Here is a 121,091-nt window from a genome sequence, read left to right on the forward strand (position 1 = left end):
ACAGGCATCTTCCAAGTACAGAAAGCACAGCCTTCCTGCATCTGTACTCTCCTTCGTTTCATCCCATCTGGAGCCTCCATTAGGATGAAAAGAAAGGGCACTGTTTCCAGTGAAACTGAAGTTAGTGACTCAGGAGAAGTGAAACCACAGGAGAATCTAAAATTGAGTGAGACAGAGCCTCATGTGGTTGTCCAAGGTGGCGGACAGAGAAGAGGGTGTTTATACGTTCTCTGTTTTTTTTTTTTTTTCTAAACAGCTGTATCTTAGTGTCAGAGTTCATTTTTTAAATAGGGACAGCTGTTGTGAAGCTGGAATCAAAGGCCGTGTGGTGGCGGCAGATGACCAGATCAGGCCATGGGAACTGTCCCCTCTTGCCTTTGTTTCCCTTACTGCCAGCCCTTAGCTCCCTTCTGCTCCCCCCCTACTCTGTGTCTTGAGGAAAAGATAAGCCAAGTTTGCTCCACACTGGGCCCAGCCCCCAGGACTTTCAGAAGGGAGCAGATGGTTGTGTGATGTTACTGCATTTGCTATTAATAGAGGTAGTGGCTTACACGAAACGTGGGCAGAGGTTGCTGGTTTTATCTTCAAAAACGTTTAATTGATCTCTTTTTCTTTCCTTTCTCTCTAGCTTTAATTTTTTTTCTTTCTGCCTCATTTTTTTTTAATCACCCCTGTGCTAGCTGGTTTCTGTCAGCTTGGCACAAACCCAACATACCTTGGAAGAGGGAATCTCAGCTGAGGAACTGCCTGCATGAAAGTGGTCTGTGGGCATGTTTGAGGCATTTTCTTCCACAGGACCCAGATATAATAATATCCAGCACCCACATGGTGGCTCATAACACCAGTCCCAGGGAATCTAATGTGCACCCTTTTCTTGTCTCTATGGGCACTACATGCATGTGGCACACTTACATACATGCAAGCAAAACATCCATACACATAAAATAAAAATAAAGGAAAAAAATCCTAATCCCCAGAGAAGTAGAGATCACAGAAGGACTTACTGAGAATGGCTGATGTTGTCTATTGAATGAGAAAGATTGAGGTTTTTATAAAGCATTATTTTTTTTTCCCATGACACAAAATAACTACAGAACACCCCACGAAAGCTAACAGTTCCTGATGGAGATGCCTGACCTGATGCCAGCCCAGCAAGCCTTCAAAGCACTGATTTAGTTTCTGCCTGGTCCTGCTTTCTGTTATGTCTTCTTCCATGTGACCCAGTATATCACTCAAACAGAAGCTGTCTGTGGCTGCTAAGCAAGCGCTTGCAGAAACTGGGCTGTCGATTCAGCATTTGACTCTTCAGTGAAAGCTTGGTTTCTTTTTTTGTTAGGCCAGCAAACAATAGTGCCACAATGGCTTTCCTGGTAGAAAGGATTAAAAAAAAAAAAAAAACCTGCTGACATTTCAGTCTCTAATGTTAATGGTGGGTGTGTGTTTTCTACCTTTTCCTTGTTCTTCTGTCGTCAAGGAGTGGGGTAGCCAGAATAAGAACCTCAGTGTCTGTGATAGAAAAAGAGAAAATGAAAACCCAAATAGATGGTGGGTGGATGGGTGGATGGGTGGCTGGCTGGCTAGATAAGTAGGTAGGTAGATAAATAAGTAGAAAGATAAGTAGGTAGGTAGATAAATAAGTAGATAGATAAGTAGGTAGGTAGATAGATAAGTAGGTAGGTAGATAGATAAGTAAATAAATAAGTAGTTAGGTAAGTAGGTAGATAGATAAGTAAGTAGTTAGGTAGGTATGTAGATAGGTAAGTAGATAGATAAGTAGGTAGGTAGGTAGGTAAGTAGGTAGGTAGATAGATAAGTAAATAGATAAGTAGGTAGGTAGATAAATAAGTAGAAAGATAAGTAGGTAGGTAGATAAATAAGTAGATAGATAAGTAGGTAGGTAGATAGATAAATAGGTAGATAGATAAGTAGGTAGGTAGATAAGTAGGTAGGTAGATAGATAAGTAAATAAATAAGTAAGTAGTTAGGTAAGTAGGTGGGTAGATAGATAAGTAAGTAGTTAGGTAGGTAGGTAGATAGGTAAGTAAATAGATAAGTAGGTAGGTAGATAGGTAAGTAAATATATAAGTAGGTAGGTAGATAGGTAAGTAGGTAGGTAGATAGATAAGTAAATAGATAAGTAGGTAGGTAGATAAGTAGGTAGGTAGATAAGTAAATAGATAAGTAGGTAGGTAGATAGGCAGGTAGGTAAGTAGGTAGGTAGATAGATAATCGATCAGTAGGTAGTTGATAGAATGATTGTCTTTCAACCTTCCTTGAAGCTCTTTCCTCCCACCCTGCTCCATGCTCTCTTCCGACCTTCTTTGTATCTCTATCTGTTGAGTATTATTAATGTCTTTATAAACCACCTTAATTTATCAACTGTTTTGTAGCCTTCACGCGACAGGCAGCATTTCAATTCCCACATCAGAGCTGATTTGCTGGGTAAAGGCCTTCCAAGAAGTAAGTCTCACTGCTCTTTCAGGACATAGCCTACTGTTTTATGGCTTGTGCTTGGCTAAATTATCAGTGCTACATTTTTCACAAGCCCAGTTTTCTTTAGGAGAGAGTTGAAGTCCAAAATCAAAGGGCTGACATCTCCATGTGCTTTTGTGTCTGATGGTCTGGACAGGAGGCTTGCTTTAGAAAAGAGGGGGTGTCAGTTCAGTGTCTTGGGCTAAATTGTTTTGATCATGTAAAGGACACAGTGTCGCTGGTATCGTTTTATAATTGACAGATGGGAAGTTTATATTTTACATCTTTTTTCTGTTTCTGTAGTTCTTGACTTCTGTGTCAACTCCATGCCTCTATTCTCCTGCCAGTGGGGAATTTCTTTAAAATTACTTGGAAAGAAAAGTAGCTCCCCTCCCCCCGCTCCCCAATACATGAGATTCAAAGAGAAAAGGGACTTTTCTTTCTGTAGGTAAATGGCAAGGTTGCCTGAGTTGAGGTTTTTGAAGAGCCTGCCTCCCAGTACTATTAGAGCTTTGAAACAGGAAGGAAAAGGTAGGCATTTAAGTTCGGTGTTAAGTCAGAATGACCAAAGAATTCACCTTGGCAGGATGTGGGTGGAATCAGACCAGAACTTTGATGACAATGGTTCTGGCTGCCAGCCTCCTTTGATGGGCAAAGAACTCAGTCCACACTTTACTTAAAAGAAAGAAAGTTACCTCTTCCCAATCTCTCTTTGCTTAATTCCATTGACTTAAAATGAATATAAGGGAATACATACTTGATGAAGTTATTATGGGGATTTCTATGCACATCTAAAGTGCACAGAAAAGTACCTTAAATGTAGCTTGAGCTGGGGGCTGGGTGTATAGCTCAACAGTTAAGAGCTTGCACTACTCTTCCAGAGGACCTGAGTTCAATTCCCAGCACAGCACCCATGTTGAGAAGCTTATAACCACCTGTAACCCCAGCTTCACGGGCTTTGGTGCCCTCTTCTGGCATCTGCAGGCACCTACATGCACATGACACACACACATAAATAAAACACAAAAATAAATCGTCTTAAAAATACATAGCTTGAGCTTAGTAAACATTGTTTCTATTACCAGTACTATTTTTATAGATATAATTTGTTTAATTGAAGTACCAGTGAAATTAAACTCAGATCCTTGTGGGGGAAACCTACATGCTTAAAAAAATACTGGGGCTGGAGAGATGGCTCAGTGGTTCAGAGTGGGTGCTGCTCTTGTGGAGGACCTGAGCTCAGTTTCTAACAACTTGCAGCTGCCTGTAACTCCAGTGCCAGGGGATCTGATGCCTCTGGTCTCTTCAGGCTCCTGCACCCATGTGTATATACCCATACATAAAAGCATAGTTAAAAATAATACAATGAATCTTTAAAAAAAAAAACCCTAGTAGTATTTGGGCTTGGAAGATGGCTCAGTTGGTAAAAGGCTTGCTATGCAAGAACCTTAGTTTGGGTCCCCATCACCCACGTTAAAAAGCCAGGCATTCATTGTATGCCTGTAACCCCAGAGCTGGGTGGTGAGGGCAGAGATGGAGGATCCTTGGGATGTGCTGAGCAGCTAGTGTAGCCAGAGAGATTCTGGTTCAGCAAGAGAGCTTATCTCAAAACTAAGATAGAAAGCAATAGAGGAGGATGCTTAAATGTCAACCTCTGACCTCCACACACAGGCACTCAAACACACACACCATGCACACACACACTTTGTAAACTGATGCTATTTAAATTTTTATAATGGATAAATGTATGTGTACGTACAGCCTTTATACAACTAGTGCCAAACAGCACCTATGGCTCTGTACCACATCCTCAGAGTTAAAGTGTATAATTTGTTTCATTATTTATGAAGGCAGACTATTACTCCACTTTGCATATGAACCAAATTTAACCTCTTTCCTATTGAAGGACATTTTGGTTGCTTCTGGTCTATTCCTTCTACTCACAAGGATGAAATGAACATCCTTGCAGATGGGTCATTTTAAATGCCATTGCAAGATTAACTTTTTATTATTCATCTTGGTAGACTATTCCTACAATTATTTTAATTTTGCATTGGTTATCCAATATATTTAATATGTGTGCTATATATTACATATACCATCACACAATAAAAATAAAGCATGTGAGCATAGTATTGTGTGAATGTGTGTGACTGTGTATGAGTTCAGGTTATGCTCACTCCACAGTATGCACGAGGGGGGCAGAGGATAACCTCAAGTGTCTCTCTTAACCTGCCATCTTGTTTGGACCAGGGTCTCTTGTTGTTTGGAACCGCATAGGTCAGGCCAGGTGGTCTGCAAGCTTCTGGAGAGTCTCCTGCCCTTCCTCCCATCTCATCACAGGAGCCCGGGCATTACAAATATGCAGGCCACCATATCCAGCTTTGCATGGGTTCTGGGATCTAAACATGGGACTTCACATTTGCAAGGCAAGTCCTTTACCTACTTGTGGGAACCCACAAAGGTTTCCTAGTGAGATCTGAGGTTGCTTTACACAGCAGGGCTGCATTAGGGGATGGCTGGCATGGTTACCAGGTGTTTGGCTTCGCTGCAGGGGGAGGTCTTTTGCTCCACCCCTTGGCATTCCTTTAAAAGCCCTTTAGTAGAGACAGAAGGGGCTGGTGGGTTTGACCCAGGCCCTCCCGAGGATGTCCTGTGTTTCTAACTGTCTCTCTCCTCTATATTTTTATCTAAATATTTCTCATTTCTCCCTGCTCAAGAGTACCCTGGGGGGAAAAGTGGGGGCAGGTCCCCCCACACCTACTGAGTCATCTCAAAGCACCAATATGTTTTATTTTCTGGGGTAGATATTAAAAACTAAGTTGCTCAGTTGCATGGTAAAATGTCAAATCATTTTATTTATTATTATTGCATGTGTGAGTATGGGTGTGCATACCACAACATGTGTGTGGAAGTCAGAGGACAACTTGTGAGAGCTGATTCTCATCTTTCACCATGTGGGTTCCAGGATCAAACTCAGGTTGTCCGTTTCTCATAGTTAGCATGAAGCATGCCCTGTTTCAAAACACTATTCTTTCTTAGTTGCTTAGGTAGAATTGAAAGGGGTGGGTAATTGATCAAGAGACAAATAGAAAGTCCCCCAAAAAAGTGCCATCATGGTGTCATTTCATTTGGAGGTTAGGATCAGAATCTAGGCATGAGTTTGTCTTCACTACAGAGAGGGAGATCCTTTGTACAATCAAGGAGTAAGGAGAGAGAACATGACATTATACTTCATCTCAAACCCAGCAGGTCTCACATTTCATAGTTTGCTTCGAAAGTTTGGGTAACAAGAGCCAGGTGTGGTGGAACAGTCCTGTAATCCCAGCACTTGTGAGGCAGAGGCAAGAGGTTCGCTTTTAAAGATCTTTCTCAGATACATGGTAGTCAACCTGCATTCCATGAATCCCTGTCTCAAACAGAGTGGAGGGAGAAGCCTGGAAAAGCAAACCTCTCTAAGGTGCAGTTTGTTGCCTTCTCAAATGCTCTTCTTGGCCTCAAACTAAAAGACTCAGCATCAGCTGGGTGCTCCTTGAATGGCTGATGCCTGGCTTTCTGTAGATCTGCTGAGTCAGGGTCTGGGAAGGCCAGCAGTCTGTTCTAACAAGCTTCCCAGGAGATTCTGATGCACACAGCTTCACTGGGCTACAACAGTGTGATAGACCTTGAACTTCAGAATCAGACTGTGTGAATTTGAGTTCTGTTTCTCTCATATACCAGTCCTTCAAGAATGCTGAATTTAGCCATACTATTAAAACTGTGTGCCTCAGACTCCTCATCTGAGAAGTGAGGCTAGAGGTAATGTCCATTTCAAATGTATGTCAAACCAGCTAATAAGCCCGAAGCACTTAGAGCGGGGGTTTGCTACACAGCAGCTGCTCCAAAAGTGCCCCCTGTATTATAGGAGTGTAGCACTATCCTACTAAATGCTTCTGGAACCTGCAGATAGCCTAGCAGAAACTTGTATCTCTTTTCAGACAAATTAATATGTCATACATACATGTGTGCACTCACTCATCAAATTTGTATTAAAATCATCCAAGTTTAAGCCGTGGTGTTCTGGTGTTAGTTTTTTTGTTTTGTTTTGGTCGATTTGGTATAGCTGCTGTTATCTGAGGAGAGCAAATCTCCATGGAATAAATGCTTTCCTCAGATGGGCCTGTAGGCAAACCTGTGAGGCATTTTCTTAATTGGTGATTGATGTGGAAGGGTGCAGCCTGTTGTGAGTCACCCTGGGCAGGTGGTCTTGGGAGCTATCAAAAAAGCAAGCTGGCCGGGCAGCGGTGGTGCACGCCTTTAATCCCAGCACTCGGGAGGCAGAGCCATGCGAATCTCTGTGAGTTTGAGGCCGCAAAGCTACACAGAGAAACCCTGTCTCAAAAAAACCAAAAAAAAAAAAAAAAAAAAAAAAAAAAAAAGCAAGCTGAACCAGTCACGAGGAGCAAGCCAGCGAAGAGTGTGGCTTCTGCTTCAGTTACTGCTTCCAGGCTCCTGCTCTGACTTCCCTTCATCGTGGACTGTAAGATGTAAGATGATGCTTTTTATGGTATGAGCCTAGTCTTTAAAAACAGCTGAGCCATCTCTCCATCCCTGGAAGCTATAAGGTGAAATGAACCTTTTCTTCAAGCTGCTTTTGGTCACAGTAATAGAAACCTAACCAAGAAACATGGCGAAATTGAGGGAAAACCCACATTGAAGAGAAAAGGGTATCTGAACAAAAACAGTAGAAAGAATACTCAAAACTATCCCTCATCACCAAGGATTTTGTCTTACTTTTTCTCCTAGTTAGAATAGTAGTCCACACAAAACAGTGGTACTATGTAGCAGTCTACTCCAATTTTGCTCAACATGAGTATTTAAAGAGAGGTGTAAAGTCCACTGTGGGGATTTTGATGGGTTGTGAAAGAATTCACCCTTTAGTTTAAGTAGAAGGAACACAGGGTCTTTGGTACACCACAGGGGGCATGGGAGGCACAGCAGCACAGAACTGTCTGCACATAGGGATAGACTGTATGTGTGTGGTGGGGGTAGCGTGATATGGTTAAAAAAAACAACCCCCCCAAAAAAAAACCCAACAACAACAACAACAAACCTGTTTAAGGAAAACGAAAACAAAATCTATTTGCATTTTGAATTATTTGTCAAGCTTCCATGAGTGCAAACATGCAAAGATCACTTATGGACATTAGGTGGCAGACCATACCCACAAACTAGTGTAGGAAACTTCAGTGAACCCCCAGATCCAGTAATTCGTAATGTGATGACTGAGATGCTTTCTGAGGAGGGCATCATTAGGTGACCTCCTCCTAGCTGGAGTATCCCAGGCTGCACTTTCATAAACCCAGATGGGAGCCTCCTGCATGCTGAGGGTCTGTGGCATAGCCTATTGCTCCTGAGCCACAAACCTGCAATGCCATAGTGCTCAAACTGCAACGCGTTGGTAAATACTTGTGTATCTAAACAAGGCACCCAAGAATATAGTGTGAAAGATTTTTAAATGCTGTGGTGCACGTGTACGGAGCAGTTAGTGTGCATGGAACTTGCAGGAGAGGAGCCCTTCTGGCTAAGAGGAGCCCTAGTGAGTAGTGAGAGAGTAGGAAGGCCTGCTGTACACTGCCATAGACTGATGAACGGTCCACACTTAGGCTGGGCTGCTCCTTCATTTGTTTCTTTGGAACAGTGTTATGGAATAGAATATTTGTTTAATAAAGATGTGTTACATTTGTTTGTGTTGCAGAATAATTGTTAACTATGTAAAGACATGTTGCATCTGTGTAAAGGTGTGTTGTTTTTGTTTATGCTGAATTTGTTTAACTAGGTAAAGATGTGTTGCTGTTTCATCTTGCCCACCTAAGGCTTTTCTTGTAAAAGCTGAATGACCAATAGCTAGGCAGAGGAGGGATAGGCAGGTCTGGAGGGCAGAGAGAAAAGGGGAGCCAGTCAGCCAGGCATGGCCCAACCAGCTGGGGGCCAGCCAGCAGGAGATCACCCAGACACAGAGGAAGCAGAAAAGCAGAGTGGACAGTATGTAGATGAGGTAAATGAGCCTCAGGGCAGCACATAGATGAATAGAAATGGGTTGATTTAAGTTAAAGAAAAAAAAAGCCAGCTAGAAACAAGCCTAAAGTCACAGCCAAGCATCTATAATTGATAATAAGTCTCCATGTCATGATTTGGAGTCTGACAGTCCAAGAAAGCCTGCTACAGAACAGGGTTTTGCTCCATAGCCCAGACTGCCTTGAACTTGTAATTCTTCTGCCTCCACTTTCTGTATGCTGGGATTATCAGCAGTTGCTCCCACACTCAATAAATTTTTAATTTAATTTCCTTTTAACTCTTTGATGCTTTTGTAATAACACCTTAAAACACAAACACCATAAATCTATACAAAAATATTTTATTTCCCTGTTCTACAATTGTCTAATTCTAAATTTCTTTTCCCTAACATTTAAATATTTTTTTGTTAAAAACTAAGACAAATATTAGGCCAGGTTGTCATTTTCCCTGTCTTCCACCTCTACATCTTGTCCTGCTGGAAGGTCTGCTGAGGGCTAATACACAGAACTGTGATGTCCTGCTGCAACAATACCTTCTTCTGGAACCCATCCTGAGAACCTGCCCACGGCTCTTCCTTAAGAAGAATCATTCTTTAGCACTAAACTCCATGAATTTACTTGGCTTTCTTTTTCCATCATGAATTTGTTTGCTAGTAGATAATGCACCATGAACACATCTATGCATTAAATCCTTCAGAACTGGGGTCTGTGTTCAAATTTTGAAGTAGGTGGTTGAGGTCTGCAAAGGCTTTTTCCTAAACCCTTCCCTGTGAATTTGCTTGGGGCCTCTTTCCCTGCTCTGCATCAGTGTTCTCATGAACCTTCCTAACACAGTTCCTAATGTTGTGGTGACCCCCAACCATAAAATTATTTTTGTTGCTACTTCATAACAATAATTTTGTTACTGCTATAAATCATAACGTAAATATATGATAAGCCAACCCTGTGGAAGGGTCATGACCCACAGGCAGAGAATCACTACATTTTCTTTTCTTTTAACTCTCCTGTAGCTATGCATCCAGGTTCCAGGTGTTTTTTTTTTTTTTTTTTTTGAGACAGGGTTTCTCTGTGTAGCTTTGCGCCTTTCCTGGAACTCACTCTGTAGAACAGGCTGGCTTCGAACTCACAGAGATCCACCTGCCTCTGCCTCCCGAGTGCTGGGATTAAAGGCGTGCACCACCACCGCCCGGTGGTTCCAGGTCTTAACAGCTCTTCATTGGTCACCTCAGGGGCCACAGCACTTGCTGTGGTTTGATGTGAAATTTCCCCTGTGTGCTCACATGTTTGAGCCTTTGGTCCTGAGCCGGTGGCAGGCACAGTTTTAGGAAGTCTTTGGGAAGCCTCTAGAAGGGAAGAGTCGCTGCAGCAAGTGGATCTCTAGACAGAATCAACCCCTCCTCCCTCAACTTATGACTTGTCACAACTCGCCTCCTCCATGGCATCCTATCTGTGCCTGGCATAAAGTTCACCACCAGAGATACAGCTTGCTTGATGCAGAGCTACAGGTTGCTTTTCACAACCACCTATTCCATGGCAAATCTCTGGTTAGACAAATGTCAGATGACGTTCATACACTCCTCAGTGACATCCTGCCAAGCCCATGCAAGGCTCTTGATGTGGCCAGAGATGTTATAACTCTTCTAGAATTACATCAGTGTCTTGCTCCGTTGTAGCAACAGCCCCCCGGCAGAGCAGGTAGTAGGCCTAAAAAGCACCTATGATTTGCTTGGATCAAAGAAGTGGTTTTTAAGAAAAAAACACCACTTTGACATAGGGGTGAAAATCACTAACAAAATCATTTGTGGGGCCATTACCCACAGCAAACAAAATCTGGAAAGGAATGTCATTCTCCAAGAAGCCCTTTCTATCTTGTAAGCCCAGCATTTTAAGAGGGCATCTTGTAGGAGGAGCTAGGTCGTCTTACTGTTTCTGGCCACATGTGCTTATTGATATGCATGAAGGTTGGGTGTCCTTACTGTGCCCCATCAAAGGTCCCAATCTAGAGCCCGAACTATTGCCTCACAAGCAAAGACTTCAGTCACAAAGGCCTTGAAATCTGTGACTAGCTTGGCTTTGTAATGTATGGCAGGACTTTCGGGCATTCATTTCTAGACTGGGAAGATTTCGTCTGTGTTGACAGTTTTCTTCCCCCACAAGCAGGGTGTTGGGGCTTTCCTGAGTTCTCCCTCTGCTTTCACACAGCATCTGCACACGCACTGCTTCTCTTCCATGTATGTGTGAGCAGCACATCTTGAATCATGTAAACTCCCAGTGCTGAGAAGCAAATTCAACAGGATGGGCAGTTTCAAAAGCTTTTCCCAGCAAACGGTTTACTTCAGCTGGACTGTCCTGATTCTGTATCTGATCTTCAATCCAGGTCATTAGAGGTTTCTCAAAATCTGATACAGGCTGTCCTTGAATTTTCATTAGCCTCTTCCTCTCCGGTGGGGAGCCTCTTTAACCACGTCAATCTTCATTCTTGTTCCATGATGCTGGCTGCGGCACTATTCTACTCCTAGGGATATCAGGCCATGCTGGCCAGGACTGTGCTTCAGAGGGACCATAGCAGATAGGACTACTAATTGCTTCACTCACTTGCCAGTTTGCATAGCATCTTCCAGTTCAGTAGATCCAATTTGGGTCCTCTAAGTCTTGTCCAAAGTGCATAGTGTTTTCAGCAATAGGACTTACCTTCAACCTCTGGGAGGCAACTCAGGGCAACAACATCCTACACTGTTTTAGGAGTCTTTTGGACCCTCCTGATCCATTTGAAAAGGAGTTTATCATGCCTGGTATTGGACGTATTGTTAGTCTGTGACTCTTGGGGGTGAGGGAAGCATTGTTGGCTCAAGTGACATAACTTCATTAAGACTGTATGTACATACATACACTTATATGTGCTATATGTAATCTTAGGCAAATAAAAATTAATATGATTCCTATATAGCTTTTCCAATCATACCTAGTGTGAGAGTGAGAGAATAGTCTTCTCCAGGGATGAGTCCTGAGATTCAGCCCCCAAATCATATATATACAAGTAACACTAAACAAACGGAGCAGGCTTTATGTCTATATTATACATCTATGAGAAAAATGTAACAACACCAATTTAGGAAAAAGAGGCCATGGATTTAGGAGGAAAAAACACGCAGGGACGTGTGCAGGGTCAGAAGGAAGAAAGGGAAGGGAGAAATGACCTAATTATATTCTTGTTAAAAAGTTTTTAAAAAAGAAGGCGGTCTCAAAAGGTTACATTCTATATGATTCCATTTAGATGGCATTCTTGAAAATAAAAATGAAAGATGAGAACAGACAAGTGACTGCTGGAAGTCACAGGCAGGGCACAGGGCAAGAAGAAAGGTAGCTTTCTGTGGCTGACAGAGCCGCTTTGTTATGGTGGTAAATGCATGGGTCTGTGTATGTGTTACAATCACAGACACACAAGTAAGCAAGAAAAGTCAATTTCCTGAAGCTAAAATCAGAATAACATTGAGATAGTTTTCTTACTAACAATATCCCTTCCCTTCAAAAAGCCTTGGGTGATGTGGAGAGGTTGGGGCCAAATTGCCTTTCCTCATAGTCATAATCATAAACTTTTGCTCACTTCTCTAACCTTTTCCATTCAAAAGATCGCCATCTAAGGGGGAGGGGAAGGGCCCCGGGGCACAGCCAGAAAGTGCAGTGCAGCCTTCTGTCTGAAAACTGATCAGTGACAGCAAAGCCGTGCACTGGTGCTCATCTGTATCACATACAACTGGGGCCTGAAAAGCTGTAATTGCAATTCTTCAAAAATTTAATTAACAAATGAATGTAATAACAAGCCACTTAATTAATGGATACATAATGAGTGTTCTGTACAACCTGTGTTCCACCAACCCATTTATCTACATGACTTGAACCTGTAACTAACTTTCACCTCCAGTTAACTAAAATTCATGTAACTTGTTCTTTCCCTGGTAAATCCCCAAGATCATCAAGCTGATCAAGCTGATCAATGAAACTCCAGCTGGATCTTTCTATCTTAGGGCAATTGTTACCTTTCTCTGACATTACTTAAGCCCTCCCATTTTGTACATTGTATTTAAGACATTTTCTGTTGCCCACATGAATCTAAAAACAGATTTTCCTTTGTCTGTATGCATTTAGAGAGTTGTTGGGTTTTGCTGTGGGATGCCTGTCTGTATGCTGTGAATATGTGTTGCTCTGATTGGTTGATAAATAAAGCTGTTTGGCCTATGGTGAGGCCGAATAAGGATAGGTGGTACATTCGAGCTGGGGAGAGAGGAGAAGAAAGGAGAGCAGGCCAGACGCTGCAAGCTGTCTGTCGCCAGGAGAAGCAACGTGCGAAAATACTGGTAAGCCATGAAGCCATGTGGCAATGCATAGATTAATAGAAATGGGCTGAGTTAAGTTGTAAGAGCTAGCTATTGCTGTGGATATCACTCTATATAAATAAAACACTGATGGCCAGTGACCAGGCAGGAAGTATAGGCGGGACAAAGAGAGATGAGAATTGGGGAAACAGGAAGAAGGAGGGAGAGACACTGCAGCCACCGCCAGGATAAGCAACATGTAAAGACTCTGGTAAGCCACCAGCCACGTGGCAAGGTATAGATTTATAGAAATGGGTTAATTTAAGATATAAGAACAGTTAACAAGAAGCCTGCCACGGCCATACAGTTTATAAGTAATATAAGTGTCTGAGTGATTATTTTATACGTGGATTGTGGGACTGCGGGGCTTGGTGGAACCTGGAGAGAAGCTCTCCAGCAACAAGCTATCGAGAAGCTTGAGCCATAGACCATCTAGTTCGTAATTGATATAAGCCTCTCTGTGTTTACTTGGGTCTGAGCAGCTGCAGGACCAGGCAGGACACATGAAAACTTCCAGCTACAGGGTTTTATTTCCCCATAAATGCAACTTTATTGCCCATAACCAACTAAATCAAGTGGAGAATAAGCAACCAGTTTCAGAAGGATCACTGATCACAGAATAGTGACATAATTCAACAAGTCCTTAGTCTATTTTCAATGACCTTGTCTTGAAAATGAGAATGTAGATGGGATTAATTATATGTGTATTTTTCTTTGCTTCCAGGAGTATACAGCAAGGTGAATTATACTAAATATAATACCATGTAGCAGTGCACTGGACTCTTTCTCTGTGATCTCACTGAGCTGCCACACACACTTATTAAATTGATATCGTAAGTAGAGATGTTAACTGACGGTGTATACATTACTTTTCATACTGTGATAAAAATGTCTGAACAAGACAACTAAGGATAGGAGGGTTTGTTTTGGCCCTCAGGCTGAGGGTATAGTCCATCATGGCAGGGAATCATGGTAGCAGCAGCAGTTAGGATCCTGATGTCCTCAAATCTTGATGGATGTGTTAGTATTTAACAGAGCAACAGAAACCTATGACCAAAAGCAACCTGGGAGAAGAGAGGACTTGTTTGGCTTATACTTCCAGGTCACAGTTCATTGCTGGGGTGTGTATATGTGTTGTATTTTTAAAATGGTGCTGTGGCGGGAAGGAGTCACACCATGCAACAGGGCCCATGTGAGAGGTTTATTGAGGGGAGGGAAGTGAAGGAGCAGAGAAGGGGGCAGAGACTGGTCCCTGAGGATAAGAGAAAAGGAAGAGAAAGAGGAGGGAGAGGGAGAGAGGGAGAGAGAGGTAGGTAAAGCCTGCCTTTTATAAGGGAACATAGGGAATGCACACAGGGAGCGCTCTTAGTGGCTGCAGTTGAGGTCTATCCTGTCAGGACCCTAAGGGCAGGCCAGCACAGATGCCTAGATGCTAATATTTCTCCCTTTAGTTTATTATAAAAGGGTGAGGAGTTAGAAAGGGGTCGCAGGTGAGGCAGGGATGAGGGTGCCGTGTTCTCCAGACTGCTTCCTGCTGGACTGGAGGGTGTTGATCATCTTCGGGGGACCTGAGAAAACTAGGGTACTGGCCATGTCCTGGGGTAGCTGGCTGTTTTGCTTTGCTGTCCAGGCTCTGTGGAACTGTGCGGCACCTCTTGGACCTGGCAAGATGTTGTTTGAGGTGAATCCAAGTCCACTCCCTGGAGCTTACAAGAATTTTTTTAATGAGCACCTGTGGAGTCCTCTCAAGAGCAGCCATTATTGTGTGAAGGTTCAAATTCAGCTGTTAGCATGGAACTTTCAGAGCCTGTTGTGGAAAATGGAGAGACAGAAATGTCCCCAGAAGAATCATAGGAGCACAAAGAGGAAATAAGTGAAGCAGAGCCAGGAGGTGGCTCCTTAGGAGATGGAAGGCCACCCGAGGAAAGTACCCAAGAAATGATGGAGGAGGAAGAAGAAATACCAAAACCTAAGTTGGTGGTGGCACTGCCAGGTGCTCCTAAGAAAGTGGAGAATAATTCTTTCTCGGTTCCCCGACTGCTTGGTTTAAGAAATACTGAGTCCAGTCTCACATCCAGGGGAATGGTCAGAGGCAGGCAGCCCCACCAGAAAGCCAATTGTTGGTACTGAATGGAAGGCAAAGCTGTCGGTGAATGAGAAAGCAGATTTGTTAGAGGTGGAAGAGTGTGAATCTGCTGTGGGTAGAGTCTCAAGGTGAAGTGGGTATCCTTGGCGGGCCTTGCCAAGGTATACCACCAAACAAACATGCCACACGCAGCAAAGTTAATGCAAAAGGCTTGAGGGAGGGGGAGAGCGAAAGAGGAGTGGAAGGCTGCGTTGGAGAAGGGACTGGATAAGAGAAAGCTTGAAAGTAGGGTACCCCCTTCCATCTGTCGGATTGTTGGGAAATGGCCAGAACTGAAGACGTGGGGAGCTTACCAATCGTCGTGTTGGATGGAGAGTCCCAGTGATCAGTTAGGTGGGAAAGTAGGGCTGTCGTGGGTGGACCAAGTTCCGGGTGTTGGTTTTATGCGGCAGCACAATGTTATTCATTAAGCGGCACTGTGACCATGTGAGAAAAGCCATGAGGCATGACAAAACCCACTATCAGAGTTTTATTAGGAGAAGAGAGGGACAGAAGAGAATGTGATCGGGCTTGCGAAAGACATGTGCAGAGAGAGGGAATGGGGGAGAAGAAGAAGGAGGAGTCTGTGACCTGCTTTTTATGCATTCCCCTGCACATGCGCATTTGGGCTTATGGAACTATGCCACAAATGCATGCTGTGTGCAAATTATGCGACCACACAGCACACGGATTACATAGGATGTAAAGCCCTGGAATGACTAAACATCTGAACAGCAGTTGTGTGTGGCCATGCAGCTGGAGGAATGGCCAGGAATTCCAACCACCAGGGCCCTGGCAGGTTGTAGACTGCTGAGAGAGCCTGTATTTTAAAAATGGCATGGCAAGAAGGAATCACACCATACAACAGGACCCACTTGGGAGGTTTATTGAGGGGAAGGGGTGTGCTGTGGGATGGTCTGTATGTCAAATTGCTCTGATTGGTCAATAAATAAAACACTGATTGGCTAGTGGCTAGGCAGGAAGTATAGGCAGGACTAACAGAGAGGAGAAAAGAAAGAACAGGAAGGCAGAAGGAGTCACTGCCAGCCGCCCCATGACAAGCAGCACGTGAAGATGCCAGTAAGCCACAAGCCACGTGGCAAGGTATAGATTTATGGAAATGGATTGATTTAAGATGTAAGAACAGTTAGCAAGAAGCCTGCCACGGCCATACAGTTTGTAAGCAATATAAGTCTCTGTGTTTACTTGGTTGGGTCTGAGTGACTGCGGGACTGGCAGGTGAGAGAGATTTGTCCTGACTGTGGGCAAGGCAGGAAAACTCTAGCTACAAGAAGGGGACAAGAGAGCTGGATCAGGCCCTCTGAATAGGTGAGACAGTTGATTGACTTGATCTGTTTAGGAGGCATCTAGGCAGTGGGACCAAGTCCTGTGCTCATTGCATGAGTTGGCTGTTTGAAACCTGGAGCTTATGCAGGGACACTTGGCTCAGTCTGGGAGGAAGGGACTGGACCTGCCTGGACTGAGTCTACCAGGTTGATCGCAGTCCTTGGGGGAGGACTTGTCCTGGAGGAGGTGGAATGGGGGATAGGCTGGGGTAAGGGGAGGGGGTGGGAGGGGGGAGAATAGGGGAACCCATGGCTGATATGTAGAACTGAATGGTATTGTAAAATTATATATATATATATATGAAATGGAGAGACAACACTAACAGTAAAAAAAAGGGGGGAGCAGAGACCAGTCCCTGGGGACGAGAGTGAAGGAAGAGAAATAGAGAGATAAGTAGGCAAAGCCTGCCTTTTATAAGGGAGTGTAGGGTTTTATCCTGTGCGGGGCAAAATGAAGCTCGAGGCCATGAATAGGTACACCAGCCCAGTCAACCAGCTGTCTTCCCACACCTGACTGTGGTACTTCTGGCCATCGGCATGTTCTTCACCACCTGGTTCTTCATTTACAAGGTCACCTCCACCAAGTACACACGTGATATTTACAAAGAGCTCCTCATCTCCTTGGTGGCCTCACTCTTCATGGGTTTTGGAGTCCTCTTCCTCCTGCTCTGGGTTGGCATCTACGTATGAGTCCCCAAGGGTACCCACCAGGCAGCTTCACCAAATCCCTGCTTTTGTAAATTAATTTTTTACCATTGCTACAAGTGTCCCACCTGCTGCTTACAATAAAGACAGATATGTGACAAAAAAGGGGGGGGGGAATGTAGAGAATGCATACAGTAGGTGCTCTTAGCGGCTGCAGCTGAGGATGTATCCTGTCAGAACCCCTAAGGATAGACCAGTACAGATGCCTAAATGCTAACAGGGGTTGGAGCAGAACTCAACCAGGAAACTGGAGGTAAGAGGGACTGGAGCAGAGTCCATGGAGGAATGCTGTTTACTAGTTTGCTCCTCAGGTTCAAGGGCAGATATCTTCTCAAACCTCCCAGGACCACCTGTCCAGAGGTGGCATCACTCACAGTGTGCTGGGGCCTCCCATATCAATCACTAATCAAGAAGATGCCCCACAGGCTTTCAACAGGCTTGCCTACAGGGCATTTTCTCAGTTGAAGGTCCCTCTTCCCAGATGACCCTAATTTGTGTCAAGCTGACAAAAATCTAACCAGCACTGTAGAACAGGAAACAGAGCAGACAGGAAGTAGGGCTGGGCTATTAAATCTCAAAGACCAGCCCCTGTGACTCACTTTCCCCAGTGAGGCTGTTCCTCTTCAGGTTTTCATAACTGTCCCAAACAGCAGTACTAGCTGGGCACCATATACATGAGTTTACAGGGGGCATTTCACATTCAAACCACAACATCTGGAAACTTGACATCTACAGTTCAAGTCCAGCTCTGACAGACACCCTAGCCAGCCTCCCTTGGCCAACCCAGGTCCTCATCCCTTCTCTGCTCCCAGCCAGTCTGCCTTGGGAATGGCTGGGCTGCCTCCTCTGTGTCGTCTTGTGGCATTCTAATAATCCACTAGGAAAGACCAAAGACTAAGGCTCAATTCAAACTTAGATTAAATGGATTCCTTCTTACCGCTAGCAGAGGCACAGCAGCCTTAAAGCCCAGCAGCAAGTGAACAAAGGGAAGGTTTATAAAGTGAACATCAAAGGTGGACATTACAATTATCTGTGGAATCCATGGCCTGGCAAGAAAAGTGTTCTACTCCTCTCTGTTGTTGTTTCTCTTTTCCTGGTGTCTAGTGATAAAGAGACCATTTCATCCCAGTCCCACAATGATAAGCACATTTACAAAAGCAGAAAGCAAATGGCTAAATATCTCACAGCAGGAACGCCATTAGCCTATTCTTAGTTCACCGGCAGGCCACTAGGATCTCACAGGCATTCCAGGGCAAAGAGGCCCTTAAGGGATGCCTGGTACAATATTAAGTTTCCTTGGCCATCCACAAGGGAGTTATGTGTAAATTATTACACAGATCTGAGCTCTCTGGAGGAAGTGTCACTAATTGACTGGGATAGAGCAGGCAATAATAACACAGTGTCCTCAGGTTAGGGCTGGCTGTCAAGTCCCCACAATCTCTTGGCCTCTCTGAGGATGTCGGTAGCTGGGTCTCAGCCCCTTCTACTCCTCAGTTCTGGGCACTTTTTCTGTAGACTCTTGGTGGCCTTGTAGATGATTTACTCAAGCTATTATTCTTGCTTGAATTCAATACTAATGACTACACTGGACTGTGCTTTGTAATCAGGAGTGTGATCCATTGTGGAAGTCAAAATAGCCAGGTATGGTATTACACACCTTTAATCAAAGCACCCAGAAAGGCAGACACAGGCCAATTTCTGTGAGTTTAAGTCCAGCCTGGTCTATATAGTGAGTTCTAGGCTAGCCAAGACTATAAACTGAGACCCCTGTCTTAAAAAAAAAAAGGCTAAAATTGAGGTTACTGAGCAAACCCCCACTCCTCCACTCTTAACTCTTTCATGCCCAAACACCACTTAACCTCATAGAAACTTCTGATCTCTTTGTCTCCATCTTTCTTTGTGTTACCTTCGCCCTTCCCACTCTCCATTTTTCCATATCTGGCTCAAAACTCTCAATCACTTGATTTTCTTAATATCTTTTGTTCTGATTTCTATATATAATTTATATATAAATATATAGTTTATATATTAAATATAAAATGTAGTTTTTCAGAAAATAGAAACATATAATTCCCCTTAAAGCTATTTTTGGTAAAGGTCCAGGCTTGTTCCCTTTAAATATGCTTCCATCACTTGGGGCTTAACTCCATTTTTTTTCTTTTTTCACTGAAAACCCACCTTTATCATATGTTAATTTTCATATGTATTTATCCATAATTCTGAAATTTACTTTTTTTCCCTCTACGTGTGTCTGTCTTTTCATGAGCCCTGAGCCAGCTGACCAGCACCACACCTCATTCTTCTTGATCTATTACAAATGGAGGCAAAATATAATCTTACAAAGGAGAAAGAATGCAGTTTCTCCCTAGCACCCCTACATGCCACAATTTCAATGTTCTGACCCAAACCACTATCCATGTAACAACATTCTATATACTCAATACAAGTGTCAGCCAAGTGGAAAAGATAATGCGGCTTTTACCTCCCTGACCTCAACCTCAAGAGGCCAGGAAGAGGGTCTGTGTAGGAAGCAGAAAAGATGAGCCCACATGACTGGGAAGAAGGGCCATTGTGGTTTGCCTGCTGGCTAGTAGGAGAGACAATGCCTGCCTTCCATCCTGAAAAATCCGCTTTCTTCCTGCGCTCTTCAGATGGCCAGCCCCTGCCTGAAATCATCATTTCTGAAGTCCACTTGGTCATAGCAGCCTGTTTGATTTCATCAGCCTCAAGATCAGTGAAATTTGTGCCTCAGGGTGACAGTTCACTGCTGTAATTATAGGAAAGAAGTTGATATGCATCAAATAACTAAAGGAAGTTAAAAAAAAAAAAAGACCACTACCACCAGCTTTCATTATTAGTGTGTTTGAAATAATTCCTTTTTATCATTAGCAAGATAACAAGTCTTTATACAGCCAACTATGGTTTTTATTCTCCCTCCATCTGCCCTCTCATTAAAGTGAAGTTGACTTGATACAACGCCTCTGTAGATTCCGTCTTCATACTGTTAAGAACTTTATTTGAAGTTTCTGTTGGCAGTTGACTTCCTGCTGGAATCCACTTACTCTTTCTTGAAGGCAATGTTCTGCTCACTCAGAAACAGATCTTCAATCAAAACAACAGCTTTAATGAGATCTCTGGTGTCCTTGCTGCTCCTCTGAGGGAAACTCCATCATTTTAATAATGGTTGTCACTTTAAGATGTGGGATAAGATTGAAACCCACTCTTGAGAAGGTATAGAGAGCTAATAAAAAATCACATCTCATGTTTGTTTAACAATGAAATTCAGAATGATAAGGTTTTGGCAGACAGTGATAAGTTCCTGACACCCTCCACTGAATATTTAATAAAATATTATTATTTTAATAATAACATATTGCTTACTAGGGCCCAGGGCAATTCCTGGCATTTGTAAGTAGTGGCTCATTTATTCCTTATAATACTTTGAATAGGAACTACTACTGTCTACAATTTACAGACAAGGAGACTTAGATAGAAAATTTAAGTGATTATTCCAACACCGTATGGCTAGTAAGGGTCCAGGCTGGGATGTCCGTCCATGCATTTGGCCTAAACTACCGTATTCTCCTCTGTTCTTCCATGTAAGTTTCTTTGATTTGTTTTTTGTGTTGCTATGACATATAGCTATGCTATACCCTATGCAGTTCTCAGTTCTGAAAATTCAGGAGCATGATGCCAGTATCTGCTTTAGGGAGGGCCTCTGGTGGAGTAGCAGATAGATATAGAAGAGCATGGAGAGAGAGACAGAGACATAGAGAGACTTTCTTTATAATAACCCATCATCATGGTATCCAATGATCCAGTCCTGCAAAAGCCATAACTCACAAGGGGAAAACACCAATTCTTTTCTTTCAATTTCTTTTCCTTTAGCTGTGATGCAGTACTCTGAGAAAGGTCACATAAGAGACAAAGAGTTAGTTATGGCTCACAGCACCAAGGTTAGGCCTCCATGACAGGGTAGTCAAGGTGGCCAGAGCTTGAAGTAGCTGGTTACATCACAGTCAGAAAGCAGGGAGAGACGAATAAATGCATGCTACTGCTCAGCTCATTTTCTCCATTTTATACAGTGAATTCTAGGGCAGCCAGGCCTGTACAGAGAAACTCTGTTTCAAAAAACCAATACACACACACCCCAATCGTGTTTGGGCTCAGAATTCATCATGGTAAACATATTTCTGTTCATTTTGTTATAAAGTAAATTGGGTGGGAATTCATGACTTGCGAATGACTGATTTTCTTGAGAAGTCATTGCTCTGTTCTCAGAACCATTTTGCCACTCTCCCTGTAAAAGGCGCCCCCTCTGCCCATTTTCTTCTTGAGACATTTAACAAGAAGAGGAGACAAGTTTAAAAATAAAGCATTTCAGACAATCTTTCATCAGTTTGGTCAAAGGTAAAAAACAATGAAGAGGCCAGGCTGTGGTGGCTCACACTTTAATCCCAGCACTCGGGAGGCAGAGGCAGGCAGATCTCTGTGAGTTCGAGGCCAGCCTGGTCTACAGAGGGAGTTCCAGGACAGACTCCAAAGCTACACAGAGAAACCCTGTCTTGAAAAAACCAAAACCAAACCAAAAAACAACAACAAAAAAACCCCCACAAAACAAACAAAAACAATGAAGACACACAATAAAAAGGTCCGCTATATTTGTTTTATTGACTTTATTGTGGTGCAGGAGATGGAACTGAGGGCTTGCCTTTGGCAGGCAAGCCCTTCATCAGTGAGCTGTGTTCCAGCCCTAAAGATAATGTCTATTTTGTCACAATAACCCAAAGTGTATTCTACAAATAAAGAATGTGTTTTCTCTGCTTTAAAAAGGCTATCCTCTAATGGCCTGGGTCAGAACTATTTCTTCCGGGAGACACTAGCCACTACTGAGTCTTCAAAGGCTACTCCAACCTGGGAGGTGGTGGAAGATAAACTGTAGAGCACATCTGGTTTTAGATACTTGCTATGAAAAACGCCTTTAAAATATTCTACAAGCATCTTTTGAATATCAATTACCTGTTGAAATGGTATTTTACATGCAGTGTGTTAAATAAATTTTATATTAGAATTCATTTCATTAAAAAAAGTTTACAGTTGTGCTTGTGGAAACCTTTAAGACCACATGTGTGACTGTATGTATCTCTTAGCCCTGATCTAAGGCACCAACATTTTACATGTGAATTATTGCTCAATAAGTTTTTGTAGAAAGTTTAAAAAGAGAAAACAGTTCTAATTTGACTTTCATTTACCCCAAAGCCACTCTGGCTAACAATATTAGAACAAGACAGAAAAGGGCAGGGAGTTGAGAAAACAGGAAATACGAGTAGATTCAGGGAAGAAATGCCAGATTTAGTACAAAAAGCTGTTGAGTGAATGCCAGTTAAATGTAGTTGAAGTCTAATGTATGCCATTTCTTAAGCACTAGTATTTTTTTCACAATTATATTTCCTTAATTCTCTGTCTGTGCTTTGCAATTAAAGCTAAGGATAACCCACCTGTGTCTCTCTCAGTACTTTCCTGAGTACTTATCAGTATTTTTATGTAATTGATATCAACACGATAATGATTGCTTCATGTGAATTCTACACAAAGGCCTCTCAAGTGACAAGGACCACACACCAGAACAGAGGTGATCCCAGCGCTAGTGATGGTCTTTCAAAAATATCACCATAGCAACTAGAATGGTCACATCTGTGCCATCTGCCGAGCAATTATCAGTATTGGGAGATCGCATTCCCTGTTGTTGAAATCTCATTATCGGCTTATTTTCTGAGCGACTCCCCAGTTCATTTGTGCTCCTTACTTTATTCCTACAGGTCCTTTGCCACTTGCGATTCTTTCTTCTGCCGTGTTGGATGAAAAATGGCTATGGTATTTGCCAACAGAAGGAGGTAAAGGAGACGGTGATAATGAGCCTGACAGCTTTCTGTACAGTGATGAAAGAAATGGTAGGTACTGGGGATTGGGCAGATGGGTCAGTAAGAGCCCTTGCTGTACAAGTGTGAGGACCTGAGTTCAAATCCCAAGCACCTATGTAAAAAGCTGAGTGTGGCCTGTGTGTGTTCCTTTAAGCCCAGCGCTGTGGGGGACAAGCCAGAAGGACCACTGGGGCTTGCTGGACTCCAGAATAGCTCCAAGTTTAGCAAGAAATCTTGTCTTAAAGTCATAAGGAGGAGAATGACAGAAAAAAGACATGTGACAGCCTCCTGTGTCCTCTGAGCATGCGTGGCAAAGCAGCACATACATGTGTGCATGAACCACATGCATACTCACATAAATACACATGCACACACATCAGGGAGGGAGGGAGGGAGAAGGGAGAGAGAGAGAGCACACTCTTCAAGGTTTGTTTCCGGTGGCTTTGGCTCACTGAGAGTGATATTAAAAGTACAGGCTATAGATGTGAGTGCTTGGTGTTTAACAGGGCACCGTGGGGCTCGAGGGATGGGTGGGGGTCTGAGTGAAGAGCTGAATTCTGTGTTGGGTGTCAAAGGTCCAGCATCCCATAGAGACATCTAGACAATGAATTCTGAGTATGGTCTTGGGAGCCATAGCCAGAATGTCTCTACCTATCTTCAAACAGGCTCATGAGCATGGACCGTGAGGACAGAGGCCCTTTTCCAACACCTCCCCCCCAAAAAAATCAGGTATACGTTGAGCTCTTTAGGCAACCCCAAGAAAGTAGAGCAACCTACTGAGGAGTGAGATCGAATTTATCACAAACTGAATGCTTGTGTGTCCAGAGAAGAATATAATTATATAAAGTAAATTTTAGTCTTTTCCCTAATGACTTCCTGGATGGTGCCAGGCATGGAGGTGCTTGATTGGACCATGACTTACATGTAGTGAAAGTGGAGTAAAATTGTTCACAGAAAATGAAATCTAGATGTGACTTCTGCATTCCTCTTGTCTCAGTTCTTCCATTTTAGATTAGGAAATTAAAATTTAAGGCCAAAGGCCAGTAGGCTGTCACCCCACCCCCACCCCATATACTTTTCTTTCTGTGTTGGCACTTACAAAAGTCGGAGAGGCCTGAGGGCATAGTTCATTGGTAGAGCATTCTCCTAGTGTACATGAGGCCCAGGGGTTTGCAGTCATCACTACACCAAAAATTAAATAAAGTAAAAAAAAAAATCATCACTTCATACCGGCCATGAACAACCCTTATAAGTCTAAGAGATCATAATTTTAAAGCGAAAGTAATATAAACTGTATAAAAAAATCAGGTGGTAAGAGTCGGGAAAAATGAACTTGTCTCATGGGTTTTTCAGTTATTTCTCTAAATGGAAATTGAGAGAAAATGACCCGAACTATGCTTAAAGTGAATGATATTACAGTTTCTGAGAATCAAACGCCTCACCTGAAGACATTTTAAATGTGGATGTATGTATGTGTATGTTAGATGTACAGGTAGAAGTCTGTCAGTCATCAAGCACTGGGTTTGAATTGCTCTTCAGAGAGAGGCGAGAGAGGGAGAGAGAGAGGGAGAGAGAGGGGGGAGAGAGAGGAAGAGGAAGAGGGAGAGAGAGAGAGAGAGAGAGAGAGAGAGAGAGAGAGAGAGAGAGAGTTAAGTTTACTAAACAACTAAGGTCATTTTTCGGTGGGCCCTCTACTTCCAGTCTAACATTCTGGACTACCTAGTGTGGTCTAACCTATGTCTGGTCCCACTTTCTCTTCCTTTCCTCTTGTAGGCATAAGGCAGATTGGAATTTGGCTTCTTGTTTCTCTCAGGACCTGTGTGAGAGAGCAGGGCGGAGCAGAAGAGCTCTTGCAGAGGAGTCCTGAGGAAGCCCTATGAGCAGCTCATACCCCAGCTCGGTGCCCAGAAGACCTATCTAACCTGCCAGCCCTGCCCTCTCCTCTGTGTGGCAGTGAGCTCACACCAACTCTAGGCAGGTTCTGAAGGGAGGATGTGTGCAGGACAGTGCCCACAGGGCAGAAGGCTGTCCGGAAGGTGCTGCCTCACCGAGAGGTCTTGTCACTGGAGGTCAGCCGTCTGTTCAGATGTTCCGATACACGTCTCTCTGCCAGCAGGGCCCGTGGCGGATGAGGGTAAACAGCAGTATCACTAGGATGCCAGATACCAGGCAAAAGGTAATGGCAAGGATGACCCTCAGGACTGCGAAAACAAGAAATACACAGATGTGAAATTAATATGTGAAGATCACAACAACACCTGCCCCCCCAAAAACCCTAAAAAGCAGATGAAAATCACATTCATTGTTGACTTTTTGCCTTAATTTAAAACTTAAAATGCTTTATTTCATGTACAGCAATGTATTTTCATTACTTCTGCCTTCTTTGACCTTCTGCTTTTCTGCTTTGTGAGACAGGGTCTCACGTAGCCCAGAGGGGCCTTGTACTTGCTATGTAGCCAAGGATAAGCTGGCTTGAATTCTTGATCCTCCTGCCTCAACTTCCCAAGTACTGGGATTACAGGTGTGCCATCATGTCTAGCTTTCCTGCCTTGATTGTAAATTCTAGAGGAATTTCTGGAGCAGTCTTGGATTCGGTAGAGTGTGGTGGGTAGAACCCAGAACTCAGAGTCAGGAGGGGACTTAAGGTCTAGTTTCATCATGACCTTTGACATTTGGCCTCAGCTCTTCACTGAAAAGGGAAGGTAACTGACTGAAGTATCCAAGGTCTTTTCATAATGCTGACTTCTCTCCTTCCTTCCTCCTTCACTTCCTCCTTCTCTCCTCCCTCCCTCCCTCCTTTCCTCCCCCCCTCCCCATGGACTAGGCTCAGATTTGCAATCCTAGTGCCTGAAGCCTCCTCAGTGAACTTCATGTATTTTTAAAATATGGTTAAATTATCATTTGAGTCTGGTCACGAGTTCAGAGGAAAATTTGAATAACTCACTTCAATCAATTGACTAAAAGAAATGGAATCATTCCATCCTTTAAAATTGATTTTCCAAAAACCATGTTTTATAGAGAAACTGAGCATCAGTTAAGTATGGGGAGTGTGTGTTACAAAAGCATAGAGTAGTGTGTATCTGTAATTACTGAGAAAGATCTCTTGATAGATGATGATGAGCAGCCATGAGGAGATACATGAGGTCATATTTCAGATGAGAAACCAATGCATTAGAGTTTCTCTCCCTCCACGCATTGCTCATTGTAGCTGACATATCACTACACCAGCTTGTTCTGTCTCTCAGTATATATCTTTGTTGTTGTTGTTACTGTTGTTGTTTAAGACAGGGTTTCTCTGTGTAGCCCCAAATGTCCTGGAACTCGCTCTGTGAATCAGGCTGGCCTCAATGGATCAGGCTGGCCTCAAACTCAGAGATCTGCCTGACTCTGCCTCCAGAGTTCTGGGACTAAATGTATTCACCACCACACCCAGGCACACATTGGTTCATTGTATAAGCATGGGGTGACTTATTGGCTTAGGCAATGGGAAGCAAACATTTCTGGTTCTGATGTCTCATCTATAGAACAGTAGTGCTCCAAGAACATGGATGAAAATCACTGATTTAGCCTAACCTTGTTGCAGGGGCAGGAAAGGAAGAAGCAGATCATTTGGTTAAGGCTCAGCAGATAATTTTATTGTCCTAGAGATACAGGATCTTATCAGTCACACGATTTCAAAGCCATCTATTCACTAATGACTTCCACCTCCAGCTGTAACTTTTTGCTTAAGCTTTACTCATATGCAATGTGTGCTTGGTATGTAGGAGTCTCCCTTGTCTATGGATTCACTTTCTGTAGTTACCCATGGTGGTCAACCATTGTATGAATATATAAAGTGGAAAATTCCAGAAACAACTCCTACGTTTTAAATGCTGCACCTCTCTGAGAAGCATGATGGTATCTCATGCTGTCCCACTCCATCCATTTGGGATGTGATGTAAGTTATCTTCTGTCCATCGATTCAATGCTGTGTATTCTGCCTACCACTAATCACACTGTAGCATCTTGGTTACCAGACAGTTGTCATGGGTCTAGTGCCTGTGTTCAGGTAACCCTTATTTTACTAAATAATGGTTAAAGATACAAGAGTAGGAATGATGGAAATTGGATTCATGGAGAGAAGCTGTAATGGGTGAAAATATACGAGAGAGACGGGGAGGGGGAGGGGGAGGGAGAGGGAGAGGGACAGAGAGAGAGAGAGAGAGAGAGAGAGAGAGAGAGAGAGAGAGAACATTTATATGCCCTCCATCACGGTACATTTAAATAATTGTACTATTTTTGTTTTGACTTTGAGACCAGGTCTCATGTAGACCAGGCAGCTAGAAACTGGCTGTATAGCCAAGGAACACCTTGATTTTCTGATCCTCCTGCCTCCACCTTCCAAGTACTGAGATGATTATAGGAGTGCATTATTATACTGGGTTTTATGTGGTCCTCGGGTGTGTGAGGCAGGTAAGTGTTCTACTGGTTGAGCTACATCTTCAACCCTGTTGCATTTTGTTACCAGTTCTTGTTCATCTCTAACTCTGCCTAGTTTATAAACTAACCTTTAGTGTAGGTATATACGTACAGGGAAAAGCATTCTATGTACAGGTTGAGTGCTCTCTGCTGTTTCAGACATCTGCTGGGATCTCAGCACTGAGGCTCTTGGAGAACAGGAGCTTTGTTATCCAATGGGTATTTCAACCTTAAGTTCAAAAGTAAAGCCCAAGCCTCCTCCCCACAAATCAGTTTTTCTTATAACCACCCTTTCCTTGGATGATGAAAACTCCCTTCCATTGGCTTAGGAGGAAAATGAGTCTTCTTTGATTATTTTCTAAATATCCTACACCCAATCTGTCTGGAAAGTCTGTCAGTTCTACTGGGGGAAAAATCTAGAAACTAATGGCTCTCTCTATCTGTGCCACCACCCTGCTTTGAGCTACCCCACCACTGTCATGGCCTCTTGGCCTAACCCCAGCTTCTGTCCTTGCTTCACGATCTGTTTGAAACACAGCAGCCAATGCTTCCGAGCCAAATCTTGTCATTCTGCTCCTTCAGGTGAAGTCTGCTGTGGATGGATGCTCATGTCCATCAGAGTGGGAGGGGAGGTCCCGATGACGGCTCTTCCAACCACACCATCCTTCAAACTACCTTAGCACCCCCACTTGGTGCTCTTGCTTCAGCTTTTAGCATTGCTGGAATACTCTTCCTACAGATCCCGGATGGGTCACTCCTTTACTGTCTTTGCTTAAGTTCATCTTTTCAATGAAGTCTTCCCATTTCAAAGTTCCATTCATAAACTGTCCTCCACTTCCTTCCACCAACAGGCACTTGTGATCTGAATCTTTCAAAATACTTATTACATTTATCATTTGACTCTCGTTTCTTCTAATTGACTATCCATTTCAGGACACAAGAACTTTGTATTTATGGATCAGAGATCAGTACCTGGGTATAGGTGTTAATAAATATTAATGCCAAAATCAGTGACCTAAGGACTGAGAGTGTGGCTCAGTTGGTAGAGTGCTTGTGTGGCATGATGAAAGACCTGGGTTTGCATCCCAGTACTGCATAGATTGGGTGGGGATAGAGATGCACCCACAATCCCATGCCTCAGGAGGCAGGGCCAGGTGGGTCAGAAGCTCAAGGACATTCTTCCATCACATAGGGAATTTGAGGCCAGCCTGAGATACATGAAACCATGTCTCAAACACAAAACACCCCCTCCCAAAAAAACACCTCCACCAAAAATGACATAACTCACAAGCTGTCAACTTTTAGTCCAGTGTTTTTCTCATGATCAGGATGCTGCTTAGTGCCATGAAAAATCTAATTAATTTTAGGAAAGTTAGAGCCTAACAGACAGTTTATTAGAACCGTAGATGTAGAATAAAGTTGGAGAGAACCAAATAGAATTGAAGAAGGAAAGGAGAGTAGATGGAAATAAAGAAGAGCGCTAGATACTAATGATTTACATATATATGTATATATGTATAGCTTGTCTCAGAAAAAAATCTATTTTCATGGGGCTGGAAATGATGACATGCCTATGATCCTATCATTTGGGATACAGAAATAGAAGGATTTTAAGCTCCTGACCAGCCTGGAGTTCCTGAAAGGGTAAATCTGTTTTCATGGATAGTTTCCTGAATTTATAAATTTATTTTTTAATTAACTCATTAATGTTGGCTATCCTGTCATAGCAGTCCCATGGAATAAGCATCCCCACACGTTCCTGCAGTGAGCAAATATCCTGGACCAGGTAGGCTGAGGGAGATGCTGAGACCCCATAAGCTCTGCTCCTGAGAAACCCAACATGTGGTGGGAGAAGCAGATAGACAGTTATGTAGCAGTATGACCCACACTGAAATGGAGGTGTTGCTGGTGCCATTCCAACACAGAAAATTGCAAAAAGGGAAAAATTGGAAAGCTTATGAAATTTGAGATGATGTGTAGAGGGAATAGGATTTCACACAAGACAGAAATTGTTGCACAAGGTATATCTGGGACACAATTAGAGCCCAGGAGTCGGGGTGGGGTAAGACTTGATGTGTACCTTGGGGCCCAGTTTTTAGGTTTCTGGTTTAGTCTTGTTCTGAAGCACCTGGAAATGACCAGCTTGGGAGAGATGAGTTCTAGTCTATGTTTAGGTGATGTCATGATGGTGGAGACATGGCAGGTTTGGTAGAGAGCCATTGAAACATCTCAGGCCAGATAACCAAGGCTCAGAACTAAAGTTGTGGACATGGGGACACAGATGAGGGAACTAGAATGCTGGTCAATCCTGTAGTTGAGTTGAGATATATTGGTGACAGACTAAACACACCGGTCAAGGGAAAGGTGTGGCTGAGATGATCTCATGGATTTGCGTTGTGACTGGGGATGGATACCACAGAAAAGGGCTGGTACAGTCTATAGGAGGAAATAACTTTTATTTTGAAGTGGAATTGAGGTGAGCTGTTCTGTGGATAGACATGGCCAAGAGGTAGCTGGAAACAATGGGTCTGTAATTCTTCACTTAGATGTGGCAGTAGGCTCGTGGTGAGCATGGGATGAGGACAGCAGCTATGGGATTTTGAGATATGGTTATTTCAGGAGTTGGTGGAAGGAATCTATCCAAAAGAAGCTGGACAAGGGCCTTGAGAGAACAAACACACAACAGACAAAACCAACTAGCGAAACAAAAATCCTCAGAAAGACACGCCCCCCTTCTGTCTTTACCCTCCCATCTTTCAGTACTGAGGGTTGAACCTGGGGCCTTACATATGTTAGCCAAGCACTCTTCCAATGAGGTAAATCCCCTGCCTCAAACCCAGGATCATCCTGCCTCTAAGTGCTGCAATCTCAGGCACACACCACACCAGCCTCTATGTGACGCTTTAGATTTTTTAAATTAAATTAAATTTAAATTACATGCTTGTTTGAACTATAGAAGATTTTAGAAATTTGAGTTATGTTCTAGAAGCTGAGAAATGACAGTCATCATTTGTTCCTTATTGCAAAGAGCAGGAGTTTAAAAAGCACGCAAGGGCTAAAAAGAGGCCCCATCACATGGAAACACACAAAAGCTGCTAAGGGGGGACGTCTTGACACAATCTTTCCTTAACTGGATATAGAGCCAAGGATGGTCTTGAGTTCTGGTCTTCCTGCCTCCATCTCCCAAGTGCTGGATTACAGGCATGCCCACACCATCACACCTAGTGTTTTCGCAGTGCTGGGGATGGAACCCAGGTATTGCTGTGTGCCACATCAGCACTCTACCACCTGAACGCCAGCCCCCCTCTCTCGTTCTAGGCCTTGCCCACTGTAGTAGCCTCTTACCCTCCATGCCCTCAGCCTCCTTCCTACCTGATCGGTCTCTCACTGAAGCCAGGGCCTTTCTACAACAAGAAGCCAGTGGCAGCATCAATCCTCTACCCAAAACTTTTCAATGACCAGAACAGCTCAGCTCAATCTAGGAAGCACTCAATCCTCTTCCTAAAATGTCCCACGCTGTCTTCAGCTTTCTGGCCTCCATACTTCCTCTCTCCCCTTTGTCTAGGACGTTTTCCTCTCTGCTCAGCTCCATTCCGTCCACCTGGCTGGCTCCTTTTCTCCCACAGGCTCCTGTTTAAACGTTACCCCATTGGAGAAAACTCTATGACCAGTAGGCTTTGCTGATTGCTCCTGTGGTGTGTCTCAGTGTTGCCTGTACGTCCTTCATCATGGTGCTGCTGTATGGCCGGGGCATGTTTCCTAACTCGTTCCCTGCTTGTCTTGTCTGTCCCCAGGGTAGAGTGTTGGTTTGGTTGGCAGGGCACAGGCTTGATCATCATTATGAATGCCACGGCTGCCGCCATCGAGGGCAGGAGTAGGCATGGGGTCAAACTACTGCATGCCAAGGGATGCTGCAAGTGCCAAGACCTTTAATGATGGAGGAGAGATGGCCCCGGAAACTGAAGACAGTGGTGACAGGGTGAGAAAAGGATGTTTAATCAGCTGAGGGAGGAAGGGTGCTGGGAGGGACATTACAGAGAAGGGCTCTTAACTATGACTATGCTAAAAGCAGATGCTAAGTGACACAGATTGACTGATATGTGGGTTTGCAGATAGAGCCAGTGATTGGGTCTTTAGAAAGCAGTTCCATTTGAGATTCATTCATGGCTTCTCCCCATTATTACCAACCAACCAACTTCGAGTTCCAAGAGGAAGTAAGGTTGAATCTGGAGGGCCAAACAATTATTCAGTCTGCAAGCATCAACTGCAGGGTTGCCAGCACCTCGTAGAATACAGGACATTTCTATATAATTTTTGTCTTGCTTTAGGTATTGGCATTCTCAGAACACATGTTCTGTATCCTACTCCCTGACCCCTGATTCTCCCCCCACCCCAAGATCATTATTCAGCTGTTAGCGCTATTTGTAGGTTGATCTTTGATTCCTATACTTTTTATTTACTAAATTAGGTGGTCCTATTAAAATTATAGTAAAAGCAGCCCTTACCACCTTTCATGCTTAGCTTGTACTATATAGTACCTATGTACTTGTAGCTTGTACTATATAGTACCTATGCTAAGGCAAGTGGTCACCCAACCCAGTGGTCATTTCCTATATCTGGAATGTTTCCACTTTTGCCTGCCACCTCTAGCATTACCCAGTGAGACTTTATTGAATAGCGTAGTCTAGTCCTTTGTCATTAGGAAGTTCAAATGTAAAGTTTATTTTTATTGGGGTCACTTTGTATCATAGACTTCTAAGTAGTAGACTATTTTAAGGTGTGTTACTTTTGTTCATGTTGCATTGGTTTAACTCTGTGAAGCTGTGTTACTGTGCCTGTCTAAAACATCTGATGGTCTAATAAAGAACTGAATGGCCAACAGTAAGACAGGAGAAAGGACAGGTAGGGTTGGCAGGCAGAGAGTATATATAAAAGGAGAAAACTGGGAGGAGAGATGTGAGACCTAGGAGCCAGAGGAGGAGGAGGACTCCAGGGACCAGCCACCCAGCTTCACACACAGCAAGCCACAGAGTAAGAGTAAGACATACAGAACTTAGAGAACGGGAAAAGCCCAGAGGCAAAAGATAGACGGGTTAATTTAAGGAAAGCTGGCTAGAAACTAAGCCAATCGAAGGCCGGGCATTCATAAGTAATAATAAGCCTCTGTGTGTGAATTTATTTGGGAGCTGGGTGGCAGTCCCCTCAAAAGAGTGAAAACCCCCAACAATACTCCTATCAAGCTTTCTGCTAGTTAAAATCAATGGGGTGTGGGCAACTGGAATCTGAAGCAACCCACTGGTTTGTGCCACTTGCTGATTTCTGTGATGGGCAGCTTCGACCAACTTCAAGCTACCAAAGAGAAATTGTAGAAGTCAGTGCCAGGAAGACACGCACACATTGTACCCTTGAATCTGCACAGGATGCGGCAGCATGGCAGCCATTACATTTTCTTCTGGTTGATAAACTCTGCTGCTTTATCACATTTCTCTGCACTTGGGTATGGGATTGTCAAGGGTGCTGTTTTGAGGGGAAATTCCACAGACATGCTGCAGAGAAGTTTAACAAGAGACAAACTGGCCAGGAAATAAAGTACAGAGTGGGCTAAACCCACTGACCCCCTGACCACTGGGTATTGTGTCTCATCAAGATAAGAAGGGGTTCAGGAGGAAAGATAACTAATTATACACCAGTCAGAAAATATTTATTGAACACCAAACAATGCCCTCTACCAGCTCTCTGAGGTACTGAGGACACAATACTGATATGTTATCTTATATTTCTTGTATCCTATAATTCTTGTTTCCACCGTAACCCACATAGTTACAAAACACGCCATTGTTCTGAGTAAGACATACCATTTCTGTAACATATTGTAAACTTTCTAAGGAAGTTTTCCTGCTAAGTTCTATACTGAGTAGACGAGACAGAACTAGCTATCCACTGCTTACCCTTTATCTCAAGTAATTCAAACTATGTTTTAATGTAAAAATTAATTTAAGTCAGTTGAATAGTTTTGTATTATCTTAATACAGTCACTCCTGTTATATTAGAACACCCCCCCAGGTAAACACACACACACACACACACACACACACACACACACACACAACACAAGCTTTTCAAAGTTCATTATTAAAGTATTTCCTTTGGACTTCCTAATAATAATGACTTTATCCACCACTTTCCACCTGCCTCATTACTAGAAGACATTCACAGGTGGAGATGCTGCATGGCCCCAACAGCACATATTCACATGAGGGAAAGTAACACAAAGAAGCTTGTCAACCCATGTCTTGGGTTATGCATTCCATAACCAACCCCAGAGAGGGTGGCCGTGATGTAGATTCTGGCTTCCAGTGGAGGCCACCTCCAGTAGCTGTCTCATCTTTATCCATCTTAGAAGTAAAGCTCTGTTCTGCCACGTGGCCAATCAAGGCTCTAAATGGCCCTCCAGGCACAGTTTCTTCTTGCACAGGGAGCAGTGGTAGGTAGCACAGGCACTTCACTTAGGGCTTCGGAAGGTACCAGAATCAAAGCCTCGAACACTCCGTTGTCCTCTGAGCAGATTTGGAGCTACACTCAATGTTCCAATAAGTTTTGGACTTGCAGGCTTCTCTAATATTCTCATTTTTTTTTAGTGGTGTGTGCAAGTGTGCGTGCGTGCGTGCGTGCGTGCGTGCGTGCGTGCGTGTGTGTGTGTGTGTGTGTGTGTGTGTGTATTCTTATATCTCCTCTTATGAATCATCTTTAGGTCCTGCATCTCTTAGCACTGGAGTTTAGGGAGACACTTGGTGGAGCCCTCTCACCTCTGAGGTACTGTTTCTGATTATCTTGCTCTTGTCTGGTTATTTATTGGCTACAAAGTGCCTTCCTGGAGCTGCTGTATGGACCCCATATATGGAACTTTCTGGAGAGCTTGACTTTTAGTTTCTTTGAAAGGAGCATGAATGGACACAAAGAGGTTTTTATTTTTCAGTTCTGCTACCCAGTGTTTTTAACATACATATAAAATCTGATCATGCTAGGCGGGGTCTGGAAAACTCCTCCAGGTGTTTCTCCTGTCTCATCATTTTGCCTTCCTTTGAGAGAAGGCAGGAACCGATGAGCGCAGCCGTTGTCGGGTAAATTAGTCCTTAGCCTCGGGTCAGCGGCTTCTTTTTCTTGCTTGTACACTTAACTTTGTGGGCTTTGTTTGAAACCCACTTTACTTCAGACATTTTCAGTGCAGCTTTATTCCATCCCGCTCAAGCAAAACCTTGGAGTCCTTTAACAAGAGAGCTCTTTGGGCTAATCACTGTGCCCATGGCAGCCCCACAACTTGGACCTAACTCTTATTCCTGATTACATTGGGAACTGGTTTTCTTTCACAGCAACACTGAAAGAAAGACCAACCAAGTTAAGCATTAAGGCTAGATAGAGAGCTAGGAGTTGCTCAAAGTTATCAACCCAAACTCATTTCCTTCCAAGCTAGGGATAATGGCCAAAGAACTTTCTGGAAACCCTGGTTGCTTGAGAAAGCACTCTGCATTTCCTGCGGAGCTCTGCGAGCTCACTAACCCGAAATGTCTCCAGTACCTTGGTGATTGCTTGTTCCCATACACTCCGTGGACCAGTCCTCGGGGATCACGGGGTCCAGTAGCTCTGCAAACTTCTCCAGAGGGCAGCTGTGGGTGCAGCCCGGCAGCGTGAGTGGGTAGGGCTCGTGCTGGGTCTCATTCCGATAGTACATCTCCACAAAGTGTTCCCTGGTGCGACAGGCAGAGGACAGAGCTGTTAGTTCTGCAATGCGAAGTTGTCCTGTGGACTTTTTTCCACCCTACTGTAACATTTCCCTAAGGACCGGTGGAATTGGGAGGGCCGGTTTGTTAGACGAACCTGGCAGGAAGAGTGGAGACCAGCACTCTTCATCAGACAAGATGATTAGCAGAGCTGGGTGTGACTTTGAGTAAGAATGAGGATCTACTATTTTTTAAGACATTTTATTTTTATATATGTGTATGCCTATGAGTGTATGCCATGTGTTTTGTGGGTACCCATGGAGGTAAGAAGGTTCAGATCTGGAGCTGAATTACAGGCCGTTGTGGGCTGCCTGATAGGGGTGCTGAGAACCAAACTTGTGTCTTCTGTGAGAGCTGTATGTGCTCTTAACTACAGAGACCTCTCATAAGCTCTTATTTTATTTTATTTTTATTTTTATTTTTTGTGAGTACCCCCTGATTCCTGTTAAATACAGGCACTTAATCCTTGGTGTAGCTTTCTTCATTTTTGTATTGTGGGAATGGGCTGTCCTAATTTCTTAGCTCTCGTACTAAACTGGCCATATATAGGGTCCTAAGTCAGATACCTCATCTTAAGACAGTGGTTCTCAACCTGTTGATCACGACCCCTTTGGGGGTTGAATGAGCCTTTCACAGGGGTCCCCTGAGACCATCAGAAAACACAAATATTTACATTATGATTCGTAACAGTAGCAAAATTACAGTTCTGAAGTAAAAATCAAAATAATTTTATGGTTGGGGGTCACCACAACATAAGAGTCTGTATTAAAGGGTGGCAGCATTGGGAAGGTTGAGAACCACTGTGCTAAGAGGACAAAGGTCAGCGCAGGGGAGAAGGGGAGGGGCTTTTATCTTCCATGTTCCCATTTGATCTCTGGGTAAGGAGACTGTTCGTTTATCTTTGTAAACAAGAGGAGTTTTTGCTTTCCAGTTCCTGTTAATGGCAAGCCATAGACATGGATAAAGTATTACTGATTTCTAAAGGGGAAATGTGAGGATCTACTGAGATGTTGGATCTCCCTTCTCATAGCCTGTCCCTTTGATGCTTCTCATTCACTCCTTTCTTTTTTCTCTCCTCTCAGGGATTCTTTCACTCTTTGTCTTAAATGTATCTCTCCTCTTCTGCAGCAGTAAACACAGAAGTGAATATAAGATAATTGGGGCTATGCCAACACTTCAGAGAATGTTCTCGCAGAAGAAAATAATATGCGTTCAATTCCTGAGTCGTTCTAGGTAGGACTCCCCCCAAAACTCACTTCTAAAAACAAAAAACTCCTGAAGGTTGAATGACCCACACCAGCCTGTTTGTGGAAGTCACTCGCCAATAAAAGAGCCGGGAGAGAAATTCAAGTGGGATTTAATGATCTGTCTCATTATAATGACCTCACATTTCAATCTGAAGATGTTGTTATAAGCAAGCCTTTAAAATATCACTTAAAGAGGGAACATAGTGACTGCAAATATTCATTTATGAGATATGTTTTTGTTTGTGTGTATATGTGTGTATACACATATATGTATGTACGCACACCTATGTGCTCATGGGTGGAGATCAGAGGGTGATGTCAGGTATCTTCCTCCATTGCTTTCCCCTTTAATTTGGAGACAGGCTCTCCATCGATGGATGTGGAACTTGTTGTTTTGGCTGCACTGGCTGGCTTTTGATTGCCAGGGTCTGCCTGTCTTTGACTCCCGGCACTGGGGTTGTAAACACACACACACACACACACACACACACACACACACACACACACACACAGTTTTTATATGGGTGCTGGGGATCTGAATTCATGTCCGCTGTATCCATTAAGCTATCTCCTCATCCCTTAAGATATGTTTTTTAAAACTCCCTAATATGGAATGAATTGGTACTTATATCTTGGAGTGACTTTTTCAGTAACAGCAGCTCTTTTTTTTCCCTCTCAAGTGTTGGATGTAGTGGGTAGCCGTTCCAGCTTTGACCTGGAAGTACTACCTCCATTGAGGCTTCTAGTAACTGTCACAGCCTACAAGGCAGGGCCAAGACAGGACCCCTTAAGACCTGAGATCCAGATGTGCTCCTGGATCCTGGACGCCGGAGGTAGACTGAGCAGAGTTCTCCAGAGAACACCACTGGACTTTTCACCTTTCCCAGACCCTGTAACCTATCCCTTTACTTGTAAGTTACCCCACAAAATAAACCTCCCTTTTAATATAGAGTTGCCTTAATATTCCCACCAATATCTGGTGCCCAACATGGGGCAAATTCCAAAGGCCTGGGTGGCTTCCACCCTCAGCCTCCTCTGTGGCTGCTTTGGCACACTTTGCACACTTACCACACTTCCCTGTCTCTTCTCTTCTGTCTCTTTTAACCCCCCCCCTTCCTGGGGACCAAACACTTACCCATTCAGCCCTTAACCTCCCGGTACTGTTTCTTTGCTTCCTCCTCCCTGACTGGTGGGCACCTAAACCCGCCCGCAGAGTTCCATAAAACCCGGAGCACCTCTGCAGTTCTATTCCCGAGGAAAGGGAGAAACTGAGTCTGGTCTCAGTTCCTCGACGCAGCCCCCTCTCCGTTGCCTTAATACTTCCACCAATAGTCCTTGATGACCAATGGTCTACCAAAAATCATGATTGTCTTTCCAAAGACTAGAATTATGGCTCAGAAATGATTTAATTTCTCAGACTTCTTTGCACCTCAGTGGGATCAAGGGTGTCATTTTTAAGCAGTAAAGTATGAACAAAAAGGCCACGTTTCTTTGGGGCTGAGGTACTTGAGAAACTACTTACCCTTTCCACTTACTAATTCCTTTGTACAAGCCATCTGCAGATGAGCAGCTCTCAAAGATGAAGGCCAAAACCCCAGTGCCTGATTGTCATCCTATGACATCACATCAAGGAACACCCGCCTTGACCTAATGACCAACTGTCCCCTGCACTGGAGTGTTAGATACGCAAGAGGTTACTTTTCATTGTGTGAATCCTCTGAGAACCTGAGGTTCACTGATGCAGATGGGAAAGTTAATTTTACGAATTAATATATCTACAGAATAGTTTCTAAATTGGATCTGGTGGTGGAAATACAAACTAAAGGCACAGAAAAATGGATAAAATTGTGGCACGAAATGTGAACATGGAAGAACACAGTAATTTAATATAGTAAATTACTATACTATACCAGGTTGGTATGTGTATGTGACCCTTGATAAAGTTTGTGAGTGTTCAAGTCTCTTGGTGGAAAAGAACCCTAGACTTGGTTAGTAACAGGGACTTGATTGAGGCTGTGAGAGAAAGTGATCCAGTGAGAACATACTACATCAGCCCAATAAAGTTTATGACTACATACCCCAGTAAAGCAAGTTTAGGATTGTTTACCACAATAAGTAAGCTCAGGACTGCATACTCCAGTAAAGCAAGTTTGGGACTGCATATCTCAATAAAACAAGTTTAGGACTGTACACCCTAATAAAGCAAGCTTGGAGCTGTGGTGCAGATATCAGAGAGGAGAGAGGCCTGGAGAAATTGACAAATCCTCTTATCTCTGAAGAAACAGACTACTCCTAGAGCTGATGCCAGGATTTTAGCTGTGTGACCAGAGTTGGCCTTCAAACTCTTGTGTTATTGAGGGAGCATTTCTTGTTTCCAGGCCTCTTATTGTCATGCTCTGATCTGTTTGCTGGTTTCCATTATGGGCTCTTCTCTTCATTGACAGACATGAGGTGTTTGAAAGCAAGAGTAGCTAAGTTGACATTTTAGTTCCACTTTTTCATGCCTGGTGCCCAGTGAGAGGTCTAGGAAAGAGAGTGTCTACACTCTCCTGACCATGCAGGACCCATTCTCTTTGTACGTAGTGAAGGTATTGGCTGAGGATGAAATCTTAATGATATTCTTTCTACTTCCTTACAGTGTCTCCCTGCTAAGAGACTCTGAACAGCCTGCAAATATATTTAAGAGAAGAGATGAATGGACTAATCACAACCTATTTCATATGCAAATGAAGGCTTGGATTTGTGCCAATCAGAGCACATACCTCATGTAAAAATGAGAGTTTATGTTTCATCAATGAGTCTTGCCTTGTTAACACCAGTTACAACAGTCACTTTGCTATGCCACCAAGGGAAGTGCTCTGCCTTTGACCTACCTTGAAATGGTTGCAAAGCCATCCAGAGTTCACCAAGCCTTGTGTTAGTAAAATGTCTGCTATAAACTATGTGAAACAGTCTTTGCTGGTATTGCACCTCAGGAGCTGGTGTCTTTCAAGGTATTCATAGAATGTTCAAAATGTCTGATGCTGGCATAATGGTAGTCCAGCAAGCTAGCTGTTTGATGATGATGATGATGATTATTAGTAGTAGTAGTATATTATTTGCTCAATACAGACAGGGTAGCAAGGGAGATTGCAGCAGCTGCCAGTTACGGAGTTAAAATGCCCCACCCTTCAATGTCTGTTGGAAAATGAGCATCAGAAGGAATGCTTACAAGGAGAAGTTAAAGAGCACATCATTAACACTAACAGTAGTTCCTACAGATTTTTAACAAATGCTTAATATCTGCCCATTGCTCCAGGGAGACACTTGTGCCGCTTTAAGAGCTAGCTCTCTGCTTCTTGTTTGTGGATTAAGGTATGAGCTCTCAGCTGCTGCCGCAGGGCCATGCCTGCCTGCCTGCCTGCCTGCCTGCTTGTTATGATGTTCTCTGCCATGATGGCGATGAACTCTTATCTCTCTGGAATTTTAAGCCCTCAATAAACCTTTCCTTCTATAAGTTGCCTTGGTCATGGTATTTTATCAAAGCAAAGTAACTAATACATTTGTTTATGGTAACCACCTTTTTCTGTTTTTCTCCTAGAGATTCCCCATTTGAAAAGTGAAACTCTTTACTCCTGAAGTCCTTCAGTTCTAGGTAAACTAGGACATTTGACGTCTCTAACCTGACTTTTTCTTTGTCCTTTTTTCTTCCAGGAGTCAAGCTAGGCATCAGTGGAGAGTCACACCAGGCCATAAGGGGGTAAGTACCATTCAGCAATTGTGCTTTGACTATTGGATGGTGGATATGAGTCACCAGGAGCTGTGTGACAGGTTGGACTGTTTAATTAAAAGATATTTTACATCAAGCATCTTTATTTCCTTCTTGGTGTCTTGTACCTGACAGTTTTTTTCCCCAAGGGAAGAAAATGCAATGTCTGCCTTCTCTTTAATATTGCCTTCATTTAAAAAAATGTCATTTCCTTCACTTTGGATGGTTCTCTCAATCCATCTACTGTGTGTACATTATTTCCCAATAAAAGGCTCATGGAATTGGAAGAGCCAAAAGTCCTGTTATCTCTATCTTTCCCTCTGACTATAACACCAAGCCAAGGGTAGATTGACACAATGGGCCTTAAACAAATATTATCCAGCTGGCATAGAAGCCCGTTCCTGTAACTCTGGCACTTTGAAGAGAGGGATGGGAGGAGGATCAAGGCCAGCTTGAGCTACAAACTGAGTTCAAGGCTGACCCCAGCTACATAATGAAACTCTATCTAGACAAACAAGCCAAGGATGAAACTCCCAGCTGAGGAGCTAGAGAGGGTTGATGGCCAGCAGAAGAGGCAAAGTTAGTTTACTTTAGAGGGTCCTTGGAGGTTGACCATTCTCCATGGATAGTTCCACACCCATGGATATATGGGCATCACAAATTGTCACAAATTGGACTTAGTAGGGTAACATATAAAGGACATGAAGTTGGGAAAGTGTATGTGTGGTGGTGGTGGTGAGGAGGATGCAGGAGTAGTTCAGAGGAGGATGGAGGTGAATACGTTCAAAATACATTGAATGCATGTATGAAATTCTCAAAGGATTAATAAAATTTTTTTTTAAAAAAAATCTCTATGAGTTCCAGACAGCCTGGTCTGCATAATGAGTTCCAGGGCAGCCAAGGTTACTTAGTAGGACCCTGCACAAACACAAACAAACAAACCCAAACTAATAATATTAAAGCAGACACTTACCCCTCTTCTTGGTACAATTCCATTATGTGGCAAGAAGCATAGGGTGGTAGAAGTCCATTATAAACATCTAGCGCCATCTGCAGGCCACTCACAGTAGTGTCGTGCTACAGAGATTAGAAACAAATCATTTTGCTGTTTGCTTCCTGATTCAGAGTCACACATATCAAACTTCAGCACATGTAGGATACAGTGATGGGTCCATCCTCTCAGTGCCGAAATATGTAAGAAGGGGAAAGAATGAATTTCTCTTGAGTATCTGGGCAGTAAGATTGACTCACATTGTTTTCATTTAAAAGATGAAGAAATTGATATCCAGAGAAATTAGATACCTTGCTTAATTTCATATAGTCATAAATAGGATAAATGTGAAGCAAATCTTCTGATTTTAAGTTCCATGCCTGTGGAGGCCTCTTTCCCTTCTGCATGCTATAGTGGTTTTCAGTATATTTAAAAAGTCTTAAACACACGAATGCTAAGTTGCATTTTCCACAGAATTGCAACATCTTTGATTTTTAAAGTTGTAGAAGAATATCTGATGCCAAGGATGTTTAGGGAGGTTAAATGTAGGGAAGTAGAGAATGTAAGATTAAAATGTAATGCAATAGTTATTTTACCTCAGAGTGGTTTTTAGTTACACTCTTGGCATGGATAAGCTGTTTAACCTTTGGTAACCTGTATCTTCCATATGTATTAAATGGGAGAGCATTTGACTGCCTGGGGCTGGGGCTATACCTCAGCCTGTAGAGTGTACAAATCCCTGGGTTCAACCCCTAGTATTTGGGGAAAACACACATGCACATGCACACACACATGCACATGCACACACACACATGCACATGCACACACACACACACTTGTTGCATACATCTGGATGCCTAAGATGTATGGCTGTGCACACTAACATACACTAGAGCCCACTCCCAGCTTCCACTCATCTACAGGAGGATGCATTCCTAGAGTGATGTCCCCATTTTACATCTCCAGTCCTGTCTTCCTTGTGTGAACACCTTTGGGGGGCTTTCCACACATTACCACAACAGGCATGTAAGACAAGATGGCCTTTCAGAGCCTTCTAGCTCAGACAGTGCATTGTTTGAAGATTGCCTAACAAAATGGCGATGATGAGAAAGCTCTGTGTCTATGCTGTGCAGCCCAAGAGATGCTGGCTGCATGGCTGCATGGCTGCATGGCTGCATGAACAGCACAAATGTGGACAGTGCAATCGAGGCACTTAAGCTATCTTTCTTTGCTTCTTCCTTTTCTTTTTTCTTTCTCTTCTCTTCTCATCTCTTCTCTTTTCTTTCCTCCCCTCCCCCCACTTTTTTGAGATAGGGTTTTACTATATAACCCAGACTAGCTTGGAATTCTCTATGTCAGTGGTTCTCAGCCTTCCTAATGCTGCGACATTTAATATAATTCCTCAGGTTGTGGTGACCTCCAACCATAAAATCATCTCATTATCACTTCATAACTGTAATTTTGCTACTGTTATGAATTGTAATGTAGATATCCGATATGAAGGATATCTAATATGCAACCCCCATGAAAGGGTCCTTCAAACCCCGAAGGAGTTGCGACCCACAGGTTGAGAACTACTGCTCTGTGCAGGCCAGACTTGCCTTGGACTCATAGCAATCTTCCTGTCCCAACCTTCTAGGCAAATGCTGGGGTTACATGCATGAACTGTCATATCTAGCCTGAAGTTTTGTTCTATGTAACGATAACTGATTTAAATTTAAACAGTCATATGTAGCTACAAGATTCTATATCAAGTAGATCAGTTATCTGTTACTTTGATACCAGAGTCTCCATAAAAATGTCCCTAGATGTTCATTGTTTTAGCAGTTTTTTTCATGAGCCCTACACCCCAGTGAGGAACCACTTACTACCCCCTTTCCCTCAATGACTCAGTGGGCTGCCGTACTCAGGATTCCTGATGCTTCTTTCCCCCATGTTCTGCAGCAGAAGGATGGCTGGCTGCCTCTTTGGAGGTGCAAAGGCACTTGCTTCTAGTGGATTTCATGCTGCATTGTCTGGTGTGTATGCCTCTCTTGCTGTTGGTCTTAGTATTGCGTTGTAAATTCCTCAAGGGTGGAATGATGTATTTAGTTCTAGAAGTTTGTGCAGGTTTCTACCATTCTCTGGGTGATGGGGACATGAAGACGATGAGGTCATACACTTGGATGTGTCTATGCTAAATGAACACCGAAGTACTTACTGCAGAATACATGACAAATTTTCTGTACTTGTGTGGCTGAGTGGCAGTCTTCATGTTCTTGAGGATTTCTTTGACCAGCACACCTTAAAGGAGACAAGATCAACAGCAAAGTTGAATCAAATATAGGCTTATCTAATGGTCTGTGGACTGCTTGTCTAATCATGATCAAGAGTTCTATCTATTGTGAGTTAACAGACTAGGCAAAAACCTAATTTTGGCTCATAATCTGATGCATGCCAGGCAGTATGATTTAGGTCTTGTGGAAGCTGAAACTCAGAGGCATACGTGACTTACACAACTTGGAGAGGAGTTGAATGGGCCCCTGAGCCCTCTCCTATCCCAGCTTTCATTAAAGCTCAAGTTAGGAGGTGATACACTTAGAAGTTCCCATGCTCTTCAGACCATAAAGACAGTTCATTGTTAGCCAATAATTTTTTCCAAAGTTGACCTGAGATGATGGCATGGCAGTACTTGAATCTTCACCTCTGGCTTCTACTCTCTGGTAGTCAGACCTGTAGGAGGCCTTGGGAGAAAGCAACACTCCATATGTCTGCTCAGATCGTGGACTGTTTCCTGTGGACCATTTCTTCAGTATACCCAGGGAGTGAGTGAATGTGTGTGTGTGTGTGTGTGTGTGTGTGTGTGTGTGTGTGTGTGTGTGTGTGTTTCTACATGAGGCCAGCATCATTAGCTTTCATATGGTGTTTCTGTATGTCATTTGCCGAGTCAATCTTCATTTCCTTCATATCCAAAATCTGTCCTCTTCCTTCTGAGGTATTGAGCAGGGTAGACAAACAATTGCCATCTCCATTCTGTCTGTAGACACTGAAAACTGGGGGAGTATTTTGAGGACATACTGCTTCAGAGACCCCCACAACCTTCTCTATTGAAGAGTCTCCAGAGAGTAGAGTCCTTGGACCCCTGTTGGTGTATGTGCTCTGGCTCAGGAACGAGTGGTGGTGATGTGTATGTTCAGGAATGAGAAAAACTGAAGGCAACAGTCTGACCATAATCTAAGAGTATGTAGTATATTCAGAAATGTACAGCAAGCAGTTATGATGGCACAATGCTACGTGAACCAGACTTAGTCCCTGCCTCCCCTGCCCCCCCCAAAAAAAAAGCTCATGAAATAGTTACATATAGGATTGTGGGCTGATAGGTTAATGGAGTCAGGTGACTTTTTTTTTTTTCTAAATGTGGATCCTGGGAATTCCTGGCTGTGAGTGGAAGAAACTGGGAGCTGCACCTTGAGCAAATTCACACCTCTGTTCCAGGGAAGGCTGCCCCATAGGACACTTAGGGGATTGCACCTTGTTCTTCATGCCACAGCAATCCTCAACTCAGTGGCTAAGTTCCTGGGAATCATGGAAACTACCTATAAGGAGCAGCTTGCCCTCAGTCAGCAGGGGCCCTCGTGGCAGGCTGCAGCCCTGGCAATGAAAATCATACTCCCCTTTAGTTCTGGGGAAGTTATCTTATTCTAACTATTGTAAGTACCAGAAAATAGGCCCTGGAATTCTAATATACTGTTGTATATGTGGGGAAATGAGGCTCGGCAAGACTCAGCAACACGCCCAACGTTATGTAGTTTGTAAGCAGGAAAGCTGGGCTTTGAAGCCGGTGTAGACCATACTGAAGCATGATGCTTGGTGCTAGGTTTCTTGTGTCATTCTCTACTAAATCCATATAAATGAGATAAAACCTCATTTTAACATCATTTAAAACACAAACTACTTTTTTAGACTTCTGAGCTATATACAGCAAAGACTAGCAAACTTATCTTTTCTGTACAAGGCTAGATAGTAAATATTTTAGATTTTGTGAAGCATAGGTCTGTTGCCACAACTCAACTTTATAGTGGTACCAAAGAAGTAGCTATAGGCAGAACAGAATATGAGAGTGTGGCTGTTTCAATAAAACTTTATTAGAACCCCCTTCTTAGCCATTGCTGGAGCATCAGTCACCAATCCCTTTGTGACTTCTAACTTCAAAGTGACTTTCCCATTGGGAGGAACACTTACTTCCCTTCTTTCCAAAGGGCTAGGCAGAAGTGCCAGGTTTCATCTTTGCCCATCAGATAGGATGATGATGTTTGTCTTGTACAAGAGCGCTATAAAGGTCAGGAGGCTGGCACGGCAGGATAGGTTTTCAGGAAGGAATACACGCGGTGCAGTGGAGAAAGGCTAAATGCACAACTGTTCACATGGCATTCAACCCAGGATGGGTCTTACCACGGACTAAAACCATACAAAGGCCTCAAAACAATCCTGGAATAGAAAGCCAGACCTTGCCAAGTAGGAGAAGAAAAGGGCAAATGCAAGGAAGAAACAATGGAGAAAATGCAGGTATAGAGTAATATCGGATACAACTTTCATTAAGTGGTTAATTGGAACTGGTTAAATGGAACATAATGGGAACTTCATTTATAAAATCAGGCACAGGGCTGAATTCAGCCTACAGGCAGTTATTTGCCAGTCCCTAGTCTATGGCAAGAATAGACAAATGTTCCCGAACTAGACTTGGGGATATTGGGGGTATATATGGGTACATATTGCTAAGCACCGCCAACCACAAAACCAAGTGCAAAACAAAGTTTCCAGCAATAGTTAGACAACACTGGCCACCATCCAGGTATTCTTGTGTTGCTGTGTCATGGAGGCAATGGATGCTTTCTATGTGGGATTGTGTCTAGCTGTTTTATTATTTAGTCACAACGTGGTTGACAAGTCTCTCTCACTTAGCCAGATGGGAACAGGCTGAGAGAGTGTTTTGCCAAAACCATGCAGGAAGCTGGGCCTGGTGGCACATGCCTTTAATCCCAGTACTTGGGAGGCAGGGGCAGGCAGAGCTTTGTGAGTTCAAGGCCAGCCTGGTGTACGTAGGGATGTTAAGGATATCTGGAGTTACACACAATGAGATCCTATCCAACAACAACAACAACAACAACAACACTCAAACAAGAGCAGAAAACCCATGCAGGAAACAGTTTTTTGGCTAGTCAAGGGCAATGGACTTCTCCCAGAAAACAGGTCAGGTGGATTCACATGAAGCCAGCTTTTATAATCCAAGGCCAGACATCGCTGGGAAGGACTGTTCTGTACAAAATCTAGTTTAATCCTCTCTTCAAATGGAGAACTCATACCCTCGGAGAGGAATTGATTACCCCCCTGGTGCAATCCTCTAGTAGCCAAAGGGGGGATGAGGTAGGAAAGAGCAACAAGCTAGGATCAACCCCCTTTCTGTTCTTATAAACAAGTCCCTACAACTACATTAGGCTTCTGATATAAAGCACACTGGAATTTCATTAAAATGCAGATTTTCATTCTGTAGGTACTGAGCGGGGTCTGAGAGTGCCCTAGCCACTGCTGGGGTAGACTGATGCTTCAGGCTACACTCTGAACAGTGCATTCCTGACCCCATCATTGATGTGGTTGGGGGGAATGTATCTAGGATTCCACCTTTACTTTCTGATGGAGCTTGGGACTGTTGGTGTCTGCTGGACCAGAAATGAGGCTTGCTGCTTGTGTGGCTACTGAGGTCCTCTGCATCCTTCGCTGGGAAGCATACAGGATGGAGCTTCTTCCGTGCTTCTACTTGAAGTCTGTGTCCTGTTTGGGAAATGTCCCAGTATGCCGGGTTCCATCTAAGACTCCTTTCTGATGTGATACCCTGCTACTTTTCCTACAAGGCTCGAGTTTGCTGCGTTTGCTGTTAGTGTGGAAGGAAGACCTACATTTCCATGAGGTCTGTGCCATGCAATTGGAAGTAACGCCCTTAGATTCTTAATGGCCATTGTCCTAAATCATCAGCCCCAACCTACTTTATTCATATCATGCAAGTTTGCTCCTGACCAGCCCAGTTTCATGCCTTGTTCGCCATTCTCCTGGCGACAGCTGACATACAGCCCGACTTTTCTAGCTGCAGTCTCCTCCTCTGGCCAATGATTTACGTGCTTTATTTAGTTATCCATTTCCTGAGCCGGTCCAGCTCCTCCCAGTCTGGTCTGGTTCCCAGAGCACTTTGCCCCTGTGCATTCTCTAACTGACTTTGTCTTGATCAAGTGTGAACATCTACCAGTAGCTAAAATCCTGATATAATTGTACTACTGTCCTCAAAATGTTTAGAGCATGTCAGACAGACAAATTTTCTTCACTATGTCAACACAGTTGGGCCTTCTCTTGTTTCCCCTCAGTGCTAATGACTCCATTAGTCGTGTCTGAGCCTGACTCTCCCTATTTCACATTTTGGTCTGCTTACAGTGATCCCCTTGCATGGCCTCAGTATCTATCCCATCCTGACGTTTTTCTTCTACTTCCCTATCATAATTGTAAGGATCCAGCACCCCCCTTTCTGGCTTTGTTTTCATGATGGGAGGGTGTCAAAGACTACAAAGTACCAATTCTAACTGTGAAGTGGGGTCCCTGATAAATATCTCCATGTCTTTCAATACTAGTGAGAGAAGCCACATAAACTTGTCAATTGCAGTATTTGTCAAATATTTGCAAATCATATCAAACTTGTGCCAAACTTCACACCCGTGTGCATCCTAGCAGCTACCAGATGCAATCCATTCTCCTGGAATAAATGGAAAGGACCATTGGGCTTCAGCCCCAAACTCTCATTTCCAGAAGTGAAAATTTATACCCAGAGTGGGCAATGTCAATGTCTTTTGGCAATGCAGTGTTTGTGGACAACGTGTTAGGTACCGGTTCCTGTTTGTTCTAAGCCCCCTAAACATACGTTCTTTTTAGTATTCACTGTCTCTTGGGCAGTGTTCATGTTATACCCACTTTGCAGAATGGAAACTGCAAGGTGATAAAGTGACTCCTGTAAAGTCACTCAGTGGGTGGGTAACAGGACTGGAACTCAGACCCAGACTGTCCAAGTGCAAAGCCAACAGGTTTTTTTTTTTTTTTAAATACTCACCCCCCTGGAGTCTAGATTTCTCTTTCTGCTTGTGAATTCCATAAAGAGATAGCAGAGATAATTCTGATAACTCTCTCAACTTAGTCATGACATCCTTGGTGGCCCAGGAGGGCAAGGTGAAATTGTGAACACCCTGCAGAAAATGGAAAGGAGGAAAATGTGTGCACAGTTGAGATTTATGACTTCCTTTGATGATTTCCATTTTGCCTTCATCCTATAAGAACAATCAGGGCCAGGCAGCCTTGCTGACCCTGCCATTTTTCTCTAAGAATTTATGAGAACTAGTCATAGTTTTCAGATAGAAAATCTAAATAAAATAATTTGTCCTTACCTACAAGCCTGTAGCTTTATGGCTTAACTCTGGGTCAATGAATAATTCAGATTTTACAGAACACGATGCCACAGGGCGAGGGTGTACCTCATTCCTTTATGAAAGGTTTAGGAATATTGCTGGTTAGTTTTTGTCCACTAGACACAAACTAGAGATACCTGGAAAGAGGGAATCTCGTGTGAGGAATTGCCCCCATAAGATTGGCCTTAGGCAGGTTTGTGGGGGCATTTTCTTAATTGGTAATTGATGGCAGAGGGGCCAGCCCACTGTGGGCAGCACCCCACCAGCAGGTGGTCTTGACTTGTATAAGAAAGCTGGCTGAGTGTGAGTCAGAGGGAGCAAGGCGGTAAGTGGCATTCCCCTGTGGTCTGTTTCTAGGACAAAGGCAAAAGGTGTGTATAGAGTTAGGTGATGTTCCCTAAAAGCCAGGACTTTCTTATGAGGCCAGTCATAAAGGTCCATGAGTTTCTGGAATTTTCACAGGTTTACTGTGAACTTCTAATTCTCTGGCTGGGGGGATGTCTGTACCTCATGCACAGGGACTACCGGTAAATGTTTGCTAAATGTATGACCAAGCTGCAAACAGTAATGATACAGACCTTGTGCAGATGTCATTGCCTGTTAGGAAGAGTTGATTAGGATCTTCCTAGTTTCAAAAGTGGGGGAAGGTGGGGTGGGGGGGAGGAAGAGAGAGGGAGGGAGGAGAGAAAGAGGAAGAGAAGAGGTTGTAAGAAGAGCTGAGTGATGTAAAGGGATGCAGGAAGAAGATGCAAGGGCTGTGACAAAGACACCAGGTGACACAGCCTTATTAAAGAATAGCTCAGGTCAAACCTATGAAGTTACAGGGGTAACATGACTGTGTTCCTGTTAATCTCCAGAACAAGTAGATGAACAAACAGTAAATGTGGAGAAAAAAGAGAAGAGGAGGAGGAGCAGAAGGAGAAGAAGAGGAAGAAGAGAAAGAGGAGGAGGAGGAGGAGGAGGAGGAGGAGGAGGAGGAGGAGGAGGAGGAAGCAGCAGCAGCAGCAGTCCGTTGCCAGGACTAAACTGAGGCTCCTTAAAAAAAGCACTAAAGATAAAGAGAAAATATGGGGGAATTCATGGTCAGGTCACCTAATTGTCACAGAGATGGGTAAACTACGTTGTCTCTCTGAGACAGAACTAGGAAGGTAACTCTTGCCCCACATACTCATGATGACCTCCATGTCAGAAGTGTACTTGAGGCATGCAGAGGTCAGAATTTTGCTCCAAGATACAGGAATAAAAATTACTCCTTTTGGCCAGAAGATGGAGCCTGGTGAATGAAAAGTTTTATCTAGCTACAAAGATGATTTCAATCGCACCACACAGGGGTGTTCTTTTCTAAGGAGCCATGTCTGGCAGCCTGGTTTACAGTTATCTGACTTATTTTTAATATCCAGAAACCTGGCAATTTTTCTCCCCTTTTTGTATATAATAACATTGCTTTTTTTTTTTTCATTAAAGCCATTGACAGAAACCTGGCATTCCAGCGTGAGTGCAGAATGAGTGTCAATGTTTTGAAGAAAAGCAATTTTGTTTGCAATTTTCTAAAGGACAGAAACATAAATAATAACTAGAAAAGAGATGTATAGATTTTCAAGCTTTTATAAGGACATCTTGAGTTATGTTTCAATATCAAAGGCCATATAAGCAGCACATTTTAGAAAAGAGAAAGAAAATGAATGAATTTATCTGATTCAATATACACACCAAATCATAAAATCAGATCGCAAATGAAGTTTTGATAAGTTCTTTTACCTCACAGTATAAAGGGTCGTAAACCTTACTCCAAATCCCAAAAAGATCCTGGCCAGGGAATCCTGACAGTGATGGCAAGGTTTCTATGAAGCTCTGGAACACAAACAGAAGGACAATATTTCTACATGGAGGCTTTTTTTTTTTTTTATCATCCATAGACAATGATATCTATCCCAGCACTTGGGAGGCAGAAGCAGGCAGATCTCTGAGTTTGAGGCCAGCCTCATCTACATATTGAGTTCCAAGACAGCCTGTGCTATGCAGAGAGTATCCTGTCTCAAAACAACAATGAAGAAAGAAAGAAGCAGCTGGATGGTGGTGGCACACACCTTTAATCTCAGCACCCAGGAGGCAGAGGTAGGTAGATCTCTGTGAGTTCAAGGACAGCCTGCTCAGAGAGAGAGGGGGGAGGGAGGGAGGAAGGGAGGGAGGGAGGGAGGGAGGGAGGAAAAGATAAAAGGAATGATAGGTGATTAGCACCTTAGATATTAAAATACACTACTAAGTTCTAATAAACCATGGTTTGGTTAATCAGAACAAGAAATAGAATTTAAATTCTAGACATGGGCTCCATCTATAAGGATATTTTAATAAACAAGAACTCACATTAGTGAGAAAATATGGACTAGTTAACAAAGCATGATGGAGGGCTGGACAGATGGCTCAGAGGTTAAGAGCACTGACTGCTCTTCCAGAGGTCCTGAGTTCAATTCCCAGCACCCACATGGTGGCTCACAACCATCTGTAATGAGATCTGGCGCCCTCTTCTGTATACATAATAAATAAATAAACCTTAAAAAAAAAAAAAAAAAAAAAAAAAAAAAAAAAACAAAGCATGATGGAGCAACTTGGGATCTTCCCAGGAAGAACACAAAGTGTTAATAATTGAGCAGAGCCAGGTGTGGTGGTGCATGCCTTTGATCCCAGCACTCAGGAGGCACAGACCAGCAGATTTCTGTGAGATCAAGGCCAGACTAGTCTACAGAGTGAGTTCCAGGATAGCCAGGTTACAGAGAGAAACTCTGTCTCAAACAAACAAAAAACCAAAAAAAAAAAAAAAAAAAAAAAAAAAAGCAACAACAAAAAGGATCAGAAATGATCTACATTTTCAGTAAATCAATCAAAATAAGAAAATATGTTATGGTATATCAATTAAAACACTGCACATTTGCAAAAAATTGAAGAAATACTTTACATATACACATAAAATATTTTCCAGATATTTATTTAATAAAAACTAAAAAAAAAAAAAAAAAAAAAAAGTGGTCAGCCTTGTGATCAGTATAATGCTTTTGAGTAACAAAAGGGAAAGCTATTAAATCAGGGGAAGGAGGACTTCCCTAATTAAATAGCCTAGCCCATTGCTAAAACAAGCCACTGACAGACACATTCACCCCACACTTCTTTCAAGAAGGCCAAGTTTCCCCCTTTGCACCCTAGTATGAGGAAGATGGCAGTACTAACTTTATATGGATGAAGCCTCTTCTGGAATTCCTCAGATTGCAAAGTCTCGCTCTTGAGTTCTTGAAAACGAGGGCAGTCCCTGAAAGGCAGGTAGAGCAACTGTGGACGATAGAAAAAAAAAAAAAAAACAAAAAAACATAAGACCTTGATTAGTCAGGTGAACATTGGCAGACACTCAGTGCCAACACTTTAAGCCTCATTAGGTCTAAAGCCACCTTAAAAGTCCCCAGTGTCCTTTGAGCTGAATAGGAATTCTAAAATTAGAAGAAATGAGGCAAATGGTCCTCAGGTCTTGAAACAATAGGGCATGTATCCAGATGCAGAAACTGCGATCTACTTATTTTCCTTTCGTGGGCTGGTAAATATTCACAGTTGCTCATTTTCCGTGTGGATGACTGTTATCTTGCTCTCTCCCCATCCCTTTAATTCCAGCACTAAGTGTGCATCTGTGTGTACTCTCTCTTCCCCAGGAGGAAGGTAAAATAAATTAGAGGTTTGGGATAGAATCTTAAATGGATCAACTATTCGTTGACTTCATTTTAGCAAATCTGCAGACCGTCAAAATAAGAGTAGGTATTAAATGTATGGAAAATATAATTAAAAACGTATCAGGAGGACAAATCACCATAAAATCAGTGTAAGTTTCACAGTCGCTCTCAGCTTTAACTGTAACGCACAGGCTGCTGACTCACGACTTTGTTTTGTGGTTCTTTTTTCATCTGGTCTGCTTTTGCAGCCCTGGACAGCACTATTCTGAGGTTGCTCTTTGATCGCCGATGTGTGTAAAGCTTCGTCTTCAATCATTTCCTTTTACTAATGTCTTTACTTCTGCCTACGATAAAGTTTATAAACCTGCTTTGTAGGCAGTCGCTAGAGCTGGTCTACTGACAGCCTAGATCTAAAACAGACCTCTCCCTTCGTCTTCACTGCCCTCTCCCAGTCTGGACCGGCATAACCTGTGTTTTAGTCCCATGCCTCCTATCTGGTCAGTTGCTGTCCACTCCTCTGACTGCCCAGTCCATTCTCCTCGCAGCAGCTACACCCTCTCTGAGGGCACCCCGAAGATCCAATCGTTTTTTGTGGGTCTTAACTTTCAGAGACTTTTCATTTTACCTGGAATCCAATCCAAACCTGCCATGGCTTATAAGAGTCTATATGAGGTGACACGTAGATAACAGTACATACTTTACCCTACTCCCCCACTGCCGTTCCTTCTCACACTCTCCCATCCAGAAATGCTGGGGATGAGTGCCCCACCTTAGGTTTCTAAGCCACTCTGCCCCGGCCACTACAGCAACTTCTTTCTTCTTCCGAGGAACTTATCACAATCTGGAAGCATTTTATGGGTGTTCTTTATTGTCTATTTCCTATAAGATAGTGATCTCCTGTCACACGCACTGATGCATTGTCAACAAGTGAAGCATGGGTGGTGTGCCAGTCACTACTCAGGAAGCTTCCTATCTGTCCTTTCTGACTCTGTAGGTCACCTGGTTTTATCTTCGCTTTCTTCCTACTTATGACCACGTGATCTCAGGCTTTCATTTCTGCATCCCTGAATTACATCAACAATTACTCTCTGAGGCTCCCACATCTCTTCCTTTTAAGCACTGTCAGGACAGTGACTCAATACACCCCTCATCACATGTGTACAATATCATTGAGGAATGCATACTTTCGTCTCCTCTCTTACCTCATCGGTCTAGCTCAGTCTCACTCTCTGTGAGGACCTGAGTCCCTGCCCTGGGTAGCCTCTTCTCTGAACTCCTTCAGTATATGCAGCTTGTGTTGAAATCATTGCCCATCATCTTGTATTACGCCATGTGGTTGATACATGCTAAGTTTCTTTCATCAAACAGATGTTAAGTTAGGGATGAAGCTTGGTCTTATACTCATCGGTCAGCACAGCTCTGAGAGTAACCTAGCATTTTCAACAATTTTGTTAGATTCTTAACTGATGAGAATTTTGCTTGCCTTAATGAAAAAATAGCTGGAACCACTGAATAGATAATTTTTTGTTTCTCTCTCCATCTCTCTCATTCTCTGTTCCTTTTTTCATCTTCCAATAGCACAGGTATCTTTATTGTGTAATTTGACTACCATCTGTCTGGATTATAGTTGACAAGTTCCTTTGCTCCGCATTGGCTTTGTTTGGCATTGCATTTCATGTTTCATCTCTGCAGAAAAAGGTGTGGTAAACAATTTTCCTTTCTTTTTTTTTTTCACTACCTTTTTAGAACATTGGTAACATATAATGCTTCCATTCTGATCTGTGACGGTGAGGATAAAATACAACATTATAGCTTTTCAGAAAATATCAGAAAAAATGGTTATAGTGGATTAACCTCGAGTGGGGTTGACAGGGGAGGGCTGTTTCTACAAAGCATTTTGAAAACTTCTATGAAGCATGTATGAAAAATTCATATGGCCATTAAGTCAAGTATCTAGCAGTATTGACAGGGCAGAGAGGATAATAGTGTATCCCAGAAGTCCCTGGGAAAGGCTTCCGGACAATACTAATACACAGAGTATGAGATGCTGCTGTGATTTCGATATGTCCTCTAGAGAAGTCATGTGTTGGAAACTTGGTCTCCTGTGAGGCTATGTTGAGAGGTTGAACTTGGGAGATGTGATTGACTGGGTCACAAGTATGCTGCCCTCAGAAATGGATTAGTGGGTCTCTATGGGTGGGAGGGGATTTGTTATAAAAGCAAACTTTCTCAGATACACTTGCTCTGCTTTGCCATCTGATATCCTCTGGCAGGTCATGACTCAGCAAGACGTTCCACACCAGATTCTGAACAGATGTTGATGTCATGCCTCGGACCTCAAGTCTTCAAAGTGTGAGCTGAATGAACCTCTGTATTTAAACAAACGACCCAGTCTGTAGTGCTCAGTTATAAAACACAAAATGGTCAAGCTTACAATATAGTTCAGGAAATTGAGGATTAATTCTCTGTTCCAAACCGTTTCTTCATATTCCTTTACATTCTACATCAGAAGGTTAGATTTATTTATTCCTATTTTCTAAACACCAATTTCTTTGAAAAGACTAGATTTCTTGGTCAACCTATTCTAAATGAGTTAATTTGAATTTCTCTCAAGTAGTTCCATTTAGGCAACTTGGCATATGGTGCTGCATCTCAAACTTGGCTGCCCGTAAAATCATTTAGGAAGGTTATTTTTAAAATACTAATGTTGGATGCTGGGCAGCAGTGGTGCACACCTTTAATCCCAGCATTCAGTAGGCAGAGGCAGGAGGATCTCTGTGAGTTTGAGGCCAGCCTGGTCTACAGAGCGAGATCCAGGGCAGGTACCAAAACTACGCAGAGAAACCTTGTCTCGAAAAACAAAAACAACAACAACAACAACAACAACAACAATAACAACAAAAAATCTGATGTTGGGGCTGAAGAGATGGTTGTAGCAGTTAAGGGCACTCGTTGCTCTTCTATAGGACCAGGGTCTGTTTCCCAGCACCCACATAGCAGTTCACAAGCATCTGTAATTCAAGTTCCAGATCTAACTCCCTCTTCTGGCTTCTAAGGGCACCTGGCACACACATGATGCACAGACCTACATGTAGGCAAAACACTCCTACACATATAATGAAATAAAAACAATTTAAAAGATACTGATGTACAGGCCCTACCCTCAGAGACTGACTTGAGGAGGGCCCCTAGTTATCCAGCATCCTGAAAACTCTCAAGGGGGTTCTCAAGGGCAGCTAAGTCTAAGAACCACTGTTTCACAGGGAAGAAGATGCTTTGAATGGGAGAGGCCCAGGACTGATTGTCGTTTACTAGAAATGGGGCACTGGGTGAAGTTTGTTTGTTATTTTACCTCTCTGAACATTTTATTTCATTTGCTCCAGAATGTAAATTTTTAATGAGAGAGTAGTTTTTGGTGGGCAGGAAGATTTTTGGATATTTATGGGAGATGAGAAACCTATGTTGGCCTTTAAAATCATGGGCATTGAAGGCAGAACACTAGGAAGTGTGTGTGTGTGTGTGTGTGTGTGTGTGTGTGTGTGTGTGTCCATACATATGTAGATGGAGGGAGAGAAATTACCAAAAGTTGAAATGGTAGTAAAGCAAAATGGATCTAAAGAGAACCTCAGCTCCTAGCCTTGGTTGTCTGGACATTTCCGTGTCCTGTGTGTCCAGCAGACCGAATCTGTAAGGCCCTAGCGGCCTAGCTGCCTCCTCCTGGATTACGCCGGACACTGACCCGATCTTCAGAGAGTGACACTGTGTGCACTGGGATGGGCTGCCAGGGCAGGCTGGGATTCCAGATGCTGATCCCTTCTGGGGGAAACAGGGCTGCAAGGTTTGTCATAGCACTCATCAAAGTCCGGTCGACATCTGTGCTCCGAATATAAACCTAGAGGGGGCAAAGCAAAGCAAATGGGAAATTAGAGAAAACGTGATGATTTCTTTCTGTGGAGCTAACAGGGTATCAGGGAAAAATCTGAAGAGAAGCATAGATGTCAGCAGGCATGGTGGGAACATCATACTCATATCTGTCAAGGGATGGATAATACCACAAAAATACAATGGAACAAAGCAATCAGTAGGCCAAGAGTTGAGTTGACCAGTGACACTAGGCCAAAGTATTTACGTAGGTACCTATAAAAACTTGAACTAAGATTCATAAATTTTTATAGGGCAAAATAATTCCATAAAGAGAAATACATCTGTAAATAAGATCTCTGATGTGTATCAGTTTTTCAGACAATAGGCAAAGTTATAAATTCTTCTACGCATTAAAAATTAGTTTGATTTTTTCAAGGGTCAAAGGTCAAAGTCTGATTCTCCAACTTGCCTGATCATGTTTATAGGAATCATTCAAGAATCTTCCGTATCTTCTTCTGATATAACTTCCAAGTTCATAATGCTGTTCCATGCCCCGCTATGGGGAAAGAAAAAAAAATGAAGATTAGGGAAAATATACATTATCATAGTAATGTGAACAAGATGTGCATCACAGTTCCACAATAAAACCTCCTATTTTAACTAAGACAAGAGACAACAGTTGCCTTCGTCAGGACTCCCTGAGAATACTCCTTCATCTTTGTTAGTATGTGTTTAGTTGATAGTTGACAATTTGTGTAAGTAAATGGCTCGTCCGAGGTATGGTAGTGGGATTCCTGTGGGCAGAACATTCAAAGTGATTGATCACTCCCTAGGGATTTTTTTCGAATAAAATCCAGTCATCTGATGAAGTTGAGCTTGCTGAATCTGAAGGTCCCTTTAAGCCTTACTGATTTATTATATTCACAGTCTGTTTATGACTGGCTCATAAAAAATACAGCTTGTTACTCAAAGTGTGATCTGTGGATCAGCAGGGTTGGCATCACTTGGGAGCATGTTAGAAATCAAATTCTTGGGCCCTACTTGTGATGTATTGAGCAAGAAACTTGGGGAGTGCTGGGTATGGTGGTACAAGCCTTTAATCCCAGCATTCAGGAGACAGAGGCAGTGGATTTTTGTGATTTCAAGGCCAGCCTGGTTTACAAAGTGAGTAACTTTGGAAGAAGGGTTCAGAAAACTTTTTAAAAAGATTTGTTTATTTTATTATTTTATGTGTATGTGTGTTTTGCCTGTATGTGTGTCTATGCAACACATGTGTGCCTGGTGCCCACAGAGGTCATAAGAGGGCATCAGATGCCCTGGAGTTACAGATGATTGTTGAGCCACTGTGCAGGTACCAGGAATTGAATCTGAATCACCTCCTATAACACCAAGTGCTCTTAACCACTGAGCCAACTCTTCAGCCCCAGGGGTCTGTTTTTAGCCATCTCTCTCAGAGAGTCTGGTGGGCCACTGACATCAGCCTTAGCTGAGAGCATTGATGTGCATTAAAATAAAAGTATCCAGAGGCGTCTATTGAAACTCAGAATCATCAGCATCTCCCCCTAAGATTCTAGCTCTCTACATCTGGAATGTGGCCCTGGAATTGGTTTTAGCAAGGACCTCCAAATGATTCAGGCTGAAGGAACAGCATGTCAGGCTTGGAGGAACATTGTGTTGAAGTTTGTCATTAATCCAGAGCCTCAGCAGAGAGTCACAAGTCAGACAGGATGCAGTCATTGAAGCCACTGCTTGCACACGATTATTCATTTGCATATTACTTGCAAGCATCTGTCATCACCTTTTATCAAATATGAGGATGACTGTTGTGAAGGAACAATGTACCACAGTCCGAGTAGCTGAAGAAGCAGGTACTTTGGGTCTAATTGTCTTTTAACTTAGAGCTGATTTTTGGAATCTGCTACTTAAGAGACTTCTAGGTTGGAATCTGGACCTCATGGTCCTCCAAAATCTTTCGGTCTCACTAGAAAAGCAGAGCAAGGAAACAGGAGCCTGTACTAAGAAAACAATATGTGAGCCTTTGTGACATTCTCTCATTAGACAGAAAGATGGTTAGGCCATGGTGGGAAGGGCTCTGACCTTCCGAAGCAGCAGATACTGGCTTCCCATAGCTTCTCTGAGTTATAATTTCTACAAAACCTGATGGTTGGTTAGGGCTGTGATTCTCAGCTTTGGCTGAACATTAAAACGAGGCAATCAGTTGAGGATTGTCCAAACATCCTAATGCCTAGGCATGCCCTATGCCAATTAAATAAGACATTGTTGCTATTTTAATGTCTCTAGACAATCTCCATGGAAACCTCTCACACTTAAATACAGTCAGCAGGATAAATGTATCAAAGTGGAAAACTCTGTACACATCTCTCCTTTACTCAAAAAATTAACCAAAGCTGTGGCTCACACTGGCAATCCCTGCACTTGGGGGTGGAGGAAGGAGTTCAAGGTCATTCTTGGCTGTGTATGGAGCTCAAGGCCAGCCTATACTATATGAAAATCTGCCTCAAAAATATAAAACAACAACAAAATAGATCAAACTAACCTGGGTGAGTTGGCCAAATCCTTGTGGCCATGAGGATTCCTTAATGGGGTCATTAGGAAAGGTATCGATGGGACTTCGGTCTCCGTGCCGAAACACCTAAAAAGAGACATGGGACAACATTACAAAGTTCACTTGAGTGTTTTGCCTCTACCCGTCATAATAGAGTTTCTTAAACCATGGCTGCTACCTTGGCTGTCCACTGGAATCACCTGGAGAGCTCTAGATTCTAATGACAAACTGCTCCTTCTCCACTGATCTTGGTTTTGTTAGTTGGGCTTATGACCAAGGGTATCAGTCTTTTAAAATTCTGTACAAATAAAACTCAGGTGAAGAACCATTAACATTTTCTTGTGCTTGATGTAATTATAACATCAAGATAATTGGGCATTGGAAATTGAATGGTATATACATGGAGATAGAGTAATGTATCCAAGATGGTAGACAGATGCATGAGCATACAAGATCACTTGGTGCAGACAGACTGATTAGAAATGTTCTTTTCTTAATTACTGTGACAGTAACAATGTTCTTAAAATTTCACATTTAGTAAAAACAGTGGTTTTGAAAGGATACACTCATTTGTGGATACTTTGGCTCAGTGATTAATTAGTTTTAGGAGGTTGATGGCACATGAATTACAGATCAGGAGATTAGAAAAGCCAGACCTCATCATGTTAATAACACACTTTGGATCTGTATACACATCATGCTATTCGGACTGTGCATTTGTTTCTGAAGAGAGATGTTTGGACTTCTGAAACCTTGGTACTTGATTCTAAAATAGTAGCATGTCAGGCCACACTCAATGCTGTTTTATAATCAAAACATAAAGAAAGAAACATACTCAAGAAGGACAAGATGAGGTCTTACATGGATGCAGAAAATATTTAATAACATAGAGGATGGTTGCATAACACTTCATTTGGTCTGAGATCACCTTCGCTTGTCACTTGGTTTACCTACTGAGAGACCCCACTGTAAGTAAGCAAGAACGTTGTGTTTCTGAACACCTACAAAACAATTTGGTAGACACTGAGGAAGAAACAACCTCAAACTTGAGACACCTTAAGGAAGGAATTCCAGAATAGCAAGGAAGGCTTCTAAGACTCATGCTATGCCTCTGGTATCTGAACAAAGTGGGTCTTTGCTGCCCTAAACCAGTGGGAAACTAAAAGCCCAGCAAGACAGCCTACAGAACAGAGAGAGGAACAGGGCAGAGGGTGGTAAGAGGCCCCCGGGGGCAGGTAAGGAGAAAGAGCTGTGAAGTTTCCCTTTCCAGCAGGAAGACCAGCTGCTGGTGCCAGTCTGCAGGAGAGACTTGGTCGTGAGTGGGGACCATCCGTGTTAGCCATTGGTGACTCTGTCTCCACAACCAGGGGCGTCTTAGACTGCTTGGATCCGTAGCCACTGTGTAACAAACTTCCCAGATCTGAGGAATGACAATGGTGATGCAGCTTTCACAGGCTCCAAACCTCACATTGATTTTTCAGGGTTTCAATCTTAGCACTGTACATTTTCAGGGGCAGATAATTCTCCACTGTAGGAAAGCTGCCTTGTGTACTGTTCAGCAGGCTCTTGGCCTCTTGCTCACTAGCTGCCCATAGTGTTTCCTTGTTATGACAATTGCAAAGACCAAACCAACCTCACCACCGAGTTAGCCAAAGAGAAATACCATAATGAGCGTTCTACTGAAACAATGAACAACCCTTCCTACCAGGCACAACCCTTCCTACCAGCATTCAACTACAAAAATACTTAATGTTTTTTCCATACTGGCTCTGCCTTGAGAAGTTGCTAAGTGCTTCTCATGTTTAATATTCTCAACCAGTTCTGCAGCTTAGTCAATGTTATTATTATTATGTACACTTCACGGCTCATCTCAGTCAAGTGATGAGCCCAAATTCTCAAGCAGGTAGGTGGTAGAGCTACCCAGGCATTGGCCACTGTCTTTCACAAGTGTCTTCTTGAGTGTGTGTGTGTGTGTGTGTGTGTGTGTGTGTGTGTGTGTGTGTAGATTGAACCCAGGGCTTTGAGCATATTCTCTCCCACTGAGCTATACCTCCAGCCTTCAACACTAGCATTCTTTTTTAAGATTTATTTATTTATTATGTATACAGTGTTCTGCCTGCATGTATGACTGCAGGCCAGAAGAGGGCACCAGATCTCATTACAGATGGTTGTGTGCCACCATGTGGTTGCTGGGAATTGAACCTAGGACCTCTGGAAGAGCAGCCATTGCTCTTAACTGCTGAGCCATCTTTCCAGCTTCAACACTAGCATTCTTCACCACTCACTAGTGACAGTATCACTAGTGACAGCTTCATTAGTGACAATTTCACTAGTGACAGCTTTGTTTCTCCAGGTCCACTCCTCATCCCCCCTCTCCCCAGCTAAGTCAGCATGATCTGAGACCTGGAGATTTTCTTTGTAATAAACTCTTCTCAATATCCTCTTCTGTAAGATTGGAATTTGTAGGTGTGTGTGTGTGTGTGTGTGTGTGTGTGTGTGTGTGTGTGTGTTGCACAAGAAGAATCCAAACCCTTGTTATAAAAAACAGTCTCTCCACACCATACTCTGTAAGTAGTATTTAAACAATAAAGCTGAGACACAACAAACAAACGAGTGTGACTTCCTTGGCAGAGCATAGCCCTGCAGGTTGGCAGTCCCCTGTAGTCCCAGCACCCAGGAACTGAGACAAGAGGCTAGCCGAGTTTCACATGAGACCCTGTCCCAAAACAAGCAAACAAACAAACACAGCTGGGCACGGTGGTACACATCTTTAATCCCAGCACTCAGAAGGCAGAGACAGGTAGATTTCTGTCAGTTCACAGCCAGCCTGGTCTACATAGTGAGTTCTAGGACAGCCAGAACTATGTAGAGAGACCTTGTCTCAAACAAACAAACAAACAAACTCAAAACAAGCAAACAAAACAAACAACTCCCCCAAAAGACCCAAAGCAACATCAAAACAGCTAAGTGTAGTGCTGAATACTACCTAGTGAGTTGGAGGCCAGCCTAGGGTATAATAATATGAGACCTTGTTCAAATAAACAACACATACACACAAATAAAATAAAACAATACATTTAATAAAGAGCAGAGCACTGGGAGTAATCCTGACTATACCCAGGAATAATTGTATTCTCACATGATACAGTAGATTTTAAATGTTGTTAAGTTAGTGGTTGAAACATACTATGAACTTTTAAAAAGAGGTATTCCATAGAAACACTAAATATCCCTGTTCCAGTGAGGAACTGCAGGTTAAGATTTGTGTGTGTGTGTATGTGTGTGTGTGTGTGTGTGTACGTACATGCATGTGTGTGGACATCCTGTCCCTATGTGTGCTTGGACCCATGTATCCATGCCTGTATGTGCAGATGACATTCTTTGAGCTCAGAGCTTCTCAACTCAGCAAGGACTATGTCTAGGCTTTCTTAAGTCTACAGTGGGACAGTCTCCCAACTCTACTACATTATTGCTTCTGACCTCAGTCAAGTAATTTTGCTCTATCAAAACCTTTAGAAAACTAAAACTACATTATTAAAGGTCAGGAGTTTCCACAGAACTAGTGATGATTGCCATAGGAAGAGATCTGAGATCACGAGAACCCTCAATCACACACTCCTTTATGCCTTAAAGAACATTTCCCTTGCTATTTCTTGTTTGTTTTAGAAGGGGTCTCCCTCTATATGCCCTGATCTAATCCAGGCTGGTTTGAATTTGCAGTGATCCCCCTGCTTCAGCTTCCCAAAGACTGGATTGCAGGCATGAACCACCATACCTGGATTTCCTGGCTACTTTTACTATGTTAATCCTACTGATCCATGAACATGGGATATCTTTCCATCTTCTGATATCTTCTTCAGTTTTTTTCTTCGAGGACTTGAAGTTTTTGTCATACTAGTCTTTCACTTGCTTGGTTAGAGTTACCCCCAAAATATTTTATATTATTTGTGGCTATTGAGAAGGGTGTCATTTCCTTGATTTCTTTCTTCACCTATTTGTCATTTGTATATAGGAGGGCTACTAATTTTTTTTAGAGTTAATCTCATGTGCAACCACTTCACTGAGTGTGTTTATCAGCTGTAGGAATTCCCTGGTAGAATTTTGTATGTATACTATCATGTCATCTACAAATAACAATACTTAAAAACAAAAAAAAAAAACAAGCAATCCCTATGAATCCACTGCCGGCTCCTATGGTCAGTCTGTATACAATTAGTATTTAACTTACAACTTTATCACTCTTAAAAATATAATGTTTAAAAAAAAAAGAAAGAAAGAAATCATGTTTTACTGCTCTTCACAAAAGTCCTTATAAGAGTTCTTCCCCCCAAACCCTCCCTGATCAGGCCCCTCCTTCACCTCAATGTCCTCAGGTGACATTCTTGCTAAATGTGCTTACCTGCAGGAGCCCTCCTGCTAGCCCAGCCCCAGGTGCCTTTGGCCTGACTTTCTGTCTGCTTTGAATGCCCAGTGTCTGCTGCTTCTCCTGACACACACACACACACACACACACACACACACACACACACACACACACTCTCGATATTCAGGCTTGTTACAAAAACAGGAGGAGCCTTTCTCATTGAGAAACCCTTGCACAATCTCAACCCTTTCTTACTGTTTTAGTTCCATCTAATAGTTTCTGGTTGTGTTCATTAGAGATTTAAAAAATATTACTTGTTTCCTTCTCTTCCATACTAGTTAGTTTTCTCATTGCTGTGACAAAATCCCCAACAATAATACTTAAGGAAAAGAAGGAAGGTTTTGCTTTGGCTCTTGGTTTGAATGTGATCTGTCCTGGCGAGGAGGGCACGGTATTGGGAATGTGAAGCAGATGGTTACATTGCATGTGCAGTCCAGGAGCATAGAGAGGGAGGGGAATGCTGATGGTCAGTCAGATTTCTCTTTTCTAAACCCTGCATTTATCCAGTCTAGGACCATGGGCCCTAGGATGGACCTGCTGGCATTCAGAGTGTGCCTTCCCTCCTTAGTTAAACTTCTTGGACATGCTCAAGGAGTGTCCCTAGGTGATGCCAGAGCTAGTCAAGTTGATAACAGAGATTATTATTGCAGCTTCCTAGGAAGTCCTTGGAAGCAGAATCCCTGAAGAAACAGCCACTGTCTAGAATACAACAGTACACAAATGGAGCCTGGGTTGGTTTTCCTTCCTCCAGGCTGGTGAAAACATCTTCCCAGCCCTCTGGTTTCATGAGAGCTTTTGGTTTTCATTGCCGTGTAGCAACAAACTATGCTATGCAACCCTGCCTTCTTCCTTCCTCCCCTGCCCTCAGTTTCCCCTTCTATCATGCCAATTTCTGCCTCCAGTTCAGAATAGTGAGTCTTCCCTTGGACTATGCTTGAGTTTAACAAACCACCATGCTGTCCTTTCAGGGTTAGAACTCAAGACAGCATTAGAACTTTGGGATGACTTTGGATCCAAACTCCAGTGCTCACACTCACAGACAAGTGTTTTAACCACTGAGCCATCTCCCCAGTCCCATCTTCTCCTTTTAAGGAACTGAGAAAGAAATCCATTGGCAGATAATTAGAACATAAGACAGTTTGGCAGAAACGATGTTTCCCGTAGATGGATGCCCTAAGAGGTAAGAGGGAGAGTCAGCTGTGAAAAGAATCAGTATGTAGCTACATCTTGCCCTGGCCCTGAGGAAGATGTGAAAGGCCTAAGCAAGATCATTCTCCAGGGCTGAGGAAGAGCAAGAAGCCTGCAGGAAAGGGAAGTGGTGCAAACCGTGTGTTGCATTGCGTGCAAGCTGTAAACAGAAAGCTCTCGTATTCTGGTTAACCAGGGCATGTTTCAGACCCCAGCTTTGTCAACCACTGCCCCAGTGACCTCGAGAAAACAACTAAACTCAACTCTCAGTTTCTCTTTCCAGGTAACAACAAAGCCATTTCAACCAGTTAAGAGCAACACAAGAATTGCATGTGTAGTAGTATATGTGAGCTCAGAGCACACAGGGTGTCTTCAGTTCATGGAATTTCTTATTATGTTGGTTACTAGTGTTATTCACACCCACAACTGTCCCATATGCTTCTTTTCCTGATGAAAGTAGTTTGCAGCCCCTATGGCATTACCCACTGAGCAAAGGAAAACGGCCCTCTCTTTCAAGAAGCATGCCTATTAATATCTAATCATCTCCTCTGATGTGCCTTTACCTAAGAGCTATACTTCTTTTGCCTTTGGATTTGGGCCACTCTGCAAACTTGACATGTCTAGATTGGCAACCTAAAATGTTTTCAGCCAAATACAGTCTCTCTAATGAGGTCACGGCTCTGAAAATTTTTGAGATGTGTGGACAGACAAGTAGAAAGAGATGTCTGAACCTACAAGCTTAGACTGACCTCCTGCCTGGCCAGCACCAGCTCTCAGGACCATCGGTTTCCAGCACACATGTCTATAGAAGCTGATGGTTGCCAGAGACATCTGCTGCTCCTGGGCGCTCACAGCTAGGGAGCCACATAGTGAAGGAGAAAGAGCAGAAGGCTCTTTGAGAGAAGAGAACCACTTTTTCTCTTCCGGTGGGCCATTTTATGTAGTGGCTCTCTTTACAATCCAAGCCACAAGTTCTGGATAAGCTTCCAGAATAGGATTTATTGAATGTTAGGCCATTAAAGGCAAGGTCTAGGTCAAAACAACACAAAACAACAACAGCAAGAACTCTGACTCTCATGTAACACTAAGATCATATGATATGGCCTTTGGGTAATTTGGAAGATTCAGTATGAAAAGTCAAGTGCCTGGCATCCGGTAGATACTTACAACCTATTACTTACACTTCAATTCTACTTCAAGTGAAGTTTAAAAAAAAAAAAAAAAAGGTGAACAGGTCTTGCAAAGTCCATGCCTGTAGCCAAAGGCATCGTCTAAAGACGAACAGTGAGGATGAAGGCTAATCGAATGTCTCTCCCAACCAGAAGCCATGAAGGAACTGAATGGACCAGTATACTGAGCAATACAGCAATAGGTTTTGTGATTCTGAATCACTCACCAATGCATGCTTCTTTTGTGTTTATTGGGCCAAAGCCTGAAGCTAGGAAGAAAATGGACTGAACTTAAAAGATATATAAATACTTACTTGATTTTTTTAGAATAAAAAGAATGAACTGGTCACGTGAATGGTTAGTATATGGAGATTAGGGCTTGTCCCAATGATGCATGTACTCCTCAGAGAGGCCTAAGTACTTTTCATGTATTTCCTTAAGCCTCGTAACAACTCCATGAGGCGTTATTGGCCCCATTTCCAGTGATGACTCACAGACTGGTGTAGTGGCTCACCTCGGGCCACACAGCTAGCACCGGGTTGAGCTGACATTGCAACCCGAGTGGTCTGACTCTGGGGTCTGCACTTCTTGCTACAGTGCTTTATTGTATGGTGCTGTCCAGAACCGTGTACATTACTTTCTAACATCCTCTACATATTTTACCTTCATCGCAACCTCATCTCTCCAGTAACCCAAAGTGGAAATCATGGGGTCATTAGCTATTCACCATTTCCTGTAATATTTATATCCAACCCACTGGATTCTGTTTATATCATTTAAAACATTACCTCTGCTTTCCCATTCTACTGTATTCTGATCCAGTTGGGTGGTCACAGTGCTTTCTTTGTCTGAACTTTGGTGTGACAGCCCCTCTCTGTTTTCACTCCTAGCTTCTCTCCACAAAGCAACTGGATGCATGGAACTGAATGTCCCTCAAGAAAAAAAAAAATAAGCTGGAGTTAATAGGCGGGGAAGACATGCATGCAAATGAGCTACGTGGCTGGTCTACGATGCTAGAAGAGTTCCTAGCGGTCTAACATCTGTCTCCTTTCTTTGCCCCTATTCAAATAACAAGTTCTCTCATAATGAAGGGTCTTCTCAGACCTCGAGGACATTATGATAAGCAGCACAAGCTGGTCACAAGAGACAACTATGGTTCAGTTCTGAAAATGAGAGGCAGCTGGAGGAGTTGAACTCATAGAGACAGAAAGCAGAACAGTGACTTCCAGGGCTCTAGCTGGTATGTCCAACCTTCTGACACTGTAATGAGACACTGCTTTCTGCAAAATAAATTGTAAAATAAATTTAGGTGAACGTACAATGTTGTGTTGGGTCGCATTCATAGCTATCCTTGGTCAGAGGCTGCTCATGAGCCAAAGGTTGGGCAAGCCCGGGTGGAGAGGGCAAATGAGGAGCTACCATGTAATGGGTATGAAGTTTCCATTCTGAAAGTTCCAGAAAGTTGCATGGAGGTGGTGAAAGTCTGGGAATACAGTTACACTGTTGAAACTGACTCTTAAAGACAGTAAACTTTAAAATTAACTAGAAATCATTTACAATTTAACCAAAAAGTTAGAACCTTCAATTTTAGATGGTGACTCTGTTGAGGAATATTCCTTTACACTGTGTGAAGATGTGTCACTGTGATTGGTTTAATAAAGAGCTGAAGGGTCATTAGCTAGACAAGAAGAGGTTATGAGGGACTTCTGGGGATAGAGAGCTCTGGGAAGAAGAGAGAAAGAGTAGCCAGTGGAGGCAGAGGGAACAGACATTCAGGAGGAGAGGTAAAAGCCACGAATCATGTGGCCACATGTAAATGAATAGAAATGGGTTAATTTAAGATATAAGAGCTAATGGGACAAGCCTAAGCTATCGGCCAAGTTTTCATAATTGATAATAAGTCTCCATGTCATTTTTTTTTTTTTTTTTTTTTTTTTTTTTTTTGTGAGCTGGCTCAGCCCAAAGAAAAGTCCGTTTACATGACTCCCAGCAGCACTTAATGTTGGACTAATTTACACTTCCATATCTAAATCATGTCACTTGATCCTGAAGATGACCTTGTGAAGGCGGAAGCTTAGCCATGGTTGTGATCCTCAACTTTAAGTTCAGGGAATGTGAAACTCAGTTGTTCTCATTAAATGGCCCTGTTTCTGCTCCCAGACCTGGTTAACAGTGGTGGAACTGAGTTAATAAAAAATTCTGTGCTGTTCTAGGTATCACTTTCAACTTCAAACAAAAAGCATTAGGAAACTAATTATGAGACCGGGTGCTAACCCTTGAGGAGTGGGAGTGGAGAAGATGGGTTGGTCCTGGAAGTATGCAATGGCTAGCGTCATGCACAGGTCCAACCTTGATTGGTAGGTTACTCATCCCACTGTAGAGACAATGTGCACAGGACTTGGAGGATCTTTGAGCCAAGAATATACTATGAGTCAGGTAAGATTGCAGAAATAAGGTCAGCCCTGAAGAATAAGAGGAGGCACCAGATTGTGAGTCATTACCCCTTTCTTTATAAACAGCCAGAAGAGCAACATAGAATTTTTGTCTGTCTGAGATCACTTGATTTGTGGTTTTTCTCTCACTGAAGGGAGAGATGCTTTACAATGGCATTCTCTCTTTCTGATGGAATAATATGATGCATGAGATTATTGTAAAAAGAAAGGCAAGTGAGCGTGTGTGGGAAATGAGTAGGTATATGGGTGAAGCAAGATTGACCCTGAGTGATAATTACCAAAGCTGGCTGCTGCGTACACTGAGACTCAGCATACTTACTCTCTTCTCTCTACAGAGTTAAAAATATCAACTCTCTACAGACAGTCTAGAGAGGTGGATGCCATATTCATCCCCAGAAGCAGTTTACTAAGTAGACTCTTTCCCTGAAATCTATAGTATCTGTTAAAGATGCACTTCATCTAACAGTTTAAAGAGACCTTTCAACCATTTAAACCTGTATTAGACTTAATTCTTTTTTTTATCCAACTGTTAATAAGTGATCACAATTATTACAATTCCATGGGAAATACTTTCATAAGTTTGTTTTAAAAGATCATGTAAGATCACTGGGCTGTGGAGGTTCACATCTTTAATCCCAGCACTCGGGAAGCAGAGGCAAGTGGATCTCTGAATTGAAGGCCCAGCCTGTCCTGAGTTCCAGGACAGCCTGGGCTACAGAGGAACAAAAGGTCATGTAGGGCTGGGGAATGGTTAGGTAGGTAAAAAGGCTTGCTGTGCAAGCCTGGTGCGTTGACTGCAATCCTTGCTACGCAATGTTGGAAGAAGATATCAGCTCCACAAAACTGACCTCTGACTTCTACATGTATTTCCATGGTGTGTGTGTATTGTATGTGTGTGTCCAATGGAGTAGTGGGCCAAGGATGTACTCCTTCTTGGCTGTTTGCCTGGCACATATGAAGCTTTGGATTCATGGGCTCAGCCCCAGCCCTACAAAAATAAATAAATAAATAAATAAATAAATAAATAAATAAATAGTAAAACAAATCACAGGTAACTGACTGTTCATCAGCAAGAACAAGAACCAATAATAGTCTCCTTCCCTTTTTGCCACAAATGGCTTTTCAGAATTGAAGACTTATTTTTCTTGGACTGTGGAGGAAAAACAAGGAAACCATGTACAGCCTCTGAGTCATGGTAATGCTACAAACCATGCAGGCATCTTAGACCAGTTTCAGATTCTGGGCTACACGCAATCAACAGAAATAGCTGGAATCTAGTGATCGTGGGCATGGTCAAGGGCGTCAAACATGTAGGTTTGAAGCTGTTTGTCTAGCTGTGTGACTGTCTTCAAGTTTCCTAACTTCTTTTACTCGTGTCTTCATCTTGAAAATAGGAACAAGTTTGTAGGGGTTTTTGTTTTGTTTTCATTTTTTTGAGACAGGATCTCACATAGGTCTTGCTGGCCTCACACTACCTTTTAAGATGACCTTGAAATTCCGATCCTGTTGCTTTCACCTCCTGAGTAATGGGGTTATTAGATTTGGGGCATGTACTACTTAGAACTCACAATATAGCCCAGGCTGGCCTTAAACTCACAGAGATCCTACTGTCTCTGCCTTCCAAGTGCTGGGATTAAAGGTGTGTGCCACCAGACCAGACAAGTGATTCTTCTATTTGTTCTCTTAATAAACTTCTGAGGATTTCTCTGAATGTTCAATCTAACCATTTATGTACAATCAAATAGCCTCTATAATCAATAAAAAGAAGAAAATGATACTTTATGGCTTATATCATTAGAGAGAAGTTGTTTTGTTAGAAGCCAAGGAAGTTATATTAAATTATTTAATATTTATAGAAGGAAGCCACTGTAGGAAAAATAGTTAATGTTTGCTTTAGGCAGTATTGGTTAATTTTTGAGTTGTAAGAGAGTTACCTTTGTAGCTTGGTTTTTCTTTAAGGAAGAGTTAACTGGTAGTCTTGGAACATACTTTAACTGAGAGTGGCGAGGTAGAAGGGACAGAAAGGAAACCCAAACCATTGACAGCTGCGGCAAGTCACCTGGGCTGTGGGTAGAACTCAGAGAGCTGCTGCTGCTTGCAGCTAACTGGAGTTCACCCTGGGGCCTCAGAGAAGACTGTCCTTCAGCCCCCTGGGTCCAAGCACAGTATGACAAGAGTGACAGGACACAGCACAGTTCCACACTCCCCATGCTCTTCTAATGACCACATTGGCAGGGAGCTCATGCATGCAAGGGAAAGAGTCGTTCGAATGGGTGTCCCACAGAAGGTACGAGGTGTAATGTTGCTTTGTCAACACAGAAGCCTTGCAGCTGGCAAATGGTTTGCAGGGAAGAGGATGGCGCTTCCTTGGTTTTCTCCTCTTTTGTTCCTGACTCAAAACCAATAAAAATTTACTGGACTAAGAATCACGATTTATGTAAAATTCAATATTTTCTGTAGAAAGAGAAGAATGTTCTGAACAGCTCACACTGGCAGGAGAGGAACAGCATGTCTAAGTGTCAAGTAAGAGATGTCCTTTCTCTAAATCATGAAAATAGTTTCTCAGTATTCTTGCAGTAGGAAAACACGCTTATAAATGAGTCAAATTTCACTATATTGAATACAAAAATGTAAACAGCAATGGAGGATGTGAAATAAAAAGAGAAGCAGAAGGCTGGAAGATGGCTTTTCCAGAGGTCTTGAGTTCAATTCCCAGCAACCACATGGCGGCTCATAACCATCTGATCTGAATGCCCTCTTCTGGCTTGCAGGCATGCATACAGACAGAACACGGTATACACAACAAATAAATAATTAAATAAATCTTTTTTTTAAAGGAGAAGCAGAGAGAGAGAGAGAGAGGGAGAAAGAAGAGGAGAGAGAGAGGCAAATCCTGTGAACTTTGAAAATGCTCTTTCCATATGTTTCTGACACTCAACTGTATATGTTTCTTCCCTGACACCAGGCAGCACATAGCTGTCTCCTTTTTCATTCATGGCTTTTCACAGTTACTGTATGTAGGGAACATCACGGTTTTAATGATCAACTAAGTCATTTAATCTGAGAGTCACTCCGAAATTCTGTGTTCAGTTTCTCTTGTGCTACCAAACACACACAACAAACCTGCTCCAGTTTTGTTAGGGACTTAACTTCAGAAAGCGACTGTTCTTTGATTCGAAAACAAATGATCACTAGATGGAAAGGAGCCAGGCTAGCTCCTGGCATATGAACAGCGTTAGCTGTGGCTTCCTGTCAGTCAAAAGGAATCGGAGCAGAGGGCAGCTGTAAGGTAAAGAAACATTGCCCTCGACGGCAAACGGGGGATGCTGTCTTCCTTAAAGCAAGCTTGCATGACTTCACTTTCTGAACAACGTCTGGTCTCAGGCAGATAACAGAAAGGAAACACGAAAGGTGACATTTGGTTTCTCTGTCTCTCCGGTAACAGGAAAAACAATGAGAGAAGTGTACTTACCAATATCACAAACTTCAACTCCTTGGCTTGGCCTGCGTCCAGGCGGAGAGACAGCAGGAGCAGGCAGCCAAGGCTAAGACTTACTGTCCTGGTCAGGTGCAGAGGGACAGTTCTCATGGTGGGAGAGAGCTGCTTCTGGCAGCTGTAGGAGGTGCTGCACTCCCGGAGGCTTCTGGAGGGAAGTGCCTATTTAATCAAGAGATTGACAGGAAGGCGGAGCCACATTCTCCCCTAGTAGGATTTCAAGAAGGGTGGGGCAGGGCTTGGCATGCAAATAATGCCAGGTCATATGTGTGTTCCAGATCCCAGCCTCCTCCACTTCAATTAGGACTCTGAGGCCCAGAGCGGGCACAGCTGGAGCAGCTCAAGGCCTCCACTCCAGTCCAGCCTTCCCCTTTTCAGCTCACCTTTATCTCTCCCACAGCTGGATGGTGATGCTGTGCCGGCTTGGGGGCAGCCCTTTGGGAAGAAATCCTTGCTGCCTCTGGAAGGCTTAGGCTTCAGCTCTCGGTGTTTGAGGAAGCCTCAGCTGCGGGCATGTGTTGACATGACGAGGCTTCTTCTCCTGCCAAACGTGGTGTGTGGTTGTAAACTCTCGGGTAGCCAGTAAAGGGAGTTGACAGTGGCAGCCAAGTGAGGATGGGGATATGCTGAAGATTCTCTTCATGCCTTAAGGCATATGGGGTCATCTGTGGCCATGCAAAGTGGGGTTTGGAGGTCCCTTTTAGAAAAAAAATACACACAAACAATAACAATCAGCTTACAGCTGCCACCCGAGTGCCTAAAAAACTCGTTAGGTCACAGACGGAAAACAAATAGCAAAAAGGAGCTGGCAACAGGACGATTGGGAGTTGGGGGAAAGTAAGACGGGCCTCGAGGTGAATGCGAGCGAAATACATTATGCACATGTATGAAAATGTCACAGTGAAATCCATTATGACGTGTAACTAACATATGCCGGTAACACACACTAAAACAATGAGACAAACTAACAAGCAAGCAAACACACAGAAAAAACACAAGCCAAACCAAAGAAGCCCACACTGCTCTGCTTTGTTGACAGTCATCAACTTTGGTTATGAACCTTCTGGGGGGGGGACACACCCTTGTCTCTCTAGCCATGACCTCACTGGGACTCTAAGGAAGGAGACGGTATGCAGTGAGGAAACTTGGCTTTCTGCTTTTTCCCACCCTGTCAGTCTCATCACTGGCCGAAACAACACCTGCTGGTGAGGCGTGGTAAGAACCTGCAGGTGAAGTGGGTGGAGCGGAGCGGACTGCTGTGATGTTTCCGCCCCAAGGATCTAGGAAGAACAATAGTTTGCCCACAACATCCTCAGCATTTCATTAAATTTACCAGGACAGCTGGGTGCACCGCCATGTGGTCATAGGAAGCCCTGGAAGGCGGTGTGTGGGAGAGCTGTGGTTCTTCTAGTATGGGGAAGTAGGAATTTGAGTGTGTGTGGTAGGATTATGCATTTAAAGGGATATGTGCTCTTCTCTTTGCCGGCGGTGTTCTCCACCCAACAGTTTCAATGCTGAGAAGATGGGTGCATGGCAAAGAGGATGGAGATGGAGACTGCCCAGCATTGTGGTTTGCAATGCCCGGCCCCTCAAACCCCTGTGTTTTGACACACAGTTTCCAGCTGGGGTTGCTGTTTTAGAACGTTGTGAGCCTAGCAGCGAGAAATGGGTTACTAGGGGCGAGCCTTAAGGTTTTATAACTGGGCACCAATTCCTGCTCACTCTCTGCCTCCTGTTCTATCAAGATGTAGAGTCTTGGCTGTGAATTCCTGCCACAGTGGAGCCGCCTGCCGCAAAGATGGACTGCGGCTCCTTAACACTTAAGCCCAAACAAACCTTTCCTCTCGCGGGTTACTTCCTGTCAGGTAAATGGTCACAACAAGAAGAAAAAGCAACTGGCACATCCAGACCAGGACAGACATGAGTTGCCATAGCAATCCCTGCTGTGTTCTCCTAGTAACAGAAAGGAATCTCCAACAGCTACAGTTCACACAGGCTTAGTCAGCTCCCGACTCTTAACCAGTGCTGGATCCCTGATTCTGCTGAGCATCTGAAGTTCTCAGGTGCCAGCATCATCTCCTTCTGTCTCCTTCCTTGTTCCATGGGTCCTGCTGGGAACTATTGTAGTTATGGCCTTTGCCCTTCCTGAAAAGGCTGTGGTTCGATGAGCTCCCTGTTGTCTGGACTGTGTAAGCGTTTCTGATCCTTGCTTTCTCTGTGGTGTACCTGTTGGGTTTTCCTATCCCTCCCCAATGGTAACATTTTAAAAAACATTAAATATTAGCCTTTTTGTCAAAAAACTGCAAAACTTCCATTTACCACAAGGGATACAAATGTGTTTATCTTCCCAACCTTGTAAAACCTTTATGCAAACGTTTAACCTCCCAACCCCCACCTGGTGAGACTTTTGTTTACATAAAGGCCCTGCTGCATTCCCACACTTAAGTGCCTCTCCTGCTTTCCTTCATTTCCTTCGCACAGATTCTTTTAAAATGAGGTGTCTATGAAGACTGTGAGATTGGACCCAGCCAATAGGGAAAGGCAAGTCATCATCTGAGTTAGACTGAAAATCAAAGGAACATGCCCCCATGTGCTTGCCTTTGTGAGTACCGTGCTCTTCTCACTAGTACGCTGTTGCCTGGTCCAGACACTTTCATTGGAGCAGGATTTCTTTCTTTGTGACCCTGAACGCATTTCTAACAACATCAAGAACAAAGCTTTCTTAAAGGCAGAAGCAGGGGAAGGCTGCTGGCATACAAACAGCTCAGCCTCAGTTTCTGTTGACTTAGGTAGATGGCTTGTATTCCACTTCCATCTTCGTCGTTACTATGTCTTAGACCTTGAGCATCAAGTATAAGGAGAGAAGGATTAAAATTGTACCTGTGGAGGGCTGGAGTGTTGGTTCAGTGTTGAGTTAGCTGCTCTTTCAGAGGACCGTTGTTCCATTCCCGGCATCCATGTCAGGTGTCCCATAATCATTTGTAACTCCAGCCCCAGAGCATCTGATGCCCTCTTCTGACTTCCACAGGTATCCTCCCCCCGCCCCACATCATCATCACCATCATTTGGGCTAGAGAGATGGCTCAGTGGTTAAGTACATTTACTGTGTTATCATTCCTAGCCACTTTCCAGCTACATGACTGAGCATGCGCCGTCCAGCAGTCAGGCAAAATGCTTAGTCACTCCAGGGCCTTACGTCCTAGTAATCTGTGTGCCTTGTGGTCACATAATCTATGCACATATGTGGCATAGCCACATAAGCCCATACGCAAGGTGACCTATAAAAGCAGGCTCACCCACTCCCCAATCCTTTCCACACTTTCATTTCTGGCAGGCCTACTTGCACATCTCCCCTTTCCCTCCTCTAATAAAACTCTTATAGCGGATTCCATTGTACCTGGTGTTTTCCCTCCCTGGTAAATAGCACCACAAATAAATAACATCGGTTGCTGTAACAAAACAGGCTCTCTGACGGGGGCCTTTTTCTATCTCAGCTCCCAACACGCTCTACTCACCTGCCCACATGCTCCTAGCTGTGCAACCCAAATCTAAGGAACCCCTCACTACTGCTTTAGACCCTGCTGATGAGCCCCTCCTTTCCGACTTGCCGCCTTTCCAGCCTCCTGCTCCTCCTTCTCCAGTGACTGTTCCTTTGGCTCCTCCAGCTCCTTCCCCCTCTCTGATATCGGGCCACTGCAACCACCTGACTCTGGCCCCCACCTTTATTTCTTCTGTCACTCATTCTCAAGCTGCTAAGGAATCCCACCCCAGTCAAACCAACCCGGTGGCCATCCTCCCTTTGTGAGAGGTAGTGGGTGGATGGACTGGCTAAGGTTCATGTCCCTTTCTCACCAGCCGAACTCTGAGATTGAAAAAAAGTGGGTTCTTATACTTCTTACTCTACCTCCTTTATTAAGCAATTCCAATATGTTACCCGATCTTATAATCTCACCTTCCATGATATATACATGATCCTTACTGACAACCTACTTCCGGAGGAATGCTGATGAGTTTGGGGACAGGCTAGGATACCTGCAGATGAGGTCCCCAGACTAATGCAGCACATACTCCCAGAGCAGAAGCAGTTCCCGACTGGGACCCACAATGGGATTATAATACCCCAGGTGGCACTCTAGCTAGGGATCAGTTCACAACCTGCCTTTTAGCAGGTCTTTGTAAGGCTGCCCTCAAACCAGTAAACTATGAAGAGCTTCAAGAGATAGTTCAAGACAAAAAAGAAAACCTGTCTCAATTTCTAGAATGACTTACAAAAGCCCTCTTCCAATATACTAATCTAGATCCTAAGAGCCCAGAGGGCAGACAGCTCCTTATGACCCATTTCTTTTCACAGTTTCCCCAACATTAGGGCCAAACTTTGGGCATCAGATGCTATGTGATGACAGTCTTAGCACTTACGTTGGTGGATGTGAGGGTCATTTATACATTCCAAAGGACTTACCTGACAAGAATGTTATATTACATACAGAGGTGGGAACTAAATCATTGTTAAAGGACCTAAAGATGGACCGAGATAAATCCTGCTCTGAACCTGCAACATTCCAACTTCTACACATCAGTGAAGTCCTAATAAATCAGCCTGTGAAGGCACAGCTTCTTTCTGGAAAATTTCACTCACATTACTATACCCCAGGTAGCCCTGATGCTTTCTAACCACCTACTCGATTGTCCCATCAGTGTGTCTAAAATGTCCTGATTGATGGCTTTCTTCATTCTGTCTCTAAAGTTTAATGAAACCGTTACCATGTTGGACTGGAATTTGGGGTACCTTGAAACTGTTCCTAGGCTCAAATGGTCACTCATACTTGATTCCAGAATAAACCATCTCTTATCCTTTTTGAGGCAAGAGCTGTATTTTTGCCTTAAAAGTGAGGCTTGTGAACAATGAGATGCTTTTATATGAGCTAAGGCTAGCAGTAGTTCCTATGATTAGAATGCAGTACAGTCTGCAGCACATGTTCCTCCTACTGCTTATTCCTTCATCTGTCGAGTGCCAACCCTGGCTAATGCAGTGCTAAGAAGTCCCATCACTGGAACATGCTGGGATTTTTGGAAAGTGTGTGCTCAGATAGAGATTTGCATACGGGAAGCTCATTGAGGAGGCTCTCATCAACATGAAGGGGGGGAGAAAAATAATCAGGGCTGGGCAGAGGGAGGAGTTGGACTGCAATGTAATGTCAATGAAAGTCAAGCTGCCCCTGCTAGGTATTCTGATGATCTTTTGGAGTTGTCCTGAATTGGGGTAAGGGAGCCAAGATTGTTTTTACCTCTGAACTAGCCAGGTTTCAGCTGGGTCCTGAGAGGGAGGGTGGCCCAGGTAAGGTGAAGGGAGCTCCTCTGACAAAGCTGTCCTCAGATAGGGCCGAAATTGAGTGAGGTGAAACGATTCCTTAAGATATGAAGAGGATGGGCTGAGAAGATGGCCCAGTGAGTAAAGGTGCTTGCTGCCAAGCCTGATGACCTGAGTTCAATTCCCAAAACCCACATGACGGAAGAAGAGAACCAACTTTTTTTTTTTTTTTTTTTTTTTTTTTTTCGAGACAGGGTTTCTCTGTGTAGCTTTGCGCCTTTCCTGGAGCTCACTTGGTAGCCCAGGCTGGCCTCGAACTCACAGAGATCCGCCTGGCTCTGCCTCCCGAGTGCTGGGATTAAAGGCGTGCACCACCACCACCCGGCCGAGAACCAACTTTTGCAAGCTGTCGTCTGGCCTCCACACACAAGCTGTGGCATGGGTGGGGCCACACAAAAATCAAATGAGTAAACAAACAAACAAATATGTAAAAGATCTGGGGGGAATTAGTTAATATAGGGTATAGGGTAGACGTTTGGGTGATATAAACACCAATCTATGGCAATGAATAAAAATTCATAGGAAACACTTTGATGCTCCTAGGTAGATCAAGGGCCGTAACAGCTCTAAGTACTGCTTGATAAGGATATGGGCTGGGGCTGCAATTTATAGCTGTTCATCAGGTGGGGATGCTGCCTACCCTGTCTGGATGCTGATAGTCTTCACAGCTATATTATTAAACTCTTAGCACCTGAGAGACATTTAGCTGACTGTAGTATTGATTAGCCAACTGTGATTATAAAGGCACATCATTACATCTGCAGCTTGGTCTAAGGTGAGCTGCTCCCAGTCAACATTTAATATAAGGTGGGTTTAAAATAAGTGTTCTGCCTTTAATCTAGCTGTGTGTATGAGTTCATGTGTGTCAGATGGTATATGTGTGTTTGAGTGTGAATATGAATGTGAGTGACAGTACGTATGTCTTTTCTCTTGTCCATAACATAACATACATTTTTATTGTTTAGTGTTCTCAAGTGTCCCTACATATGACATTAAAGTAAGGTGCATATATCTCAGGGAACTCATTACATATGCAAATACCTAAAAAAAAAAAAGAAAGAAACTAGTAAAACTTTTACTATATATGTATTTTTTTAACTTTAAAGTGGGGGGTTGCCAGTGGAAATTTGTTTTATAGCAAATTGTTTTTAAATTTGATATTGGGGGGGCATAAGAGGAAGTAATACATGTAATAGCGTGGATGAACCTGGGAACATCTAAGGATGCAGCCACCAAAGACCACATACTGCATCATTCTACTTACATTAAATGTGTCAAATAGGAAAATCTTAGGAGACAACAGGTAGGTTAGTTTTCGCCTGGGGAAGGGAGGGAAGTGTCAGATCCTGGGGTGATAGTCAAAGGGCGTATGATCTCTTGGGCCGTGTGACAATTCTTTGATGCTTGCCCAACACTGAAGGTACTAAACCCACTGAGCTGTTCATTTGAGATTGGGTGAATTGTGTAGCATGTGTGTTATATGACAGTAACGTGGCTATGAAAATAATTTAGAGCCGGGTGGTGGTGGCCCACGCCTGTAATCCTAGCACTTGGGAGGCAGAGGCAGGTGGATCTCTGTGAGTTCGAGGCCAGCCTGGTCTACAGAGCAAGATCCAGGACAGGCACCAAAACTACAGAGAGAAACCCTGTCTTGAAACCACCTTCCCCCAAAAAAGATAATAATTTAGTACACAACCAATGAGAAAGTGCGTATGAAAGTAATTTAATGTATAGTCAGCATTCTATTTTATATAAAGATGATAATAGGAGCATGCATGGATAAATATATTTTGTAGAGATTTAACACTGATGGAAATCATGATAGTAAGCTGGGAAAACAGTGATCCATGTTGGTACGTGAAGACCAAGGATGCTAAGGTTATCTGTTGCTTTGAAGCAAATAAACACAAACTTAATGGCTTAAAATGAACTGTAATTATCATCTGACATTTTTCTTGGGTCAAGAGTCCAGGGATGTCTTAAAAAGGGCTCTGCTTAAGGCCTCTCCCAAGGCTGCAATTCAGTGTCAGCCAGGCCTGGGCTCACCTCCCAGGTCATGTGGTTGTAGGTGAGATTCGGTTCATTCCTTGCTCTCTGGGTCCCTCCAATAGGGTAGTGAGGTTCTCTGAGCGCACCAGCCGAGAAGGCAGGAGAGAAACATTAGTGATCATCTTTCTAGTAATTCTTAGACTTGACCCTATGTAAAAGTCACCTGGAAAGCTTACTGAAACAGGTTCACAGCTGTCCCAGGAATCCTGAAACAGTAGTTTGGATGAATACCTGCCAGGACTTAATGGTGCCGGAGAGAATATGAAAAATGCCAGCACTGTCTATCCAGTCTTCACTTAAAAAGGATGCCTGCTTATCGTGGCTTGTTTAAAACCAACTTTCTAAAGTTTAGTCAGAGGACAACTTGCAGAAACAGGTGTTCTCCTTCTGTCAGGGGGTCCCAGGGATTGAACTCGGGGTTCCAGCCTTGGTGGCAGGCGTCTTTGCCCACCGAGCCATCTTACCTGCTGTGAACTTCCCACCCCCATTAGTTGTTGTTGTTTTTTTTTTTTGAATATTCAAGGTCAGATCATTTATTTGTTCCTCTTAAAGACTTATTTTTGACTGAACTCAGAAGCAGAAGCTCTTAGTGAGGACAGCCTATATATCTTGGAAGTCTGTTCCTGGTGGTTTTCTTTGGCTTCCTTCATTCTTTTGGCCAGAAGTTTTGCTGCAACCTTCTTGTTTTTCTTGGTGCACTGTTTCTTCAGAGCAACGCGTAGGCGTTTGTGTTGCAGGACGTGGAGTAACAAGATGCTGACTCATGGGTGCTTTGGTCTTGGGCTTCTTGCCTTCTTGGTTTAAGGGCTTTTTGATGACATATTGGTGACATCATCTTTTTTTTTTTTTTTCTGAGACAGGGTTTCTCTCTGTAGCTTTGCGCCTTTCCTGGAACTCACTTGGTAGCCCAGACTGGCCTTGAACTCACGGAGATCCACATGCCTCTGCCTCCTGAGTGCTGGGATTAAAGGCGTGCGCCACCAACGCCCGGCTGACATCATCTTCTTTACAGAGATTGAAAAGCTTTCTGATTCTGCTACCTCTTTTGCCCCCCTCCCCAACTGTTGAGGCATAGTAGTGTCTATCAGTCCTGAAATATCCTTCTGTTTTTACATTAACCAGGTTGAGAACACTCAGATTGGCATCCATAATGTACTCACAAACAGACTTGCATTTTCTTCAGGTCTATAACAGTGGTTCTCAACCTGTGGGTCATGAACCCTTTGGGGTTACATATCGGATATTTAAATTACAATTCATAATAGTAGCAAGATTATAGTTATAAGTAGCAATGAAAATAATGTTATGGTTGGGGGTCACCACATGAGGAACTGTATTAAAGGGTTGCAGCATTAGGAAGGTTGAGAACCACTGGTCTAGAACAAGAATGCCTTATTCTCAACAGCAGGTGCACTCTTCCATGTGCTAAGATGTCCTGTTTCATGGGGGAAACCTTGTTTGTCACCCCCACCATGGATTCTGACCACATAACCCCTACACTCTTCACCTAGAGCATCAGCAGCTACTTCTGTGGCCATGCCTTTCCTATAGAAAGTACGACGTTTATGCTCATCATCCCCTTCAATGAACTTCTCATAGCCGATGGCTGGGGAGGAGATATTCAGCTTCATCTTGACACAGCTGACTGCCACAAGAAAGAGGATCCATTATTTATTTTTTTAATGCTTCTTAGAAACAGTCATGTTGACATTAGAGTTTTTCGACATCCCCTGAATTTGGTGCCCAGAGTGAGTGGCTCATTTACCTTCCTCTGATTCCCAGCCGTGACGCTAAGGTTTGGGAGACGGGCCATAACTGCTTCTGTTTCCTCTTGAGATGAAAGGTTCTAACTTTTCCTAATCTCTCTCAACAAGAAAATGCAGGCTTGGGTGAGATGAAGCAGACAGTAGGCAATTGTTCTGAGGCTCCTGGATGGAAGGAAGTATCGGCTTTGATCTCTGAGGCTGAACAAAGCTGAGGGCAAGTCACCCCCTGGATTTGGCCTACAGACAGCTGTCCTCGTACACTTTCCTGTTTGTAATAAAAAGGTCCAAGCACATTCTAAGTCTTATCGTTATACTCACAGAAGAATGAGTACCACCCCCCACCCCCCGCCCGGCCAAAGGAGCCTCCCTTTACAGCAAATGGAGACTATCATAGAAAACCACAACGGAGTACATTGCAGAGATCAATGGATCATGGGAAGCCCAGACCCAATGTTACATCTACATCAAAGCTGCTGCATTTACAGATCAGAGGACATTGGCAAAGAGTAGAGAAAGAGCTGGACTACCAGGATCCCCTGGGAAAAGTCTCTCCTGGAAATGGCTGTATAAACTAGCCTGGTACAATGACAATATCAATAGACAAGCTAACAGGGAAGGAGAAAATTCTCACTAGGTCCCACCCTTAGACAAAGAACTACGGTAACCAGCGGACGCTGAGAGGGGCCTAAGCCTCTCCCAGGGATGAGCCCCCAAGTCAGATATCTAGGACAAAGTGGTCAGCCCTGAAATATACACACAAACAACAAAAAAACGAACTCAGCAGATTGTATTTATAAATCTGTGACATTTTATATGTATATAAAAACAATAATAATAAAAGAAAAAAGGAGCTATCAATTAGAGAGTGGGGGGACATAAAAGGAGTTAGAAGGGAGACTTGGGAGGAGAGGGAAGGGGACAGTGATGTGATTGTATTTTAATTAAAAGTGTGTAGAAAAGGGTCTAAGTAACCTGAGGGAGCAGAGCTCATGGTGACATCATCTAGGAGTTCTGGAGACACGGACAGGGTTCTGCAGCTCTGAAATTATGCAGAACAAACCAATCATTCACTACCGGGTGGGAAAACAAAGCCCTTACATTTTGCTGCAGTTCCTCTGGAGTGTCGTGCAAGGATCTGATGCTTGGAACCACATGGCAAATATCCCATCACTGCTCAACCTGCAATGCAGCCTCACAAAACCAACAAAATCGTAAGAATTAAAATGTCTAGCAATTTTAAAATTTGTGATAGAGTCTCATGTATCCCAGACGGGCTTTGAACTTACTCTGTAGCCAAGAGTGACTTTGAACTTCTGATCCTCCTGCTTCCAACGCCCCCCCCCCCCAACATTGGGATTATAGGAGTGAGCCCTCACACCTAGTTTACATAGTGCTGAAGATTGAGCTCAGGGCTTCGTATATGCTAGGCAAGCACCTTACCAACTAAGCTACAATCCTACCCCTAAAAAAATCAGTGTTTCAATAGCTGAGGAGCCCCCATGGAACTGGACCAGGTCCTCTGGATAAATGAGGCAGTTGATTAGCTTGAACTATTTAGGAGGCCCCCAGGCAGTGGGACCGGGACCTGTCCTTGGTGCATGAGCTGGCTTTTTGGAACCTAGGGCCTATGCTGAGACATTTTGCACAGCCTGGGTGAAGGGAGGAGGGGACTGGACCTGCCTCAGCTGAATTTACCAGGCTGGGCTGACTCCCCAGGGGAAACCTTGCCTTGGAGGAGGTGGGAATGGGGGGTGGGTTGGGGGGAGAGCTAGGGGGTGGGAGGAGGGAGGACAGGGGAATCTGTGGCTGATATGTAAAATTAAATTAATTATAAAATAAAAATATTTTAAAAATTGAAAAAAAAATCAGTGTTTGTACCATAAAGATACATGCTCAGCTATGTTCATAGCAGCACTATTTGTAATAGCCAGAACCTGGAAACAACCTAGATGCCCGTCAACAGAAGAATGGATGAAAAAAAATGTGGTACATATATACAATGGAGTACTACTCAGCAGAGAAAAACAATGAAAGCATGAAATTTGCAGGCAAATGGATGGAACTAGAAAAAAATCATCCTGAGTGAGGTAACCCAAACCCAGAAAGACAGTCACATGGTATGTACTCACTCATAAGTGGATTCTAGATATAAAATAAAGAACAATCAGACTACAACCCATAGAACCATGGAGGCTATATATATATAGCATGGAGGTCCCTAGGACGACTGTGGCTTATAATAAATTTTGGTTTTACTCAGAAAAATAAATAAAAAAAAAATCAGTGTTTACTACATGCTAATTCTCATTTGGTTATTGGATGCCCATGGATGTCAGAATTTAGATAGGTTTTCCAAAACATGTTTGTTAAGTCAGAAGCCATCTCTGTTATACAATCTGGATTTTTTGTTTGTTTGTTTTTGTTTTGTTTTGTTTGTTTGTTTCCCATACACTTGGCTTGGTGTAGATGAGAGAACAATGGGAACTCAGCACAGGTAACTAGTTCCAGATCAAAGCCTCCCTTCTGAAACAGCTGATGTTGAAATGTGTGATGGCATGAGAAAGAAATCTAATTTGATAATCTTAAATAAGTGTTGTGTTTTGAATGCAAAATGTCCCCGGTAGGCTCATGTGTTTGAAGACTTGGTTCCCAATTACTGGTGCTCTTGTGGTAGGCTGCGATAGCTTTTAGGCAACAGAGCTGGTTGGAGAAAGTGGGTTAGGAAGTGGGCCACTGGAGGCAGGCCATAACGATTCTGCAGCCTGGTCGCCACCTCCTGTGTTCTCTCTGTTTTGTGAATGAGGAGGCGATGTGACCAGTCGCTGTATGTGCCTGCAGCCTTGCTTTCCCTGTGGTGATGGACTGTGCTCGAGAAGCGAGAGCCAATCTAAAACTCGCCTATAGCTGCTTCTTGTCCGGTCACAGCCGTGAGAAAATCGGCTGGTGGGTTATTAGAAAAGATGAGGTGAAGTTTGAAGGAGGGCATGGGGGATACGGAAGGAGTTGGAGAAAGGAAGTAGGGGTGGGTATAATCGAAACACATTGTAGGTGTGTATAAAATTCTCAAAGAATAAAAAACGAAAAAGAAAGAAAAGCAGGGCTACAGAGATGTTTCAGCCGTTAAGAGCCCTTGCTGCTCTTATAGAGGACCCAGGTTCAGTTCCCAGTACCCACATGGTGGTTCACACCATCCATAACTCTAGTTCCAGGGAATCCAATGCCCTCTTCTGGCCTTGACAGACCCTAAGCATGAATGTGGTACGCATACATACAGTCAAGAAAAATGTTCATACCCATGAAATAAAATAAATTTTTAGAGAAAATTGTTCTCATACAGCCAAGCAAGACACTACTTTGTGTAGCTGCACAAAGGGAAGAGAAAGATCATCAGTGAAGACCTGGAAGAAACTCCCCAGCGTCCACGTCATCCACCTTTCAATCTTCTGCAGTCTCGCCTCTCCAGTTTCCCATGCTTCCAAGGGAAACAGCCAGGACGTGTCTGATCATGACGGAAGGAGAAAGGGCTCTTTTCCAACTCCAGTCAAGAACCCCGGGGAAGAATCTTCATTGCTGTCCCTTTGTTTTCTGTTCCTGCCGCCTATTCCTTCACTCATTCTGATTCATTCAAACCTCCACTGAGTGCTTACCTGGGTCAGGCACTGATCTAGGTGTTTGGAATGCTGGAGCAAGCAAAACAAACCCTTCCGTGAAAGCTCACATCTCAGTGGGGGAGAGACAGGGACTAAACGTGTCAGATAGAGCTACCGTGAGAACCATGACAAAGGGTGACATTACAGGTCAGTCACAAGGTGGGTGACGTCATGAAGTTGGATGGCCTTAGCTGAGAGGGTTTCTATGAGTTGGCACTTGAGGTCTGAATGAATAAAGATCATGAGCCACCTGGAACAGAGCGTGCTAGGGAGGATAGCCAAGTGTGAAAGGAGGAAAAGCCAGTGTGACTGGAGACTCTGGGGAAGAAAAGGAGGCACTGAGACTCAAAGTGGAAGGTATCAAACCATACAGGATCTTGCTTGCCATGGTGAGGAGTTTGCACTAAGTCTGGAATGCGGTGGGAAGCCAAGTGGGAAATTTTAATAATGGGAGTTATATGCGTTAAAAAGTCACTGTTGCTTCTTATAGAGAAAAGATTAGGGAGGAGCAAAAAAAGAGACCACAAATGGCCATGAGGTTCTTACAGTGGCCTGCGAGGCAGATGGTGGTAGCTGGGACTGAAGTGGACCTAAAGGAGCTAAAAAGAAGTGGGAATAATTGAAAAATATGCTTGGAAGGAGGAGCTGAGCAGTATTGAGTCTGAGAGCCGAGGGTGAGGTTCTAAGACCACTCCAAGGCCGTGGGCTTGAGAAACTTAAGAATGCCTGTGCTATTACTGAGGTCACATGTCTGGTCCATGAATTTTGAAGAACCCTCTCTCCATTTTCCCACAGCAAGGAGTCCAGGACTAGAATACTCTAGGGTTAATTTAGAGGCTCTAGCCTGTCATAAAAAAAACTAGACTTTTTTTTTTTTTTCACTTTTTGAACAGTTCTGTTCATGGTCTCAAGATGGTCACCACCATTCTAGATTCACCCCCGCTTGCAGAGCACAGAAGCATCACTATAGCACCACACCATAGAGGAACAAAAGCCTCTGTAGAAAAAGAATAACTTCTCTCCGTGTGGCTGATAAACCAATGAGGAAAATGTTTCTACTTTAAGAGTGGTGTCTTAGTTACTGTTTTGTTGCTGTGAAGAGGCATCATGACCAAGGCAACTCTTATAAAAGAAAGAATTTAATTGGGGGCTTGCTTACAGTGTCAGAGAGTTAGTCAATGATCATCATTTTGGGGAGCATAGTGGCAGACAGGCAGGCGTGGTATTAGAGAAGTAGCTGAGGGCTTTGCATCCTGATCCACAAGCCAAGAGAAAGAGAGAGACACTGGGCTGGCATTGGCTTTTGAAACCTCAAAGCCCACCCCCAGAGACACAGTTCCTCCAGTAAGGCCACACCTACTCCAGGAAGGCAATACCTCCCCATCCTTCGAATCCTTCTCAACAGTTCACCAGCTGGGGCCGAAGCATGCAAGTATGTGAGCCTATGGAAGCCATTCTCATTCTAACCACCACAAAGGGCAACCAAACACCTTTCTTATTCCCACACTCAACCAAACACTGAATGCCCACTTTTGGGATCCCAATGCCTGGGGAGTTTCTTCCCAACAGCAACCAACTCTCTGGTGACATAAACTGGGTAGTTAGGGTGTGTCCATCTGATGGAGGAAATTCCTCCATTGACATTCCGTCTTCCAAGATAACTCCAGCTATAGCACTTTGACAAAAATACTAACAGCACAATTATCGATGGAAGATCAATCATCTCTCTTTGTTCTGCCTTGGAACTGGCCACCAGCAAGCTCCATGTTCCACCTTGTCTGATAGCAGATCGTAAGATCTGGATTTCAGAAATTCTGGGGGTTAATGTTCATTGTCAACCTGACTGGCGTTGGAAAGACCTAGAAAACATACCTCTGAATGCATCTGCAAAGTATCTCAAGGCAGGTTTCACCCAGGAGGGAAGACCCTGAATGTGGGTGGCACCTCCACATGGGCTGGCGTCTCAGGCTGAATTAAAGGGGCAGGGAAAGTGGGCTTAGCTTTAGCCTTCATCTCTGTTTTCTGACTGCAGGGCATGAACTCACCCCATGCTCTTGCCATGCTTCCCCTGCCTTGCTGAAATAAATCCCTTTAAACTATGAACGCAGATAAGCATTTCTTCCCCTAAATTGCTTTGTCACAGCATCGAGAACCGTCACTAGTACAGAATGTTTACAGACCTGTTCTGGGAGGAAAGAATGTTGCCCAGAAACGCTGAGAAGAACCTGAGCAGACAGGCCTTGCCGGGTTTCCACACCTCCTCTCCTAACATCATAGGCAATGAAGCCCTCTTTAAAACCCACAGAGAACAGGGCTTATATTGGAGTGCTTCTGGATATCTGGACCTATGGAGGTACATGGAAAGTGGGAGATGGACAAAGGCATGGGAACTCTCTTTGTCCCCCATCCCTTGTCCCCCATCTCTTCTTCCGGTACTTTGTAATGTTGTCCATAATAAACCAATAAATGTCAGCAAGCTTCCCGGAGTTCTGTCTTCTCCTGGAGCTACGTGATTGAAACCAAGGAGAGGAGACTCCAGTTTATATCCCAACCCCAGGGCTTGTAACCATCATGTGCAGTGGGAAGAAGTCTTGGAGACTGACACTCCAACCTAGAGGGTCTGATACTGCTATAGAGAGGCAATGTCAGAATTGAACTGGAGGATACGCAGCTGGGGCCCACTAAGAACCGAGGGCAACTGTATCTTTGCCAACTGTGGCGTCACAGTCTGCTTGTGTTCGCTGGGAACCTGGAACAGCGGTTGGCTTTTTCTGTCCGGATCTGTCAGCCCCTGCGGCGGCGTTAAGAGCCCAGTTCCACAAGACTGCCCTGTACTTCAGATGCTGATCAGGAGCTCTAGATTGTGATCTTTGCTTCTGACCAACCTGCTATTACAGAGCTTCCCAGGGACCTTTCCTTGGGCCCAGTTAATTTTGCTAGCATGGCTTAGAGAATGCGGGGCAATAGCCTGTTTACCCATTTATTTTTAAAAGATGTTAAGAAAGGCAGTGAAAACAGCCAGCGCGCGCAAGGGTGGGAGTGGGGGGCGGGGGCGGGGAGAGAAGGCTAGGTGTGGTTGAATGGGTGCAGGGCTTCTATGTCCCCTCTGGGTGCGCCAACCACTAACTGCAGCTCAGCGGTTCTCCAAATTATGACTTTTTTTTGTTTTGTTTTGTCTTCTGAAGCCTTTGTTATATGGGTATGGTTGATTTCAGCACTAGCTGTCTGTGATCAACCCAGCCTCCAGTCCCTTCCTCTCCTCCAGGATCTGACCATTATGACCTTAGGATCACATTGCTTTTCTGGCAGGTTAGTACCCCACTCTGAAGCTGTCTAGAAGCTTGCCAAAAGCTACCTTCTTATATATTTTGTATATTCCAGGAAACTCCACAGATTTTAAGAGCTTCCATCAGGCATTCCTTCCTCCAGGAAATCACGAAAGTTCTGTGTTAGCCATTGGGATCAGAGACCAATATCAGGATGGAAGATTTACCTAATGCTAGGGAGCTCCAGCTCAAGATCTGAGGTCAGAGCCAAAAATATTTCTTGTTCTATCACATAGCAGAGCTGCTGTGCCCATGCTGCAGGTAGCACCACCTGTCCACTCTACCGACACACGTAGAAACGGGCCTCAGAACAGAGGGAGAGTTTGCCTGTTTTGTTCCTTTGTACAGTGAGAACACCTTTCCCAGAGTCCCTTCTCTCTTCCTCTCGAATTTAATTGACTCAAATCACAACCTAGCATTTCATCTAAACAAAGCACTAGTAGGCTGGAGTGTCAGTAGCAGCCACTAATAGATTGCTATACACCCACCTCGACTAATTCTTAGGAGCCGAGGAGGCGACTATAGAGCACGTGATTGTCCAGCACCAGAACAAAATGTAACAAAATGCAACTCTCTTTCTTTTCCTCCGCATGTCTTCCTTTCTTTTTTTCCCTCTGCTCTTCATTTTCTCCCTCTGTCCTTCCTTTCCTCCCTCTCTCTCTCTCCCTTTCTTTCTGGCTTTTTGAGATAGGGTTTTACTCTATCTCTACACCTCTTGAACTCACCGTGAGCCCCCTGCTTCAGTCTCCCGAGTGCTGGGATTGAATGTTGGGGCCACCACGTCCAGCTACACTTTAGGTTTTTATTATGAAAAAAGCCATGAAATAATTCAGGGACATAATATATGTCAGACACATGTGACCAAGCTTCAGAGAGACCCGAGTCGATCTCACTTACTCAGCACACACGGGAATCAATCTTCCTACCCTGGTTCTCAACCTTAGCCTTACATTGCAATTAAATGTGAGAATTTTTAGGAGTCCTGAGTTAATTGGTACAGGGGTGTAGGCCGGGCACCCAGATTTGTCACTATTTCCCTGATTCTAATGTGTCTCAAGTTTGGAGAACCAAAGACTTGCTATGCGGCTCACTCAGTTTTAAATGCTTCCCAGGTGAGGTGTTGATTTGTTTTACGGCTACATCAATCAATCCCGTGAGACAGGCACTGCAGACACTCCACTTGGAGCGTTTGCATGTAGGATTTTTTGAGTTACGATGATGTGCATTCACTGGCCATAGAGTTCTGAATTTTGGCCTTTCCCCAGACTGGTGCTGTGTGGCACTGATGCTGTCTGTCCAGGCAGATGGGGCAGTGATCAGCGACTCAGCCAGGCAGCAGGGACCAGGAGCCACCAGGTTTGGCAGAAATATCTCTGTCCCTAATCCTTATTTTATAGACGAGGAAATCCCGGGAAGATTAAGTTTCACGTTCAAATCACACAGATGATTTGCGAGAGGCAAGATTTGAGTCCTGAAGCTTGCTGCAGGCTCTGCTGTTCAAGAGGCTTTGGGAAGAAACAAGCAACAATAGTGTTCAGTGTCCGAGGTGCTATTGGGAACCAGACGGCCATTGGGACCTGAGTCCAGGGGCAGGAGAGAAGCTGGCACTAAGGACATACATCTGCTATCCTGGACATATAGTGTATAAAACCACAGGATGGTAATGAAGTCATCTATACAGAGTGTGGCAGTGGAGAAAATGGTAAGGACAATGATTGACAGATGCCTGGGGCTGAGTATAAAGACTGGAATTATTAGCTGTGGTTGGGCAAGGAATATATTAGGGTAAGAGAATGTTCAAGTACTGGATTGTGGTGATGGATACTCGATATCATACATTTATTTAAAAAATCATATAATTGTGCACTTAAAATGGGCAAATTTATCTTATGCCAAATATATCTCACTGATGTTTTAGAATTTTAAAAAGACCAAGAGCAGGGCCCTAGGAACTCCAGTATAGATTTTGAATATAGATTCAAACAGAGGAGGAGGGGACTGGAATGAGGTAAGGAGAGCAAAACCGTGTCACAGAACAAGAGGGAAGAGAGATTTCAAGGAAATGGTCAGGTTTAAAAGTCCCGAGTATTTGCAGAAAGGTGATGGCAGAGAAGCAGCCTCTGGATTTGATCCGATGTGGTCACCTCCACCGCAATGGGAGCTGTGCACGTGCAGTGATGAGCCAAGAGTAAAGTCAGGCTCATTTGAGAGGAGAGCAGAAGGCAGTAACCGTTAAGGCCTCTGGAGAAATTTAGCTACAAACAGAACAGGAAATAGAGAGGTTGATGGACATGTGAAACTACTCCATTGCATCAAGTTTTTCTGCCGACACAATAAAGAGAACAGAGAAGAGCCCTTGAATGAGGCGAGGCAGTGGGATACAGACCACGGTGCAATGAATAGTCTTACAATACAGGAAGTCATCAATTTAGCCGCTCTGTTTTGTACACCAGGCTGGCCCTGCTCCTCTCAGGTGCTGCAGTAACAGAAGTGTGTTACTACACCCAAGTAACCCATCCTTCCTTTTTAGGAGGGGAGGTGGAAGCAGGGAAGTGCTGTTATCAGAACCTTTATAGTCTCAGTTTAAAAATAAAAAAGAAACAATGTCATCAAAGGAAATGGAGTCAAGGAGAGTGGGGAATGTTTTAAAGGTTTTGGGGTGTAGGGGCTGGGAAGCACAGCCTGGAGATTAGGGAACTGAATATGCAGTGCTGAGGGCACACTGGAGGTCTGGTCTTTACTACTGCAGTGCTGAGGGCACACTGGAGGTCTGGTCTTTACTACTGCAGTGCTGAGGACACACTGGAGGTCTGGTCTTTACTACTGCAGGGCTGAGGGCGCACTGGAGGTCTGATCTTTACTACTGCAGCTCTCCATTATACTGATTACTTTATCATTCAGCCCCGCACAGTTGAGAGTGCCTTTCCACTTGTCTTTATTTCTCTTTCTTTATAATATTCTAAAGTTATTTGATTTCATAGTCATGACACAGGGACACAGTAAGTCCATTTCTGATTTTAAAAAGCAACTTGTAGTTTTTCACATTGAGAATGAAGCTGGGTGGGGCAGGTGCCAGGATGGCTTAGTGGTTAAGAGCACTTGCTGCTCTTGCAGAAAACCTAGGTGGCTTTGGTTCTCAGCACCCACATGGCAGCTCATAACCAACTGTAAGTCCAGTTCCAGTGGAGCCAATGCTTCTGGCCTCTGAGGGCACCAGGCATGCACATGGTGTACATATATAGGTGCAGACAGAACACCCATACAAATACAAAAATAATAATCTAAAACTAAAAAGGAGAAAACTTGGCTTTTTGTTCAATCTTATACACCACAAAAAAGAAAAAGACATATTTACTTTAGAAGGATTACAGTTTCAAAGTGTGAAAGATATAAACTTTGTAATCAATTAGCTGGAGTGTATGTGTGTATGTGTGTGTGTGTGTGTGAAAGTATATACACACACACATATATATATATATATATACCATATGTACACATAAAACATACCAGGCACATATATATGTATATACACATATATATCTATAATTGGAAACACAAAATTTCATGGAAGTATCTCAACTTCAAAATATATTTTTATAACCACATTATTTTGTCTATATTGTAGCCTAATACTTTCCTAAAGTATTATGTATTTTTAAAAACATTTAGCAATTGTATTTTTTCACTGTAGCTATTGAAGGTTTGTGTATTTTCCTCCTGTGTCAAATTACACTGAGATGAATATCATTCCTATAAATGTCCTATAGTTCTAGATTGTTGCCCAAGGATAGATTATAGAACTGCAGCTACTGAATCAAATGATATACGTTTTAGATATATTCTTCATAATATTACCAAATTACATTTTAGAAAATTGATCTTATGATGGACAATTCTACAAATAAAACCTCGCTTGCAAATGGACCGTTTCCATACTATAGCACCTTTTCTTCCTCCCCTCTTTCCTTGTTTTTCTTCTTCCTTCCTCTTCTCACTCATACTAATTTGATGAGCAAAAAGATCTATTGTTTCATTTTATAGTCTTCAAGTTTTGACAAATATGAAAGCTTTATTTCAGATTTATATTTTCTTGGTCATTTAAATTTATCTTTGATGAATTTTCTGTTAACACCATTTATCAGGGTTGGGGATTTAGCTCAGTGGTAGAGTGCTTGCCTAGCAAGCGCAAGGCCCTGGGTTCGGTCCTCAGCTCCAGAAAACAAAAACAAAACAAACAAACAAAACACCATTTATCTATTTTACAATGTTTGAACAACTTTTATATTTATTGTCTCACTCTCTAAATAGTAAATCTTCTAGTTATAGAAAATGCCTTGTCTATTGTATTTGCCTCAATTTGCTGTTATTATTTCTGACATGCTAAAGTATTAATCAATTCTTACATAACCATTGTGTTAGTGTTTCAGTTCAAACTTGTTAATGTTGGAAAATAGCTAGTCAATTATTTACTAGCACTTGAGCATGGCTCAGTGGGAGGAGGTTAAACTCAGAGTCAAGCCAAGATACTGTCCAAAGGGAACCCCCAGTGTTTGCTGACACCCTTCTAAGTAGTGTTGCTATTCCTCACAACAGCCTTGAAAGGTTATTTCTAAACTGACCGACATCTGGAGTTTCCTAAACGTTGTGGTAGGTTCTGGTGAGAGAGAGAAAGCAGAAATAAATTCAGAGTTGGGAAACATTGCAGAGGGAGGCAAGCGACAGCAGATAAACTAGCAATGGCCAAACAGGTGCTGTAGCCAACCAGCCCAGAAAAGCAGCCCCTGGGCTGTGTGTGTCTCACTCTGAATTTAAAGCCAAGCTGCCCTTATTTTCTGCACACCTAGGTCAGCCTTTAGCAAGCCTACCTCAGCCCTGGAGCTGACCCTCCCCCCAATGGCCTATACCTTGTGCAGGCACAGTACCTCTTATCTTCACACAAACTATTGCTTATTCTCACTTCTCTCACATGCTCTCAGCATGAACCCATTTTCTTTTTTTTTTTTTTGGTTTTTCGAGACAGGGTTTCTCTGTGTAGCTTTGCGCCTTTCCTGGGACTCACTTGGTAGTCCAGGCTGGCCTCGAACTCATAGAGATCCGCCTGGCTCTGCCTCCCGAGTGCTGGGATTAAAGGCGTGTGCCACCACCGCCCGGCAGAACCCATTTTCTATTGCCCACCCCACCCCGTAGCAAAAAACACAGCATGTGGCTTGGAGCAGAGGTGGCTTGGAGCAGAGGGTGTTTCTTGTTTTCAAGTGGACCCTTAACAGGTCTGCGTGAGTTGGCTGATGGTCTCATTAAAATAATATTGTCCTTTATAGAACGTGTCTGCTTTTCGCCTTTGTTCTTTGATTATGTATCTTTTGCTTTTTGAGGCCATAGCAAGAGGCTGGGAAACTAAACTATGAGCTAAAACACTTTATGCTTTAACTTGCATGATTATCAAGTGTTTTCATGTCAATTAATGTCAGATTTGGAGGAGGACTCAAAGATCCTTTTGAGTGTGTCCAACTCAGGGCCTGTGGGCATGCCACCACTGCATGCTTCAGAGGGGGATGGGACACAAGTATAGGTTGAGTCTACATCCCACCATATGCTGTCTGTATGACCTGGGTGAGTACCCCAAGCCTGTTTCCTTACCAACAACGTGAGGCTGATAAAAGAATGCTTATTCAGAGAAGTTTGCAGAACCTGACCTATAAGTAATATAATCATTGACTGAACATGTTGCAGACCAATTTTAAGTGACAAGAATACAGCAGTGGACTATAAGCATAACCAAAGACTGCATAGCCCTCGCACACACCTGGGCATGGAAGGAACAGACACTATTCACATATACGTCTATGACACAGTTTCACACAGATGTAAATTGCATGAGGAAAATTAACCAGGAGGAAAAAGGAGACAAAGACAAGGTGAAGACATGGGAGACATGCTCTTTGAATAAGCATGTGGCTCCCCTCCCCCATGTGTGAACACTCATTCACCACAGCACACACATGGAGGTCAGAGGACAATTTGCAGGAGTTAGGGAGTCCATGTCTCCTTCTGCCGTGTGGGTCTCAGAGATCTAACTGAGGTTGTCTGGTTTGGTGGTAAGAGCCTTTATCCACTGAGTCATCTCAACACTCCCAGGCCTTTTATTTTGTCAGTTATTTTTGAGACATCATTGTGTAGCCCAGGCTGGCCTTAATAACTCCTGTTTCTGTTTTCAGAGTGCTGGGATTACAGGCGTGCACTACCATGGCCAGCAAACTATGTGGCTTCCTTAGGAAAGACCATAGTGTGTTAGCATGTTAGCATGGGAGGAAGATAACCTAGAGAGGGAGGGAAAGGCTTGGTGACGCCATCTTGGGTTTCTAGATGAACCTTTTTTTTTTTTTTTTTTTTTTTTTTTTTTTTTTTTGGACAATTGTGGCTTGAAGCTGGGTTTGGTGGGTGCCTGCTTTTTTTTTTTGTGGTTATTGAATTTGGGAACCCACACTTTGAAACTTGGTAACAAATGATCTAAGCTATGTGTGGATACCAGAAATCTCCATTTCACATGAGGGCTGATAAAAATTACCTGTGTAGAAGCTCACTTACACAACTTAAGTAAAACATAGTTCTCTGAACAGATGAAGACAGGTTTATTCTGTATCTCAGAATCTAATCAATATTTATGTGTATAATTCATATATCATTTGGCTTAAAAGGGCTTATTGGAAATGTTAGCATTTATACTATTTTCTGTACAGAAAATATTTTACTGTTTAAAATAACTCTGGACTTCTAAATTATAACCTGTTTTTATGTTTAACAAAAATAGCCTGCGTAAAATTAATCACCATGACAGGTGATGGTATGCTAGAGGTAGGGTCCCCTGCTTTTCTTTTTTATCATAGAGTGTTCAACTGAGTGTGTCTTGTGCACTTAGCACTTAGATTCTCCACTTTACAAATGAGGAAGAGAGGCTCAGAAAGGTTAGGTAACTTGCCTGAGACCATACAGATAATATCCAGCAGAACCAGGCCTTGCCTCATCAAAGCCTTTGAGATCTTACTCAACATTGGTTCCTTCTGGCAGGACTTTGTGACTGTGTCTGGCAGTAGGGTATTTTCCTCTGAACCTAAGACACTTTGTCTGCTTGTTCTCACAGTGTACTGTGAATTTAAGACGAGAGAGATCTAGTGATGTTTCCTAGGCAGGTGTTTTATGAGCTGAGTTTGAGCAAAGTGCATGGTGTAGAAGAGAAATACTTGACCACACCGATTCACATACCACCAGGAAGTCTTTGAAGGATAAGCCAGGTCTGGCGGCACAGAAAGGCCAATAATCACAGCTGCTCAAGAGTGTGAGGCAGGAGGATGACAAATTCAAGGCCAATCAGGCCTGCAGAGTAAGGTCAAGGCCAGCCTAGGTAGACCCTGTCTCCACATAACATTTTTTAAAGGTCTGGGGATACTGCTCAGTGGTAGAGTGCTTGCTTAGCATGTACAGGCCCTGGCTTCAGTCCTCAGCACCGAAAAGAAAAAGCAGATGTCAACCCTGTTTGACAATCTCCCCAGGGGCCATGTGCCCATCTCCCACCCCAACTTTGTCCCCTGTGAACTTGAATGGTGAAGTTAGTGAACTGACACCATCTCCTAAAGAGAAGCAGTCGCTGGGCGGTGGTGGCACACGCCTTTAATCCCAGCACTCGGAGCAGAGCCAGCGATTCTGTGAGTTCGAGCCAGCTGGCTACCAAGTGAGTTCAGAAAGCGCAAAGCACACAAGAAACTGTCCAAAAACAAAAACAAAAACAAAAACAAAAAAAAAAAAAAAAGAGAAGCAGTCATAGTCTGCTTTGACAACTGGCTGAGTTGGCTGAGTCTGGATTTGAGGATGGACACTAAATGCAGATGTATTTTCACCCTCTCCTATAAGATCCACTTGCTCATCTGGTGCTATATCAGTAAAAAATGGAAAGATGCTGTGTCCCCAGCAACAGGGTAAACTAGAAAACCTTGGCGTTGCCCTGAATTTCTTCCCCTTGTCTTCTTTCCTCCTCTTCCTCTTCCCTATTCCTTCCTCCTCTCCTTTCATCCCCCTCCTCCTGCTCCTCCTCTCCCTCCACTGACTCCGTCTCCTGCTCCCGTTACTTTAGTTTTGAGACTGCTTCACTCTCCTGCCTTAACTTCCCAAGTGGCTGGGATTGTAGTATATATCCACACATTGTTGTTTTTTTACTCTTTTTGGGGGCCCTCCACCCAGCTCCCAAATAAATCACACATGGAGGCTTATTCTTACTTATGAATGCCTGGCCTTAGATTGGCTTAGTTTCTAGCCAGCTTTTCTTAACTTATCCCGTCTATCTTTTGCCTCTTGGCTTTTCCCGTTCTCTGACTTTTATAAATCTTACTCTTACTCTGTGGCTTGCTGTGTAACTGGGTGGCTGGCCCCCCGAAGTCACCTCCTTCTCTCTCGTTCCTAGATCTCTCCTCCCAGTTTTCTCCTTTTTGTATATTCTCTCTGCCTGCCAGCCCCGCCTACCCTTTCTTCTGCTTGCTATTGGCCGCTCAGTTCTTTATTAGACCATCAGGTAATTTTTTTAGACAAGCACAGTAACACAGCTTTACAGAGTTAAACAAATGCAGCATAAACAAAGTAACACACCTTAAAATAATATTCGACTACACACACACCTAGTCTAGATTTCATTTCCTGAATCTATGCATATTGGATTGTCACAAAATCCTACCAAGTCTGATTTCTTAAATCCAGATGCTTACCATACAATGTCAAATACATTGTTAACCAATGCCAAGTACATCTCCAGAGTTCAGATTCTAAATTAGCCAGTTACTGCCAAGTGAAGGAACTTTGTGCATTTATTTCCTTAAACTCAAAGGATACTGTATTAGTCTCCTGTGGCTGCTATCACACATTCCTAACATCTTGTGTGACTTAAAACAATTGAGATTTGTTATGGTTCAGGGTCCTGTGTAACTAAAATGAAGATGGTGGGAGGTCTGTCCGTCTTCTGTGGCTTTAGGGGGGAAATGCAGGCCCTCTATGCTTTCTGTTCCTAGAACTGCTGGGTGTGTGGCTTGCTTCTGTTTGCAAAGCCTAAATTGGCTGGTTGAGCATTTTAAACACGGAATCACCTTGACAATGTCTTCTTTTTCCTTCATTTATTTGCTTCATTTATTTTTATTTTTATTTTGTTAGTCTAGGATTTTATTTCAGTTGCATTTAATCTGCATTAATTACCTTTGTAGCAGAATTTAAAAATTTATTAATAAAATAATCTGAGGGAGTTATTGGGTCCATGCTGGTAGATCAGAGAAAAAAAACACATCTACAGGACTCACTGTCTGTCTCCTTGGACTTGTCCTATGGCTCTCAGCGAATGCTGCTAAAGCATGTTAAGCTCTGCCAAGCTTTATTCTCGTCCTCCTTATATTCTTTTTGCTTTCTCCACCACTCAGGGTGTATCACATGTGGCTATTTTTGCTGATAAAGATCAGAGGATTTCTATCTCTGAATGTAATTAAAGGTTGAGTGCACCATTTTCTATTTGTATTTATTGTTGTTTCTGACAGATAATTTATTAGAGTACACAATATTTTAGGGAACACAATACCACAGTCCTTTCCCATTATCACATGGACTCAGAGCACAGGCATTTTTAGTGGCGTGGTTCTGTCCACCACAGTCACCTGTGTCACAGGGCTATTGAAAGGATTGGGCTGGAAGATTCTGTACAGTGTGTTGTTGCACTTGCTCAGCATGATGTAAGTACTCCATAAATATTAGCATTATTGAAGTGATGATTTGCTTGCTCACTCCCAGGCTGCTCTCACACTGGACAGCAGTCATGTTCCAAAATGCTAATTTCAACATGCTCTTCCCATTTTCATTTCTTACTCTGGGCCCTACTTTTGCTCTTCTGCTACTCTGTTTCATTTAAAATGTTTTAAAATTCCGTTTGTTCACTTATACTGTGTGTGCATATGAGTATGTGGGTTAGTGCAAGTGTCAAAGCATGCATGTGGAAGCCATAGGATAACGTGCTGGTGTTGACTGTCTTCTCCCATTTGAGGTCCTGGGGATCCAGCCTAGGTCATCAGGCTTCGTAGCAAGCTTTATCCACTAAGCCATCTCACCAGCCCTGCCTTGTGTTTTCCATATATTAGCTTGCTGTTATGAAATTGTCAATTTCCTGTCTTCTGTCAGAATGTGATTGTAGCAGTGAGTGGTTCACGGACCAGTACCATTGATAACCATTTAAGAGCCCATTAGAAAAGTGGAACCTGGAGCTTGGGGGACATCTTAGGCAGTAAAGTGCTTGCTATGAGAGCATGAAGAGAGTTTGATTTCCAACACTCATATAAAAGACCAGCATCCCATACACTTGAGAGGCAGGTGAATCTCTGTGAGTTCAAGGCCAACCAGGTCTACATAATGAGTTCCAGGCCAGTCAAGGCAACACTGTGAGACCCTGTCTCAAAAAAAAAAAAAAAAAAAAAAAATGAAGGAAGAGAAAGAGAAAGAAAAAAGGAAGGAAGTCAAGCATGCCAGGTGTGACTGCATGCATTCCATTTCTAACTTCTAATTTCTAATCCCAGTGCTGGGGCAGAGACGCAGGGTGCCTGGGCTCACTGGCCATGTAGTCTATCCCTGTAGGTGAACGTCAGGTCCCAGTAAGAAACCTTGTCTCAAAAATTAGGGTGAACAGCTACTGAGGAACAGTGTCTGAGACTGACTTCTGGTCTCCTCACACATGCTTACATATGTGCACGTGCACCCCCCACACCCCCATACACATGGGCACACCCACACAAGTTTGTTTTTAAGTTATAGAAAAAGGAAAATGAAACCTAAGCTTTACCCACTCTTAAGAGACATGGGACCCCCTCTCTTCTTGTCCCACTCCAAGAGATTCCCAGTTCCTAAGGACACACAGGCAGATGGTCCCGTTCACAGGGTGAGGGAGAGAAAGCTTACACGACTTAGTTCCTGAAGAGAAGTCTATGGACTAACAACCCGGAGAAGTTAGCTGGAGAGGTGTTCCTGGTAAATGATTAGCAAAGTCACAATCGCAAAAGTAGCCTGTGCCTACATGCCGAGACAGGCGCTGGTAGTGAGGATCCTGAACAGGGGAGATGGTGGGGAACAGGAACAGAGCTGGATGCGCTGTTGGTGGCAAAGGTGGATGATTCGGAGGAGCACATCACCAGACACCCACAGGAGTAAGAATATTAGTGGCTAAGCACCATTTGTGGTGGGAAGTGGGAAATCTATACTAGCCACTGTCGGGTAGATCCGGAGCTTGTGACCATGCCCCTAGTTCCTACTAAACGTTACTCATCCTAGGTTTGGGCTCAGACATTCTAATGACTCGCAGCTTCTGTCAAGTCCTTTAAGCAAAGTGTAAGCTGAAAGTGTAAATAGCTGTTTGTACCGGTGGACACAAGGTGCTCAAAGCTGACACAGCAGGTAACTCTCTTCTCTAAACTGGTGTGAAACTGCTATTTCTGTGAGCATGCACTTCATACACTTCAGACTGCAATGGAGCTTGCTTTAGGTTTCCTCTCTCTCTCTCTCTCTCTCTCTCTCTCTCTCTCTCTCTCTCTCTCTCTTTTCTTTTTTTTTCCAAGACAGGGTTTCTTTGTGTAGTTCCACCTTTCCTGGAACTCACTTTGTAGACCAGGCTGGCCTTGAACTCACAGAGATCCTCCTGCATCTGCCTCCCGAGTGCTGGGATTAAAGGTGTGCACCACCACCTTTTTTGAGACAGGGTCTCATTATGTAGCCCTGGCTGCCTAGAATTTGCTCTGTAGACCTGGCTGTCCAGAAATTCACAAGAGATCCACCTGCCTCTGCCTCCTAAGTGTTGGGATTAAAGGGACATGCCACCAGGTCTGGCATCCCCCCACCCCTTTTGAGTCAGGGTCTTGCAGTAACCCAGGCTGGCCTCATACTCAAGGCAATCGTCCTGTATCTTCATTGCCTCCTGAGTGCCAGCATTGTGTTGCTATGCTTGGCTTTCGAGTTAACTTCTACACATCCTTTAAGAGCCAGTATAAATGTTACCCTTTCTCAAAGTCTTCCCTGGATCTCCGAAGAATAATGTCACTACCTACAATCTCATGGCCTCTGTGCTCTGTTATAACACAAAGCCACTGATGCTTCACTCTCTAGGAAAATTGTGGCCTCCTGCAGGTATAGGCTACATTTGATCGTCCCCATAAACCCCCAAATTGATGCCCAGAAGCCACCAGCACATAGTAAGCCCCTGTAAAGGTTTGCAGTCTTTGATCTCATTACTAGGAAAGGAAGCCCAACAAGCTAATTATTGAGCTAAGGGGCAATTTGACTTGCTGGGGCAGGTGGCTTAGCTGGGCAAACAGAATATAATTGGTGAGCAGCTGCTGTCCATGTAGGACAGACCAGTCTTCTGAGAAATCAAGACAGTAGCAGAGAACACTCTGTCTTGAGGAACAGACCTAGCCACACTCTTCCTGGAAACCTGGTTACCAGATACTTTGTGTCAGCCAACAGTATGATAACACATTGGCTTTTTTTTTTTTTAATCCTTCTTACTAAGAAATTTGAATTATTATCATTAGAGGGGCTTCATTGGTAGTAAAGACTTAACTAAAACAAAGGTCTAGAACAATGTACTTCCTTGGGCAAAGTATTCAGTTTAGTTATTTTGAAGATACGTTGGTAACAAAACACACAGCAGGGGGATATATTTCCTCCCTCTTTCTCCTTCCTGTCTTCCTGCAGCATTTATGGACCACTTGCATTTGGACAGGTCTCGTTTTAGGTGTAAGAGCTGCAAACGGAAGAGACCATGGCCCTCCACCTCCAGCTTCTTTCCAGAGCTTGTCACTTGCAAAAAGGAAAAGATTAGAGAAGAGAGAATGTGTAAGGATAAGCTGATAGCAAGATTTGGCAGGTGCTGGTTAGCTCTATGCCAGCTGAGACAGAAAGCCCTTAAGAAAGTTTCCACCAGATGATAAAGCTTATCTTTTAATTGCTATAGGTCCAGGTGGCGTTAACTGTTCTTGCCATATTCACGCCAGATCAAATGAATACAAGATCAGACCTGCCCTTGAGAATTTCATGGGGTCTGGGGGACGGTGCGGTGCGGTATGGGGGAGTTCTCTAGGCTGGAGCTTGATAGGCTAGACAAGTAATTCCCAAAGAAATCTCTGGGCGAAGAGCATTATTGTTGCTTAGGAACCAGTTGGAAGGCTACGGCAGCCGAGTCTCTGGGAGGTGGAACCAGTCCGCAGCCTATGCTTTCAAAGCATCTCTCTGACTTGGAAGCCAAAATCGTCCATGACTCCCGGACCTGATTTCCCCAGTGTGGCCTATGGACCATGACCACCACCAGCAACAGACCTCAGGAGCTTGTTACAAGTGTGGTCCCCACTCCCACCCTACTGTATCAGAGTTCTCACTTTCCCGAACGTTTCCAGGCCACCACAAGTTTGCAGAGCTCTGATTGGGACACACTGTGCCACAAAGAGCCTAGAGCCAGGACTAGCAATAATGCCTTCCACAGCAGTCACCAGAGCCCTGCAACATGACTACAGGCCCAATAACTTTACTTCCGGGTGCCCTTATGTGACACTGTCAGAAACAGACATTTTGCAAAGTTGAACCGCACCAGGCTGTTCTTGCCGAGCCGGCTCTGCTCTTGTCTTTGAAGACTGGGGTGGTGCCATTTGAAACCTAAGCAGTTAGTCAGTAGCCACCAGATGGCTAGTAAACCGTCCAATTGTCAGCAAGGCACCTGCTTTAAAGGTATAATTAACTTTCCTGTCTTGAAGCAGGGGGTGATAAAATTTCCAACGTAAGTGAATCAAACGCGTTCTAAAACATTAAGGAATGGCAGAGATTGGGATTTCTCAGTCCAGTACACAGTTTTGCCATCAAGAAAGCTAGTACAGCTGAAGAGATTGGAGATATAGTTGTATCTGTGCCACTCTAGCTATCCAGACTATCCAAATCTCGCCTTTGGCTCACCTTAGAGTGTCCACGACTCAGCCCCAAACAATCAGAGTGCTGCTGTCCAGTCCAGCAGGAACCTCTAGGGTTGCAAAGGATGTGGTTGGCATCTCTTCTGGTTTGCTGGCATTCCTACCATTTACAATATAAACCCAGTCCTCACTACTCAGAGATTCCAATTTGATGAGTGTAGTGTTTTGAATGAGACGGTCCCTTAGGGGCTCACATGTTTGAACACTTGTCCCCAGTTGGTGGTGCTCTTTGGGTAGGTTTAGGAAGAGTGGCCTTGCTGGAGGAGGTGTGTCCCTGGGGTGGGGGTGGTACTTGGAAGTTAAAAGCCTAGTTGACTCTCTGCTTCTTGCTTATGGTTTAGGATGTGAGCTCTCAGCTTCCACCTCCTGCTGCCATGCCTTGGCTCTGCCGTCACGGACTCTTATTCCACTGTGTTCATCCTAGCGATAGAAACACAACTAATACAATTAGTACGTTCAGGTCAAGCATGGTGATGCACTGCTTTAATCCCAGTTCTTGGGAGGCAGAGGCAGGCCGACTTTGTGATTTCAAGGCCAGCCTGGTCTACATAGTGAGTGGCTCAGGCCAGTCCAAGCTACATAGTGAGACCCTGCCTCAAAAAACAACAAAAACAAGTATGTCCACTTAATAATATTTACTTGCAATTTTCCAATAAATACGATGGAGACTCCATGGTCATTTATGGACAAGTGCTGAGAAAAAAAATGAGTCATTCAACACAGTTGTTGATTGTTTTTGCTCTTTTGGTGGTGGTGGGGCACACAGCTCTCAAATAAATCACACACAGAGGCTTATTCTTTTTTTTTTTTTTTTTTTGGTTTTTCGAGACAGGGTTTCTCTGTGTAGCTTTGCGCCTTTCCTGGAGCTCACTTGGTAGCCTAGGCTGGCCTCAAACTCACAGAGATCTGCCTGGCTCTGCCTCTCGAGTGCTGGGATTAAAGGCGTGCGCCACCACCGCCCGGCAGCTTATTCTTAACTATGAATGCCTGGCCTTCACTTTGCTTGTTTCGAGTCAGCTTTCCTTAACTTATCCTGTCTACCTTGCCTCTCTGGGCTTTTCCCATTCTCTCACTTCTGTATATCTTACTCTGTGGCTTGCTGGGTTGCTGGGTAGCTGGGTACCTGGACCCTGGAGTCCTCCTGCTTCGCTGGCTCTTCCTTTTTTCTCTTTTTCTCCTCCCAGATTTCTCCTTCTATATATTCTTTCTGCCTGTCAGCCCTGCATATCTCTCTCACCTGCCTTGATATTGGCTGTTCATTTTTTATTAGAGCATCAGGTGTTTTAGACAGGCAAAGTATCATAGCTTCACAGAGTTAAACAAATGCAACATAAACAAAAGTAACACACCTTAAAATAATATTCTACAACACATAGTCACAGGTTCCAAGGGGTTAAAGCAAAGCTCTATTAAACAGTAATAAAAGAATGCCTGTATTACACAATATCTTTCGGGTAAACAGAAATTATTTAATAATGGGACTTTCATGTCCAATCTGATAAAATATGAATAAGAAAAATCACAAGACAATCTCACTTATCCCTGCAGAACACAAAAAAATAACAAAGCAAATCCAGTAATGGGTACAAAATAGAAAAGTAATAAAATTGATTTTCCCAAGAAATACAAGAATGACAACATTAGAAAATCTTTTAGCGTGGTTCTCTAACTCAATAAATCATTGTGTTCAACTCAGTAGATTAAAAAAAAATTTGATGAACCTCAAACATATTCCTAATGTTTTTAAAAAGAGAAAAGAAAAACAGGATATCAAGTATAGAGAAACCTGCATGCTTGCAGGCCTGGTGGACACACCTGAAACCCCACACTTGTGTTTGCTGAAGCAGGAGGATTGAAAGTTCCAGGGTAGCTTGAGCTATACTGGGAGACCCCTTTAAAAAAAAAAAAAACAACACAGAAAGCCTGTTTGTTTTCCAACAAGACAGAAAGGTGTGGATTTGGACTGGAGGGGTGGTGGGGAGAATCTTGGAGGAGCTGGGGGAGAGAAAACCATAATCAGAATATATTATATGAAAAATATCTGTTTTCAATAATATAAAAATAGTAAAAAAAAAATACAAAAGTTGATAGAGTGCTTGCCTAGCATGTACAAGGTCCCGAGGCTGATCCCTAGTATTACATAAGCTGAATTTGGTGGTGCACATCTGTAAAACCAAGGCAAAACCAAGGCTGGCCTCAAATTGACTGTCATGAAGGATTGCTGTGGGATTTTGATCAAAGAGACAGGACATTGAGACTGCAGGAAAATAGTCCGAATGTGAATGCACAGGCTGAGATGGGCTCTTGTTTGTAAGGACAGGGCAAAATACAGTTTAAAAAAAGGCTATTTATGTGAGGTTTTATGCTTTGTCTCCCATATAGGGTAACATCATTTCCTTGCTTATTTTAAAACCTTTAAATGAGATTCTTAAGATGATCCAGGTGAGGTGGAAAGGGAGGTCTCTCAGGAGATATAGCAAGGTATCTTATAAGCACTTTGGCCTCTGTGCCCTTCCTTCAAGGTCTCTGGGAAGGCTTAGTAATTGAGGAGTGGGTTACAAGGGAAATGTGGTCAAGTTTATGTATACTCAAGGACATTGCTTTGTCCATGTGGCTATTTTCTGATTTTCTTTTCCCTGGCTCAGGGGCCCCAACCACAGAATGACTTTGAATGATTTCCTCCCTCTGCTTTGGTTACAAAGGTAAGAGAGAGAGAGAGAGAGAGAGAGAGAGAGAGAGAGAGAGAGAGAGAGAGAGAGAGATATTGATTAACCTATTGAGGGCTATCTCCTTGAACTCCCAATGATGAAAGTCTTTCGACCAGAAGCTTGTAGGTACCTACCTCCTGCATATTTGCCCATTCATAGGTTGAGGTAAATTTAGGAAACCAACTACTATGGATAACGACAATTGACTGTATTTGGAATATTACCTAAGAGACACGTTTTGCGAGTATTTAAACTTCATCCTTTTCTCTCGAAGGCCTTGCTGAGTAAGTAGAGGATTCCATCACCCACTTTCTCCTTGGATGCAACTGGGTGGGAATGGAGGGCAGGACTGCATTCCCAAGGCAGCCTTCACTGAGTGTTTGCTGTGTGTGGTTAACTAATCCTGTGTCGTTGAGAAGAGCCAGTTCCCACACATCTTCATCCTGAGCCAGGGATGAATGATGAAGCTGCAGGTGGAGGATCTAGTTAGAGCTGGGGCCAAGGGTCCTTGGAAAATTCCCTATCCCTTTGGCTGAAGAGTGGATGGGAGATGCCAGCGATAAACAGCAGGAGTGAGAACATGGTTCCTGCCTGTAAGAGCACAAAGACGTGAGCGAGAGAGGCATACATAGTATTTCCAATCTATAATCACAGTTATGTTTGAACTGTCCCAGAAGGAGCTGTGGGAAATGGCAGAAAGAATTGCCTGGCCTTCCCACAAGGGTCAATGGGGCAGTCGTGAAGCAGTGAAAGGAATTCTAACTCCAGAACTGAGAGGCAGCAGAATTACAGGCAGAGGGGGTGGAATTAGTGGAAACATGATGGTGTACCTAGTTTCTGTGTGTATGCATGTGGTGTGGCACGTGTGTGGTTTGATATGTATGGTACATGGTGTGTGATGGGGGGGTGTATATGGCGTATGGTGTGTATACATACTGTGGACTGGGTGTGGTGTATGTTCAAGGCATTCAAGGAATTTGGCCGGATACAAAGGACAGAGAATGCTGCAGATGGGCAAGGGAGTGATGAGTTAGGGGTTTGAACTTTACCTCATGGTTAGGAGTTTAAACTTTACCTCATAGGCTCTTAAAAGGCAGTGGCAGGCTTGGGCTCTGACATTCTGAAAGCTGAGGGAAGGACGGATGGGGTAGAGAGATCTTCTGGAAATATTATTGCTGGTGACAACCCAGCTCAACCTGCCACTCCAGAACAGTATCTCTATGCCATGGCACCTCAGCAAGGAGTACTTATGGTTAGTCCTGAAATTCAACAAGTCTCCTTGCTGAACTGTGGACTATAATTCTGTAGTTCTACCTAGAACACCAAAGTTCTGACCCATGGATCCCCTTTGAGAAGCCAGCCAGCACCTCGTTTATACCCTGGAGGAGTCTGGGCTCATTCTGTTTTGTTTTGTTTTATATTGATATCTGCATCACTCCGGAGATTCTGATGTGATTGGTAATGGGCACAGGTGCAAGGTGTGACTTGTGTACTAGGAAGCTTTTCAATTAATTAATTTTGTGTGTGTGTCTGTGCACAGACGTGTAAACCCTTAATTAATTAAGGGACTATTCTATTACTAATCTCAACTCTTTGATTCTATTCTGATTCTTTTAACTTTTCTTAAAGTATGAATTTTATATCAAAATTTACAAGATTTATATATATATATATATATATATATATATATATATACATTTTAAACTCTGTTAAGATATGAATGGTCATATAGAGTACTAACTAATTCCAGAAAAAAGGCTTCAATTAGCTGCATATAGATGTCTTTGTGTTATCTTTGTGCATATAGAGTCTCTTATCAATTTTCTGCAGGAAATCACAGCCAGGCCTAACATCAACTGAAGTCTCCAGAAAGAAGATGGGGCCCCACAACAACAACAATTCCACGTGGACAATAATAATATCATTAAGGTGACAAACATCATCTACAGATCAGCTTTGAACTACAAGGTGCTCAGAGCAATTTTGAGATGACTAGCTGAGATGATCCAGTCTCAAAGACTACTTGAATAAGGACTTGAGATAAACCCTGAACTTTGGCATTATACACAGACTGGATAATGAAGGATATAGTTAGCTTTCCTAGAATTTGACAACTAACCTAAAATTTTCTTTCAGGATAAAGATAACTTCACCCATACCCAGCAGGAAGCAATTTTAAGAATACGACGTCCACATTCCCAAAGAGGTGTGTGGGGCGGGTGGTTTTTTGGTCTTTTTAATGGGTTTTGGGTCTGGGATAATTTTCATTGTTTAGGGGGGTTGGTTACAAGTTGTTGTCAAGGGTTAAGAAAAAGGCTAAGCAAAGGAGATTAGATTTAAGGTTCTTGTTTAAAAAAAAGAAAGAAAAGAAAAGACAATTACTAGTTTTAAATACTTTACATTGGATTGGATTGTTTCATATTGTATACAAATTTGAAATTAATATTGTTAGAAAATGCTATATTTATATTTCTAATTGTATTTATACCATTCATTTAACAATGTAATGCAATTTTTTGATCCTTGAATGTTATTATTACCAACTATTAGGATATAAAGAAATGAAAGTTAGTAGTTAGACATTACAACAGAGCTTGTAGTCATATTAGATATGTTTTAAAAATTAAGCAGATATATTTTAGACAGGTCATCTTCAAACCCTTCAGAGATCTACAGAATATGGCATTTAAAATGTTTTAATAACTTAGAAATTTTTCTTTTTTGAGACATGTTGGCTCTTGGCAGTACCAATCTACTTCAGAGAAAATATGGGCATTGAAGAAACTGCATATGGAGTTAACTTTCATTGTGGCAAAAGTTAGCCACTGGACAACAAAGTATCCTCGAATCAACAGGACAAAATGGACAGACAGAACACGAAACAAAGGACTACTGATTCTTGCCAAAACAAGCGTAGTTATGGCTTTATCAAAAGGCATCTTCTGAGGCCAGGATAATATGGCCCCATCCTTGAAGTGGCCTTCGCAATCTGGAAAAGGTACAGTGCTCTTTTCTTCGAAGGCAGCTTAACAGGCAGTGGGTCGCTGGCTTCTGTTGTGCAATGGAACAGCAGCTGAAAGTTCACGCCTCTCAATAGTAGACTGGCATTTAATAGAGGGATGTGGAGAAGAACGGGATGCTGAGATGAAGCCATGTATACACAGCCAAGAAGAATGAACAGCTGAATTCAAAAAACCATCAACAATTTCCAGAATTTAAAATCCTGAATCATGACGTGACACTAGTGGAATTCAGGCATTTCTGGTACATGGACTGCTCTCACCCAATGTGAGGTTGAACTGTTGACCTTGTGTACATCCTACTTCACAAATGAGTCTGTCAGATACGCTAAGCCTATAGGCTGAAGATGATGCCCCAACACTGCGGAGAAACCTCAGGTGACTGTCCAGGCAGCTGGTTGTTTCTGTCAACTCACAAATTTTTTGAAAGTTGCTTGCATGCACTTCCTGTTTTTATTTTTGTTAGCTAATATTATTTCCTTCTTGGGTCTCTGAGGGAGTTGAAGGTTAGTTAGTTATAGTTGAAGATTAGTTAGTTATATTGAAGATTAATTAGGATAAAAAGTGAATTAGATACATTTTGGACTTACCAAAATAGGATAGATAATGGAATTATTTTCTCTGATTTGTCAAATACAAATGGACTAGACATTGTTTAGGTATTTATTACTTGTATATATTGTATATAGTTATTGTACTTTTGTATATAGTTTTTCTTTTGTTAGTTATAACCTTTTGCTTTTTTTCGTTTTATTAAAGTAGAAAAGGGGAAATATGGTGGTATTTTATTTGTACTGAAATGTGATTTTAATTGTATGTTAATAAATAAAGTTGCCCGGGGGTCAGAGCTATTAGAGCCATAGCAAGAGCATGGCGGTGGTGGCGCACGCATTTAATCCCACTGCTTGGTAGACAGAGCTAGGTGGAGCTCTGTGTGTTCAGGAATACAGCCAGCATTGGAGACATACGCCTTTAAGACCTGGAGGGCTGTACTGACAGGCAGTGACGAGGCAGTCACGTGTTTGGGTTTACAACCAATGAGAAGGCAGAACAGAAAGACTATGTAAAGGCAAACACACAGGAAGTAGCTCTCTTTCAGAGAGCTAGGAGCACTGCAGGAAGGGTAAGGTTTTAGCTCTGAGCTCTGTCTGACCTCTCAGCTTTCTCTTTTACATTGGTTCTGTGTTTCTTATTTAATAAGACAGTTGGTTACATCTACACAGACGCATGCTTGCCTGTGGAGGCGAGAGGTGTCCTCAGGTGTTTTTCCTCAGGATCCATCCACGTAGTTTTTTATACTTTATTTATTTTGTGTGATTGGCTGTTTTGCCTGCGTGTTTGTCTATGCGTTGTGTGCATGCAGTGCCCATGGAGGCCAGAGGGCATCAGATCCCCTGCAACTGGAGTTAGAGACAGTTGTGAGCCGAAATATGGGTGCTGGAAATTGAACCCACGTTATCTGGAAGAGCATCAAGCACTGTTAATTGCCAAGCCATCTTCTCTCTAGCCTGTCCATTTTGTTTTTGAGACAGAGTCTCTCACTGGGACCAGGGCTGGCCAGTTAGTCTAGACTGGCTGTCCAGTGAACCCCAGAGATCTTCTGTCTTCGTCCCTCCACCCGCCTAATGCTGGGCTTGTAAGTGTACACTGCCGTGCCTGCCTGCCTGTCTGCCTCCCTCTCTTCTTCTTCCTTCCTTCCTTCTTTCCTTCCTTTCCTTCCTTTCTTCCCATGGGATATTTTAAAAGTGTCCCAGGTAGGCCGGCCAGTGGTGGCACATGTCTTTAATCCAGGTACTTGGGAGACAGAGGCAGGCAGGCACTCTGTGAGTTCCAGGCCAGCCTGGTCTACAAAATGAGTTCTACGACAGCCAGGACTGTTGCACAGAGAAACCTTGTCTCAAAAAAAAAAAAAAAAAAAAATCAAAAATAAATAAATAAAAAAATAAAAATTATAGGGGATTATTAGATCCTCTGACATGAGGCTGTACCAAGTTACTGTATAGGTTCTGTGTGGTTGCAGTTAATTTCTGTGCCTTTCTAGCTGGTGACTGGGATCCAGGGTTGAGGGAGGAAAAGAAGCAATTGCTTTATCCTGAGATGGCCACTGGAGGTCAGGGTGGAACTGATAACATAAAATTCCTGTCCACCTTGTCCCCAAGTCCTGCGAGCCCAGGGTCCCCTGACTGCCTACTGGTGGGAGCTTCATCTGTCACTCAAATCATTTTGGAAGAGCAAGGAACAAAACTGTTTGCCCAGGTTCTTGGGTCTTTCCCAGTAGACCTTCTCTCCTTGCCTTCAAGGCTTATTGTAGCGTCGATACCGGCCTTAAATTACCCCCTTGAGAATGGCGCCAGCTACTACCTCCCACGCTGGGTTTTGCAATGAGCCTTGTTATTTCATACACGTTATTTTCTTCTCCGTGCCTTAAAATGCTGGCTAGCACCCAGGCCGATGCTGTGCAGAGGTAGTGAAAGGTAGGGGGGCCCTGGCGTTGTCTGTAACTGTGTAAGAAGTGTCTTCAGTGGGTCATCACACTGCCTCTTATTCTACCCTGTAAGAATAAAGGTTTAGTGGGCTGAAGAGCTGGCTCTGCTGTGAAAGGCTAGGGAGGCTCACAACCAAAAATATCAGAGTAAAGGTTGTGGAAGCAGAGTTTTTATCACGTTCGGGAAATTTTCTTCTATTCTTCTGCTGGTTTTTCTTTTCTTTTCTTTTTTAAAATCCCTCTTTCTGTCTCTCTCTCTGTCTCTCTCTTTGTGTGTGTGTGTTGTATATGTAAGATGTGAGTGCAGGCATGTGCATACATACCACAGTGCATGTGGGCAGGCCAGAGACCCACACTGGTATTGGTTCCCACCTTCCATCTCGTGTGGGGCAGGGCCTTTCTATGAACACAGGGATGCGTGTTCAAGGCGAGCTGGACTTGAGCTTCTGAAGACTGCTGTCTTCACTTTCTATCTCACCAGGGGCACACTGAGATTGCAGACATGTGGCTTCACATGGGTTCTGGGGATTTGAACTCGGGGCCTCATGCTTGCGAGAGGAGCACTTTACCCACTGAACCACCTCTCCAGCCTTTTCTTCTTTTTTAAAATCATGCATATTACAAGGGTTCACCCAACTTCCCTTTTAATGTATTGAGATGAAACATGGGTAGATTAGAGCCAAGAAATACACTAACACATTTCTAAGGTTACACTATCCTCACATTTCTTGGGAAAATCTGTTGCTCCTGTAATATTTTGTGCTCGTTACTAGACTGGCTTTGCTAATGTTTGGCTTAGTGTTTCGCTTCTGTGGTAAGAGGTGAGAGTATCCTGTGATTTTTCTTACTCATCCCTTATCAGATTGGCCACTGGACTTGTGAGTACCTGTTTACCTGAGCTTGAGTGAGGCTGGCACTGTCTGGCTCATGACTGCTTAGCACAGCTTGCTATTTAGTTCAGCCCCTGATGCTTTCTTTGTCTGAAGATTAAATACAATGTTTAAGGATTTATTATATATTTTATGTATATGAGTGTTTTGCCTAAAGATGCATGTCTGGTGCCCAGGCCAGAAGAGGGGATTGGATCCCCTGAAACAAACCATCATATGGGTGCCGAGAGTTGAACTTGGGTCCTCTGCAAGGGCAACCAGTGCTCTTCACCTCTGAGCTATCTCTCAGCCCATCTATAGATTTTTAACTAATGACTCAAGTTCCAAAGTAACTGTGGTGTTTACTGACTGCTGTACGCTAAATGTTCTTTAATGTAGTCAATGCCAATCTTACATTCTGAACAAACAACTTTATGCATTTCTTTAAAAAAGTATTCATTTTATTTTATGTCCATATGTATGTACACCACATGCATGCAGGAACCCACAGAGATCAGGAGAGGTGGCAAATCCCCCAGAACTGAATGACAGGTGGTTGTGAGCCACCATGCTGGTGCTGGGAACCAAACCCAGGTTCTTTGCAAGAGAAGAGTTCTTAGCACTGAGCCATCTCTCTAATGTCTAAATTTCTTACTGTTCATGGTTGATGAAGTTTGAGGCCAGCCTGGTCTACAGAGGTAGTTCCAGGACAGACTCCAAAGCTACACAGAGAAACCCTGTCTCGAAAAACCATAAATAATAATAATAATAATAATAATAATAATAATAATAATAATGATATAAATATTTGAATATAGGTGTATGCATGTGTGGACAACCTTCTTCAGGTTTCTTGGGTATGTCCCCGGAGTGGAATTGCTCACTGGAGTGTATGAAGTCATATGAGAGTGTCCCATGCTGTCAACATAAACATCTAAAATCCCCAAATTGGACTGTCTCCAGGATCTAGTTGAGAGTTGATCCAATCTTGGTCACGTCAGTGCTTTTGACATTTTCCTCCACTTGAACTTGCTTCCGGCGTTCCAACATGCCTCTCCCTCTGGTGGGAGCATTGCCACCCTCCCTCACCCTCCACTTCCTCATCCTCCAGCTCTCCCTCCCCCTTCACTCCTTCCTCCTGCAGCCCTCCCCTCCCCCTTCACTTCCTCCTGCAAATCCTGCAGCTCTCAGCTTGTTGGTTGCTTCTTGTTAGAGGCCTCCCCCACCCCCACCTCAGGATGGCGCAGGCCCCTGCTTCTGTGGATGGTTCAGCCTCTCCCTAGTCTCCTCTGAGTTATTTTCTTGCTCTTTCCTTTTGTAACTTTACATGTCTGAGTGACTGATTTAACATCAGAGTCCCTCCTAGGTTGTTTTTGGCTGCCCACTGTTGTGTCCTTAGTACCTAGGGTAGCCTTGGAAATTAGGGGACCCTCAGAAGTGGGAGGTGGGAAAGCTGCATTGTAAAGACAGCCCATTAGTTCCGTGGGGGGTGTAGCTGTTAACAACTCTGGTGGCCATTGGCACTGGCATTCTCAATCCTTGACTAGACTTAGAATTTCTCACGAGTCTTCCTTTTTCCAGGAAGTTTTAGCTGAGCATGGAAGAGCCATCGTGAACATGGCCTCACCATTCCTATGGCCTGGGGCCCTGGAGGGCACAGTAGGAAGTGAATGGACCACTAACACTCATCTGTTTCCTGACAGGACCGGCTGTAACCAGCTGCCTCATGCTCCTGTCAGGATGCACCGCCAACTTCAATGAAACTTCAAACACAAGCCCTTCTCTGGTTGCTTTTGTTCTGAAAATAATCGCAGCAATGAAAAAGGAAATGAATACCGCGACCTGCCAGACTCTGGGGTGCTCAAGGATGGGGCCCATGGTTCTGCAGTTCTAGTGGCTGTAGCTACAAAGTCAAGGTATTCGCAGGATTGGGGCCTTCCAGAGCCACAGGAAATGGGTCTGTTCCCGGTCTCTCTCCTTGGTTTCTAGACGGCTGTTTTCTCTCCATTTCTTCACCACGTTCCAGCTCTGTGCACGTTTCTGCAGCCATATTTCTATTTTGTGTAAAGGCAGTGGTCATGTGTGTTAGGCCTCACCCTGATGACATTTTCACTGGGATGACATCTTTCAGGACTCTGTGTCCCAATAGATTATTGCCCTGAGGTACTGGATGTTAGTATGTCAACACACATGGGGTTTGTGTGTATGTTGGTGCAAAATTCAACTCCCAGGTACTTAAAGCCTTTTTCTGTAGCAGGCTTTCTTTGTTTGGCCACCAACCAGCTCCCAAATCATGACACAGAGACTTTGCGGGGTGTGTGTGTGTGTTTTGAAACAGGGTTTCTCTGTGTAGCTTTGGGGCCTGTCCTGGAACTCGCTCCTAGACCTGGCTGGCCTCGAACTCACAGAAATCTGCCTGGCTCTGCCTCCTGAGTGCTGGGATTACAGGCATGTGCCACTACTGCCCAGCTGAGACTTACTAGTTATGAATGCTGGGCCTAACTTAGGCTCATTTCTGCCTATCTCTTTTAACTTAAACTAACCTGTTTCTCTTTATCTACCTTTTACCTCGGGGCTTTTTACCTTTCCTTTCTGTTTGTCCTACTTGTCCTGCTTCTTCTGTGTCTGTCTATCTGGCAGCTGCCTGGCTGGCCGGCCCAGGGTGTCTCCCTCTCTTTCTCCCTCATTCTCTTCATTCCTCTTCTCTTCATTCCTCTTCTCTCTTCTCTCTTCTTCTTTTCTCTTCTTCTCCTCCTCCTCCTCCTTCTTCTTCTCCTTCTGCCCAGATTTCTCCTCCTATTTATTCTCTCTGCCCACCAGCTATCCCTCTCTGCACAGTTATTGGCCATTCAGCTTTTTAGTAGACCAATCAGGTGCCTTAGGCAGGCAAGGTGAAACAAATGCAACACATCTTTACATAATTGAACAAGTGCAGCACAAACAAATATAACACACCTTCACATAGTTAAAGCAATATTCCACAGCACAAACAAATGTAACACATCTTTGCCTAGTTAAAATAATAGTCCACATCTTCCTTTAATGGCAACTGGAGTTCAAGGCTGAGAGGAGTAGAAAGCTTTTGTTGCCCTGTGTGTTTTAAGGGAACAGGAATAACACCTGACTAACCCACAGTGGATTCACACAAAAACTCCCTCACATAGAAGATGGCTGCTTCTCTCTAGATTTGAATGTTACTATTGACCTTTGAGAAATAATGTAACACTTTGAAAAACAAGCTTAAAGCCCGCTGGTGGTACATGCCTTAGGAGTTCGGGGCCAGCCTGGTTTACAGAGTAAGTTCCAGGACAGCCAAGGCTACACAGAGAAACCCTGTCTTGAAAAATCAAATAAATAAAAACAAACAAACAGATTTAGTTAAAAAGCAAAGCAAAACAAAGCAAAACAAAAAAGAGGCTTTACAAACGAAATAGCTGGAGTGGTGCCACGTTCCTGTAATGCCAACAGTGTGGGAGGCGGAGAGGCAGGAGGCTGGGACTGCAGGTTCTAGGCCTGAAGGGGACGGATAGCCTGAGCTACAGAGTGAGACACTGTGCACCACACAACAAAACAAAACAAGACCAAACAAAACAGAACACCCACCCCAAACTGAAAACACGCAGGCTAAGGAAAATTTCCTCATTTCTTAGCTAATCTGTGATTATATTTGGGAAGCATCTTAGACCTTTCTCAGATCCTTTCAGTGTCCTAAGGTCTAAGGATATGTTAAACACTGAGAAATCTTGCAATAAATGACTTCTTCATCTAAACACAGTGCTTCTGGAATGTGTTTTAAACCAAAGAGCCTCATCTATTTGGGGGGGGCGATAATTATTGAGATGCCGTATCATTTTTTAAAGTTCTAAATTAAAATCTAGGTCTCGCTGTGTAGCGTGGGCTGCCCTCCAACGCGCCATTTCTCTGCGTTCCTCCTGCTGAGATCTCAGGTGTGCGGCACCACGCCTGCCTATTACATCATTTACTAACTCCCCATATCGTTGGGTCAGATGTTTGGGAAATAGTGGGTGTCTCCTGTGACAGGAAGGGAGGTGACAACCCCAGTGACTGCCCTCTTTCCTTGTCTTCTTTCCACCTTCTTCCTATTTCATTGTACGTGTCCTCAGTGCTGAGACCTGTCATGCCTGCATTTTGTCTGAATGGCCAAGGCCCTGACTGTGGCCCGCTACCCTGCAAGAGGCAAACGTGGCTGGGTTGACTGGAATGTTCTCAGGGAGTCACAGGGAATTTGTGGAGAAACCCTCCTCCTTCATCCTACCTCTCTTAGAACATTTAGAGTCAAACACAGGATCTTTTCTGAGTCTCCACATGCCTCAGCGATGACTTGTGTAGCAGTCACGTGTGTGTATGTCACAAGCTTTTCTTTGTCCATGTTCCAATTTTAAGAGGTTGATTAAAAATGACAGAGGCAAGAATAGATCGGGTTGATGGAAATTCTTTTTGAGGCTAACCCCACAGGAGTTTTTGAGAACTGTACCTAGACTTATTCTAAGGCATTGGCTCCTTCCATGTTCCTCCCACCTGAGAATGAGGAGTCTAAAAGCTTGGGGAAACCCCTAGACAGACAGCTGTAGCTTCCGAGGAATGGATGGAGTAATATTATTAGTAGCACATGAGTCACCACACTTTGACATCTTAGTTCATTTCCGTCTGCCACAGAACAATGATCATCGTTTCCTTTAAGCAACATCTGAGTTGACTGCTTACAAGCATCAATGGATGACAAGAAGGCTAAGGAATGGACCAGAATTCCCCATCCTTCAGTCAAGAGCTCAACTTCCCATTGTTTTAGGCCAGAACTGGTGAGCCTTAGTTTAAAGGACCCTGGGAAGACCACCCTGGCCAAAGGGCCAGTGAGATGGGTGGAGAGTTCTGAGGTGAGTTTAATGTCAGGACAGAGGATAAGTTCTAGGAAAAGGACTCTGCAGTCTGTTCTGCTTCTTGAGTTGGACCTCTTCCAGCCTCCAACTGGACTGTGCCCTCTGGTAACCGCTTTTCAGGCTGCACCTTTTGATCTAAAATCAACTCCATGATGTAGGTTCTGTGGTTGTATTATAGTATGTTATAGCTATTGAAACTGAGGAAAGATAGTCACCTGCTGAAGGTCACACGTGGAGAGATTTTCACCCAGATCTGATTGACCTTGGACCCCTGTTTTGAACCAGCCACTAGGCTGCCAAATTCATGGGCACAGGAAGACTTTCATATCAGTCATCTTTCAACTCTGCTAGAGTTGTGTTTGATAGGCAGGAGTGGGATGATGCATTCTCCGAGTGCAGAAAGGGAAACTGAGGCACAGAGCTGCCAAGGCACTGCAAAATACTGTGGTGATGGGGATGGAAGGAAAGCTCTGGTCCATAGCTTCTCCAAGTCCAGGTTCTTCAAAGACTCATGCTGTTCATTTAACACTACCATTCTCCAGCCTCAGCTTCTTCTCCAGCCCAAAGGTGTGCATAGTCAGGGCTTGAAGTGGGTATGAAATAGTGTCAGAACTCTGTTCATCAGGGAGAGCACATCATAAACCCCTCATAATGTTGCTGTGGTTTCTGAAGACAAGGCTCCCCCTGTGACCTTCTCATGAACCAAATCCATCATCTTAGTTTGAAATACAGTTGTTTATTGGCCTATTTCTTAATGCCTCTCCCTATGAATAACAAACTCGGTGTAATGAAGCTTTGTCAAAACTATGAGTTGTCTACATAGCTTCAGCCAGTTTTCATGGTCTGATCACTTGTGGGTCGAGTATATATGGAAACGGCAGAGGAAGAGAAACGAGAATGGGTGTGTGGGTGAGTGCTGGGTGATCGAGAGGAGCATCGCATCGAAGTTCTTTGCTTTTAAAGCCATTGATAGGAAACAATAGTACAAATTGTGTGTGTGTGTGTGCGCGCGCGCGTTCACATGTATGTGTGGATATGGGCATCCTTGCAAGCAAGTGTGGAAGATAAAGGTTTAATGTTGGTTAACCATTATCTCTGGCTACCTTGTTTTTAAAGGCAGCATCTCTCACCTGGAAAACCTGGAGTTCAACAGCTTGCTAGGGTAACTTAGCAGTGAGCTCCCAGGATACTCCTGGCTCAGCCTCCCAGCTGACTTTAAGTACACATGGCATGAATGGCTTTTTACATGAGTGCCTGACCGCTAAACTCAGATCCAGTTTTCTCAGCAAACACTTTACCCACCGAACCATCCCCCAGCTTCTGAAAAGTTCATTTTAAAAAGTTCTTTGTGGCTTAGAGAGATGTCTTGGATGTTTAGAGCTCATGTACTGCTCTTCTAGAGAACCCAAGTTCAATTCTCAGCACCTCATCAAGCAGCTCACAATGGCCTATAGTTCTAGCTACAGGGGATTAGATGCCTCTGGCCTCCTCTAGCACCTGTATGCACATATTTATACACACATGCACATGTAATTAAAAATAATAAAGATAAATCTTTAAAAGATCCTTTGTGAATTAAGATTAAAAAAATAAATTAAAAATACATATAAAACACACGCACACACACACACACACACACGTTATGCTGCACAAAGTAAACTCATATGGAAAGATATTACTGCATGATCCTGTTCATGTGAGAAATCTAAAATGTGTTCTTGTAGAATTTGAGAATGCAGCAGTGGATGGTTGAACTGACTGACACTAAGTAATGGGAACTTGGGAATTTATCAGAATACCCTTTAGTTTTGTATTGTTTGAAAATTTCCATGTTAGTTTTTTTAAAGAAATTTTTTCTTACAGCCTAAGAGCGCCATCTATGGCTCATGGGTGAGGACCATCCTTTAGGAAAGGACTTCCGGTTCCTTCCTCAGAGTGACTAAAAAGTGAGACACCTGGACCTCAGTTACTTTAGAAAACTAAACCATTGGCAACTGTTGAGCCTCCTCTGCCTTTGGAGCCAGAGGCAGGGAATAATATGAAAACCTTACACCTGTCAGAATGGCTATGCTCAAAAATACAAATGACAGCCTATGTTGGAGAGGATACAGAGCAAAGGGAACACTCCTCCACTGTTGGTGGGAGTGCAAACTTGTACAACCACTGTGGAAATCAGTATGGTGGTTTCTCAGAAAATTGGGAATCGATCTACCTTAAGACCCAGCCATATCACTCTTGGGCATATAACGAAGGAATGCTCAATCATACCACAAAGATACATGCCAACTATGTTCATAGCAGCATTATTCGTAATAGCCAGAACCTGGAAACAACCTAGGAGTACTACTATACAACCTATACACAATGGAGTACTACTCAGCAGAGAAAAATAATGACAGCATGAAATTTGCAGGCAAATGGATGGAGCTAGAAAATATCATTTTGAGTGAGGTAACCCAAACCCAGAAGGACAAATATGGTATGTACTCACTCATGAGCGGATACTAGATATAAAGCAAAGAACAATCAGACTGCAACCCACAGATCCAGGGAGGCTACATAGCAAGGGGGACCCTAGGATGACTGTGGCTTATAATAAGTTTTGGTTTTATTCAATCACTGGACAAGCTTCAGTGAAATATTTCCATATTAGGATAAGAATTTGTACTGTATCAAGTTGATAATAGAAAAAAATAAATAATAAAATAAAAATAATTAAAAAAAGGAAAACAAGCTCTTGGTATCCTTCTCATAGAATCAGAGATGACCGTTGTCAGCACTCACTATGTGCTAATGAATAAAAGAGCAAGTGACTTTCTAGGTAAAAAAGAGAATTTTCCAGGAAGAGTTAGATCACAAAGTTCATGGGTCCTGGTTAAGTGTTAACCCCACCATACCTTTCAGTATGATTTAAAAGTTAAGACTTATTCGTCCGTAGAAACAAGTAGTATACATTAGACGTTTTTGAAAGAACTTATCAAATAAACCATTTAGAGGACTCTAAAAATTTTAGGGACTGGAGAGATGGCTCAGTGGTTGAGCACTTGCCATGCAATAATGGGAACAGAGTTTCTATCTCAGCACATGTGACAAACACCAGTTCCAGGGGCATACCTTCTTCCCAGCTTCACGCTACACAGGTGCTCACACCTGCATGGGCATGTTCTCCTGTACTCGTGTGTGTGTGTGTGTGTGTGTGTGTGTGTGTGTGTGTGTGTGTGTGTGTGTGTTGTGTGTGTGTATTCATTCTCTCTCTCTCTCTCTCTCTCTCACACACACACACACACACACACACACTCATGTACACACAGGCACACAAATATAAAGAAATAAGTAATTCTAAAAGCATTCTAATTATAACTTCTAACACTGGAAAAATAGTTCTGTGACGTCACCTCCACACTAACACAGCTGTATTTCTTAGGTTATGAATAATCTGCATCCGTGACAGTTTTCCAATGCTCAGAGGCTTTGGGTTTAGACTTCCATTGCACAACCATCCCTCATATATTTGACCTTCTCCTACCTGAGTAACCGTCTACAGACCGAGCATCATTTTAATCAGGAGACAGAAATGACTGGCATTAAATGTCTGCCTTCTCTTGCTTCCTATCTTTTCCCATTTAATCCTCATAGACACTGCTGTGACATTTGCACTTAGATTAATTTCTAGGCCAGCCGAAGCCAAGGCCGGTGGTTTAATCAACAGAACTGTGTGTCCCCATAGATCTAGAGACTGGCAGCCTGACATCAAGGGTGTGCCTTTCCTCCCGCACTAGAATGACTACTTTCTCCTGTACCTTCATCCTCTGGGGTTCAGCCCTATCACCATGATCTCATCTAATCTTAATTACCTTCTTAAATGCCACATTCTGAGGTACTGAGGGTAGGGATTTCAACATAAGCATTTGGGATAGAAGACCCAATTTACCCCTTATTATTTTTAGTCTACCTTTTGCCCACGATGAAGCCAAAACTTGGAGTCTTTCAGTAACTCCCCCAAATCTCTTAGCTTCTGGACTTGGTTCTGTTCCTGCCCACATGGCAAGCCAATATCCTGTCACCCTTCCTTTATGCTAGGACACACTTACCCTCTTTGGTGGTTTGAATGAGAATGGCCTCATAGACCCCTATATATGAGTGTCTGATTCCCAGTTGGCAGAACTGTTTGGGAAGGACTAGGTGGTGTGGCCTTGTTGGAGGAGGTGTGTCATTAAAGGTGAGTCTTGTGGTTTGAAAAACCCATGCTACTCCCAATTAGCATTCTCCCTGTCTCTTGTTTGTTGATTGAGATGTAAGCTCTTAGCCATTGCTCCAGCACCATGCCTTCCTGCCTGCTGCCATGTTCCCTGCCATGATGGTCATGGGCTCTACTACCCTCTAGAACCATGAGTCCCACATAAAATGTTTTTTTTTTAATAAGTTACCTTGGTCATAATGTCTCTTCACAGCAATAGAAAAGTAGCCAAGACAGCTGACTCTGACTTCTTGACAGAGTCATGTTGTAGAATATTATTTTAAGGTGTGCTACTTTTATTTATGCTCTGGAACATTGGTTTAATAATGGAAAGATGTGTTTGATGGAATAAAATTCACCTATGGTCAGGAGGCTGAGTCAGCAATTAGCTGACAGGAAGTGGTAGGGAGGAGCCAGGTGAGAAAGGCTTTATAAGGAGGGGTGAGGGCTTTGTGGAGGATGAAAGCAAGGAGAGGAGGGGAGCTACTTGCTATTCAGCCTCTCTGAAGAGCAGAATCCCACCTTAACCTTTGAATCTTGAGTTTTTTAGAGGGAGAGAGGTTTAGTTGAGTTCAGAATTCCCTTCCACTCCGGCCCTGGCGGCCTGACCGTTTTTGGTAGCAGTGGAGCTGCAGTTGCTGATTCGGACAGCCGTTCCTTAAAGGCAGCAGCCACTAAATAAAAGGACAACAATTAGGACAACAATTGTCACACCAATGGGTGGTAGAACTAGCCAGGGAAGGAGGAGGACTCCAGGGGCCAGCCACCCAGCTACACAGCAAGCCCCAGAGTATGTTTTTTTTTTTGTTTTTTTGTTTTTTGTTTTTGTGGTTTTTCGAGACAGGGTTTCTCTGTGTAGCTTTGCGCATTTCCTGGAACTCACTTGGTAGCCCAGGCTGGCCTCGAACTCACAGAGATCCACCCAGCTCTGCCTCCCGAGTGCTGGGATTAAAGGCGTGCACCACCACCGCCCGGCAAGCCCCAGAGTATGAGTAAGATTTACAGAAGTAAGAGAACGGGAAAAGCCCAGAGGCAAAAGATAGAAGGGATAATTTAAGAAAAGCTGGCAAGAAACAAGCCATGCTAAGGCTGGGTGTTCATAAGTAATAATGAGCTTCTGTGCATGAATT

The 121,091-nt window shown here is 43.4% G+C and overlaps 1 protein-coding gene and 2 pseudogenes across 3 annotated transcripts; 1 reads left to right on the top strand and 2 right to left on the bottom strand.

The window, feature by feature from the left end:
- Nucleotides 1-16,823: 16,823 nt before the first annotated feature.
- On the top strand, nt 16,824-17,182 carry LOC114693572 (annotated as a pseudogene).
- Nucleotides 17,183-21,723: 4,541 nt separating this feature from the next.
- Nucleotides 21,724-71,730, bottom strand: Acp3 (acid phosphatase 3). Of its 3 annotated transcripts, XM_037207889.1 has the most exons (12): nt 71,544-71,629; nt 66,407-66,550; nt 58,830-58,925; nt 56,742-56,828; nt 56,148-56,300; nt 51,921-52,019; nt 50,457-50,549; nt 48,347-48,479; nt 43,421-43,503; nt 41,203-41,306; nt 35,032-35,201; nt 21,724-25,199 (listed from the first exon to the last, which is right to left on the bottom strand). In XM_037207889.1, the coding sequence occupies exons 4-12, from the start codon at nt 56,820-56,822 to the stop codon at nt 25,081-25,083; spliced, it is 1,035 nt and encodes a 344-aa protein (XP_037063784.1). In that variant the 5' UTR covers nt 56,823-56,828; nt 58,830-58,925; nt 66,407-66,550; nt 71,544-71,629; the 3' UTR covers nt 21,724-25,080. The 3 variants fall into 3 exon arrangements, with proteins under 3 accessions (XP_037063784.1, XP_028725731.1, XP_037063783.1); XM_028869898.2 differs by lacking the exon at nt 66,407-66,550 and having other exon boundaries at nt 71,544-71,730; XM_037207888.1 differs by lacking the exons at nt 21,724-25,199; nt 66,407-66,550 and adding an exon at nt 33,141-34,831 and having other exon boundaries at nt 71,544-71,730.
- Nucleotides 71,731-79,533: 7,803 nt separating this feature from the next.
- On the bottom strand, nt 79,534-80,615 carry LOC114693571 (annotated as a pseudogene).
- Nucleotides 80,616-121,091: the final 40,476 nt, after the last annotated feature.

This window comes from Peromyscus leucopus, chromosome 7, assembly GCF_004664715.2.
Source record: "Peromyscus leucopus breed LL Stock chromosome 7, UCI_PerLeu_2.1, whole genome shotgun sequence".
Classification (NCBI taxonomy): domain Eukaryota; kingdom Metazoa; phylum Chordata; class Mammalia; order Rodentia; family Cricetidae; genus Peromyscus; species Peromyscus leucopus.

Bases quoted from the DNA above. Each gene is read 5' to 3' on its own strand.
- Acp3 (XM_028869898.2), bottom strand. From the start codon at position 71,660: ATGAGAACTGTCCCTCTGCACCTGACCAGGACAGTAAGTCTTAGCCTT. The intron at 50,550-51,920 runs GTTAGTACTGCC...TTTGTGTTCCAG, and splicing joins AGAGGCTTCATCCATATAAA to AGCTTCATAGAAACCTTGCC. The intron at 25,200-35,031 runs GTACTGGAGACA...TTGTTTTCGCAG, and splicing joins GGGAACAAGCAATCACCAAG to TCCTGAGGGTCATCCTTGCC.